Here is a 139,809-nt window from a genome sequence, read left to right on the forward strand (position 1 = left end):
CTACCTCCAGTGTTTGTGAGCAAATGGTCAATTCTCATTTGCTGCCACATATTAGCATAATTTTGTTTCAACTAGAAAAAAAAAATTGGACAGATAATCTAAGTGTGGATCCAGTTTAAAGGTCCGTATTCACGGCCCGATTTTGGGGAGAGATGTGTGCTGAGCGAACTGCTCAGCACACATCTCTGCCCCCGCTCAGCACAGCGTGATGTGTGCTGAGCGTACGGGGGGTGGGGGGGGGGGGCGCTCATTTCACCCCCTGTGTAGGGCATTCTGTGTGTACCCAGTTTAACAGGTGTGAGCATCATACTACTGCCATAAAATAAACCTTTTTTGTTTTTTTTAAACTACATGTAATACACCTTAGATCTCAGTTCCTAAAAGGTTTTAAACCTTTGCATACAGTAAACTACACATATTTAAAAATCCTACACCGGGCACAAGTGCTCACGGGCCAATTTCATGGCAGTCTCGGATAGGAGGGCATTGTGGATTCACCAAGGGAATGCTGATGCTGACTCCAAGAAGAAAGGGAGTCTCTTCCCTATGAAGGTGAAGCCTTGTTTGGCGACGGCCTAGTTAATTTGATCTCGGCAGCTCCCGCAGGTAAGTCATCCTTCTTGCCCTATGTTCCCTCTCAACGGATGAAGACGCATCATTATCTGACACAGTCATTTCGGCCCAATAGATATGCAAGAAGTTAAGATTCCCCTTTCTTTGCAGGTAGAGGAAGGAAAAGAGGGAAGAGGTCTGTAGCCTCTTCAAGATCGCAGGAGCAGAGATCGTCCTCTGCTTTTGCCAAATCCACTGCATGACGCTGGGGCTCTCTTGCAGGAGCCCGCACCAGTGGGGGGCTAGTCTAAAACTCTTCAGTCAGTTCTGGATTCATTGGGACCTGGACTCGTGGGCTTTACAAATAGTGTCCCAAGGGTACAAACGGGGGTTTCAAGACGTTCCCCCTCACCGATTGTTCAAATCAGCCTTAGTCAGCAGGGAGAAGGTTTTTATTCAAGCCTCTTCGTGGTCCCGAAGCCGGACGGCTCAGTCAGACCAATCTTAAATCTGAAATCCCTTAATTTCTACCTAAAGAAATTCAATTTCAAGATGGAATCTCTCAGGGTAGTGATCTCCAGTCCGGGGGATAAAGGAGATTTCATGGTTTTGGTAGACATAAAGGATGCCTACTTATATGTTCCCATTTAGCCACTGCATCAAGCTACCTGAGGTTTGCAATTCAGGATTGTCATTACCAATTTCAGACGTTGCCGTTTGGTCTGTCCACGGCTCCGAGGATTTTCACCAGGGTGATGGCGGAAATGATGGTTCTCCTTCGCAAGCAAGGAGTCACAATTATCCCGTACTTGGATGATCTCCTGATAAAGGCGAGATCCAGGGACCAGTTGGTGCAAAACATCTACTCTCCCTGACAGTTCTTCAACAACATGGTTGGCTCCTAAACTTGCCAAAATCGCAGTTGGTCCCAATGACGCGGTTGTTGTTTTTGGGAGTGATACTGGACACAGAAGAGGTTTTCTTCTAGTGGAAAGGCTCTGGAGATCCAGAGTCTGGTCAAACAAATTCTGAAACCAGCAAGAGTGTTAATCCATCAATGCATTCAGTTGCTGGGGAAGATGGTTGCGGCCTACGAGGCCATTCAGTTTGGCAGGTTCCATGCCAGAGTGTTCCAGTGGGACCTGTTGGACAAGTGGTCCGGATCCCACCTACACATGCACCGGAGGATAATCCTGTCTTCCAAGACCAGAATCTCACTCCATTGGTGGCTGCACAGTTCTCACCACCTAGAGGGGCGATGGTTCGGGATCCAGGACGGGATCCTAGGGACCACGGATGCAACCCTCTGAGGCTGGAGAGCAGTCACACAGGGGGAAAACATCCAAGGAAGATGGTCAAGTCTTCCTTGGATGTTTTCATCTCCACATAAATGTTCTGGAGTTAAGGGCCATTTAATAACTGCAGACACAGTACGCACTGGGACGGGTGCCCAGCATCCTCTACGGACTAAGAGAAAAGGATTTACCGGTAGGTATTAAAATCCTATTTTCTCTAACGTCCTAGAGGATGCTGGGGACTCCGTAAGGACCATGGGGATAGACGGGCTCCGCAGGAGACATGGGCACTTTAAGAAAGACTTTAGTTCTGGGTGTGCACTGGCTCCTCCCTCTATGCCCCTCCTCCAGACCTCAGTTTGATACTGTACCCAGTGGAGACTGGGTGCTTTTCAGGAGCTCTCCTGAGCTTTCTGACAGAAAGTATTTTGTTAGGTTTTTAATTTTCAGGGAGCACTGCTGGCAACAGACTCCCTCATCGAGGGACTGAGGGGAGAGAAGCAGCCCTACTCTCTGAGTTGCAAGGTCCTGCTTCTTAGGCTACTGGACACCATTAGCTCCAGTGGGATTGGTACGCAGGATCTCACCCTCGCCGTCCGTCCCAGAGCCGCGCCGCCGTCCCCCTCGCAGAGCCGGAAGATAGAAGCCGGGTGAGTATGAGAAGAAAAGAAGACTTCAGAGGCGGCAGAAGACTTCATGATCTTCACTGAGGTAACGCACAGCACTGCAGCTGTGCGCCTTTGCTCCCATACACCTCACATACTCCGGTCACTGTAAGGGTGCAGGGCGCAGGGGGGGCGCCCTGGGCAGCAATATAAACCTCTTTCGCAAAAATATAACATATATACAGCTGGGCACTTTATATATGTATAAGCCCCCACCAATTTTACAGTTTAAGCAGGACAGAAGCCCGCCTCCGAGGGGGCGGGGCTTCTCCCTCAGCACTCACCAGCGCCATTTTTTCTCCACAGCACCGCTGAGAGGAAGCTCCCCGGACTCTACCCTGCTTATACCACGTTAGACAAGAGGGTTGAAAAGAGGGGGGGGGGGGGGGCACATAATTCGCAAATTACATACAGCAGCACTACTGGGCAAACATTAAGTTACTGTTTTATTCCTGGGTTATATAGCGCTGGGGGGTGTGCTGGCATACTCTCTCTCTGTCTCTCCAAAGGGCCTTGTGGGGAAACTGTCTTCAGAAAAAGCATTCCCTGTGTGTGAAGTGTGTCGGTACACGTGTGTCGACATGTCTGAGGAAGAAGGCTATATTAGAGAGGAGCGGGAGCAAATGAATGTGGTGTCTCCGCCGACAGCTGATTGGATGGATATGTGGAATGTTTTAAATGCTAGTGTAAACTCATTGCACAAAAGATTAGACAAGGCAGAAGCTTTGGGACAGTCAGGGTTTCAACCCATGCCTGATCCTATGTTGCAGGGACTGTCAGGGTCTCATAAGCGCCCACTATCCCAGATTGTTGACACAGATACCGACACGGATTCTGACTCCAGTGTCGATTACGATGATGCAAAGTTACAGCCAAAATTGGCAAAATCCATTCGATTTATGATTATGGCAATAAAAGATGTTTTGCACATCACAGAGGAACCCCCTGTCGCTGACAAGAGGGTACATATGTACAAGGGAAAGAAGCCTGAGGTAACCTTTCCCCCCCTCACACGAGCTGAACGAGTTATGTGAAAAAGCTTGGGAATCTCCAGATAAAAGACTGCAGATTTCCAAAAGGATTCTTATGGCGTATCCTTTCCCATCAACGGATAGGTTACGATGGGAATCCTCCCCTAGGGTGGACAAAGCATTAACACGCTTATCCAAGAAGGTAGCCCTCCCGTCCCAGGATACGGCTACCCTCAAAGAGTGTGCTGACCGCAAACAGGAGATTACCCTGAAGTCCATTTATACACATTCAGGTACCTTACTCAGACCGGCAATTGCGTCGGCCTGGGTGTGTAGTGCTGTAGCGGCATGGACAAATACCTTATCTGAGGGGATGGATAGCCTAGACAAGGATACTATTTTATTGACCCTGGGGCATATAAGAGATGCTGTCCTATATATGTGTGTATGCAAACTACAGGTGGTGCTGCAGGGCCCACACCCTCAGATAAATCTCCTGTTTGCGGTCAGCACACTCTTTGAGGGTAGCCGTATCCTGGGACGGGAGGGCTACCTCCAGTGTTTGTGAGCAAATGGTCAATTGTCATTTGCTGCCACATATTAGCATAATTTTGTTTCAACTAGAAAAAAAAAATTGGACAGATAATCTAAGTGTGGATCCAGTTTAAAGGTCCGTATTCACGGCCCGATTTTGGGGAGAGATGTGTGCTGAGCGAACTGCTCAGCACACATCTCTGCCCCCGCTCAGCACAGCGTGATGTGTGCTGAGCGTACGGGGGGGGGGGGGGGGCGCTCATTTCACCCCCTGTGTAGGGCATTCTGTGTGTACCCAGTTTAACAGGTGTGAGCATCATACTACTGCCATAAAATAAACCTTTTTTGGTTTTTTTAAACTACATGTAATACACCTTAGATCTCAGTTCCTAAAAGGTTTTAAACCTTTGCATACAGTAAACTACACATATTTAAAAATCCTACACCGGGCACAAGTGCTCACGGGCCAATTTCATGGCAGTCTCGGATAGGAGGGCATTGTGGATTCACCAAGGGAATGCTGATGCTGACTCCAAGAAGAAAGGGAGTCTCTTCCCTATGAAGGTGAAGCCTTGTTTGGCGACGGCCTAGTTAATTTGATCTCGGCAGCTCCCGCAGGTAAGTCATCCTTCTTGCCCTATGTTCCCTCTCAACGGATGAAGACGCATCATTATCTGACACAGTCATTTCGGCCCAATAGATATGCAAGAAGTTAAGATTCCCCTTTCTTTGCAGGTAGAGGAAGGAAAAGAGGGAAGAGGTCTGTAGCCTCTTCAAGATCGCAGGAGCAGAGATCGTCCTCTGCTTTTGCCAAATCCACTGCATGACGCTGGGGCTCTCTTGCAGGAGCCCGCACCAGTGGGGGGCACGTCTAAAACTCTTCAGTCAGTTCTGGATTCATTGGGACCTGGACTCGTGGGCTTTACAAATAGTGTCCCAAGGGTACAAACGGGGGTTTCAAGACGTTCCCCCTCACCGATTGTTCAAATCAGCCTTAGTCAGCAGGGAGAAGGTTTTTATTCAAGCCTCTTCGTGGTCCCGAAGCCGGACGGCTCAGTCAGACCAATCTTAAATCTGAAATCCCTTAATTTCTACCTAAAGAAATTCAATTTCAAGATGGAATCTCTCAGGGTAGTGATCTCCAGTCCGGGGGATAAAGGAGATTTCATGGTTTTGGTAGACATAAAGGATGCCTACTTATATGTTCCCATTTAGCCACTGCATCAAGCTACCTGAGGTTTGCAATTCAGGATTGTCATTACCAATTTCAGACGTTGCCGTTTGGTCTGTCCACGGCTCCGAGGATTTTCACCAGGGTGATGGCGGAAATGATGGTTCTCCTTCGCAAGCAAGGAGTCACAATTATCCCGTACTTGGATGATCTCCTGATAAAGGCGAGATCCAGGGACCAGTTGGTGCAAAACATCTACTCTCCCTGACAGTTCTTCAACAACATGGTTGGCTCCTAAACTTGCCAAAATCGCAGTTGGTCCCAATGACGCGGTTGTTGTTTTTGGGAGTGATACTGGACACAGAAGAGGTTTTCTTCTAGTGGAAAGGCTCTGGAGATCCAGAGTCTGGTCAAACAAATTCTGAAACCAGCAAGAGTGTTAATCCATCAATGCATTCAGTTGCTGGGGAAGATGGTTGCGGCCTACGAGGCCATTCAGTTTGGCAGGTTCCATGCCAGAGTGTTCCAGTGGGACCTGTTGGACAAGTGGTCCGGATCCCACCTACACATGCACCGGAGGATAATCCTGTCTTCCAAGACCAGAATCTCACTCCATTGGTGGCTGCACAGTTCTCACCACCTAGAGGGGCGATGGTTCGGGATCCAGGACGGGATCCTAGGGACCACGGATGCAACCCTCTGAGGCTGGAGAGCAGTCACACAGGGGGAAAACATCCAAGGAAGATGGTCAAGTCTTCCTTGGATGTTTTCATCTCCACATAAATGTTCTGGAGTTAAGGGCCATTTAATAACTGCAGACACAGTACGCACTGGGACGGGTGCCCAGCATCCTCTACGGACTAAGAGAAAAGGATTTACCGGTAGGTATTAAAATCCTATTTTCTCTAACGTCCTAGAGGATGCTGGGGACTCCGTAAGGACCATGGGGATAGACGGGCTCCGCAGGAGACATGGGCACTTTAAGAAAGACTTTAGTTCTGGGTGTGCACTGGCTCCTCCCTCTATGCCCCTCCTCCAGACCTCAGTTTGATACTGTACCCAGTGGAGACTGGGTGCTTTTCAGGAGCTCTCCTGAGCTTTCTGACAGAAAGTATTTTGTTAGGTTTTTAATTTTCAGGGAGCACTGCTGGCAACAGACTCCCTCATCGAGGGACTGAGGGGAGAGAAGCAGCCCTACTCTCTGAGTTGCAAGGTCCTGCTTCTTAGGCTACTGGACACCATTAGCTCCAGTGGGATTGGTACGCAGGATCTCACCCTCGCCGTCCGTCCCAGAGCCGCGCCGCCGTCCCCCTCGCAGAGCCGGAAGATAGAAGCCGGGTGAGTATGAGAAGAAAAGAAGACTTCAGAGGCGGCAGAAGACTTCATGATCTTCACTGAGGTAACGCACAGCACTGCAGCTGTGCGCCTTTGCTCCCATACACCTCACATACTCCGGTCACTGTAAGGGTGCAGGGCGCAGGGGGGGCGCCCTGGGCAGCAATATAAACCTCTTTCGCAAAAATATAACATATATACAGCTGGGCACTTTATATATGTATAAGCCCCCACCAATTTTACAGTTTAAGCGGGACAGAAGCCCGCCTCCGAGGGGGCGGGGCTTCTCCCTCAGCACTCACCAGCGCCATTTTTTCTCCACAGCACCGCTGAGAGGAAGCTCCCCGGACTCTACCCTGCTTATACCACGTTAGACAAGAGGGTTGAAAAGAGGGGGGGGGGGGGGGCACATAATTCGCAAATTACATACAGCAGCACTACTGGGCAAACATTAAGTTACTGTTTTATTCCTGGGTTATATAGCGCTGGGGGGTGTGCTGGCATACTCTCTCTCTGTCTCTCCAAAGGGCCTTGTGGGGAAACTGTCTTCAGAAAAAGCATTCCCTGTGTGTGAAGTGTGTCGGTACACGTGTGTCGACATGTCTGAGGAAGAAGGCTATATTAGAGAGGAGCGGGAGCAAATGAATGTGGTGTCTCCGCCGACAGCTGATTGGATGGATATGTGGAATGTTTTAAATGCTAGTGTAAACTCATTGCACAAAAGATTAGACAAGGCAGAAGCTTTGGGACAGTCAGGGTTTCAACCCATGCCTGATCCTATGTTGCAGGGACTGTCAGGGTCTCATAAGCGCCCACTATCCCAGATTGTTGACACAGATACCGACACGGATTCTGACTCCAGTGTCGATTACGATGATGCAAAGTTACAGCCAAAATTGGCAAAATCCATTCGATTTATGATTATGGCAATAAAAGATGTTTTGCACATCACAGAGGAACCCCCTGTCGCTGACAAGAGGGTACATATGTACAAGGGAAAGAAGCCTGAGGTAACCTTTCCCCCCTCACACGAGCTGAACGAGTTATGTGAAAAAGCTTGGGAATCTCCAGATAAAAGACTGCAGATTTCCAAAAGGATTCTTATGGCGTATCCTTTCCCATCAACGGATAGGTTACGATGGGAATCCTCCCCTAGGGTGGACAAAGCATTAACACGCTTATCCAAGAAGGTAGCCCTCCCGTCCCAGGATACGGCTACCCTCAAAGAGTGTGCTGACCGCAAACAGGAGATTACCCTGAAGTCCATTTATACACATTCAGGTACCTTACTCAGACCGGCAATTGCGTCGGCCTGGGTGTGTAGTGCTGTAGCGGCATGGACAAATACCTTATCTGAGGGGATGGATAGCCTAGACAAGGATACTATTTTATTGACCCTGGGGCATATAAGAGATGCTGTCCTATATATGTGTGTATGCAAACTACAGGTGGTGCTGCAGGGCCCACACCCTCAGATAAATCTCCTGTTTGCGGTCAGCACACTCTTTGAGGGTAGCCGTATCCTGGGACGGGAGGGCTACCTCCAGTGTTTGTGAGCAAATGGTCAATTCTCATTTGCTGCCACATATTAGCATAATTTTGTTTCAACCAGAAAAAAAAAATTGGACAGATAATCTAAGTGTGGATCCAGTTTAAAGGTCCGTATTCACGGCCCGATTTTGGGGAGAGATGTGTGCTGAGCGAACTGCTCAGCACACATCTCTGCCCCCGCTCAGCACAGCGTGATGTGTGCTGAGCGTACGGGGGGGGGGGGGGGGGGGGGGGCGCTCATTTCACCCCCTGTGTAGGGCATTCTGTGTGTACCCAGTTTAACAGGTGTGAGCATCATACTACTGCCATAAAATAAACCTTTTTTGTTTTTTTTAAACTACATGTAATACACCTTAGATCTCAGTTCCTAAAAGGTTTTAAACCTTTGCATACAGTAAACTACACATATTTAAAAATCCTACACCGGGCACAAGTGCTCACGGGCCAATTTCATGGCAGTCTCGGATAGGAGGGCATTGTGGATTCACCAAGGGAATGCTGATGCTGACTCCAAGAAGAAAGGGAGTCTCTTCCCTATGAAGGTGAAGCCTTGTTTGGCGACGGCCTAGTTAATTTGATCTCGGCAGCTCCCGCAGGTAAGTCATCCTTCTTGCCCTATGTTCCCTCTCAACGGATGAAGACGCATCATTATCTGACACAGTCATTTCGGCCCAATAGATATGCAAGAAGTTAAGATTCCCCTTTCTTTGCAGGTAGAGGAAGGAAAAGAGGGAAGAGGTCTGTAGCCTCTTCAAGATCGCAGGAGCAGAGATCGTCCTCTGCTTTTGCCAAATCCACTGCATGACGCTGGGGCTCTCTTGCAGGAGCCCGCACCAGTGGGGGGCACGTCTAAAACTCTTCAGTCAGTTCTGGATTCATTGGGACCTGGACTCGTGGGCTTTACAAATAGTGTCCCAAGGGTACAAACGGGGGTTTCAAGACGTTCCCCCTCACCGATTGTTCAAATCAGCCTTAGTCAGCAGGGAGAAGGTTTTTATTCAAGCCTCTTCGTGGTCCCGAAGCCGGACGGCTCAGTCAGACCAATCTTAAATCTGAAATCCCTTAATTTCTACCTAAAGAAATTCAATTTCAAGATGGAATCTCTCAGGGTAGTGATCTCCAGTCCGGGGGATAAAGGAGATTTCATGGTTTTGGTAGACATAAAGGATGCCTACTTATATGTTCCCATTTAGCCACTGCATCAAGCTACCTGAGGTTTGCAATTCAGGATTGTCATTACCAATTTCAGACGTTGCCGTTTGGTCTGTCCACGGCTCCGAGGATTTTCACCAGGGTGATGGCGGAAATGATGGTTCTCCTTCGCAAGCAAGGAGTCACAATTATCCCGTACTTGGATGATCTCCTGATAAAGGCGAGATCCAGGGACCAGTTGGTGCAAAACATCTACTCTCCCTGACAGTTCTTCAACAACATGGTTGGCTCCTAAACTTGCCAAAATCGCAGTTGGTCCCAATGACGCGGTTGTTGTTTTTGGGAGTGATACTGGACACAGAAGAGGTTTTCTTCTAGTGGAAAGGCTCTGGAGATCCAGAGTCTGGTCAAACAAATTCTGAAACCAGCAAGAGTGTTAATCCATCAATGCATTCAGTTGCTGGGGAAGATGGTTGCGGCCTACGAGGCCATTCAGTTTGGCAGGTTCCATGCCAGAGTGTTCCAGTGGGACCTGTTGGACAAGTGGTCCGGATCCCACCTACACATGCACCGGAGGATAATCCTGTCTTCCAAGACCAGAATCTCACTCCATTGGTGGCTGCACAGTTCTCACCACCTAGAGGGGCGATGGTTCGGGATCCAGGACGGGATCCTAGGGACCACGGATGCAACCCTCTGAGGCTGGAGAGCAGTCACACAGGGGGAAAACATCCAAGGAAGATGGTCAAGTCTTCCTTGGATGTTTTCATCTCCACATAAATGTTCTGGAGTTAAGGGCCATTTAATAACTGCAGACACAGTACGCACTGGGACGGGTGCCCAGCATCCTCTACGGACTAAGAGAAAAGGATTTACCGGTAGGTATTAAAATCCTATTTTCTCTAACGTCCTAGAGGATGCTGGGGACTCCGTAAGGACCATGGGGATAGACGGGCTCCGCAGGAGACATGGGCACTTTAAGAAAGACTTTAGTTCTGGGTGTGCACTGGCTCCTCCCTCTATGCCCCTCCTCCAGACCTCAGTTTGATACTGTACCCAGTGGAGACTGGGTGCTTTTCAGGAGCTCTCCTGAGCTTTCTGACAGAAAGTATTTTGTTAGGTTTTTAATTTTCAGGGAGCACTGCTGGCAACAGACTCCCTCATCGAGGGACTGAGGGGAGAGAAGCAGCCCTACTCTCTGAGTTGCAAGGTCCTGCTTCTTAGGCTACTGGACACCATTAGCTCCAGTGGGATTGGTAAGCAGGATCTCGCCCTCGCCGTCCGTCCCAGAGCCGCGCCGCCGTCCCCCTCGCAGAGCCGGAAGATAGAAGCCGGGTGAGTATGAGAAGAAAAGAAGACTTCAGAGGCGGCAGAAGACTTCATGATCTTCACTGAGGTAACGCACAGCACTGCAGCTGTGCGCCTTTGCTCCCATACACCTCACATACTCCGGTCACTGTAAGGGTGCAGGGCGCAGGGGGGGCGCCCTGGGCAGCAATATAAACCTCTTTCGCAAAAATATAACATATATACAGCTGGGCACTTTATATATGTATAAGCCCCCACCAATTTTACAGTTTAAGCGGGACAGAAGCCCGCCTCCGAGGGGGCGGGGCTTCTCCCTCAGCACTCACCAGCGCCATTTTTTCTCCACAGCACCGCTGAGAGGAAGCTCCCTGGACTCTACCCTGCTTATACCACGTTAGACAAGAGGGTTGAAAAGAGGGGGGGGGGGGGGGGGCACATAATTCGCAAATTACATACAGCAGCACTACTGGGCAAACATTAAGTTACTGTTTTATTCCTGGGTTATATAGCGCTGGGGGGTGTGCTGGCATACTCTCTCTCTGTCTCTCCAAAGGGCCTTGTGGGGAAACTGTCTTCAGAAAAAGCATTCCCTGTGTGTGAAGTGTGTCGGTACACGTGTGTCGACATGTCTGAGGAAGAAGGCTATATTAGAGAGGAGCGGGAGCAAATGAATGTGGTGTCTCCGCCGACAGCTGATTGGATGGATATGTGGAATGTTTTAAATGCTAGTGTAAACTCATTGCACAAAAGATTAGACAAGGCAGAAGCTTTGGGACAGTCAGGGTTTCAACCCATGCCTGATCCTATGTTGCAGGGACTGTCAGGGTCTCATAAGCGCCCACTATCCCAGATTGTTGACACAGATACCGACACGGATTCTGACTCCAGTGTCGATTACGATGATGCAAAGTTACAGCCAAAATTGGCAAAATCCATTCGATTTATGATTATGGCAATAAAAGATGTTTTGCACATCACAGAGGAACCCCCTGTCGCTGACAAGAGGGTACATATGTACAAGGGAAAGAAGCCTGAGGTAACCTTTCCCCCCTCACACGAGCTGAACGAGTTATGTGAAAAAGCTTGGGAATCTCCAGATAAAAGACTGCAGATTTCCAAAAGGATTCTTATGGCGTATCCTTTCCCATCAACGGATAGGTTACGATGGGAATCCTCCCCTAGGGTGGACAAAGCATTAACACGCTTATCCAAGAAGGTAGCCCTCCCGTCCCAGGATACGGCTACCCTCAAAGAGTGTGCTGACCGCAAACAGGAGATTTATCTGAGGGTGTGGGCCCTGCAGCACCACCTGTAGTTTGCATACACACATATATAGGACAGCATCTCTTATATGCCCCAGGGTCAATAAAATAGTATCCTTGTCTAGGCTATCCATCCCCTCAGATAAGGTATTTGTCCATGCCGCTACAGCACTACACACCCAGGCCGACGCAATTGCCGGTCTGAGTAAGGTACCTGAATGTGTATAAATGGACTTCAGGGTAATCTCCTGTTTGCGGTCAGCACACTCTTTGAGGGTAGCCGTATCCTGGGACGGGAGGGCTACCTTCTTGGATAAGCGTGTTAATGCTTTGTCCACCCTAGGGGAGGATTCCCATCGTAACCTATCCGTTGATGGGAAAGGATACGCCATAAGAATCCTTTTGGAAATCTGCAGTCTTTTATCTGGAGATTCCCAAGCTTTTTCACATAACTCGTTCAGCTCGTGTGAGGGGGGAAAGGTTACCTCAGGCTTCTTTCCCTTGTACATATGTACCCTCTTGTCAGCGACAGGGGGTTCCTCTGTGATGTGCAAAACATCTTTTATTGCCATAATCATAAATCGAATGGATTTTGCCAATTTTGGCTGTAACTTTGCATCATCGTAATCGACACTGGAGTCAGAATCCGTGTCGGTATCTGTGTCAACAATCTGGGATAGTGGGCGCTTATGAGACCCTGACAGTCCCTGCAACATAGGATCAGGCATGGGTTGAAACCCTGACTGTCCCAAAGCTTCTGCCTTGTCTAATCTTTTGTGCAATGAGTTTACACTAGCATTTAAAACATTCCACATATCCATCCAATCAGCTGTCGGCGGAGACACCACATTCATTTGCTCCCGCTCCTCTCTAATATAGCCTTCTTCCTCAGACATGTCGACACACGTGTACCGACACACTTCACACACAGGGAATGCTTTTTTCTGAAGACAGTTTCCCCACAAGGCCCTTTGGAGAGACAGAGAGAGAGTATGCCAGCACACCCCCCAGCGCTATATAACCCAGGAATAAAACAGTAACTTAATGTTTGCCCAGTAGTGCTGCTGTATGTAATTTGCGAATTATGTGCCCCCCCCCCCCCCTCTTTTCAACCCTCTTGTCTAACGTGGTATAAGCAGGGTAGAGTCCGGGGAGCTTCCTCTCAGCGGTGCTGTGGAGAAAAAATGGCGCTGGTGAGTGCTGAGGGAGAAGCCCCGCCCCCTCGGAGGCGGGCTTCTGTCCCGCTTAAACTGTAAAATTGGTGGGGGCTTATACATATATAAAGTGCCCAGCTGTATATATGTTATATTTTTGTGAAAGAGGTTTATATTGCTGCCCAGGGCGCCCCCCCTGCGCCCTGCACCCTTACAGTGACCGGAGTATGTGAGGTGTATGGGAGCAAAGGCGCACAGCTGCAGTGCTGTGCGTTACCTCAGTGAAGATCATGAAGTCTTCTGCCGCCTCTGAAGTCTTCTTTTCTTCTCATACTCACCCGGCTTCTATCTTCCGGCTCTGCGAGGGGGACGGCGGCGCGGCTCTGGGACGGACGGCGAGGGTGAGATCCTGCGTACCAATCCCACTGGAGCTAATGGTGTCCAGTAGCCTAAGAAGCAGGACCTTGCAACTCAGAGAGTAGGGCTGCTTCTCTCCCCTCAGTCCCTCGATGAGGGAGTCTGTTGCCAGCAGTGCTCCCTGAAAATTAAAAACCTAACAAAATACTTTCTGTCAGAAAGCTCAGGAGAGCTCCTGAAAAGCACCCAGTCTCCACTGGGTACAGTATCAAACTGAGGTCTGGAGGAGGGGCATAGAGGGAGGAGCCAGTGCACACCCAGAACTAAAGTCTTTCTTAAAGTGCCCATGTCTCCTGCGGAGCCCGTCTATCCCCATGGTCCTTACGGAGTCCCCAGCATCCTCTAGGACGTTAGAGAAAATAGGATTTTAATACCTACCGGTAAATCCTTTTCTCTTAGTCCGTAGAGGATGCTGGGCACCCGTCCCAGTGCGTACTGTGTCTGCAGTTATTAAATGGCCCTTAACTCCAGAACATTTATGTGGAGATGAAAACATCCAAGGAAGACTTGACCATCTTCCTTGGATGTTTTCCCCCTGTGTGACTGCTCTCCAGCCTCAGAGGGTTGCATCCGTGGTCCCTAGGATCCCGTCCTGGATCCCGAACCATCGCCCCTCTAGGTGGTGAGAACTGTGCAGCCACCAATGGAGTGAGATTCTGGTCTTGGAAGACAGGATTATCCTCCGGTGCATGTGTAGGTGGGATCCGGACCACTTGTCCAACAGGTCCCACTGGAACACTCTGGCATGGAACCTGCCAAACTGAATGGCCTCGTAGGCCGCAACCATCTTCCCCAGCAACTGAATGCATTGATGGATTAACACTCTTGCTGGTTTCAGAATTTGTTTGACCAGACTCTGGATCTCCAGAGCCTTTCCACTAGAAGAAAACCTCTTCTGTGTCCAGTATCACTCCCAAAAACAACAACCGCGTCATTGGGACCAACTGCGATTTTGGCAAGTTTAGGAGCCAACCATGTTGTTGAAGAACTGTCAGGGAGAGTAGATGTTTTGCACCAACTGGTCCCTGGATCTCGCCTTTATCAGGAGATCATCCAAGTACGGGATAATTGTGACTCCTTGCTTGCGAAGGAGAACCATCATTTCCGCCATCACCCTGGTGAAAATCCTCGGAGCCGTGGACAGACCAAACGGCAACGTCTGAAATTGGTAATGACAATCCTGAATTGCAAACCTCAGGTAGCTTGATGCAGTGGCTAAATGGGAACATATAAGTAGGCATCCTTTATGTCTACCAAAACCATGAAATCTCCTTTATCCCCCGGACTGGAGATCACTACCCTGAGAGATTCCATCTTGAAATTGAATTTCTTTAGGTAGAAATTAAGGGATTTCAGATTTAAGATTGGTCTGACTGAGCCGTCCGGCTTCGGGACCACGAAGAGGCTTGAATAAAAACCTTCTCCCTGCTGACTAAGGCTGATTTGAACAATCGGTGAGGGGGAACGTCTTGAAACCCCAGTTTGTACCCTTGGGACACTATTTGTAAAGCCCACGAGTCCAGGTCCCAATGAATCCAGAACTGACTGAAGAGTTTTAGACGTGCCCCCCACTGGTGCGGGCTCCTGCAAGAGAGCCCCAGCGTCATGCAGTGGATTTGGCAAAAGCAGAGGACGATCTCTGCTCCTGCGATCTTGAAGAGGCTACAGACCTCTTCCCTCTTTTCCTTCCTCTACCTGCAAAGAAAGGGGAATCTTAACTTCTTGCATATCTATTGGGCCGAAATGACTGTGTCAGATAATGATGCGTCTTCATCCGTTGAGAGGGAACATAGGGCAAGAAGGATGACTTACCTGCGGGAGCTGCCGAGATCAAATTAACTAGGCCGTCGCCAAACAAGGCTTCACCTTCATAGGGAAGAGACTCCCTTTCTTCTTGGAGTCAGCATCAGCATTCCCTTGGTGAATCCACAATGCCCTCCTATCCGAGACTGCCATGAAATTGGCCCGTGAGCACTTGTGCCCGGTGTAGGATTTTTAAATATGTGTAGTTTACTGTATGCAAAGGTTTAAAACCTTTTAGGAACTGAGATCTAAGGTGTATTACATGTAGTTTAAAAAAAACAAAAAAGGTTTATTTTATGGCAGTAGTATGATGCTCACACCTGTTAAACTGGGTACACACAGAATGCCCTACACAGGGGGTGAAATGAGCGCCCCCCCCCCCACCCCCCGTACGCTCAGCACACATCACGCTGTGCTGAGCGGGGGCAGAGATGTGTGCTGAGCAGTTCGCTCAGCACACATCTCTCCCCAAAATCGGGCCGTGAATACGGACCTTTAAACTGGATCCACAGTCCTGAATTTTCCAATGCGCAGCTCTTTGCAAAAGAGAGATATTGGCAAGGAAAAGCTGTCTTGTACCTTTGCATTTTTCTCCCAAACGAAGGACACTAGAATTAAAATTTTAAAGCCTCCTGTTAGGCCATCATCTACACGACATAGCCCTGAATTTTCCAATGCGCAGCTCTTTGCAAAAGAGAGATATTGGCAAGGAAAAGCTGTCTTGTACCTTTGCATTTTTCTCCCAAACGAAGGACACTAGAAAGATAATTTTAAAGCCTCCTGTTAGGCCATCATCTACACGACATGGCCCTGAATTTTCCAATGCGCAGCTCTTTGCAAAAGAGAGATATTGGCAAGGAAAAGCTGTCTTGTACCTTTGCATTTTTCTCCCAAACGAAGGACACTAGAATTAAAATTTTAAAGCCTCCTGTTAGTGCTTCATCTAAACGGCATAGCCCTGAATTTTCCAATGCGTAGCTCTTTGCAATAGAGAGATATTGGCAAGGAAAAGCTGTCTTGTACCTTTGCATTTTTCTCCCAAACGAAGGACACTAGAATTAAAATTTTAAAGCCTCCTGTTAGGCCATCATCTACACGACATAGCCCTGAATTTTCCAATGCGCAGCTCTTTGCAAAAGAGAGATATTGGCAAGGAAAAGCTGTCTTGTACCTTTGCATTTTTCTCCCAAACGAAGGACACTAGAAAGAAAATTTTAAAGCCTCCTGTTAGGCCATCATCTACACGACATAGCCCTGAATTTTCCAATGCGCAGCTCTTTGCAAAAGAGAGATATTGGCAAGGAAAAGCTGTCTTGAACCATTGCATTTTTCTCCCAAACGAAGGACACTAGAAAGAAAATTTTAAAGCCTCCTGTTAGGCCATCATCTACACGACATAGCCCTGAATTTTCCAATGCGCAGCTCTTTGCAAAAGAGAGATATTGGCAAGGAAAAGCTGTCTTGTGCCTTTGCATTTTTCTCCCAAACGAAGGTCACTAGAAAGAAAATTTTAAAGCCTCCTGTTAGGCCATCATCTACACGACATAGCCCTGAATTTTCCAATGCGTAGCTCTTTGCAAAAGAGAGATATTGGCAAGGAAAAGCTGTCTTGTACCTTTGCATTTTTCTCCCAAACGAAGGACACTAGAAAGAAAATTTTAAAGCCTCCTGTTAGGCCATCATCTACACGACATAGCCCTGAATTTTCCAATGCGCAGCTCTTTGCAAAAGAGAGATATTGGCAAGGAAAAGCTGTCTTGTACCATTACATTTTTCTCCCAAACGAAGGACACTAGAAAGAAAATTGTAAAGCCTCCTGTTAGACCATCATCTACACGGCATAGCCATGAATTTTCCAATGCGCAGCTCTTTGCAAAAGAGAGATATTGGCAAGGAAAAGCTGTCTTGTACCTTTGCATTTTTCTCCCAAACGAAGGACACTAGAAAGAAAATTTTAAAGCCTCCTGTTAGGCCATCATCTACACGACATAGCCCTGAATTTTCCAATGCGCAGCTCTTTGCAAAAGAGAGATATTGGCAAGGAAAAGCTGTCTTGTACCTTTGCATTTTTCTCCCAAACGAAGGTCACTAGAAAGAAAATTTTAAAGCCTCCTGTTAGGCCATCATCTACACGACATAGCCCTGAATTTTCCAATGCGCAGCTCTTTGCAAAAGAGAGATATTGGCAAGGAAAAGCTGTCTTGTACCTTTGCATTTTTCTCCCAAACGAAGGTCACTAGAAAGAAAATTTTAAAGCCTCCTGTTAGGCCATCATCTACACGACATAGCCCTGAATTTTCCAATGCGTAGCTCTTTGCAAAAGAGAGATATTGGCAAGGAAAAGCTGTCTTGTACCTTTGCATTTTTCTCCCTAACGAAGGACACTAGAAAGAAAATTTTAAAGCCTCCTGTTAGGCCATCATCTACACGACATAGCCCTGAATTTTCCAATGCGCAGCTCTTTGCAAAAGAGAGATATTGGCAAGGAAATGCTGTCTTGTACCATTGCATTTTTCTCCCAAACGAAGGACACTAGAAAGAAAATTTTAAAGCCTCCTGTTAGACCATCATCTACACGGCATAGCCATGAATTTTCCAATGCGCAGCTCTTTGCAAAAGAGAGATATTGGCAAGGAAAAGCTGTCTTGTACCTTTGCATTTTTCTCCCAAACGAAGGACACTAGAATTAAAATTTTAAAGCCTCCTGTTAGGCCATCAACTACACGACATAGCCCTGAATTTTCCAATGCGCAGCTCTTTGCAAAAGAGAGATATTGGCAAGGAAAAGCTGTCTTGTACCTTTGCATTTTTCTCCCAAACGAAGGACACTAGAATTAAAATTTTAAAGCCTCCTGTTAGGCCATCATCTACACGACATAGCCCTGAATTTTCCAATGCGCAGCTCTTTGCAAAAGAGAGATATTGGCAAGGAAAAGCTGTCTTGTACCTTTGCATTTTTCTCCCAAACGAAGGACACTAGAAAGATAATTTTAAAGCCTCCTGTTAGGCCATCATCTACACGACATAGCCCTGAATTTTCCAATGCGCAGCTCTTTGCAAAAGAGAGATATTGGCAAGGAAAAGCTGTCTTGTACCTTTGCATTTTTCTCCCAAACGAAGGACACTAGAAAGAAAATTTTAAAGCCTCCTGTTAGGCCATCATCTACACGACATAGCCCTGAATTTTCCAATGCGCAGCTCTTTGCAAAAGAGAGATATTGGCAAGGAAAAGCTGTCTTGTACCTTTGCATTTTTCTCCCAAACGAAGGTCACTAGAAAGAAAATTTTAAAGCCTCCTGTTAGGCCATCATCTACACGACATAGCCCTGAATTTTCCAATGCGCAGCTCTTTGCAAAAGAGAGATATTGGCAAGGAAAAGCTGTCTTGTACCTTTGCATTTTTCTCCCAAACGAAGGTCACTAGAAAGAAAATTTTAAAGCCTCCTGTTAGATGTGCCTGAGCAGCGGCCCTCCCCAGCCCTATCCCAAATCATACTTATTTTGCATAGGAGATACCATGGTCATGAAGATTGTTCTCCCAGGGTGAGGTTCATTCATTGCATTCTGGGTGTGCTGCTCCTGCGATTTCCCCAAATGTGGGAAACTTAACTGCATAATTTGTGTTTCCCCAGGTCAGCTCTCGTATAATTCAGATCTCTTTGTCTCAGGTCTCTCTCCAGCCTAGTTTGCTGTCTGTTTCCACTTCTTTTTTTTTTAGCCCCTCCCTTCTATACCCTTGTGCACTATCCTGACTTCTCCTCCTGTCTGCTTACTTTGTGCCTTCCAATGCACAATGCAAACTACAGGTAGTGCTGCAGGGCCCACAACCTTTTACTTGCCTTACAGAGCAGCTCTGGAGCTGTTACAGTGCCAAGCTGCTGCAAGAAATCAGCTTGAATGCTTAAGGGGCTGGGGCATTGCCAACATGAGCCCCACACCGAAGGAAGGTGGGGGTGTTTAATGCGAACTAGGGGTCATCCAAGCGCCGCAAAAGGCTGCCATGCCCTGCACGCCCCTTTTCTCTTTTCATATGCAGACGAGGGTTGAAGCCAACTTTGACCCACTGCTTGGATTACATCACCATATGCAAATCCATCTGCTGCAGGCCTTCCCCCAGGAATGCTTGCACTAGTTGTTGCATTTGGTTTGTTGTTTGGGGGTGCTTCAGTATTAGGCAGCCTTCTGCCCTCCCATGTTCATCTGAAAATATGTGTTCTCCCTGCAGTTGTTGTCCCCAGATGAGAGTTCCGTTGTGCTGCCTCAGTTGAATCTCCTTTACTTGACAGAGATGTGCCTGAGCAGCGGCCCTCCCCAGTCCTATCCCAAATCATATTTATTTTGCATAGGAGATACTATGGTCATGAAGATTGTTCTCCCAGGGTGAGGTTCATTCATTGCATTCTGGGTATGCTGACCCCTATGATTTCCCCAAATGTGGGAAACTCGACTGCATTATTTGTGGTAGTGGGGGACTGTGTTTGTGCTTTCCTCTGGTCAGCTCTGGTAAAAGTCAGATTTCTTTGTCTCAGATCTTCCTCTAGCCTTGTTCTTCTTTCGAGAGTTCCCTTGTGCTGCCTCAGTTGGATCTCCTTCACTTGACAGGGGGGTGCCCGAGCAGCGACCCACCCCAGCTCTAGCCCAACTCCTACTTACCTGCCAGGTGAGATACTATAATCATGAAGGTGCTTCTCCCAGGGCAAGACTCACCCATTGCACTCTGGGTGTGCTGCCCCTGTGATTTCCCCAAATGTGGGAAACTTGACTGCATAATTTGTGTTTCCACTGGTCGGCTTTCATATAATTCAGATTTCTTTGTCTTAGGTCTCTCTCCAGCCTAGTTTGCTGTCTGTTTCCACTTCTTTTTTTTGAGCCCCTCCCTTCTATACCCTTGTGCACTATCCCGACTTCTCCTCCTGTCTGCTTACTTTGTGCCTTCCAATGCACAATGCAAACTACAGGTAGTGCTACAGGGCCCACAACATTTTACTTGCCTTACAGAGCAGCTCTGGAGCTGTTACAGTGCCAAGCTGCTGCAAGAATTCAGCTTGAATGCTTCAGGGGCTGGGGCATTGCCAACATGAGCCCCACACCGAAGGAGGGTGGGGGTGTTTAATGCAAACTAAGGGTCAGCCAAGCGCCGCAAAAGGCCGCCATGCCCTGCATACCCCTTTTCTCTTTTCATATGCAGATGAGGGTTCCAGCCAACTTTGGCCCACTGCTTGGATGACATCACTGTATGCAAATCCGTCTTCTGCAGACCTTCCCCCAGGAATGCTTGTACTAGTTGTTGCATTTGGTTTGTTGTTTGGGGGTGCTTCAGTATTAGGCAGCCTTCTGCCCTCCCATGTTCATTTGAAAATATGTGTTCTCCCTGCAGTTGTTGTCCCCAGATGAGAGTTCCCTTGTGCTGCCTCAGTTGAATCTCCTTTACATGACAGAGATATGCCTGAGCAGCGGCCCTCTCCAGCCCTATCCCAAATCCTACTTATTTTGCATAGGAGATACCATGGTCATGAAGATTGTTCTCCCAGGGTGAGGTTCATTCATTGCATTCTGGGTATGCTGACCCCTGTGATTTCCCCAAATGTGGGAAACTCGACTGCATTATTTGTGGTAGTGGGGGACTGTGTTTGTGCTTTCCTCTGGTCAGCTCTGGTAAAAGTCAGATTTCTTTGTCTCAGATCTTCCTCTAGCCTTGTTCTTCTTTCGAGAGTTCCCTTGTGCTGCCTCAGTTGGATCTCCTTCACTTGACAGGGGGGTGCCCGAGCAGCGACCCTCCCCAGCTCTAGCCCAACTCCTACTTACCTGCCAGGTGAGATACTATGATCAGGAAGGTGCTTCTCCCAGGGCAAGGCTCACCCATTGCACTCTGGGTATGCTGCTCCTGCGATTTCCCCAAATGTGGGACACTTGACTGCATAATTTGTGTTTCCTCTGGTCGGCTCTCGTATAATTCAGATCTCTTTGTCTCAGGTCTCTCTCCAGCCTAGTTTGCTGTCTGTTTCCACTTCTCTTTTCTTGAGCTGCTCCCTTCTATGCCCTTGCGCACTATCCTGACTTCTCCCGTCTGCTTACTTTGTGCCTTCCAACGCACAATGCGAACTTCAGGTAGTGCTGCAGGGCCCACACTCTTTTAGTTGCCTTACAGAGCAGCTCTGGAGCTGTTACAGTGCTCAGCTGCTGGAAGAAATCAGCTTGAATGCTTCAGTTGCTGGGGCATAGCCAACATGAGCCCCACACCGAAGGAGGATGGAGGTGTTTAATGCGAATTAGGGGTCATCCAAGCGCCGCAAAAGGCCGCCATGCCCTGCACATCCCTTTTTTCTTTTCATATGCAGACGAGGGTTGAAGCCAACTTTGACCCACTGCTTGGATGACATCACCATATGCAAATCCATCTGCTGCAGGCCTTCCCCCAGGAATGCTTGCACTAGTTGTTGCATTTGGTTTGTTGTTTGGGGGTGCTTCAGTATTAGGCAGCCTTCTGCCCTCCCATGTTCATCTAAAAATATGTGTTCTCCCTGTAGTTGTTGTCCCCAGATGAGAGTTCCCTTGTGCTGCCTCAGTTGAATCTCCTTTACTTGACAGAGATGTGCCTGAGCAGCGGCCCTCCCCAGCCCTATCCCAAATCATACTTATTTTGCATAGGAGATACCATGGTCATGAAGATTGTTCTCCCAGGGTGAGGTTCATTCATTGCATTCTGGGTATGCTGACCCCTGTGATTTCCCCAAATGTGGAAAACTCGACTGCATTATTTGTGGTAGTGGGGGACTGTGTTTGTGCTTTCCTCTGGTCAGCTCTGGTAAAAGTCAGATTTCTTTGTCTCAGATCTTCCTCTAGCCTTGTTCTTCTTTCGAGAGTTCCCTTGTGCTGCCTCAGTTGGATCTCCTTCACTTGACAGGGGGGTGCCCGAGCAGCGACCCTCCCTAGCTCTAGCCCAAATCCTTCTTACCTGCCAGGTGAGATACTATGATCATGAAGGTGCTTCTCCCAGGGCAAGGCTCACCCATTGCACTCTGGGTGTGCTGCCCCTGCGATTTCCCCAATTGTGGGAAACTTGACTGCATAATTTGTGTTTCCACTGGCCGGCTTTCATATAATTCAGATCTCTTTGTCTAAGGTCTATCTCCAGCCTAGTTTGCTGTCTGTTTCCACTTCTTTTTTTTTTGAGCCCCTCCCTTCTATACCCTTGTGCACTATCCTGACTTCTCCTCCTGTCTGCTTACTTTGTGCCTTCCAATGCACAATGCAAACTACAGGTAGTGCTGCAGGGCCCACAACCTTTTACTTGCCTTACAGAGCAGCTCTGGAGCTGTTACAGTGCCAAGCTGCTGCAAGAAATCAGCTTGAATGCTTCAGGGGCTGGGGCATTGCCAACATGAGCCCCACACCGAAGGAGGGTTGGGGTGTTTAATGTGAACTAAGGGTCATCCAAGCGCCGCAAAAGGCCGCCATGCCCTGCATACCCCTTTTCTCTTTTCATATGCAGATGAGGGTTCCAGCCAACTTTGGCCCACTGCTTGGATGACATCACTGTATGCAAATCCGTCTTCTGCAGACCTTCCCCCAGGAATGCTTGTACTAGTTGTTGCATTTGGTTTGTTGTTTGGGGGTGCTTCAGTATTAGGCAGCCTTCTGCCCTCCCATGTTCATTTGAAAATATGTGTTCTCCCTGCAGTTGTTGTCCCCAGATGAGAGTTCCCTTGTGCTGCCTCAGTTGAATCTCCTTTACTTGACAGAGATATGCCTGAGCAGCGGCCCTCCCCAGCCCTATCCCAAATCATACTTATTTTGCATAGGAGATACCATGGTCATGAAGATTGTTCTCCCAGGGTGAGGTTCATTCATTGCATTCTGGGTATGCTGACCCCTGTGATTTCCCCAAATGTGGGAAACTCGACTGCATTATTTGTGGTAGTTGGGGACTGTGTTTGTGCTTTCCTCTGGTCAGCTCTGGTAAAAGTCAGATTTCTTTGTCTCAGATCTTCCTCTAGCCTTGTTCTTCTTTCGAGAGTTCCCTTGTGCTGCCTCAGTTGGATCTCCTTCACTTGACAGGGGGGTGCCCGAGCAGCGACCCTCCCCAGCTCTAGCCCAACTCCTACTTACCTGCCAGGTGAGATACTATGATCAGGAAGGTGCTTCTCCCAGGGCAAAGCTCACCCATTGCACTCTGGGTGTGCTGCTCCTGCGATTTCCCCAAATGTGGGACACTTGACTGCATAATTTGTGTTTCCTCTGGTCGGCTCTCGTATAATTCAGATCTCTTTTTCTCAGGTCTCTCTCCAGCCTAGTTTGCTGTCTGTTTCCACTTCTTCTTTTTTTTGAGCCCCTCCCTTCTATACCCTTGTGCACTATCCTGACTTCTCCTCCTGTCTGCTTACTTTGTGCCTTCCAATGCACAATGCAAACTACAGGTAGTGCTGCAGGGCCCACAACCTTTTACTTGCCTTACAGAGCAGCTCTGGAGCTGTTACAGTGCCAAGCTGCTGCAAGAAATCAGCTTGAATGCTTCAGGGGCTGGGGCATTGCCAACATGAGCCCCACACCGAAGGAGGGTGGGGGTGTTTAATGCGAACTAAGGGTCATCCAAGCGCCGCAAAAGGCCGCCATGCCCTGCATACCCCTTTTCTCTTTTCATATGCAGATGAGGGTTCCAGCCAACTTTGGCCCACTGCTTGGATGACATCACTGTATGCAAATCCGTCTTCTGCAGACCTTCCCCCAGGAATGCTTGTACTAGTTGTTGCATTTGGTTTGTTGTTTGGGGGTGCTTCAGTATTAGGCAGCCTTCTGCCCTCCCATGTTCATTTGAAAATATGTGTTCTCCCTGCAGTTGTTGTCCCCAGATGAGAGTTCCCTTGTGCTGCCTCAGTTGAATCTCCTTTACTTGACAGAGATATGCCTGAGCAGCGGCCCTCCCCAGCCCTATCCCAAATCATACTTATTTTGCATAGGAGATACCATGGTCATGAAGATTGTTCTCCCAGGGTGAGGTTCATTCATTGCATTCTGGGTATGCTGACCCCTGTGATTTCCCCAAATGTGGGAAACTCGACTGCATTATTTGTGGTAGTTGGGGACTGTGTTTGTGCTTTCCTCTGGTCAGCTCTGGTAAAAGTCAGATTTCTTTGTCTCAGATCTTCCTCTAGCCTTGTTCTTCTTTCGAGAGTTCCCTTGTGCTGCCTCAGTTGGATCTCCTTCACTTGACAGGGGGGTGCCCGAGCAGCGACCCTCCCCAGCTCTAGCCCAACTCCTACTTACCTGCCAGGTGAGATACTATGATCAGGAAGGTGCTTCTCCCAGGGCAAAGCTCACCCATTGCACTCTGGGTGTGCTGCTCCTGCGATTTCCCCAAATGTGGGACACTTGACTGCATAATTTGTGTTTCCTCTGGTCGGCTCTCGTATAATTCAGATCTCTTTTTCTCAGGTCTCTCTCCAGCCTAGTTTGCTGTCTGTTTCCACTTCTTTTTTTTTGAGCCCCTCCCTTCTATACCCTTGTGCACTATCCTGACTTCTCCTCCTGTCTGCTTACTTTGTGCCTTCCAATGCACAATGCAAACTACAGGTAGTGCTGCAGGGCCCACAACCTTTTACTTGCCTTACAGAGCAGCTCTGGAGCTGTTACAGTGCCCAGCTGCTGCAAGAAATCAGCTTGAATGCTTCAGGGGCTGGGGCATAGCCAACATGAGCCCCACACCGAAGGAGGGTGGAGGTGTTTAATGCGAACTAGGGGTCATCCAAGCGCCGCAAAAGGCCGCCATGCCCTGCACGCCCCTTTTCTCTTTTCATATGCAGATGAGGGTTGAAGCCAACTTTGACCCACTGCTTGGATGCCATCACCGTATGCAAATCCATCTGCTGCAGGCCTTCCCCCAGGAATGCTTGTACTAGTTGTTGCATTTGGTTTGTTGTTTGGGGGTGCTTCAGTATTAGGCAGCCTTCTGCCCTCCCATGTTCATCTGAAAATATGTGTTCTCCCTGCAGTTGTTGTCCCCAGATGAGAGTTCCCTTGTGCTGCCTCAGTTGAATCTCCTTTACTTGACAGAGATGTGCCTGAGCAGCGGCACTCCCCAGCTCTATCCCAAATCATACTTATTTTGCATAGGAGATACCATGGTCATGAAGATTGTTCTCCCAGGGCGAGGTTCATTCATTGCATTCTGGGTATGCTGACCCCTGTGATTTCCCCAAATGTGGGAAACTCGACTGAATTATTTGTGGTTGTGGGGGACTGTGTTTGTGCTTTCCTCTGGTCAGCTCTGGTAAAAGTCAGATTTCTTTGTCTCAGATCTTCCTCTAGCCTTGTTCTTCTTTCGAGAGTTCCCTTGTGCTGCCTCAGTTGGATCTCCTTCATTTGACAGGGGGGTGCCCGAGCAGCGACCCTCCCCAGCTCTAGCCCAACTCCTACTTACCTGCCAGGTGAGATACTATGATCATGAAGGTGCACACCCAGCACACCCAGAGTGCAATGGGTGAGCTTGCCCTGGGAGAACCAGGGCAAGCTCACCCATTGCACTCTGGGTGTGCTGCTCCTGCGATTTCCCCAAATGTGGGAAACTTAACTGCATAATTTGTGTTTCCCCAGGTCAGCTCTCGTATAATTCAGATCTCTTTGTCTCAGGTCTCTCTCCAGCCTAGTTTGCTGTCTGTTTCCACTTCTTTTTTTTTTTTGAGCCCCTCCCTTCTATACCCTTGTGCACTATCCTGACTTCTCCTCCTGTTTGCTTACTTTGTGCCTTCCAATGCACAATGCAAACTACAGGTAGTGCTGCAGGGCCCACAACCCTTTACTTGCCTTACAGAGCAGCTCTGGAGCTGTTACAGTGCCCAGCTGCTGCAAGAAATCAGCTTGAATGCTTCAGGGGCTGGGGCATTGCCAACATGAGCCCCACACCGAAGGAGGGTGGGGGTGTTTAATGCGAACTAGGGGTCATCCAAGCGCCGCAAAAGGCTGCCATGCCCTGCACGCCCCTTTTCTCTTTTCATATGCAGACGAGGGTTGAAGCCAACTTTGACCCACTGCTTGGATTACATCACCATATGCAAATCCATCTGCTGCAGGCCTTCCCCCAGGAATGCTTGCACTAGTTGTTGCATTTGGTTTGTTGTTTGGGGTGCTTCAGTATTAGGCAGCCTTCTGCCCTCCCATGTTCATCTGAAAATATGTGTTCTCCCTGCAGTTGTTGTCCCCAGATGAGAGTTCCGTTGTGCTGCCTCAGTTGAATCTCCTTTACTTGACAGAGATGTGCCTGAGCAGCGGCCCTCCCCAGTCCTATCCCAAATCATATTTATTTTGCATAGGAGATACCATGGTCATGAAGATTGTTCTCCCAGGGTGAGGTTCATTCATTGCATTCTGGGTATGCTGACCCCTATGATTTCCCCAAATGTGGGAAACTCGACTGCATTATTTGTGGTAGTGGGGGACTGTGTTTGTGCTTTCCTCTGGTCAGCTCTGGTAAAAGTCAGATTTCTTTGTCTCAGATCTTCCTCTAGCCTTGTTCTTCTTTCGAGAGTTCCCTTGTGCTGCCTCAGTTGGATCTCCTTCATTTGACAGGGGGGTGCCCGAGCAGCGACCCTCCCCAGCTCTAGCCCAACTCCTACTTACCTGCCAGGTGAGATACTATGATCATGAAGGTGCTTCTCCCAGGGCAAGACTCACCCATTGCACTCTGGGTGTACTGCCCCTGTGATTTCCCCAAATGTGGGAAACTTGACTGCATAATTTGTGTTTCCACTGGTCGGCTTTCATATAATTCAGATTTCTTTGTCTTAGGTCTCTCTCCAGCCTAGTTTGCTGTCTGTTTCCACTTCTTTTTTTTTGAGCCCCTCCCTTCTATACCCTTGTGCACTATCCCGACTTCACCTCCTGTCTGCTTACTTTGTGCCTTCCAATGCACAATGCAAACTACAGGTAGTGCTACAGGGCCCACAACATTTTACTTGCCTTACAGAGCAGCTCTGGAGCTGTTACAGTGCCAAGCTGCTGCAAGAATTCAGCTTGAATGCTTCAGGGGCTGGGGCATTGCCAACATGAGCCCCACACCGAAGGAGGGTGGGGGTGTTTAATGCAAACTAAGGGTCAGCCAAGCGCCGCAAAAGGCCGCCATGCCCTGCATACCCCTTTTCTCTTTTCATATGCAGATGAGGGTTCCAGCCAACTTTGGCCCACTGCTTGGATGACATCACTGTATGCAAATCCGTCTTCTGCAGACCTTCCCCCAGGAATGCTTGTACTAGTTGTTGCATTTGGTTTGTTGTTTGGGGGTGCTTCAGTATTAGGCAGCCTTCTGCCCTCCCATGTTCATTTGAAAATATGTGTTCTCCCTGCAGTTGTTGTCCCCAGATGAGAGTTCCCTTGTGCTGCCTCAGTTGAATCTCCTTTACATGACAGAGATATGCCTGAGCAGCGGCCCTCTCCAGCCCTATCCCAAATCCTACTTATTTTGCATAGGAGATACCATGGTCATGAAGATTGTTCTCCCAGGGTGAGGTTCATTCATTGCATTCTGGGTATGCTGACCCCTGTGATTTCCCCAAATGTGGGAAACTCGACTGCATTATTTGTGGTAGTGGGGGACTGTGTTTGTGCTTTCCTCTGGTCAGCTCTGGTAAAAGTCAGATTTCTTTGTCTCAGATCTTCCTCTAGCCTTGTTCTTCTTTCGAGAGTTCCCTTGTGCTGCCTCAGTTGGATCTCCTTCACTTGACAGGGGGGTGCCCGAGCAGCGACCCTCCCCAGCTCTAGCCCAACTCCTACTTACCTGCCAGGTGAGATACTATGATCAGGAAGGTGCTTCTCCCAGGGCAAGGCTCACCCATTGCACTCTGGGTGTGCTGCTCCTGCGATTTCCCCAAATGTGGGACACTTGACTGCATAATTTGTGTTTCCTCTGGTCGGCTCTCGTATAATTCAGATCTCTTTGTCTCAGGTCTCTCTCCAGCCTAGTTTGCTGTCTGTTTCCACTTCTCTTTTCTTGAGCCGCTCCCTTCTATGCCCTTGCGCACTATCCTGACTTCTCCCGTCTGCTTACTTTGTGCCTTCCAACGCACAATGCGAACTACAGGTAGTGCTGCAGGGCCCACACCCTTTTAGTTGCCTTACAGAGCAGCTCTGGAGCTGTTACAGTGCCCAGCTGCTGCAAGAAATCAGCTTGAATGCTTCAGGGGCTGGGGCATAGCCAACATGAGCCCCACACCGAAGGAGGGTGGAGGTGTTTAATGTGAATTAGGGGTCATCCAAGCGCCGCAAAAGGCCGCCATGCCCTGCACATCCCTTTTTTCTTTTCATATGCAGACGAGGGTTGAAGCCAACTTTGACCCACTGCTTGGATGACATCACCATATGCAAATCCATCTGCTGCAGGCCTTCCCCCAGGAATGCTTGCACTAGTTGTTGCATTTGGTTTGTTGTTTGGGGGTGCTTCAGTATTAGGCAGCCTTCTGCCCTCCCATGTTCATCTGAAAATATGTGTTCTCCCTGCAGTTGTTGTCCCCAGATGAGAGTTCCCTTGTGCTGCCTCAGTTGAATCGCCTTTACTTGACAGAGAGGTGCCTGAGCAGCGGCCCTCCCCAGCCCTATCCCAAATCATACTTATTTTGCATAGGAGATACCATGGTCATGAAGATTGTTCTCCCAGGGTGAGGTTCATTCATTGCATTCTGGGTATGATGACCCCTGTGATTTCCCCAAATGTGGGAAACTCGACTGCATTATTTGTGGTAGTGGGGGACTGTGTTGTGCTTTCCTCTGGTCAGCTCTGGTAAAAGTCAGATTTCTTTGTCTCAGATCTTCCTCTAGCCTTGTTCTTCTTTCGAGAGTTCCCTTGTGACTACTGGGCAAACATTAAGTTACTGTGTATTCCTGGGTTATATAGCGCTGGGGTGTGTGCTGGCATACTCTCTCTCTGTCTCTCCAAAGGGCCTTGTGGGGAAACTGTCTTCAGAAAAAGCATTCCCTGTGTGTGTGGTGTGTCGGTACACGTGTGTCGACATGTCTGAGGAAGAAGGCTATATTAGAGAGGAGCAGGAGCAAATGAATGTGGTGTCTCCGCCGACAGCTGATTGGATGGATATGTGGAATGTTTTAAATGCTAGTGTAAACTCATTGCACAAAAGATTAGACAAGGCTGAAGCTTTGGGACAGTCAGGGTCTCAACCCATGCCTGATCCTATGTTGCAGGGACTGTCAGGGTCTCATAAGCGCCCACTATCCCAGATTGTTGACACAGATACAGACACGGATTCTGACTCCAGTGTCGATTACGATGATGCAAAGTTACAGCCAAAATTGGCAAAATCCATTCGATATATGATTATGGCAATAAAAGATGTTTTGCACATCAGAAAGGAACCCCCTGTCCCTGACAAGAGGGTACATATGTACAAGGTGAAAAAGCCTGAGGTAACCTTTGAGGGGGTCACACGAGCTGAACGAGTTATGTGAAAAAGCTTGGGAATCTCCAGATAAAAGACTGCAGATTTCCAAAAGGATTCTTATGGCGTATCCTTTCCCATCAATGGATTGGTTACGATGGGAATCCTCCCCTAGGGTGGACAAAGCATTAACACGCTTATCCAAGAAGGTAGCCCTCCCGTCCCAGTATACGGCTACCCTCAAAGAGTCTGCTGACCGCAAACAGGAGATTACCCTGAAGTCCATTTATACACATTCAGGTACCTTACTCAGACCGGCAATTGCGTCGGCCTGGGTGTGTAGTGCTGTAGCGGCATGGACGGATACCTTATCTGAGGGGATGGATACCCTAGATAAGGATACTATTTTATTGACCCTGGGGCATATAAGAGATGCTGTCCTATATATGTGTGTATGCAAACTACAGGTGGTGCTGCAGGGCTCACACACTTTTACTTGTCTTGTAGAGCAACTCTGGAGCTGTTTCTGGGTCCAGCTGCTGCAAGAAATCAGCTTGAATGCTTCAGGGGCTGGGGCATGGCCAACATGAGCCCACACTGATGGGGGGTGGGGGTGTATAAAGCAATTTAGGGGTCATCCAAGCGCAACCACACAAAGGCCGCCATGCCCTGCGTGACCCTTTTCTCTTTTCATATGCAGACGAGGGTTGACGCCAACTATGCCCACTGCTTGGATGACATCACTATATGCAAATCCATCTGCTGCAGGCCTTCCCCCAGGAATGCTTGCAGTAGTTGTTGCATTTGGTTTGTTGTTTGGGGGTGCTTCAGTATTAGGCAGCCTTCTGCCCTCCCACATTCGTCTGAAAATGTGTTCTCCCTGCAGTTGTTGTTCCCAGATGAGAGTTCCCTTGTGCTTCCTCAGTTGAATCTCCTTAACTTGACAGGGGTGTGCCCGAGCAGCCGCCCTCCACAGCCCTATCCCAACACATACTTATCTTGCATATGAGATCTCTTGATCATGAAGATAGCTCTCACAGGGTGAGGTTCATCCATTACATTTTAAAGTAGGAAGGTACAAATTACATATTCAAGTTACATATATGTGCTGGATTCAAATGTTTTCCCCCCTTCCTTTCTCAATTGTGCCCATCAGCAGCTATTCTAATGTTGCTGCCAATGGGTGTGACGCATTCATTTCTTCTGTGGGGTACACTGGATTCCACAAGGATTCACATTGTATATGTACACCAGAGTAGGATCTTGATCTGAGGCACCAACAGGCTCAAAGCTTTTGACTGTTCCCAAGATGCTCAGCGCCCCCTCCTCTATAACCTCGCTTCCATGAACAGGGAGCTCAGTTTGTAGTTGGTGCCTTCAGTAGCAGGCCACTTAACAGGGGGCTGCCTCAGGCAGCCTATTCTTAGCTATTAATTTTGGCAAGAAAAGAAGAACTTTTTTTATAAGAATCTACAAGGGCTGCAGCAGGCTAGGTCTAATAGACCTCTTTACTGCAGCTCCATCACTCCCAGTGGCGCAGTATACTCCCGTGCCCCGGTTGCTGGGTCACTGCAGCGGAGGCTCCGGTTTCTTCCTAAGGTCAGTCACACACACACCGCCCTCCGGGATCACGAGGCCGCTGATGGGGGCGGGCCGTGTGCGCACTGGCGTGGACACTGATTACTGGGCAGCCGCTCCACTAGCCACCAGGGACAGTTAAGGAACACAGCTCTGGGGTTTTTTTCTCCTATATTAACCCCATTTTGTACTACCCGCAGTGCATTGTGATAGGTAATGGGGCCTGATTCAGGTTGGATCGCAATCCAACTGCAAAAACTGCTAAGAGCATACGCATCCGCCTGCATTTTCTGCGGCACCCCGCAGATAATGCGATCACCTCTGCCTGTGAATCGGTGAAGGGGGGGGGGGGGGAGGGGGGTCAACAACACTCCATTTCCAAGTCGGAGATGGAGCGGTGCGGGGGCACGGTTTCAAAATGGGGTCGGCAACGGAGAAACAGGAGGCGTGGTCAGAGCAGCTGCATGACATCACATGGGCCGGACTCTGCCAGTGGAGCCCCAGCGTCATGAGGTAGATTTTGTAGAGGCCGGGGAGGACTTCTGTTCCTGGGAACTAGCTGTGTTGTGCAGCTTTATTCCTCTGCCCCTACCTCTGGCAAGAAAGGACGCACCTCGCACTTTCTTGTTTCTTTGTGACCGAAAGGACTGCATTTGATAATGCGGAGCTTTCTTATGCTGTGAGGGAACATAAGGTAAAAAATTTGATTTTCCAACTGTAGCTGTGCGTGTTAATGCTTTGTCCATCCTACGGGAGGATTTCCATCGTAACCTATCCGTTGATGGAAAAGGATACGCCATAAGAATCCTTTTGGAAATCTGCAGTCTTTTATCTGGAGATTCCCAAGCTTTTTCACATAACTCGTTTAGCTCGTGTGACCCCCTCAAAGGTTACCTCAGGCTTCTTTCCCTTGTACATATGTACCCTCTTGTCAGGGACAGGGGGTTCCTCTGTGATGTGCAAAACATCTTTTATTGCCATAATCATATATCAAATGGATTTTGCCAATTTTGGCTGTAACTTTGCATCATCGTAATCGACACTGGAGTCAGAATCCGTGTCGGTATGTGTTTCAACAATCTGGGATAGTGGGCGCTTATGAGACCCTGACAGTCCCTGCAACATAGGATCAGGCATTGGTTGAGTCCCTGACTGTCCCAAAGCTTCAGCCTTGTCTAATCTTTTGTACAATGAGTTTACACTAGCATTTAAAACATTCCACATATCCATCCAATCAGGTGTCAGCGGAGACACCACATTAATTTGCTCCCGCTCCTCTCTAATATAGCCTTCTTCCTCAGACATGTCGACACACGTGTACCGACACACCACACACACAGGGAATACTTTTTCTGAAGACAGTTTCCCCACAAGGCCCTTTGGAGAGACAGAGAGAGAGTATGCCAGCACACTCCCCAGCGCTATATAACCCAGGAATAACACAGTAACTTAATGTTTGTCCAGTAGCACTGCTGTATGTAATTTGCGCCGAATTATGTGCCCCCCCTCTCTTTTCAACCCTCTTCTCTACCGTGGTATAAGCAGGGGAGAGTCCGGGGAGCTTCCTCTCAGCGGTGCTGTTGAGAAAAAATGGCGCTGGTGAGTGCTGAGGGAGAAGCCCCGCCCCCTCGGCGGCGGGCTTCTGTCCCGCTTAAACTGTAAAATTGGTGGGGGCTCATACATATATACAGTGCCCAGCTGTATATATGTTATATTTTTGCCAAAAAGAGGTTTATATTGCTGCCCAGGGCGCCCCCCCTGCGCCCTGCACCCTTACAGTGACCGGAGTATGTGAGGTGTATGGGAGCAATGGCGCACAGCTGCAGTGCTGTGCGCTACCTCAGTGAAGATCATGAACTCTGTGGAGCCCGTCTATCCCCATGGTCCTTACGGAGTCCCCAGCATCCTCTAGGACGTTAGAGAAACTAGGATTTTAATACCTACCGGTAAATCCTTTTCTCTTAGTCTGTTGAGGATGCTGGGCACCCGTCCCAGTGTGTACTGTGTCTGCAGTTATTAAATGGCCCTTAACTCCAGAACATTTATGTGGAGACAACTTTCCTGACTTGACCATCTTCCTTGGACGTTTTCCCCCTGTGTGACTGCTCCCCAGCCTCGGAGGGTTGCATCTGTGGTCCCTAGGATCCAGTCCTGGATCCCGAACCATCGCCCCTCTAGGAGGTGAGAACTGTGCAGCCACCAATGGAGTGAGATTCTGGTCTTGGAAGACAGGATTATCCTCCGGTGCATGTGTAGGTGGGATCCGGACCACTTGTCCAACAGGTCCCACTGGAACACTCTGGCATGGAACCTGCCAAACTGAATGGCCTCGTAGGCCACAACCATCTTCCCCAGCAACTGAATGCATTGATGGATTAACACTCTTGCTGGTTTCAGAATTTGTTTGACCAGACTCTGGATCTCCATAGCCTTTCCACTGGAAGAAAACCTCTTCTGTGTCCAGTATGTGTTATGATTCCAGCACTCTGGTCAGAGAAGATCTTATGGCAAGGACCGGAGCACTGGAACGGAATGCTGGGGAAGGGAGCAGGACAGGAAAATAGCCCCTGGCGCCCTAACTCTGTTGTCTCACCCGTGTTGTCAGAAATCCCCTGCGAGACTATGGTTTCTTGAGCCCTTGGCAGCCGCGTTTGAAGGGCGGATTATGTCTGCCCAACTTCGATGCCCCCCGGTCTTAATGAGAGACAAAGGGAAACCCGAGACAGGGTGATAACAAGAGGCCCTCTAACTAAACAACAAGGCCAGGGGCTAAGCAAACTCAAAACTATAATATGTGCGGAGAAACCGCCAGGAAAAAGGACAACCAAAATATCCACTTGTCCAATTCTCCTACCCGGCACCGCCGAGTACCAGAGAGGACTTGTGGAAGCGGAACCCTCCGCAAATGCTCCAAACACAAAATAAATATAAAAGGTAAAGCGGCTGAGCCGCAACACACGGCAGAGCCGCAACTCACGAACACCACTGGATATAAAACGGTGATCAGTCAGGACTCCAGGGAACCAAACGACCTCTTGGGATGAGATGACAACTCCCGAATACCGGACTTCTGCGGACTGGAATGACCGGATACAGCAGGACTGGAAACAGACTCTCAGCAAACAAAGGCAGCATGCAGGAAGCTATTACCGGCATCTGTGAGAAGCCCTGGGAGTGTATTTAACAAGGAGTCCTCCAATCAGCTGCTAATGGCTGATTAGAATAAATGCTGTGCAGCTGCCTTGCTGCACGGCCAGAGAGCAGGTGAATATCTTAATTTCCTAAAGCCTAGCAACGGGGAACGCGGTCCGCCAGTGGCGTCCCCGTTGCTAGGGTCCGTGCGGCTCAGCGCGCCCGGCGTCTAGCATTGCTAGGGAGCCGGCGGCTGTACGTGCACGGCATCTCTAGTTGCTAGGGGCCGGGCCGCGCAGACCATCAAGCGGACCCCGGCGCCTAACAGTACCCCTCCCTTGAGGAGGGGTCAAGGAACCCCTAAAGCCAGGTTTCTGAGGAAATTCCCGAAAAAATGCCCTCTTGAGCCTCGGGGCATGAAGATCCTTATCCAGGACCCAAGACCTTTCCTCCGGACCATAGCCTTTCCAGTGAACCAGAAAATACAGCCGATCCCGGGACAATTTGGATTCGAGAACCTTCTCTACCAAGAACTCCTGTTGTCCCTGTACATCCACTGGAGATCTACCCTGAGAGATCTTCCGAGGAAATCTACTGGAAGAAACATATTGTTTCAACAGGGAACAATGAAACGTATTTCCAATCCTGAGAGATCTTGGTAAACGTAACCGAAAGGCAACTGGGTTGACTCTTTTAATAATAAGAAATGGCCCAATAAATTTGGGTCCCAGTCTAGCCGAGGATTGTCGAAGCCTGATGTTGCGAGTCGACAACCACACCCTATCTCCCACCTTAAAAGTGCAAGGACGTCGGAGCCTGTCAGAAAATTTCTTCTCTGGAAAGGCCGCTTTTCTGAGAGCAAGGTGCACCTTTTTCCAAATGGCTCTGAGATGGGAGGTTAAGGTAAGCGAGGAGACTGAGGAATGATGAAAAAAAGAATTAGCTCTGGGGTGAAAACCAAAAACTGAAAAGAATGGAGACTCTTTAGTGGAGGAATGACAAGAATTATTGTAAGCAAATTCAGCCAACGGAAGAAACTCGGACCAATCATTCTGGAGTTTGGCTGAATACAAGCGCAAATATTGTTTCAATGATTGGTTAACTCGTTCGGTTTGCCCGTTGGATTGTGGGTGGTAACCGGATGTTAACGACAATTTCATCTTCAATGAGGCACAAAAACATTTCCAGAATTGTGCGATGAATTGTGGACCCCGATCAGAAACAATATCAGTAGGCAACCCATGAAGCCTGAATACATGGCGGAGAAACAAAACTGCCAACCCTTGGGCAGAAGGCAATCAGGGAAGAGCAATAAAATGAGCCATTTTACTAAAACGGTCCACTACCACCCATATGACTCAGAATCCGGCTGAAAGGGGAAGGTCAACCACAAAATCCATGGAAATATGAGACCACGGCCTGAGAGGAACATTTAAGGGCATAAGTTGCCCGATGGGCAAGGAACGGGGAACCTTATGCTGTGCACAAACCTGACATGAATAAACAAATTCCTTGACGTCTTTAGAAAGACCAGGCCACCATACTGAGCGAGAGACTAACTCCAATGTCTTAGAGACTCCTGGATGCCCTGAAACTTTGTTATCATGGAATTCCGTTAAAACAGTAACTCTCAAAAACTCAGGGACGTAAAGACGACCAGCAGGAGTAATTCTAGGAGCTTGGTGTTGAAGCTGTTTTAACTGGGTAAATAAATCTTGTGTGAGGCCCGCCCAGATGACCGAAGATGGAAGTATGGGGGTAACAGGATTGTTATTGTGAACCGGAAGAAAGCTATGTGACAGGGCATCAGCCTTAGTATTCTTGGAACCAGGCCTGAAAGTGATTATAAATTTGAAACGCGTAAAAAATAATGCCCAACGTGCCTGCCGGGCATTAAGCCGCTTAGCCGATTCAATCTATTGCAGGTTCTTATGGTCAGTCAATACCGAAATAGTATGTTTTGCTCCCTCCAGCCAATGCCTCCACTCCTCGAAAGCCCATTTTACCGCCAGTAACTCCCGATTACCAACGTCATAGTTGGATTCAGCGGAGGAGAATTTCCTTGACATAAAGGCACAAGGATGTAACTCCAGAGACTCCGGATCCTTTTGAGAAAGGATAGCCCCCACTCCAACCTCCGAGGCATCAACCTCCACCACAAAGGGCAATTCCGGATTAGGATGTCTGAGGACTGGAGCCGAGACAAAGGCTTGTTTCAAGGCCCGGAAGGACAACTCAGCTTCACGCGACCAGTTTGTAGGATTCGCTCCTTTCTTTGTCAGAGCTACAATGGGAGCAACCAGGTCAGAAAAAGAATGAATGAACCTCCTATAATAATTCGCAAACCCTAAAAAACGCTTAATTGCTTTTAAATTGGTGGGTTGCGCCCAACTAAGGATGGCCTGGAGTTTCTTTGGTTCCATGGAAAATCCCTGAGGGGAAATTATGTACCCTAAAAAAGATACTTCCGTGACATGAAACTCACACTTCTCCAGCTTGGCATATAAATGATTCTCACATAACTTTTGAAGAACCAGACGCACCTGGGTAACATGTTGTTCCATTGATTTAGAAAAAATCAGGATGTCGTCTAAGTAAACGACCACGAATTTCCCTAGGAAGTCACGGAGCACATCGTTAATGAGGTCTTGAAAAACTGCCGGAGCATTGGACAGGCCGAACGGCATCACCAGGTATTCGTAGTGACCCGACTGAGTACTGAAGGCCGTTTTCCACTCATCTCCAGATTTAATTCAGATGAGGTTGTACGCTCCTCTAAGGTCAATTTTAGAAAAAATCACAGCAGAACGTAACTGATCAAAGAGTACAGAAATCAACGGCAAAGGATAGGTGTTTTTAACTGAGATCTTATTCAGGGCTCTAAAATCAATGCAAGGTCTAAGCGAGCCATCCTTTTTCTCCACAAAGAAGAAGCCTGCACTTAAAGGAGATTTTGATGGTCTAATAAATCCTTTCTCAAGGCTCTCCTTTACATAATCATTCATAGCCGCAGTTTCTGGCCCGGATAATGCATATAATCTTCCCTTTGGCAATGCGGCACCAGGAATTAACTCAATAGCACAATCATAAGGCCGATGGGGAGGCAGAATGTCCGCATTGCCTTTGGAGAAAACATCAGCAAACTCCTGGTATTCCACCGGAATGAGTTCTGGAATGATAGCTGCTACTCTGACTGGAAACGTGATACATTCCTTATCACAAAAAGTACCCCAATGTGAAATCTCCCCCGACCGCCAATCAATGGTGGGATTATGAAAGGCCAGCCAAGGGTGACCCAGAACAACTGGAACTGCTGGGCAATGTGTAAGAAAGAACTCGATTTTCTCGGAATGTAGAGCTCCTACTGTAAGTAGTACAGGGGGTGTACGGAGAGAAATAATCCCATTAGACAGCGGACTCCCATCTAAGCCATGCATGGTGACACACCTACCCAAAGGTAACTGAGGAATGCCTAAGGCCTTAGCCCAAGTTAAATCCATAAAGTTTCCTGCAGCTCCACTGTCAACAAAAGCCGACACCGAAGAACTGAGGCTGCCAAAGGAAACTTTAACTGGGACTAAAAGGGAGTTATTCGAGGAGATAAGCTGCAGACCTAGGTGAACCCCCTCACAATTCACCTGGTCAAAGCGTTTCCCGACTTGTTCGGACAATTACGAGCAAAATGTCCCTTACCCCCACAGTACAGACAAAGACCAGAATTTTGCCTTCTGGCTCTTTCTTCAGGAGACAGCCGGGAGAGACCCATCTGCATGGTCTCCTCTACGTCTTCAGGAATGGAATATACACACGGACTTGACCTTACAGGTGCTCCTTTTTCAGCCCTCCGCTCTCTGAGACGACGATCAATCTTAATAGAAAGCTCCATGAGTTTATCGAGAGTCTCAGGAGCGGGGTACTGAAGGAGACTGTCTTTTATAGACTCTGATAAGCCGAGGCGAAACTGACTGCGCAGGGCTGGGTCATTCCAGCCACAGTCGTTCGACCAACGGCGAAACTCCGTACAATAAACCTCTGCAGGATTTCTACCCTGTCTGAGAGCGCGCAACTGACTTTCAGCGGACGCCTCTCTATCAGGGTCATCATACAAGAGCCCTAAAGACTCAAAAAAAGCGTCAACTGACAACAATGCCGGATCCTCTGCTCTTAAACCAAATGCCCAGGTCTGAGGATCCCCCTGGAGCAAAGAAATAATAAACCCGACCCGCTGAGATTCAGTACCCGAGGAAGTCGGTCTTAAACGAAAATAAAGTTTACAGGATTCTTTAAAATTAAAAAACTCTTTTCTATCACCAGAAAAACGGTCAGGCAAATGCATCTTTGGTTCAGGGACTACCCTTGGGGAAGCTCGCAAAAGATCTTCCTGCGACTTCACCCGAAGAGAAAGATCCTGAACCATCTGAGTAAGTTCTTGAATCTGGCTGACTAAGAGCTGACCAGGATTTGGCCCTAAACCTGTTGGATTCATGAGGCCGATAAACTCTCACAAAACTGAATGAGAAAAAATTAAACCCCGTTTAATTTTAAGTTTTGGTATGGCCGGTAATAATGTTATGATTCCAGCACTCTGGTCAGAGAAGATCTTATGGCAAGGACTGGAGCACTGGAACGGAATGCTGGGGAAGGGAGCAGGACAGGAAAATAGCCCCTGGCGCCCTAACTCTGTTGTCTCACCCGTGTTGTCAGAAATCCCCTGCGAGACTATGGTTTCTTGAGCCCTTGGCAGCCGCGTTTGAAGGGCGGATTATGTCTGCCCAACTTCGATGCCCCCCGGTCTTAATGAGAGACAAAGGGAAACCCGAGACAGGGTGATAACAAGAGGCCCTCTAACTAAACAACCAGGCCAGGGGCTAAGCAAACTCAAAACTATAATATGTGCGGAGAAACCGCCAGGAAAAAGGACAACCAAAATATCCACTTGTCCAATTCTCCTACCCGGCACCGCCGAGTACCAGAGAGGACTTGTGGAAGCGGAACCCTCCGCAAATGCTCCAAACACAAAATATAAAAGGTAAAGCGGCTGAGCCGCAACACACGGCAGAGCCGCAACTCACGAACACCACTGGATATAAAACGGTGATCAGTCAGGACTCCAGGGAACCAAACGACCTCTTGGGATGAGATGACAACTCCCGAATACCGGACTTCTGCGGACTGGAATGACCGGATACAGCAGGACTGGAAACAGACTCTCAGCAAACAAAGGCAGCATGCAGGAAGCTATTACCGGCGTCTGTGAGAAGCCCTGGGAGTGTATTTAACAAGGAGTCCTCCAATCAGCTGCTAAAGGCTGATTAGAATAAATGCCGTGCAGCTGCCTTGCTGCACGGCCAGAGAGCAGGTGAATATCTTAATTTCCTAAAGCCTAGCAACGGGGAACGCGGTCCGCCAGTGGCGTCCCCGTTGCTAGGGTCCGTGCGGCTCAGCGCGCCCGGCGTCTAGCGTTGCTAGGGAGCCGGCGGCTGTACGTGCACGGCGTCTCTAGTTGCTAGGCGCCGGGCCGCGCAGACCATCAAGCGGACCCCGGCGCCTAACAGTATGACTCCCAAAAACAACAACCGCGTCATTGGGACCAACTGCGATTTTGGCAAGTTTAGGAGCCAACCATGTTGTTGAAGAACTGTCAGGGAGAGTGCAATGTTTTGCACCAACTGGTCCCTGGATCTCGCCTTTATCAGGAGATCATCCAAGTACGGGATAATTGTGACTCCTTGCTTGCGAAGGAGAACCATAATTTCCGCCATCACCCTGGTGAAAATCCTCGGAGCCGTGGACAGACCAAACGGCAATGTCTGAAATTGGTAATGACAATCCTGAATTGCAAACCTTAGGTAGCTTGATGCAGTGGCTAAATGGGAACATGTAAGTAGGCATCCTTTATGTCTACCAAAACCATGAAATCTCCGTCCTCCGGACTGGAGATCACTGCCCTGAGAGATTCCATCAACTCCTACTTACCTGCCAGGTGAGATACTATGATCATGTAGGTGCTTCTCCCAGGGCAAGGCTCACCCATTGCACTCTGGGTGTGCTGCCCCTTTGATTTCCCCAAATGTGGGAAACTTGACTGCATAATTTGTGTTTCCCCTGGTCGGCTCTCATATAATTCAGATCTCTTTGTCTCAGGTCTCTCTCCAGCCTAGTTTGCTGTCTGTTTCCACTTCTCTTTTCTTGAGCCGCTCCCTTCTATGCCCTTGCGCACTATCCTGACTTCTCCCGTCTGCTTACTTTGTGCCTTCCAACGCACAATGCGAACTACAGGTAGTGCTGCAGGGCCCACACCCTTTTAGTTGCCTTACAGAGCAGCTCTGGAGCTGTTACAGTGCCCAGCTGCTGCAAGAAATCATCTTGAATGCTTCAGGGGCTGGGGCATAGCCAACATGAGCCCCACACCGAATGAGAGTGGAGGTGTTTAATGCGAACTAGGGGTCATCCAAGCGCCGCAAAAGGCCGCCATGCCCTGCACGCCCCTTTTCTCTTTTCATATGCAGATGAGGGTTGAAGCCAACTTTGACCCACTGCTTGGATGACATCACCATATGCAAATCCATCTGCTGCAGGCCTTCCCCCAGGAATGCTTGTACTAGTTGTTGCATTTGGTTTGTTGTTTGGGGGTGCTTCAGTATTAGGCAGCCTTCTGCCCTCCCATGTTCATCTGAAAATATGTGTTCTCCCAGCAGTTGTTGTCCCCAGATGAGAGTTCCCTTGTGCTGCCTCAGTTGAATCTCCTTTACTTGACAGAGATGTGCCTGAGCAGCGGCCCTCCCCAGCCCTATCCCAAATCATACTTATTTTGCATAGGAGATACCATGGTCATGAAGATTGTTCTCCCAGGGTGAGGTTCATTCATTGCATTCTGGGTATGCTGACCCCTGTGATTTCCCCAAATGTGGGAAACTCGACTGCATTATTTGTGGTAGAGGGGGACTGTGTTTGTGCTTTCCTCTGGTCAGCTCTGGTAAAAGTCAGATTTCTTTGTCTCAGATCTTCCTCTAGCCTTGTTCCTCTTTCAAGAGTTCCCTTGTGCTGCCTCAGTTGGATCTCCTTCACTTGACATGGGGGTGCCCGAGCAGCGACCCTCCCCAGCTCTAGCCCAACTCCTACTTACCTGCCAGGTGAGATACTATGATCATGAAGGTGCTTCTCCCAGGGCAAGGCTCACCCATTGCACTCTGGGTGTGCTGCTCCTGCAATTTCCCCAAATGTGGGACACTTGACTGCATAATTTGTGTTTCCCCTGGTCGGCTCTCGTATAATTCAGATCTCTTTGTCTCAGGTCTCTCTCCAGCCTAGTTTGCTGTCTGTTTCCACTTCTCTTTTCTTGAGCCGCTCCCTTCTATGCCCTTGCGCACTATCCTGACTTCTCCCGTCTGCTTACTTTGTGCCTTCCAATGCACAATGCAAACTACAGGTAGTGCTGCAGGACCCACACCCTTTTACTTGCCTTACAGAGCAGCTCTGGAGCTGTTACAGTGCCCAGCTGCTGTAAGAAATCAGCTTGAATGCTTCAGGGGCTGGGGCATAGCCAACATGAGCCCCACACCGAAGGAGGGTGGAGGTGTTTAATGCGAACTAGGGGTCATCCAAGCGCCGCAAAAGGCCGCCATGCCCTGCACGCCCCTTTTCTCTTTTTTGATATGCAGACGAGGGTTGAAGCCAACTTTGACCCACTGCTTGGATGGCATTACCATATGCAAATCAATCTGCTGCAGGCCTTCCCCCAGGAATGCTTGCACTAGTTGTTGCATTTGGTTTGTTGTTTGGGGGTGCTTCAGTATTAGGCAGCCTTCTGCCCTCCCATGTTCATCTGAAAATATGTGTTCTCCCAGCAGTTGTTGTCCCCAGATGAGAGTTCCCTTGTGCTGCCTCAGTTGAATCTCCTTTACTTGACAGAGATGTGCCTGAGCAGCGGCCCTCCCCAGCCCTATCCCAAATCATACTTATTTTGCATAGGAGATACCATGGTCATGAAGATTGTTCTCCCAGGGTGAGGTTCATTCATTGCATTCTGGGTATGCTGACCCCTGTGATTTCCCCAAATGTGGGAAACTCAACTGCATTATTTGTGGTAGTGGGGGACTGTGTTTGTGCTTTCTTCTGGTCAACTCTGGTAAATATCAGATTTCTTTGTCTCAGATCTTCCTCTAGCCTTGTTCCTCTTTCGAGAGTTCCCTTGTGCTGCCTCAGTTGGATCTCCTTCACTTGACAGGGGGGTACCCGAGCAGCGACCCTTCGCAGCTCTAGCCCAACTCCTACTTACCTGCCAGGTGAGATACTATGATCATGTAGGTGCTTCTCCCAGGGCAAGGCTCACCCATTGCACTCTGGGTGTGCTGCCCCTGTGATTTCCCCAAATGTGGGAAACTTGACTGCATAATTTGTGTTTCCCCTGGTCGGCTCTCGTATAATTCAGATCTCTTTGTCTCAGGTCTCTCTCCAGCCTAGTTTGCTGTCTGTTTCCACTTCTCTTTTCTTGAGCCGCTCCCTTCTATGCCCTTGCGCACTATACTGACTTCTCCCGTCTGCTTACTTTGTGCCTTCCAACACACAATGCAAACTACAGGTAGTGCTGCAGGGCCCACACCCTTTTACTTGCCTCACAGAGCAGCTCTGGAGCTGTTACAGTGCCCAGCTGCTGCAAGAAATCAGCTTGAATGCTTCAGGGGCTGGGGCATTGCCAACATGAGCCCCACACCGAAGGAGGGTGGGGGTGTTTAATGCGAACTAAGGGTCACCCAAGCGCCGCAAAAGGCCGCCATGCCCTGCATACCCCTTTTCTCTTTTCATATGCAGATGAGGGTTGAAGCCAACTTTGACCCACTGCTTGGATGGCATTACCATATGCAAATCAATCTGCTGCAGTCCTTCCCCCAGGAATGCTTGCACTAGTTGTTGCATTTGGTTTGTTGTTTGGGGGTGCTTCAGTATTAGGCAGCCTTCTGCCCTCCCATGTTCATCTGAAAATATGTGTTCTCCCTGCAGTTGTTGTCCCCAGATGAGAGTTCCCTTGTGCTGCCTCAGTTGAATCTCCTTTACTTGACAGAGATGTGCCTGAGCAGCGGCCCTCCCCAGCCCTATCCCAAATCATACTTATTTTGCATAGGAGATACCATGGTCATGAAGATTGTTCTCCCAGGTTGAGGTTCATTCATTGCATTCTGGGTATGCTGACCCCTGTGATTTCCCCAAATGTGGGAAACTCGACTGCATTATTTGTGGTAGTGGGGGACTGTGTTTGTGCTTTCCTCTGCTCAGCTCTGGTAAAAGTCAGATTTCTTTGTCTCAGATCTTCCTCTAGCCTTGTTCTTCTTTCGAGAGTTCCCTTGTGCTGCCTCAGTTGGATCTCCTTCACTTGACAGGGGGGTGCCCGAGCAGCGACCCTCCCCAGCTCTAGCCCAACTCCTACTTACCTGCCAGGTGAGATACTATGATCAGGAAGGTGCTTCTCCCAGGGCAAGGCTCACCCATTGCACTCTGGGTGTGCTGCTCCTGCGATTTCCCCAAATGTGGGAAACTTGACTGCATAATTTGTGTTTCCTCTGGTCGGCTCTCGTATAATTCAGATCTCTTTGTCTCAGGTCTTTCTCCAGCCTAGTTTGCTGTCTGTTTCCACTTCTCTTTTCTTGAGCCGCTCCCTTCTATGCCCTTGCGCACTATCCTGACCTCTCCCGTCTGCTTACTTGTGCCTTCCAACGCACAATGCATACTACAGGTAGTGCTGCAGGGCCCACACCCTTTTACATGCTTTACAGAACAGCTCTGGAGCTGTTACAGTGCCCAGCTGCTGCAAGAAATCATCTTGAATGCTTCAGGGGCTGGGGCATAGCCAACATGAGACCCACACCGAAGGAGGGTGGAGATGTTTAATGTGAATTAGGGGTCATCCAAGCGCCACAAAAGGACGCCATGCCCTGCACATCCCTTTTTTCTTTTCATATGCAGACGAGGGTTGAAGCCAACTTTGACCCACTGCTTGGATGACATCACCATATGCAAATCCATCTGCTGTAGGCCTTCCCCCAGGAATGCTTGTACTAGTTGTTGCATTTGGTTTGTTGTTTGGGGGTGCTTCAGTATTAGGCAGCCTTCTGCCCTCCCATGTTCATCTGAAAATATGTGTTCTCCCAGCAGTTGTTGTCCCCAGATGAGAGTTCCCTTGTGCTGCCTCAGTTGAATCTCCTTTACTTGACAGAGATGTGCCTGAGCAGCGGCCCTCCCCAGCTCTATCCCAAATCATACTTATTTTGCATAGGAGATACCATGGTCATGAAGATTGTTCTCCCAGGGTGAGGTTCATTCATTGCATTCTGGGTATGCTGACTCCTATGATTTCCCCAAATGTGGGAAACTCGACTGCATTATTTGTGGTAGTGGGGGACTGTGTTTGTGCTTTCCTCTGGTCAGCTCTGGTAAAAGTCAGATTTATTTGTCTCAGATCTTCCTCTAGCCTTGTTCTTCTTTCGAGAGTTCCCTTGTGCTGCCTCAGTTGGATCTCCTTCACTTGACAGGGGGGTGCCCGAGCATCGACCCTCCCCAGCTCAAGCCCAACTCCTACTTACCTGCCAGGTGAGATACTATAATCATGAAGGTGCTTCTCCCAGGGCAAGGCTCACCCATTGCACTCTGGGTGTGCTGCTCCTGCGATTTCCCCAAATGTGGGAAACTTGACTGCATAATTTGTGTTTCCTCTGGTCAGCTCTCGTATAATTCAGATCTCTTTGTCTCAGGTCTCTCTCCAGCCTAGTTTGCTGTCTGTTTCAACTTCTCTTTTCTTGAGCCGCTCCCTTCTATGCCCTTGCGCACTATCTTGACTTCTCCCATCTGCTTACTTTGTGCCTTCCAACGCACAATGCGAACTACAGGTAGTGCTGCAGGGCCCACACCCTTTTACTTGCCTTACAGAGCAGCTCTGGAGCTATTACAGTGCCCAGCTGCTGCAAGTAATCAGCTTGAATGCTTCAGGGGCTGGGGCATAGCCAACATGAGCCCCACACCGAAGTAGGGTGGAGGTGTTTAATGCGAACTAGGGGTCATCCAAGCGCCGCAAAAGGCCGCCATGCCCTGCACGCCCCTTTTCTCTTTTCATATGCAGACGAGGGTTGAAGCCAACTTTGACCCACTGCTTGGATGACATCACCATATGCAAATCCATCTGCTGCAGGCCTTCCCCCAGGAATGCTTGTACTAGTTGTTGCATTTGGTTTGTTGTTTGGGGGTGCTTCAGTATTAGGCATCCTTCTGCCCTCCCATGTTCATCTGAAAATATGTGTTCTCCCAGCAGTTGTTGTCCCCAGATGAGAGTTCCCTTGTGCTGCCTCAGTTGAATCTCCTTTACTTGACAGAGATGTGCCTGAGCAGCGGCCCTCCCCAGCCCTATCCCAAATCTTACTTATTTTGCATAGGAGATACCATGGTCATGAAGATTGTTCTCCCAGGGTGAGGTTCATTCATTGCATTCTGGGTATGCTGACCCCTGTGATTTCCCCAAATGTGGGAAACTCGACTGCATTATTTGTGGTAGTGGGGGACTGTGTTTGTGCTTTCCTCTGGTCAGCTCTGGTAAAAGCCAGATTTCTGTGTCTCAGATCTTCCTCTAGCCTTGTTCTTCTTTCGAGAGTTCTCTTGTGCTGCCTCAGTTGGATCTCCTTCACTTGACAGGGGGGTGCCCGAGCAGCGACCCTCCTCAGCTCTTGCCCAACTCCTACTAACCTGCCAGGTGAGATACTATGATCATGAAGGTGCTTCTCCCAGGGCAAGGCTCACCCATTGCACTCTGTGTGTGCTGCTCCAGCTATTTCCCCAAATGTGGGAAACTCGACTGCATAATTTGTGTTTCCCCTGGTCGGCTCTCGTATAATTCAGATCTCTTTGTCTCAGGTCTCTCTCCAGCCTAGTTTGCTGTCTGTTTCCACTTCTCTTTTCTTGAGCCGCTCCCTTCTATGCCCATGCGCACTATCCTGACTTCTCCCGTCTGCTTACTTTGTGCCTTCCAACGCACAATGCGAACTACAGGTAGTGCTGCAGGGCCCACACCCTTTTAGTTGCCTTACAGAGCAGCTCTGGAGCTGTTACAGTGCCCAGCTGCTGCAAGAAATCAGCTTGAATGTTCTTCGTTGATTGATGGAAGAAACATCTTACAAAAACTCTCCAGATTATTGACTTTTTAAAGTTTTTCTAGGAAACGTTCTAGATGAATGCTTATTAGCGTTTGTCAGAATGTACGTTTGCAAAGTGTCTCTGTGGCGCAATCAGTTAGCGTGTTCGGTTATTATCCAAAAGGTTGGTGGTTCAATCCCACCCAGGGACATAATTTACCTTGTTATCAGATTTTGGTGATCTTTAAGTAGACAAGTCAAAATTTCAAACCCCCTCTTGTGGTGTAGGGTACCTTGCCTTCTCTGATGTAATCAGAGTTAGATTTGATTAAGTGATTTTAGAAAAAAAAACAGCTAGGAAGCACAATTTAGCAGTGGGTTGCAGAGAAAAAGAAATATGCTGGCAAAAAAATCCAATTGAGTGATTAAACAGCTCTTCATTTTCTGGCTTTATTTTTATGCTAACAAATTTGTTCTCTGAAAAGTGTCCACAAAGCCAAGTATCTGATTAACACCTTTGTAGGGATGGTTTTTCACCTATTACTAAATTAAACTTGCTTCATTGGAAAGGCAGCAAGATGCATCGTCATTTCAATATCTACTGAAATAATACAGGTTGACACCAGGAAACATTAACGCCACTGCATCCTTGCTGCTTTCTCATGTGGAAGTCTGTTTAATGTGAAAACAAGGTGATATCTAATTAGCACACAGGTAAGGAATTAAGAAAATCTTTATTTAAGGGTGAAGATGTTTCTCACAAAATCGTTGCCCCAATGCATCATTGAAATTCAAGCTGGAAAGATGATTTTAATATATCACTTGTACATTTTGTATTGCTCTTCTGGTGACAATGTAGTTTGTTTTTGTCAATTACCATTTTAATAATAGGGTAAAGAAAATGAAGTGGATTTTTGAAAGAAAACAATACTGTCAATATACTATTAAACAAATTAAAATGGTAAAAGTTATTGTACTTTAAGTAAAAATAAAAGAGCCAAAATATCAATCCCAATTTTGGATTACTTTAATTAAAAAAAAATGCATATAGCAGAGGATAGTTTCAATCTGCCTACCTCTGGGTTATCGGCCCAGCATGCTTCCATTGCAGTACTCTGCTGCACATGTAAGTGCAAGAGATCCTGAAGCACTCACTCATCGTGGGAAAGTACCAATGTGTTTCTTCGTTGGTTGATGGAAGAAACATCTTACAAAAACTCTCCAGATTATTGACTTTTTAAAGTTTTTCTAGGAAACGTTCTAGATGAATGCTTATTAGCCTTTGTCAGTATGTACTTTTTGCAAAGTGTCTCTGTGGCGCAATCAGTTAGTGTGTTCGGCTATTAACCAAAAGGTTGGTGGTTCAATCCCACCCAGGGACGTAATTGACCTTGTGATCAGATTTTGGTGATATTTAAGTAGACAAGTCAAAATTTCAAACCCCCTGTTATGGTGTGGGTACCTGGCCTTCCCTGATGTAATCAGAGTTAGATTTGATTCAGTGATTTTATAAAAACAGCTAGGAAGCACAATTTAGCAGTAGGTTGCAGAGAAAAAAAATATGCTGGCAGAAAAATCCAATTGAGTGAATAAACAGCTCTTCATTTTCTGGCTTTATTTTTATGCTAACAAATTTGTTCTCTGAAAAGTGTCCACAAAGCCAAGTCTCTGATTAACACCTTTGTAAGGATGGTTTTTCACCTATTACTAAATTAAACTTGCTTCATTGGAAAGGCAGCAAGATGCATCCTCATTTCAATGTCTACTGAAATAATACAGGTTGACACCAGGAAACATTAACGCCACTGCATCCTTGCTGCTTTCTCATGTGGAAGTCTGTTTAATGTGAAAACAAGGTGATATCTAATTAGCACACAGGTAAGGAATTAAGAAAATCTTTATTTAAGGGTGAAGATGTTTCTCACAAAATCGTTGCCCCAATGCATCATTGAAATTCAAGCTGGAAAGATGATTTTAATATATCACTTGTACATTTTGTATTGCTCTTCTGGTGACAATGTAGTTTGTTTTTGTCAATTACCATTTTAATAATAGGGTAAAGAAAATTAAGTGGTTTTTTGAAAGAAAACAATACTGTCAATATACTATCAAAACAAATTAAAATGGTAAAAGTTATTGTACTTTAAGTAAAAATAAAAGATCCAAAATATCAATCCCAGTTTTGGATTACTTTAATTAACAAAAAAAATGCATATAGCAAAGGATAGTTTCAATCTGCCTACCTCTGGGTTATGGGCCCAGCATGCTTCCATTGCAGTACTCTGCTGCACATGTAAGTGCAAGAGATCCTGAAGCACTCACTCATCATGGGAAAGTACCAATGTGTTTCTTCATTGGTTGATGGAAGAAACATCTTACAAAAACTCTCCAGATTATTGACTTTTTAAAGTTTTTCTAGGAAACGTTCTAGATGAATGCTTATTAGCCTTTGTCAGTATGTACTTTTGCAAAGTGTCTCTGTGGCGCAATTGGTTAGTGTGTAAGGCTATTAACCAAAAGGTTGGTGGTTCAATCCCACCCAGCGACGTAATTGACCTTGTGATCAGATTTTGGTGATATTTAAGTAGACAAGTCAAAATTTCAAACCCCATCTTATTGTGTAGGGTACCTGGCCTTCTCTGATGTTATCAGAGTTAGATTTGATTCAGTGGTTTTATAAAAAACAGCTAGGAAGCACAATTTAGCAGTGGGTTGCAGAGAAAAAAAATATGCTGGCAAAAAAATCCAATTGAGTGATTAAACAGCTCTTCATTTTCTGGTTTATTTTTATGCTAACAAATTTGTTCTCTGAAAAGTGTCCACAAAGCCAAGTCTCTGATTAACACCTTTGTAGGGATGGTTTTTCACCTATTACTAAATTAAACTTGCTTCATTGGAAAGGCAGCAAGATGCATCCTCATTTCAATGTCTACTGAAATAATACAGGTTGACACCAGGAAACATTAACGCCACTGCATCCTTGCTGCTTTCTCATGTGGAAGTCTGTTTAATGTGAAAACAAGGTGATATCTAATTAGCACACAGGTAAGGAATTAAGAAAATCTTTATTTAAGGGTGAAGATGTTTCTCACAAAATCGTTGCCCCAATGCATCATTGAAATTCAAGCTGGAAAGATGATTTTAATATATCACTTGTACATTTTGTATTGCTCTTCTGGTGACAATGTAGTTTGTTTTTGTCAATTACCATTTTAATAATAGGGTAAAGAAAATTAAGTGGATTTTTGAAAGAAAACAATACTGTCAATATACTATTAAAACAAATTAAAATGGTAAAAGTTATTGTACTTTAAGTAAAAATAAAAGAGCAAAAATATCAATCCCAGTTTTGGATTACTTTAATTAACAAAAAAAAATGCATATAGCAAAGGATAATTTCAATCTGCCTACCTCTGGGTTATGGGCCCAGCATGCTTCCATTGCAGTACTCTGCTGCACATGTAAGTGCAAGAGATCCTGAAGCACTCACTCATCATGGGAAAGTACCAATGTGTTTCTTTGTTGGTTGATGGAAGAAACATCTTACAAAAACTCTCCAGAATATTGACTTTTTAAAGTTTTTCTAGGAAACGTTCTAGATGAATGCTTATTAGCCTTTGTTAGTATGTACTTTTGCAAAGTGTCTCTGTGGCGCAATTGGTTAGTGTGTAAGGCTATTAACAAAAGGTTGGTGGTTCAATCCCACCCAGGAATGTAATTGACCTTGTGATCAGATTTTGGTGATATTTAAGTAGACAAGTCAAAATTTCAAACCCCCTCTTATTGTGTAGGGTACCTGGCCTTCTCTGATGTAATCAGAGTTAGATTTGATTCAGTGATTTTATAAAAAACAGCTAGGAAGCACAATTTAGCAGTGGGTTGCAGATAAAAAAAATATGCTGGCAAAAAAATACAATTGAGTGATTAAACAGCTCTTCATTTTCTGGCTTTATTTTTATGCTAACAAATTTGTTCTCTGAAAAGTGTCCACAAAGCCAAGTCTCTGATTAACACCTTTGTAGGGATGGTTTTTCACCTATTACTAAATTAAACTTGCTTCATTGGAAAGGCAGCAAGATGCATCCTCATTTCAATGTCTACTGAAATAATACAGGTTGACACCAGGAAACATTAACGCCACTGCATCCTTGCTGCTTTCTCATGTGGAAGTCTGTTTAATGTGAAAACAAGGTGATATCTAATTAGCACACAGGTAAGGAATTAAGAAAATCTTTATTTAAGGGTGAAGATGTTTCTCACAAAATCGTTGCCCCAATGCATCATTGAAATTCAAGCTGGAAAGATGATTTTAATATATCACTTGTACATTTTGTATTGCTCTTCTGGTGACAATGTAGTTTGTTTTTGTCAATTACCATTTTAATAATAGGGTAAAGAAAATTAAGTGGATTTTTGAAAGAAAACAATACTGTCAATATACTATCAAAACAAATTAAAATGGTAAAAGTTATTGTACTTTAAGTAAAAATAAAAGAGCCAAAATATCAATCCCAGTTTTGGATTACTTTAATTAACAAAAAAAATGCATATAGCAAAGGATAGTTTCAATCTGCCTACCTCTGGGTTATGGGCCCAGCATGCTTCCATTGCAGTACTCTGCTGCACATGTAAGTGCAAGAGATCCTGAAGCACTCACTCATCATGGGAAAGTACCAATGTGTTTCTTCATTGGTTGATGGAAGAAACATCTTACAAAAACTCTCCAGATTATTGACTTTTTAAAGTTTTTCTAGGAAACGTTCTAGATGAATGCTTATTAGCCTTTGTCAGTATGTACTTTTGCAAAGTGTCTCTGTGGCGCAATTGGTTAGTGTGTAAGGCTATTAACCAAAAGGTTGGTGGTTCAATCCCACCCAGCGACGTAATTGACCTTGTGATCAGATTTTGGTGATATTTAAGTAGACAAGTCAAAATTTCAAACCCCATCTTATTGTGTAGGGTACCTGGCCTTCTCTGATGTTATCAGAGTTAGATTTGATTCAGTGGTTTTATAAAAAACAGCTAGGAAGCACAATTTAGCAGTGGGTTGCAGAGAAAAAAAATATGCTGGCAAAAAAATCCAATTGAGTGATTAAACAGCTCTTCATTTTCTGGTTTATTTTTATGCTAACAAATTTGTTCTCTGAAAAGTGTCCACAAAGCCAAGTCTCTGATTAACACCTTTGTAGGGATGGTTTTTCACCTATTACTAAATTAAACTTGCTTCATTGGAAAGGCAGCAAGATGCATCCTCATTTCAATGTCTACTGAAATAATACAGGTTGACACCAGGAAACATTAACGCCACTGCATCCTTGCTGCTTTCTCATGTGGAAGTCTGTTTAATGTGAAAACAAGGTGATATCTAATTAGCACACAGGTAAGGAATTAAGAAAATCTTTATTTAAGGGTGAAGATGTTTCTCACAAAATCGTTGCCCCAATGCATCATTGAAATTCAAGCTGGAAAGATGATTTTAATATATCACTTGTACATTTTGTATTGCTCTTCTGGTGACAATGTAGTTTGTTTTTGTCAATTACCATTTTAATAATAGGGTAAAGAAAATTAAGTGGATTTTTGAAAGAAAACAATACTGTCAATATACTATTAAAACAAATTAAAATGGTAAAAGTTATTGTACTTTAAGTAAAAATAAAAGAGCCAAAATATCAATCCCAGTTTTGGATTACTTTAATTAACAAAAAAAAATGCATATAGCAAAGGATAATTTCAATCTGCCTACCTCTGGGTTATGGGCCCAGCATGCTTCCATTGCAGTACTCTGCTGCACATGTAAGTGCAAGAGATCCTGAAGCACTCACTCATCATGGGAAAGTACCAATGTGTTTCTTCGTTGGTTGATGGAAGAAACATCTTACAAAAACTCTCCAGAATATTGACTTTTTAAAGTTTTTCTAGGAAACGTTCTAGATGAATGCTTATTAGCCTTTGTTAGTATGTACTTTTGCAAAGTGTCTCTGTGGCGCAATTGGTTAGTGTGTAAGGCTATTAACAAAAGGTTGGTGGTTCAATCCCACCCAGGAATGTAATTGACCTTGTGATCAGATTTTGGTGATATTTAAGTAGACAAGTCAAAATTTCAAACCCCCTCTTATTGTGTAGGGTACCTGGCCTTCTCTGATGTAATCAGAGTTAGATTTGATTCAGTGATTTTATAAAAAACAGCTAGGAAGCACAATTTAGCAGTGGGTTGCAGAGAAAAAAAATATGCTGGCAGAAAAATCCAATTGAGTGATTAAACAGGTCTTCATTTTCTGGCTTTATTTTTATGCTAACAAATTTGTTCTCTGAAAAGTGTTCACAAAGCCAAGTCTCTGATTAACACCTTTGTAAGGATGGTTTTTCACCTATTACTAAATTAAACTTGCTTCATTGGAAAGGCAGCAAGATGCATCCTCATTTCAATGTCTACTGAAATAATACAAGTTGACACCAGGAAACATTAACGCCACTGCATCCTTGCTGCTTTCTCATGTGGAAGTCTGTTTAATGTGAAAACAAGGTGATATCTAATTATCACACAGGTAAGGAATTAAGAAAATCTTTATTTAAGGGTGAAGATGTTTCTCACAAAATCGTTGCCCTAATGCATCATTGAAATTCAAGCTGGAAAGATGATTTTAATATATCACTTGTACATTTTGTATTGCTCTTCTGGTGACAATGTAGTTTGTTTTTGTCAATTACCATTTTAATAATAGGGTAAAGAAAATTAAGTGGATTTTTGAAAGAAAACAATACTGTCAATATACTATCAAAACAAATTAAAATGGTAAAAGTTATTGTACTTTAAGTAAAAATAAAAGAGCCAAAATATCAATCCCAGTTTTGGATTACTTTAATTAACAAAAAAAATGCATATAGCAAAGGATAGTTTCAATCTGCCTACCTCTGGGTTATGGGCCCAGCATGCTTCCATTGCAGTACTCTGCTGCACATGTAAGTGCAAAAGATCCTGAAGCACTCACTCATCATGGGAAAGTACCAATGTGTTTCTTCATTGGTTGATGGAAGAAACATCTTACAAAAACTCTCCAGATTATTGACTTTTTAAAGTTTTTCTAGGAAACGTTCTAGATGAATGCTTATTAGATTTTGTCAGTATGTACTTTTGCAAAGTGTCTCTGTGGCGCAATTGGTTAGTGTGTAAGGCTATTAACCAAAAGGTTGGGGGTTCAATCCCACCCAGGGACGTAATTGACCTTGTGTTCAGATTTTGGTGATCTTTAAGTAGACAAGTCAAAATTTCAAACCCCCTCTTATTGTGTAGGGTACCTGGCCTTCTCTGATGTTATCAGAGTTAGATTTGATTCAGTGGTTTTATAAAAAAACAGCTAGGAAGCACAATTTAGCAGTGGGTTGCAGAGAAAAAAAAATATGCTGGCAAAAAAATCCAATTGAGTGATTAAACAGCTCTTCATTTTCTGGTTTATTTTTATGCTAACAAATTTGTTCTCTGAAAAGTGTCCACAAAGCCAAGTCTCTGATTAACACCTTTGTAGGGATGGTTTTTCACCTATTACTAAATTAAACTTGCTTCATTGGAAAGGCAGCAAGATGCATCCTCATTTCAATGTCTACTGAAATAATACAGGTTGACACCAGGAAACATTAACGCCACTGCATCCTTGCTGCTTTCTCATGTGGAAGTCTGTTTAATGTGAAAACAAGGTGATATCTAATTAGCACACAGGTAAGGAATTAAGAAAATCTTTATTTAAGGGTGAAGATGTTTCTCACAAAATCGTTGCCCCAATGCATCATTGAAATTCAAGCTGGAAAGATGATTTTAATATATCACTTGTACATTTTGTATTGCTCTTCTGGTGACAATGTAGTTTGTTTTTGTCAATTACCATTTTAATAATAGGGTAAAGAAAATTAAGTGGATTTTTGAAAGAAAACAATACTGTCAATATACTATCAAAACAAATTAAAATGGTAAAAGTTATTGTACTTTAAGTAAAAATAAAAGAGCCAAAATATCAATCCCAGTTTTGGATTACTTTAATTAACAAAAAAAAATGCATATAGCAAAGGATAGTTTCAATCTGCCTACCTCTGGGTTATGGGCCCAGCATGCTTCCATTGCAGTACTCTGCTGCACATGTAAGTGCAAAAGATCCTGAAGCACTCACTCATCATGGGAAAGTACCAATGTGTTTCTTCATTGGTTGATGGAAGAAACATCTTACAAAAACTCTCCAGATTATTGACTTTTTAAAGTTTTTCTAGGAAACGTTCTAGATGAATGCTTATTAGATTTTGTCAGTATGTACTTTTGCAAAGTGTCTCTGTGGCGCAATTGGTTAGTGTGTAAGGCTATTAACCAAAAGGTTGGTGGTTCAATCCCACCCAGGGACGTATTTGACCTTGTGTTCAGATTTTGGTAATCTTTAAGTAGACAAGTCAAAATTTCAAACCCCCTCTTATTGTGTAGGGTACCTGGCCTTCTCTGATGTAATCAGAGTTAGATTTGATTCAGTGATTTTATAAAAAACAGCTAGGAAGCACAATTTAGCAGTGGGTTGCAGATAAAAAAAATATGCTGGCAAAAAAATACAATTGAGTGATTAAACAGCTCTTCATTTTCTGGCTTTATTTTTATGCTAACAAATTTGTTCTCTGAAAAGTGTCCACAAAGCCAAGTCTCTGATTAACACCTTTGTAGGGATGGTTTTTCACCTATTACTAAATTAAACTTGCTTCATTGGAAAGGCAGCAAGATGCATCCTCATTTCAATGTCTACTGAAATAATACAGGTTGACACCAGGAAACATTAACGCCACTGCATCCTTGCTGCTTTCTCATGTGGAAGTCTGTTTAATGTGAAAACAAGGTGATATCTAATTAGCACACAGGTAAGGAATTAAGAAAATCTTTATTTAAGGGTGAAGATGTTTCTCACAAAATCGTTGCCCCAATGCATCATTGAAATTCAAGCTGGAAAGATGATTTTAATATATCACTTGTACATTTTGTATTGCTCTTCTGGTGACAATGTAGTTTGTTTTTGTCAATTACCATTTTAATAATAGGGTAAAGAAAATTAAGTGGATTTTTGAAAGAAAACAATACTGTCAATATACTATCAAAACAAATTAAAATGGTAAAAGTTATTGTACTTTAAGTAAAAATAAAAGAGCCAAAATATCAATCCCAGTTTTGGATTACTTAAATTAACAAAAAAAATGCATATAGCAAAGGATAGTTTCAATCTGCCTACCTCTGGGTTATGGGCCCAGCATGCTTCCATTGCAGTACTCTGCTGCACATGTAAGTGCAAGAGATCCTGAAGCACTCACTCATCATGGGAAAGTACCAATGTGTTTCTTTGTTGGTTGATGGAAGAAACATCTTACAAAAACTCTCCAGAATATTGACTTTTTAAAGTTTTTCTAGGAAACGTTCTAGATGAATGCTTATTAGCCTTTGTTAGTATGTACTTTTGCAAAGTGTCTCTGTGGCGCAATTGGTTAGTGTGTAAGGCTATTAACAAAAGGTTGGTGGTTCAATCCCACCCAGGAATGTAATTGACCTTGTGATCAGATTTTGGTGATATTTAAGTAGACAAGTCAAAATTTCAAACCCCCTCTTATTGTGTAGGGTACCTGGCCTTCTCTGATGTAATCAGAGTTAGATTTGATTCAGTGATTTTATAAAAAACAGCTAGGAAGCACAATTTAGCAGTGGGTTGCAGATAAAAAAAATATGCTGGCAAAAAAATACAATTGAGTGATTAAACAGCTCTTCATTTTCTGGCTTTATTTTTATGCTAACAAATTTGTTCTCTGAAAAGTGTCCACAAAGCCAAGTCTCTGATTAACACCTTTGTAGGGATGGTTTTTCACCTATTACTAAATTAAACTTGCTTCATTGGAAAGGCAGCAAGATGCATCCTCATTTCAATGTCTACTGAAATAATACAGGTTGACACCAGGAAACATTAACGCCACTGCATCCTTGCTGCTTTCTCATGTGGAAGTCTGTTTAATGTGAAAACAAGGTGATATCTAATTAGCACACAGGTAAGGAATTAAGAAAATCTTTATTTAAGGGTGAAGATGTTTCTCACAAAATCGTTGCCCCAATGCATCATTGAAATTCAAGCTGGAAAGATGATTTTAATATATCACTTGTACATTTTGTATTGCTCTTCTGGTGACAATGTAGTTTGTTTTTGTCAATTACCATTTTAATAATAGGGTAAAGAAAATTAAGTGGATTTTTGAAAGAAAACAATACTGTCAATATACTATCAAAACAAATTAAAATGGTAAAAGTTATTGTACTTTAAGTAAAAATAAAAGAGCCAAAATATCAATCCGTTTTGGATTACTTTAATTAACAAAAAAAATGCATATAGCAAAGGATAGTTTCAATCTGCCTACCTCTGGGTTATGGGCCCAGCATGCTTCCATTGCAGTACTCTGCTGCACATGTAAGTGCAAGAGATCCTGAAGCACTCACTCATCATGGGAAAGTACCAATGTGTTTCTTCGTTGGTTGATGGAAGAAACATCTTACAAAAACTCTCCAGATTATTGACTTTTTACAGTTTTTCTAGGAAACGTTCTAGATGAATGCTTATTAGCCTTTGTCAGTATGTACTTTTGCAAAGTGTCTCTGTGGCGCAATTGGTTAGTGTGTAAGGCTATTAACCAAAAGGTTGGTGGTTCAATCCCACCCAGCGACGTAATTGACCTTGTGATCAGATTTTGGTGATATTTAAGTAGACAAGTCAAAATTTCAAACCCCATCTTATTGTGTAGGGTACCTGGCCTTCTCTGATGTTATCAGAGTTAGATTTGATTCAGTGGTTTTATAAAAAACAGCTAGGAAGCACAATTTAGCAGTGGGTTGCAGAGAAAAAAAATATGCTGGCAAAAAAATCCAATTGAGTGATTAAACAGCTCTTCATTTTCTGGTTTATTTTTATGCTAACAAATTTGTTCTCTGAAAAGTGTCCACAAAGCCAAGTCTCTGATTAACACCTTTGTAGGGATGGTTTTTCACCTATTACTAAATTAAACTTGCTTCATTGGAAAGGCAGCAAGATGCATCCTCATTTCAATGTCTACTGAAATAATACAGGTTGACACCAGGAAACATTAACGCCACTGCATCCTTGCTGCTTTCTCATGTGGAAGTCTGTTTAATGTGAAAACAAGGTGATATCTAATTAGCACACAGGTAAGGAATTAAGAAAATCTTTATTTAAGGGTGAAGATGTTTCTCACAAAATCGTTGCCCCAATGCATCATTGAAATTCAAGCTGGAAAGATGATTTTAATATATCACTTGTACATTTTGTATTGCTCTTCTGGTGACAATGTAGTTTGTTTTTGTCAATTACCATTTTAATAATAGGGTAAAGAAAATTAAGTGGATTTTTGAAAGAAAACAATACTGTCAATATACTATTAAAACAAATTAAAATGGTAAAAGTTATTGTACTTTAAGTAAAAATAAAAGAGCCAAAATATCAATCCCAGTTTTGGATTACTTTAATTAACAAAAAAAAATGCATATAGCAAAGGATAATTTCAATCTGCCTACCTCTGGGTTATGGGCCCAGCATGCTTCCATTGCAGTACTCTGCTGCACATGTAAGTGCAAGAGATCCTGAAGCACTCACTCATCATGGGAAAGTACCAATGTGTTTCTTCGTTGGTTGATGGAAGAAACATCTTACAAAAACTCTCCAGAATATTGACTTTTTAAAGTTTTTCTAGGAAACGTTCTAGATGAATGCTTATTAGCCTTTGTTAGTATGTACTTTTGCAAAGTGTCTCTGTGGCGCAATTGGTTAGTGTGTAAGGCTATTAACAAAAGGTTGGTGGTTCAATCCCACCCAGGAATGTAATTGACCTTGTGATCAGATTTTGGTGATATTTAAGTAGACAAGTCAAAATTTCAAACCCCCTCTTATTGTGTAGGGTACCTGGCCTTCTCTGATGTAATCAGAGTTAGATTTGATTCAGTGATTTTATAAAAAACAGCTAGGAAGCACAATTTAGCAGTGGGTTGCAGAGAAAAAAAATATGCTGGCAGAAAAATCCAATTGAGTGATTAAACAGGTCTTCATTTTCTGGCTTTATTTTTATGCTAACAAATTTGTTCTCTGAAAAGTGTTCACAAAGCCAAGTCTCTGATTAACACCTTTGTAAGGATGGTTTTTCACCTATTACTAAATTAAACTTGCTTCATTGGAAAGGCAGCAAGATGCATCCTCATTTCAATGTCTACTGAAATAATACAAGTTGACACCAGGAAACATTAACGCCACTGCATCCTTGCTGCTTTCTCATGTGGAAGTCTGTTTAATGTGAAAACAAGGTGATATCTAATTATCACACAGGTAAGGAATTAAGAAAATCTTTATTTAAGGGTGAAGATGTTTCTCACAAAATCGTTGCCCTAATGCATCATTGAAATTCAAGCTGGAAAGATGATTTTAATATATCACTTGTACATTTTGTATTGCTCTTCTGGTGACAATGTAGTTTGTTTTTGTCAATTACCATTTTAATAATAGGGTAAAGAAAATTAAGTGGATTTTTGAAAGAAAACAATACTGTCAATATACTATCAAAACAAATTAAAATGGTAAAAGTTATTGTACTTTAAGTAAAAATAAAAGAGCCAAAATATCAATCCCAGTTTTGGATTACTTTAATTAACAAAAAAAATGCATATAGCAAAGGATAGTTTCAATCTGCCTACCTCTGGGTTATGGGCCCAGCATGCTTCCATTGCAGTACTCTGCTGCACATGTAAGTGCAAAAGATCCTGAAGCACTCACTCATCATGGGAAAGTACCAATGTGTTTCTTCATTGGTTGATGGAAGAAACATCTTACAAAAACTCTCCAGATTATTGACTTTTTAAAGTTTTTCTAGGAAACGTTCTAGATGAATGCTTATTAGATTTTGTCAGTATGTACTTTTGCAAAGTGTCTCTGTGGCGCAATTGGTTAGTGTGTAAGGCTATTAACCAAAAGGTTGGGGGTTCAATCCCACCCAGGGACGTAATTGACCTTGTGTTCAGATTTTGGTGATCTTTAAGTAGACAAGTCAAAATTTCAAACCCCCTCTTATTGTGTAGGGTACCTGGCCTTCTCTGATGTTATCAGAGTTAGATTTGATTCAGTGATTTTATAAAAAAACAGCTAGGAAGCACAATTTAGCAGTGGGTTGCAGAGAAAAAAAAATATGCTGGCAAAAAAATCCAATTGAGTGATTAAACAGCTCTTCATTTTCTGGTTTATTTTTATGCTAACAAATTTGTTCTCTGAAAAGTGTCCACAAAGCCAAGTCTCTGATTAACACCTTTGTAGGGATGGTTTTTCACCTATTACTAAATTAAACTTGCTTCATTGGAAAGGCAGCAAGATGCATCCTCATTTCAATGTCTACTGAAATAATACAGGTTGACACCAGGAAACATTAACGCCACTGCATCCTTGCTGCTTTCTCATGTGGAAGTCTGTTTAATGTGAAAACAAGGTGATATCTAATTAGCACACAGGTAAGGAATTAAGAAAATCTTTATTTAAGGGTGAAGATGTTTCTCACAAAATCGTTGCCCCAATGCATCATTGAAATTCAAGCTGGAAAGATGATTTTAATATATCACTTGTACATTTTGTATTGCTCTTCTGGTGACAATGTAGTTTGTTTTTGTCAATTACCATTTTAATAATAGGGTAAAGAAAATTAAGTGGATTTTTGAAAGAAAACAATACTGTCAATATACTATCAAAACAAATTAAAATGGTAAAAGTTATTGTACTTTAAGTAAAAATAAAAGAGCCAAAATATCAATCCCAGTTTTGGATTACTTTAATTAACAAAAAAAATGCATATAGCAAAGGATAGTTTCAATCTGCCTACCTCTGGGTTATGGGCCCAGCATGCTTCCATTGCAGTACTCTGCTGCACATGTAAGTGCAAAAGATCCTGAAGCACTCACTCATCATGGGAAAGTACCAATGTGTTTCTTCATTGGTTGATGGAAGAAACATCTTACAAAAACTCTCCAGATTATTGACTTTTTAAAGTTTTTCTAGGAAACGTTCTAGATGAATGCTTATTAGATTTTGTCAGTATGTACTTTTGCAAAGTGTCTCTGTGGCGCAATTGGTTAGTGTGTAAGGCTATTAACCAAAAGGTTGGTGGTTCAATCCCACCCAGGGACGTATTTGACCTTGTGTTCAGATTTTGGTAATCTTTAAGTAGACAAGTCAAAATTTCAAACCCCCTCTTATTGTGTAGGGTACCTGGCCTTCTCTGATGTAATCAGAGTTAGATTTGATTCAGTGATTTTATAAAAAACAGCTAGGAAGCACAATTTAGCAGTGGGTTGCAGATAAAAAAAATATGCTGGCAAAAAAATACAATTGAGTGATTAAACAGCTCTTCATTTTCTGGCTTTATTTTTATGCTAACAAATTTGTTCTCTGAAAAGTGTCCACAAAGCCAAGTCTCTGATTAACACCTTTGTAGGGATGGTTTTTCACCTATTACTAAATTAAACTTGCTTCATTGGAAAGGCAGCAAGATGCATCCTCATTTCAATGTCTACTGAAATAATACAGGTTGACACCAGGAAACATTAACGCCACTGCATCCTTGCTGCTTTCTCATGTGGAAGTCTGTTTAATGTGAAAACAAGGTGATATCTAATTAGCACACAGGTAAGGAATTAAGAAAATCTTTATTTAAGGGTGAAGATGTTTCTCACAAAATCGTTGCCCCAATGCATCATTGAAATTCAAGCTGGAAAGATGATTTTAATATATCACTTGTACATTTTGTATTGCTCTTCTGGTGACAATGTAGTTTGTTTTTGTCAATTACCATTTTAATAATAGGGTAAAGAAAATTAAGTGGATTTTTGAAAGAAAACAATACTGTCAATATACTATCAAAACAAATTAAAATGGTAAAAGTTATTGTACTTTAAGTAAAAATAAAAGAGCCAAAATATCAATCCCAGTTTTGGATTACTTAAATTAACAAAAAAAATGCATATAGCAAAGGATAGTTTCAATCTGCCTACCTCTGGGTTATGGGCCCAGCATGCTTCCATTGCAGTACTCTGCTGCACATGTAAGTGCAAGAGATCCTGAAGCACTCACTCATCATGGGAAAGTACCAATGTGTTTCTTCATTGGTTGATGGAAGAAACATCTTACAAAAACTCTCCAGATTATTGACTTTTTAAAGTTTTTCTAGGAAACGTTCTAGATGAATGCTTATTAGCCTTTGTCAGTATGTACTTTTGCAAAGTGTCTCTGTGGCGCAATTGGTTAGTGTGTAAGGCTATTAACCAAAAGGTTGGTGGTTCAATCCCACCCAGCGACGTAATTGACCTTGTGATCAGATTTTGGTGATATTTAAGTAGACAAGTCAAAATTTCAAACCCCATCTTATTGTGTAGGGTACCTGGCCTTCTCTGATGTTATCAGAGTTAGATTTGATTCAGTGGTTTTATAAAAAACAGCTAGGAAGCACAATTTAGCAGTGGGTTGCAGAGAAAAAAAATATGCTGGCAAAAAAATCCAATTGAGTGATTAAACAGCTCTTCATTTTCTGGTTTATTTTTATGCTAACAAATTTGTTCTCTGAAAAGTGTCCACAAAGCCAAGTCTCTGATTAACACCTTTGTAGGGATGGTTTTTCACCTATTACTAAATTAAACTTGCTTCATTGGAAAGGCAGCAAGATGCATCCTCATTTCAATGTCTACTGAAATAATACAGGTTGACACCAGGAAACATTAACGCCACTGCATCCTTGCTGCTTTCTCATGTGGAAGTCTGTTTAATGTGAAAACAAGGTGATATCTAATTAGCACACAGGTAAGGAATTAAGAAAATCTTTATTTAAGGGTGAAGATGTTTCTCACAAAATCGTTGCCCCAATGCATCATTGAAATTCAAGCTGGAAAGATGATTTTAATATATCACTTGTACATTTTGTATTGCTCTTCTGGTGACAATGTAGTTTGTTTTTGTCAATTACCATTTTAATAATAGGGTAAAGAAAATTAAGTGGATTTTTGAAAGAAAACAATACTGTCAATATACTATTAAAACAAATTAAAATGGTAAAAGTTATTGTACTTTAAGTAAAAATAAAAGAGCCAAAATATCAATCCCAGTTTTGGATTACTTTAATTAACAAAAAAAAATGCATATAGCAAAGGATAATTTCAATCTGCCTACCTCTGGGTTATGGGCCCAGCATGCTTCCATTGCAGTACTCTGCTGCACATGTAAGTGCAAGAGATCCTGAAGCACTCACTCATCATGGGAAAGTACCAATGTGTTTCTTCGTTGGTTGATGGAAGAAACATCTTACAAAAACTCTCCAGAATATTGACTTTTTAAAGTTTTTCTAGGAAACGTTCTAGATGAATGCTTATTAGCCTTTGTTAGTATGTACTTTTGCAAAGTGTCTCTGTGGCGCAATTGGTTAGTGTGTAAGGCTATTAACAAAAGGTTGGTGGTTCAATCCCACCCAGGAATGTAATTGACCTTGTGATCAGATTTTGGTGATATTTAAGTAGACAAGTCAAAATTTCAAACCCCCTCTTATTGTGTAGGGTACCTGGCCTTCTCTGATGTAATCAGAGTTAGATTTGATTCAGTGATTTTATAAAAAAACAGCTAGGAAGCACAATTTAGCAGTGGGTTGCAGAGAAAAAAAATATGCTGGCAGAAAAATCCAATTGAGTGATTAAACAGGTCTTCATTTTCTGGCTTTATTTTTATGCTAACAAATTTGTTCTCTGAAAAGTGTTCACAAAGCCAAGTCTCTGATTAACACCTTTGTAAGGATGGTTTTTCACCTATTACTAAATTAAACTTGCTTCATTGGAAAGGCAGCAAGATGCATCCTCATTTCAATGTCTACTGAAATAATACAAGTTGACACCAGGAAACATTAACGCCACTGCATCCTTGCTGCTTTCTCATGTGGAAGTCTGTTTAATGTGAAAACAAGGTGATATCTAATTATCACACAGGTAAGGAATTAAGAAAATCTTTATTTAAGGGTGAAGATGTTTCTCACAAAATCGTTGCCCTAATGCATCATTGAAATTCAAGCTGGAAAGATGATTTTAATATATCACTTGTACATTTTGTATTGCTCTTCTGGTGACAATGTAGTTTGTTTTTGTCAATTACCATTTTAATAATAGGGTAAAGAAAATTAAGTGGATTTTTGAAAGAAAACAATACTGTCAATATACTATCAAAACAAATTAAAATGGTAAAAGTTATTGTACTTTAAGTAAAAATAAAAGAGCCAAAATATCAATCCCAGTTTTGGATTACTTTAATTAACAAAAAAAATGCATATAGCAAAGGATAGTTTCAATCTGCCTACCTCTGGGTTATGGGCCCAGCATGCTTCCATTGCAGTACTCTGCTGCACATGTAAGTGCAAAAGATCCTGAAGCACTCACTCATCATGGGAAAGTACCAATGTGTTTCTTCATTGGTTGATGGAAGAAACATCTTACAAAAACTCTCCAGATTATTGACTTTTTAAAGTTTTTCTAGGAAACGTTCTAGATGAATGCTTATTAGATTTTGTCAGTATGTACTTTTGCAAAGTGTCTCTGTGGCGCAATTGGTTAGTGTGTAAGGCTATTAACCAAAAGGTTGGGGGTTCAATCCCACCCAGGGACGTAATTGACCTTGTGTTCAGATTTTGGTGATCTTTAAGTAGACAAGTCAAAATTTCAAACCCCCTCTTATTGTGTAGGGTACCTGGCCTTCTCTGATGTTATCAGAGTTAGATTTGATTCAGTGATTTTATAAAAAAACAGCTAGGAAGCACAATTTAGCAGTGGGTTGCAGAGAAAAAAAAATATGCTGGCAAAAAAATCCAATTGAGTGATTAAACAGCTCTTCATTTTCTGGTTTATTTTTATGCTAACAAATTTGTTCTCTGAAAAGTGTCCACAAAGCCAAGTCTCTGATTAACACCTTTGTAGGGATGGTTTTTCACCTATTACTAAATTAAACTTGCTTCATTGGAAAGGCAGCAAGATGCATCCTCATTTCAATGTCTACTGAAATAATACAGGTTGACACCAGGAAACATTAACGCCACTGCATCCTTGCTGCTTTCTCATGTGGAAGTCTGTTTAATGTGAAAACAAGGTGATATCTAATTAGCACACAGGTAAGGAATTAAGAAAATCTTTATTTAAGGGTGAAGATGTTTCTCACAAAATCGTTGCCCCAATGCATCATTGAAATTCAAGCTGGAAAGATGATTTTAATATATCACTTGTACATTTTGTATTGCTCTTCTGGTGACAATGTAGTTTGTTTTTGTCAATTACCATTTTAATAATAGGGTAAAGAAAATTAAGTGGATTTTTGAAAGAAAACAATACTGTCAATATACTATCAAAACAAATTAAAATGGTAAAAGTTATTGTACTTTAAGTAAAAATAAAAGAGCCAAAATATCAATCCCAGTTTTGGATTACTTTAATTAACAAAAAAAATGCATATAGCAAAGGATAGTTTCAATCTGCCTACCTCTGGGTTATGGGCCCAGCATGCTTCCATTGCAGTACTCTGCTGCACATGTAAGTGCAAAAGATCCTGAAGCACTCACTCATCATGGGAAAGTACCAATGTGTTTCTTCATTGGTTGATGGAAGAAACATCTTACAAAAACTCTCCAGATTATTGACTTTTTAAAGTTTTTCTAGGAAACGTTCTAGATGAATGCTTATTAGATTTTGTCAGTATGTACTTTTGCAAAGTGTCTCTGTGGCGCAATTGGTTAGTGTGTAAGGCTATTAACCAAAAGGTTGGTGGTTCAATCCCACCCAGGGACGTATTTGACCTTGTGTTCAGATTTTGGTAATCTTTAAGTAGACAAGTCAAAATTTCAAACCCCCTCTTATTGTGTAGGGTACCTGGCCTTCTCTGATGTTATCAGAGTTAGATTTGATTCAGTGATTTTATAAAAAACAGCTAGGAAGCACAATTTAGCAGTGGGTTGCAGAGAAAAAAAATATGCTGGCAAAAAAATCCAATTGAGTGATTAAACAGCTCTTCATTTTCTGGTTTATTTTTATGCTAACAAATTTGTTCTCTGAAAAGTGTCCACAAAGCCAAGTCTCTGATTAACACCTTTGTAGGGATGGTTTTTCACCTATTACTAAATTAAACTTGCTTCATTGGAAAGGCAGCAAGATGCATCCTCATTTCAATGTCTACTGAAATAATACAGGTTGACACCAGGAAACATTAACGCCACTGCATCCTTGCTGCTTTCTCATGTGGAAGTCTGTTTAATGTGAAAACAAGGTGATATCTAATTAGCACACAGGTAAGGAATTAAGAAAATCTTTATTTAAGGGTGAAGATGTTTCTCACAAAATCGTTGCCCCAATGCATCATTGAAATTCAAGCTGGAAAGATGATTTTAATATATCACTTGTACATTTTGTATTGCTCTTCTGGTGACAATGTAGTTTGTTTTTGTCAATTACCATTTTAATAATAGGGTAAAGAAAATTAAGTGGATTTTTGAAAGAAAACAATACTGTCAATATACTATTAAAACAAATTAAAATGGTAAAAGTTATTGTACTTTAAGTAAAAATAAAAGAGCAAAAATATCAATCCCAGTTTTGGATTACTTTAATTAACAAAAAAAATGCATATAGCAAAGGATAGTTTCAATCTGCCTATCTCTGGGTTATGGGCCCAGCATGCTTCCATTGCAGTACTCTGCTGCACATGTAAGTGCAAGAGATCCTGAAGCACTCACTCATCATGGGTAAGTACCAATGTGTTTCTTCATTGGTTGATGGAAGAAACATCTTACAAAAACTCTCCAGATTATTGACTTTTTAAAGTTTTTCTAGGAAACGTTCTTGATGAATGCTTATTAGCCTTTGTCAGTATGTACTTTTTGCAAAGTGTCTCTGTGGTGCAATTGGTTAGTGTGTAAGGCTATTAACCAAAAGGTTGGTGGTTCAATCCCACCCAGGAATGTAATTGACCTTGTGATCAGATTTTGGTGATATTTAAGTAGACAAGTCAAAATTTCAAACCCCCTCTTATTGTGTAGGGTACCTGGCCTTCTCTGATGTAATCAGAGTTAGATTTGATTCAGTGATTTTATAAAAAACAGCTAGGAAGCACAATTTAGCAGTGGGTTGCAGAGAAAAAAAATATGCTGGCAAAAAAAATCCAATTGAGTGATTAAACAGCTCTTCATTTTCTGGCTTTATTTTTATGCTAACAAATTTTTTCTCTGAAAAGTGTCCACAAAGCCAAGTCTCTGATTAACACCTTTGTAGGGATGGTTTTTCACCTAGGACTAAATTAAACTTGCTTCATTGGAAAGGCAGCAAGATGCATCCTCATTTCAATGTCTACTGAAATAATACAAGTTGACACCAGGAAACATTAACGCCACTGCATCCTTGCTGCTTTCTCATGTGGAAGTCTGTTTAATGCGAAAACAAGGTGATATCTAATTAGCAAACAGGTAAGGAATTAAGAAAATCTTTATTTAAGGGTGAAGATGTTTCTCACAAAATCGTTGCCCCAATGCATCATTGAAATTCAAGCTGGAAAGATGATTTTAATATATCACTTGTACATTTTGTATTGCTCTTCTGGTGACAATGTAGTTTGTTTTTGTCAATTACCATTTTAATAATAGGGTAAAGAAAATTAAGTGGATTTTTGAAAGAAAACAATACTGTCAATATACTATTAAAACAAATTAAAATGGTAAAAGTTATTGTACTTTAAGTAAAAATAAAAGAGCCAAAAAATCAATCCCAGTTTTGGATTACTTTAATTAAAAAAAAAAAAGCATACAGCAGAGGATAGTTTCAATCTGCCTACCTCTGGGTTATGAGCCCAGCATGCTTCCATTGCTGTACTCTGCTGCACATGTAAGTGCAAGAGATCCTGAAGCACTCACTCATCATGGGAAAGTACCAATGTGTTTCTTCGTTGGTTGATGGAAGAAACATCTTACAAAAACTCTCCAGATTATTGACTTTTTAAAGTTTTTCTAGGAAACGTTTTAGATGAATGCTTATTAGCCTTTTTCAGTATGCACTTTCGCAAAGTGTCTCTGTGGCGCAATCAGTTAGTGTGTACGGCTATTAACTAAAAGGTTGGTGGTTCAATCCCACCCAGGGATGTAATTGATCTTGTTATCAGATTTTGGTGATCTTTAAGTTGACAAGTCAAAATTTCAAACCCCCTCTTATGGTGTAGGGTACATGGCCTTCTCTGATGTAATCAGAGTTAGATTTGATTCAGTGATTTTATAAAAAAAACAGCTAGGAAGCACAATTTAGCAGTGGGTTGCAGAGAAAAAAAATATGCTGGCAGAAAAATCCAATCGAGTGATTAAACAGCTCTTCATTTTCTGGCTTTATTTTTATGCTAACAAATTTGTTCTCTGAAAAGTGTCCACAAAGCCAAGTCTCTGATTAACACCTTTGTAAGGATGGTTTTTCACCTATTACTAAATTAAACTTGCTTCATTGGAAAGGCAGCAAGATGCATCCTCATTTCAATGTCTACTGAAATAGAACAAGTTGACACCAGGAAACATTAACGCCACTGCTTCCTTGCTGCTTTCTCATGTGGAAGTCTGTTTAATGTGAAAACAAGGTGATATCTAATTAGCACACAGGTAAGGAATTAAGAAAATCTTTATTTAAGGGTGAAGATGTTTCTCACAAATTTGTTGACCCAATGCATCATTGAAATTCAAGCTGGAAAGATGATTTTAATATATCACTTGTACATTTTGTATTGCTCTTCTGGTGACAATGTAGTTTGTTTTTGTCAATTACCATTTTAATAATAGGGTAAAGAAAATGAAGTGGATTTTTGAAAGAAAACAATACTGTCAATATACTATTAAAACAAATTAAAATGGTAAAAGTTATTGTACTTTAAGTAAAAATAAAAGAGCCAAAATATCAATCCCAGTTTTGGATTACTTTAATTAACAAAAAAAAAATGCATATATCAGAGGATAGTTTCAATCTGCCTACCTCTGGGTTATGGGCCCAGCATGCTTCCATTGCTGTACTCTGCTGCACATGTAAGTGCAAGAGATCCTGAAGCACTCACTCATCATGGGAAAGTACCAATGTGTTTCTTCGTTGGTTGATAGAAGAAACATCTTACAAAAACGCTCCAGATTATTGACTTTTTTAAGTTTTTCTAGGAAACGTTTTAGATGAATGCTTATTAGCATTTGTCAGTAAGTACTTTCGCAAAGTGTCTCTGTGGCGCAATCAGTTAGTGTGTACGGCTATTAACCAGAAGGTTGGTGGTTCAATCCCACCCAGGGACCTAATTGACCTTGTTATCAGATTTTGGTGATCTTTAAGTAGACAAGTCAAAATTTCAAACCCCCTGTTATGGTGTAGGGTACCTGGCCTTCTCTGATGTAATCAGAGTTAGATTTGATTCAGTGATTTTATAAAAACAGCTAGGAAGCACAATTTAGCAGTGGTTTGCAGAGAAAAAAAATATGCTGGCAGAAAAATCCAATTGAGTGATTAAACAGCTCTTTATTTTCTGGCTTTATTTTTATGCTAACAAATTTGTTCTCTGAAAAGTGTCCACAAAGCCAAGTCTCTGATTAACACCTTTGTAAGGATGGTTTTTCACCTATTACTAAATTAAACTTGCTTCATTGGAAAGGCAGCAAGATGCATCCTCATTTCAATGTCTACTGAAATAATACAGGTTGACACCAGGAAACATTAACGCCACTGCATCCTTGCTGCTTTCTCATGTGGAAGTCTGTTTAATGTGAAAACAAGGTGATATCTAATTAGCACACAGGTAAGGAATTAAGAAAATCTTTATTTAAGGGTGAAGATGTTTCGTCACAAAATCGTTGCCCCAATGCATCATTGAAATTCAAGCTGGAAAGATGATTTTAATATATCACTTGTACATTTTGTATTGCTCTTCTGGTGACAATGTAGTTTGTTTTTGTCAATTACCATTTTAATAATAGGTTAAAGAAAATTAAGTGGATTTTTGAAAGAAAACAATACTGTCAATATACTATTAAAACAAATTAAAATGGTAAAAGTTATTGTACTTTAAGTAAAAATAAAAGAGCCAAAATATCAATCCCAGTTTTGGATTACTTTAATTAACAAACAAAAAAATGCATATAGCAGAGGATAGTTTCAATCTGCCTACCTCTGGGTTATGGGCCCAGCATGCTTCCATTGCTGTACTCTGCTGCACATGTAAGTGCAAGAGATCCTGAAGCACTCACTCATCATGGGAAAGTACCAATGTGTTTCTTCGTTGGTTGATAGAAGAAACATCTTACAAAAACTCTCCAGATTATTGACTTTTTTAAGTTTTTCTAGGAAACGTTTTAGATGAATGCTTATTAGCATTTGTCAGTATGGACTTTTGCAAAGTGTCTCTGTGGCGCAATCAGTTAGTGTGTACGGCTATTAACCAAAAGGTTGGTGGTTCAATCCCACCCAGGAACGTAATAGACCTTGTTATCAGATTTTGGTGATCTTTAAGTAGACAAGTCAAATTTCATACCCCCTGTTATGGTGTAGGGTACCTGGCCTTCTCTGATGTAATCAGAGTTAGATTTGATTCAGTGATTTTATAAAAACATCTAGGAAGCACAATTTACCAGTGGGTTGCAGAGAAAAAGAAATATGCTGGCAAAAAAAATCAAATTGCGTGATTAAACAGCTCTTCATTTTCTGGCTTTATTTTTATGCTAACAAATTTGTTCTCTGAAAAGTGTCCACAAAGCCAAGTCTCTGATTAACACCTTTGTAGGGATGGTTTTTCACCTATTACTAAATTAAACTTGCTTCATTGGAAAGGCAGCAAGATGTATCCTCATTTCAATGTCTACTGAAATAATACAGGTTGACACCAGGAAACATTAACGCCACTGCATCCTTGCTGCTTTCTCATGTGGAAGTCTGTTTAATGTGAAAACAAGGTGATATCTAATTAGCACACAGGTAAGGAATTAAGAAAATCTTTATTTAAGGGTGAAGATGTTTCTCACAAAATTGTTGACCCAATGCATCATTGAAATTCAAGCTGGAAAGATGATTTTAATATATCACTTGTACATTTTGTATTGCTCTTCTGGTGACAATGTAGTTTGTTTTTGTCAATTACCATTTTAATAATAGGGTAAAGAAAATGAAGTGGATTTTTGAAAGAAAACAATACTGTCAATATACTATTAAAACAAATTAAAATGGTAAAAGTTATTGTACTTTAAGTAAAAATAAAAGAGACAAAATATCAATCCCAGTTTTGGATTACTTTAATTAACAAAAAAAAATGCATATAGCAGAGGATAGTTTCAATCTGCCTACCTCTGGGTTATGGGCCCAGCATGCTTCCATTGCAGTACTCTGCTGCACATGTAAGTGCAAGAGATCCTGAAGCACTCACTCATCATGGGAAATACCAATGTGTTTCTTCGTTGGTTGATGGAAGAAACATCTTACAAAAACTCTCCAGATTATTGACTTTTTAAAGTTTTTCTAGGAAACGTTTTAGATGAATGCTTATTAGCCTTTGTCAGTATGAACTTTTGCAAAGTGTCTCTGTGGCGCAATCAGTTAGTATGTACGGCTATTAACCATAAGGTTGGTGGTTCAATCCCACCCAGGGACCTAATTGACCTTGTTATCAGATTTTGGTGATCTTTAAGTAGACAAGTCAAAATTTCAAACCCCCTGTTATGGTGTAGGGTACCTGGCCTTCTCTGATGTAATCAGAGTTAGATTTGATTCAGTGATTTTATAAAAACAGCTAGGAAGCACAATTTAGCAGTGGGTTGCAGAGAAAAAAAATATGCTGGCAGAAAAATCCAATTGAGTGATTAAACAGCTCTTCATTTTCTGGCTTTATTTTTATGCTAACAAATTTGTTCTCTGAAAAGTGTCCACAAAGCCAAGTCTCTGATTAACACCTTTGTAAGGATGGTTTTTCACCTATTACTAAATTAAACTTGCTTCATTGGAAAGGCAGCAAGATGCATCCTCATTTCAATGGTAAGTCAACCTTCTTGCCCTATGTTCCCTGTCAACGGATGAAGACGCATCATTATCTACCGCAGTCATTTTGGCCCAATAGATATGCAAGAAGTTTAGATTCCCCTTTCTTTGCAGGTAGAGGAAGGAAAAGGAAGAGGTCTGTAGCCTCTTCAAGATCGCAGGACCAGAGATTGTCCTCTGCTTCTGCCAAATCCACTGCATGACACTGGGGCTTTCTTGCAGGAGCCCACACCAGTGGGGGCACGTCTAAAACTCTTCAGTCAGTTCTGGATTCATTCGGACCTGGACTCGTGGGTTTTACAAATAGTGTCCCAAGGGTACAAACTGGGGTTTCAAGACGTTCCCCCTCACCGATTGTTCAAATTGGCCTTAGTCAGCAGGGAGAAGGTTTTTATTCAAGCCTCTTCGTGGTCCCGAAGCCGGACGGCTCAGTCAGACCAATCTTAAATCTGAAATCCCTCAATTTCTTCCTAAAGAAATTCAATTTCAAGATGGAATTTCTCAGGGCAATGATCTCCAGTCCGGAGGACGGAGATTTCATGGTTTTGGTAGACATAAAGGATGCCTACTTACATGTTCCCATTTAGCCACTGCCTCAAGCTACCTAAGGTTTGCAATTCAGGATTGTCATTACCAATTTCAGACATTGCCGTTTGGTCTGTCCACGGCTCCGAGGATTTTCACCAGGGTGATGGCGGAAATTATGGTTCTCCTTCGCAAGCAAGGAGTCACAATTATCCCGTACTTGGATGATCTCCTGATAAAGGCGAGATCCAGGGACCAGTTGGTGCAAAACATTGCACTCTCCCTGACAGTTCTTCAACAACATGGTTGGCTCCTAAACTTGCCAAAATCGCAGTTGGTCCCAATGACGCGGTTGTTGTTTTTGGGAGTCATACTGTTAGGCGCCGGGGTCCGCTTGATGGTCTGCGCGGCCCGGCGCCTAGCAACTAGAGACGCCGTGCACGTACAGCCGCCGGCTCCCTAGCAACGCTAGACGCCGGGCGCGCTGAGCCGCACGGACCCTAGCAACGGGGACGCCACTGGCGGACCGCGTTCCCCGTTGCTAGGCTTTAGGAAATTAAGATATTCACCTGCTCTCTGGCCGTGCAGCAAGGCAGCTGCACGGCATTTATTCTAATCAGCCTTTAGCAGCTGATTGGAGGACTCCTTGTTAAATACACTCCCAGGGCTTCTCACAGACGCCGGTAATAGCTTCCTGCATGCTGCCTTTGTTTGCTGAGAGTCTGTTTCCAGTCCTGCTGTATCCGGTCATTCCAGTCCGCAGAAGTCCGGTATTCGGGAGTTGTCATCTCATCCCAAGAGGTCGTTTGGTTCCCTGGAGTCCTGACTGATCACCGTTTTATATCCAGTGGTGTTCGTGAGTTGCGGCTCTGCCGTGTGTTGCGGCTCAGCCGCTTTACCTTTTATATTTTGTGTTTGGAGCATTTGCGGAGGGTTCCGCTTCCACAAGTCCTCTCTGGTACTTGGCGGTGCCGGGTAGGAGAATTGGACAAGTGGATATTTTGGTTGTCCTTTTTCCTGGCGGTTTCTCCGCACATATTATAGTTTTGAGTTTGCTTAGCCCCTGGCCTGGTTGTTTAGTTAGAGGGCCTCTTGTTATCACCCTGTCTCAGGTTTCCCTTTGTCTCTCATTAAGACCGGGGGGCATCGAAGTTGGGCAGACATAATCCGCCCTTCAAACGCGGCTGCCAAGGGCTCAAGAAACCATAGTCTCGCAGGGGATTTCTGACAACATGGGTGAGACAACAGAGTTAGGGCGCCAGGGGCTATTTTCCTGTCCTGCTCCCTTCCCCAGCATTCCGTTCCAGTGCTCCAGTCCTTGCCATAAGATCTTCTCTGACCAGAGTGCTGGAATCATAACATTATTACCGGCCATACCAAAACTTAAAATTAAACGGGGTTTAATTTTTTCTCATTCAGTTTTGTGAGAGTTTATCGGCCTCATGAATCCAACAGGTTTAGGGCCAAATCCTGGTCAGCTCTTAGTCAGCCAGATTCAAGAACTTACTCAGATGGTTCAGGATCTTTCTCTTCGGGTGAAGTCGCAGGAAGATCTTTTGCGAGCTTCCCCAAGGGTAGTCCCTGAACCAAAGATGCATTTGCCTGACCGTTTTTCTGGTGATAGAAAAGAGTTTTTTAATTTTAAAGAATCCTGTAAACTTTATTTTCGTTTAAGACCGACTTCCTCGGGTACTGAATCTCAGCGGGTCGGGTTTATTATTTCTTTGCTCCAGGGGGATCCTCAGACCTGGGCATTTGATTTAAGAGCAGAGGATCCGGCATTGTTGTCAATTGACGCTTTTTTTGAGTCTTTAGGACTCTTGTATGATGACCCTGATAGAGAGGCGTCCGCTGAAAGTCAGTTGCGCGCTCTCAGACAGGGTAGAAATCCTGCAGAGGTTTATTGTACGGAGTTTCGCCGTTGGTCGAACGACTGTGGCTGGAATGACCCAGCCCTGCGCAGTCAGTTTCGCCTCGGCTTATCAGAGTCTATAAAAGACAGTCTCCTTCAGTACCCCGCTCCTGAGACTCTCGATAAACTCATGGAGCTTTCTATTAAGATTGATCGTCGTCTCAGAGAGCGGAGGGCTGAAAAAGGAGCACCTGTAAGGTCAAGTCCGTGTGTATATTCCATTCCTGAAGACGTAGAGGAGACCATGCAGATGGGTCTCTCCGGGCTGTCTCCTGAAGAAAGAGCCAGAAGGCAAAATTCTGGTCTTTGTCTGTACTGTGGGGGTAAGGGACATTTTGCTCGTAATTGTCCAAACAAGTCGGGAAACGCTTTGACCAGGTGAATTGTGAGGGGGTTCACCTAGGTCTGCAGCTTATCTCCTCGAATAACTCCCTTTTAGTCCCAGTTAAAGTTTCCTTTGGCAGCCTCAGTTCTTTGGTGTCGGCTTTTGTTGACAGTGGAGCTGCAGGAAACTTTATGGATTTAACTTGGGCTAAGGCCTTAGGCATTCCTCATTTACCTTTGGGTAGGTGTGTCACCATGCATGGCTTAGATGGGAGTCCGCTGTCTAATGGGATTATTTCTCTCCGTACACCCCCTGTACTACTTACAGTAGGAGCTCTACATTCCGAGAAAATCGAGTTCTTTCTTACACATTGCCCAGCAGTTCCAGTTGTTCTGGTTCACCCTTGGCTGGCCTTTCATAATCCCACCATTGATTGGCGGTCGGGGGAGATTTCACATTGGGGTACTTTTTGTGATAAGGAATGTATCACGTTTCCAGTCAGAGTAGCAGCTATCATTCCAGAACTCATTCCGGTGGAATACCAGGAGTTTGCTGATGTTTTCTCCAAAGGCAATGCGGACATTCTGCCTCCCCATCGGCCTTATGATTGTGCTATTGAGTTAATTCCTGGTGCCGCATTGCCAAAGGGAAGATTATATGCATTATCCGGGCCAGAAACTGCAGCTATGAATGATTATGTAAAGGAGAGCCTTGAGAAAGGATTTATTAGACCATCAAAATCTCCTTTAAGTGCAGGCTTCTTCTTTGTGGAGAAAAAGGATGGCTCGCTTAGACCTTGCATTGATTTTAGAGCCCTGAATAAGATCTCAGTTAAAAACACCTATCCTTTGCCGTTGATTTCTGTACTCTTTGATCAGTTACGTTCTGCTGTGATTTTTTCTAAAATTGACCTTAGAGGAGCGTACAACCTCATCCGAATTAAATCTGGAGATGAGTGGAAAACGGCCTTCAGTACTCAGTCGGGTCACTACGAATACCTGGTGATGCCGTTCGGCCTGTCCAATGCTCCGGCAGTTTTTCAAGACCTCATTAACGATGTGCTCCGTGACTTCCTAGGGAAATTCGTGGTTGTTTACTTAGACGACATCCTGATTTTTTCTAAATCAATGGAACAACATGTTACCCAGGTGCGTCTGGTTCTTCAAAAGTTATGTGAGAATCATTTATATGCCAAGCTGGAGAAGTGTGAGTTTCATGTCACGGAAGTATCTTTTTTAGGGTACATAATTTTCCATGGAACCAAAGAAACTCCAGGCCATCCTTAGTTGGGCGCAACCCACCAATTTAAAAGCAATTAAGCGTTTTTTAGGGTTTGCGAATTATTATAGGAGGTTCATTCATTCTTTTTCTGACCTGGTTGCTCCCATTGTAGCTCTGACAAAGAAAGGAGCGGATCCTACTAACTGGTCGCGTGAAGCTGAGTTGTCCTTTCGGGCCTTGAAACAAGCCTTTGTCTCGGCTCCAGTCCTCAGACATCCTAATCCGGAATTGCCCTTTGTGGTGGAGGTTGATGCCTCGGAGGTTGGAGTGGGGGCTATCCTTTCTCAAAAGGATCCGGAGTCTCTGGAGTTACATCCTTGTGCCTTTATGTCCAGGAAATTCTCCTCCGCTGAATCCAACTATGACGTTGGTAATCGGGAGTTACTGGCGGTAAAATGGGCTTTCGAGGAGTGGAGGCATTGGCTGGAGGGAGCAAAACATACTATTTCGGTATTGACTGACCATAAGAACCTGCAATAGATTGAATCGGCTAAGCGGCTTAATGCCCGGCAGGCACGTTGGGCATTATTTTTTACGCGTTTCAAATTTATAATCACTTTCAGGCCTGGTTCCAAGAATACTAAGGCTGATGCCCTGTCACATAGCTTTCTTCCGGTTCACAATAACAATCCTGTTACCCCTATACTTCCATCTTCGGTCATCTGGGCGGGCCTCACACAAGATTTATTTACCCAGTTAAAACAGCTTCAACACCAAGCTCCTAGAATTACTCCTGCTGGTCGTCTTTACGTCCCTGAGTTTTTGAGAGTTACTGTTTTAACGGAATTCCATGATAACAAAGTTTCAGGGCATCCAGGAGTCTCTAAGACATTGGAGTTAGTCTCTCGCTCAGTATGGTGGCCTGGTCTTTCTAAGGACGTCAAGGAATTTGTTTATTCATGTCAGGTTTGTGCACAGCATAAGGTTCCCCGTTCCTTGCCCATCGGGCAACTTATGCCCTTAAATGTTCCTCTCAGGCCGTGGTCTCATATTTCCATGGATTTTGTGGTTGACCTTCCCCTTTCAGCCGGATTCCGAGTCATATGGGTGGTAGTGGACCGTTTTAGTAAAATGGCTCATTTTATTGCTCTTCCCCGATTGCCTTCTGCCCAAGGGTTGGCAGTTTTGTTTCTCCGCCATGTATTCAGGCTTCATGGGTTGCCTACTGATATTGTTTCTGATCGGGGTCCACAATTCATCGCACAATTCTGGAAATGTTTTTGTGCCTCATTGAAGATGAAATTGTCGTTAACATCCGGTTACCACCCACAATCCAACGGGCAAACCGAACGAGTTAACCAATCATTGAAACAATATTTGCGCTTGTATTCAGCCAAACTCCAGAATGATTGGTCCGAGTTTCTTCCGTTGGCTGAATTTGCTTACAATAATTCTTGTCATTCCTCCACTAAAGAGTCTCCATTCTTTTCAGTTTTTGGTTTTCACCCCAGAGCTAATTCTTTTTTTCATCATTCCTCAGTCTCCTCGCTTACCTTAACCTCCCATCTCAGAGCCATTTGGAAAAAGGTGCACCTTGCTCTCAGAAAAGCGGCCTTTCGAGAGAAGAAATTTTCTGACAGGCTCCGACGTCCTTGCACTTTTAAGGTGGGAGATAGGGTGTGGTTGTCGACTCGCAACATCAGGCTTCGACAATCCTCAGCTAGACTGGGACCCAAATTTATTGGGCCATTTCTTATTATTAAAAGAGTCAACCCAGTTGCCTTTCGGTTACGTTTACCAAGATCTCTCAGGATTGGAAATACGTTTCATTGTTCCCTGTTGAAACAATACGTTTCTTCCAGTAGATTTCCTCGGAAGATCTCTCAGGGTAGATCTCCAGTGGATGTACAGGGACAACAGGAGTTCTTGGTAGAGAAGGTTCTCGATTCCAAATTGTCCCGGGATCGGCTGTATTTTCTGGTTCACTGGAAAGGCTATGGTCCGGAGGAAAGGTCTTGGGTCCTGGATAAGGATCTTCATGCCCCGAGGCTCAAGAGGGCATTTTTTCGGGAATTTCCTCAGAAACCTGGCTTTAGGGGTTCCTTGACCCCTCCTCAAGGGGGGGGGGGGTACTGTTAGGCGCCGGGGTCCGCTTGATGGTCTGCGCGGCCCGGCGCCTAGCAACTAGAGATGCCGTGCACGTACAGCCGCCGGCTCCCTAGCAACGCTAGACGCCGGGCGCGCTGAGCCGCACGGACCCTAGCAACGGGGACGCCACTGGTGGACCGCGTTCCCCGTTGCTAGGCTTTAGGAAATTAAGATATTCACCTGCTCTCTGGCCGTGCAGCAAGGCAGCTGCACGGCATTTATTCTAATCAGCCTTTAGCAGCTGATTGGAGGACTCCTTGTTAAATACACTCCCAGGGCTTCTCACAGATGCCGGTAATAGCTTCCTGCATGCTGCCTTTGTTTGCTGAGAGTCTTTTTCCAGTCCTGCTGTATCCGGTCATTCCAGTCCGCAGAAGTCCGGTATTCGGGAGTTGTCATCTCATCCCAAGAGGTCGTTTGGTTCCCTGGAGTCCTGACTGATCACCGTTTTATATCCAGTGGTGTTCGTGAGTTGCGGCTCTGCCGTGTGTTGCGGCTCAGCCGCTTTACCTTTTATATTTTGTGTGTGGAGCATTTGCGGAGGGTTCCGCTTCCACAAGTCCTCTCTGGTACTCGGCGGTGCCGGGTAGGAGAATTGGACAAGTGGATATTTTGGTTGTCCTTTTTCCTGGCGGTTTCTCCGCACATATTATAGTTTTGAGTTTGCTTAGCACCTGGCCTGGTTGTTTAGTTACAGGGCCTCTTGTTATCACCCTGTCTCGGGTTTCCCTTTGTCTCTCATTAAGACCGGGGGGCATCGAAGTTGGGCAGACATAATCCGCCCTTCAAACGCGGCTGCCAAGGGCTCAAGAAACCATAGTCTCGCAGGAGATTTCTGACAACACGGGTGAGACAACAGAGTTAGGGCGCCAGGGGCTATTTTCCTGTCCTGCTCCCTTCCCCAGCATTCCGTTCCAGTGCTCCGGTCCTTGCCATAAGATCTTCTCTGACCAGAGTGCTGGAATCATAACACATACTGGACACAGAAGAGGTTTTCTTCCAGTGGAAAGGCTATGGAGATCCAGAGTCTGGTCAAACAAATTCTGAAACCAGCAAGAGTGTTAATCCATCAATGCATTCAGTTGCTGGGGAAGTTGGTTGTGGCCTACGAGACCATTCAGTTTGGCAGGTTCCATGCCAGAGTGTTCCAGTGGGACCTGTTGGACAAGTGGTCCGGATCCCACCTACACATGCACCGGAGGATAATCCTGTCTTCCAAGACCAGAATCTCACTCCATTGGTGGCTGCACAGTTCTCACCTCCTAGAGGGGCGATGGTTCGGGATCCAGGACTGGATCCTAGGGACCACAGATGCAACCCTCCGAGGCTGGGGAGCAGTCACACAGGGGGAAAACGTCCAAGGAAGATGGTCAAGTCAGGAAAGTTGTCTCCACATAAATGTTCTGGAGTTAAGGGCCATTTAATAACTACAGACACAGTACACACTGGGACGGGTGCCCAGCATCCTCAACAGACTAAGAGAAAAGGATTTACCGGTAGGTATTAAAATCCTAGTTTCTCTAACGTCCTAGAGGATGCTGGGGACTCCGTAAGGACCATGGGGATAGACGGGCTCCACAGAGTTCATGATCTTCACTGAGGTAGCGCACAGCACTGCAGCTGTGCGCCATTGCTCCCATACACCTCACATACTCCGGTCACTGTAAGGGTGCAGGGCGCAGGGGGGGCGCCCTGGGCAGCAATATAAACCTCTTTTTGGCAAAAATATAACATATATACAGCTGGGCACTGTATATATGTATGAGCCCCCACCAATTTTACAGTTTAAGCGGGACAGAAGCCCGCCGCCGAGGGGGCGGGGCTTCTCCCTCAGCACTCACCAGCGCCATTTTTTCTCCACAGCACCGCTGAGAGGAAGCTCCCCGGACTCTCCCCTGCTTATACCACGGTAGAGAAGAGGGTTGAAAAGAGAGGGGGGGCACATAATTTGGCGCAAATTACATACAGCAGCGCTACTGGACAAACATTAAGTTACTGTGTTATTCCTGGGTTATATAGCGCTGGGGAGTGTGCTGGCATACTCTCTCTCTGTCTCTCCAAAGGGCCTTGTGGGGAAACTGTCTTCAGAAAAAGTATTCCCTGTGTGTGTGGTGTGTCGGTACACGTGTGTCGACATGTCTGAGGAAGAAGGCTATATTAGAGAGGAGCGGGAGCAAATGAATGTGGTGTCTCCGCTGACACCTGATTGGATGGATATGTGGAATGTTTTAAATGCTAGTGTAAACTCATTGTACAAAAGATTAGACAAGGCTGAAGCTTTGGGACAGTCAGGGACTCAACCCATGCCTGATCCTATGTTGCAGGGACTGTCAGGGTCTCATAAGCGCCCACTATCCCAGATTGTTGACACAGATACCGACACGGATTCTGACTCCAGTGTCGATTACGATGATGCAAAGTTACAGCCAAAATTGGCAAAATCCATTCGATATATGATTATGGCAATAAAAGATGTTTTGCACATCACAGAGGAACCCCCTGTCCCTGACAAGAGGGTACATATGTACAAGGGAAAGAAGCCTGAGGTAACCTTTGAGGGGGTCACACGAGCTGAACGAGTTATGTGAAAAAGCTTGGGAATCTCCAGATAAAAGACTGCAGATTTCCAAAAGGATTCTTATGGCGTATCCTTTTCCATCAATGGATAGGTTACGATGGAAATCCTCCCGTAGGATGGACAAAGCATTAACACGCACAGCTACAGTTGGAAAATCAAATTTTTTACCTTATGTTCCCTCACAGCATAAGAAAGCTCCGCATTATCAAATGCAGTCCTTTCGGTCACAAAGAAACAAGAAAGTGCGAGGTGCGTCCTTTCTTGCCAGAGGTAGGGGCAGAGGAATAAAGCTGCACAACACAGCTAGTTCCCAGGAACAGAAGTCCTCCCCGGCCTCTACAAAATCTACCTCATGACGCTGGGGCTCCACTGGCAGAGTCCGGCCCATGTGATGTCATGCAGCTGCTCTGACCACGCCTCCTGTTTCTCCGTTGCCGACCCCATTTTGAAACCGTGCCCCCGCACCGCTCCATCTCCGACTTGGAAATGGAGTGTTGTTGACCCCCCTCCCCCCCCCCCTTCACCGATTCACTGGCAGAGGTGATCGCATTATCTGCGGGGTGCCGCAGAAAATGCAGGCGGATGCGTATGCTCTTAGCAGTTTTTGCAGTTGGATTGCGATCCAACCTGAATCAGGCCCCATTACCTATCACAATGCACTGCGGGTAGTACAAAATGGGGTTAATATAGGAGAAAAAACCCCAGAGCTGAGCTCCTTAACTGTCCCTGGTGGCTAGTGGAGCGGCTGCCCAGTAATCAGTGTCCACGCCAGTGCGCACACGGCCCGCCCCCATCAGCGGCCTCGTGATCCCGGAGGGCGGTGTGTGTGTGACTGACCTTAGGAAGAAACCGGAGCCTCCGCTGCAGTGACCCAGCAACCGGGGCACGGGAGTATACTGCGCCACTGGGAGTGATGGAGCTGCAGTAAAGAGGTCTATTAGACCTAGCCTGCTGCAGCCCTTGTAGATTCTTATAAAAAAAGTTCTTCTTTTCTTGCCAAAATTAATAGCTAAGAATAGGCTGCCTGAGGCAGCCCCCTGTTAAGTGGCCTGCTACTGAAGGCACCAACTACAAACTGAGCTCCCTGTTCATGGAAGCGAGGTTATAGAGGAGGGGGCGCTGAGCATCTTGGGAACAGTCAAAAGCTTTGAGCCTGTTGGTGCCTCAGATCAAGATCCTACTCTGGTGTACATATACAATGTGAATCCTTGTGGATTCCAGTGTACCCCACAGAAGAAATGAATGCGTCACACCCATTGGCAGCAACATTAGAATAGCTGCTGATGGGCACAATTGAGAAAGGAAGGGGGGAAAACATTTGAATCCAGCACATATATGTAATTTGAATATGTAATTTGTACCTTCCTACTTTAAAATGTAATGGATGAACCTCACCCTGTGAGAACTATCTTCATGATCAAGAGATCTCATATGCAAGATAAGTATGTGTTGGGATAGGGCTGTGGAGGGCGGCTGCTCGGGCACACCCCTGTCAAGTTAAGGAGATTCAACTGAGGAAGCACAAGGGAACTCTCATCTGGGAACAACAACTGCAGGGAGAACACATTTTCAGACGAATGTGGGAGGGCAGAAGGCTGCCTAATACTGAAGCACCCCCAAACAACAAACCAAATGCAACAACTACTGCAAGCATTCCTGGGGGAAGGCCTGCAGCAGATGGATTTGCATATAGTGATGTCATCCAAGCAGTGGGCATAGTTGGCTGCAACCCTCGTCTGCATATGAAAAGAGAAAAGGGTCACGCAGGGCATGGCGGCCTTTGTGGGGTTGCGCTTGGATGACCCCTAAATCGCTTTATACACCCCCACCCCCCATCAGTGTGGGCTCATGTTGGCCATGCCCCAGCCCCTGAAGCATTCAAGCTGATTTCTTGCAGCAGCTGGACCCAGAAACAGCTCCAGAGTTGCTCTACAAGACAAGTAAAAGGGTGTGAGCCCTGCAGCACCACCTGTAGTTTGCATACACACATATATAGGACAGCATCTCTTATATGCCCCAGGGTCAATAAAATAGTATCCTTATCTAGGGTATCCATCCCCTCAGATAAGGTATCCGTCCATGCCGCTACAGCACTACACACCCAGGCCGACGCAATTGCCGGTCTGAGTAAGGTACCTGAATGTGTATAAATGGACTTCAGGGTAATCTCCTGTTTGCGGTCAGCAGACTCTTTGAGGGTAGCCGTATACTGGGACGGGAGGGCTACCTTCTTGGATAAGCGTGTTAATGCTTTGTCCACCCTAGGGGAGGATTCCCATCGTAACCTATCCATTGATGGGAAAGGATACGCCATAAGAATCCTTTTGGAAATCTGCAGTCTTTTATCTGGAGATTCCCAAGCTTTTTCACATAACTCGTTCAGCTCGTGTGACCCCCTCAAAGGTTACCTCAGGCTTTTTCACCTTGTCAGGGACAGGGGGTTCCTCTCTGATGTGCAAAACATCTTTTATTGCCATAATCATATATCGAATGGATTTTGCCAATTTTGGCTGTAACTTTGCATCATCGTAATCGACACTGGAGTCAGAATCCGTGTCTGTATCTGTGTCAACAATCTGGGATAGTGGGCGCTTATGAGACCCTGACAGTCCCTGCAACATAGGATCAGGCATGGGTTGAGACCCTGACTGTCCCAAAGCTTCAGCCTTGTCTAATCTTTTGTGCAATGAGTTTACACTAGCATTTAAAACATTCCACATATCCATCCAATCAGCTGTCGGCGGAGACACCACATTCATTTGCTCCTGCTCCTCTCTAATATAGCCTTCTTCCTCAGACATGTCGACACATGTGTACCGACACACCACACACACAGGGAATGCTTTTTCTGAAGACAGTTTCCCCACAAGGCCCTTTGGAGAGACAGAGAGAGAGTATGCCAGCACACACCCCAGCGCTATATAACCCAGGAATACACAGTAACTTAATGTTTGCCCAGTAGTACTGCAGCATGTAATTTGCGCCAAATTATGTGCCCCCCCCCCTCTTTTCAACCCTCTTGTCTACCGTGGTATAAGCAGGGGAGAGTCCGGGGAGCTTCCTCTCAGCAGTGCTGTGAAGAAAAAATGGCGCTGGTGAGTGCTGAGGGAGAAGCCCCGCACCCTCGGCGGCAGGCTTCTGTCCCGCTTAAACTGTAAAATTGGCGGGGGCTCATACATATATACAGTGCCCCGCTGTATATGTGTTATATTTTTGCCAAAAAGAGGTTTATATTGCTGCCCAGGGTGCCCCCCCCCCCTGCGCCCTGCACCCTTACAGTGACCGGAGTGTGTGAGGTGTATGGGAGCAATGGCGCACAGCTGCAGTGCTGTGCGTTACTTCAGTGAAGATCATGAAGTCTTCTGCCGCCTCTGAAGTCTTCTTTTCTTCTCATACTCACCCGGCTTCTATCTTCCGGCTCTGCAAGGGGGACGGAGGCGCGGCTCTGGGACGGACGGCGAGGGTGAGATCCTGCGTACCAATCCCTCTGGAGCTAATGGTGTCCAGTAGCCTAAGAAGCAGGACCTTGCAACTCAGAGAGTAGGGCTGCTTCTCTCCCCTCAGTCCCTCGATGAGGGAGTCTGTTGCCAGCAGTGCTCCCTGAAAATTAAAAACCTAACAAAATACTTTCTGTCAGAAAGCTCAGGAGAGCTCCTGAAAAGCACCCAGTCTCCACTGGGCACAGTATCAAACTGAGGTCTGGAGGAGGGGCATAGAGGGAGGAGCCAGTGCACACCCAGAACTAAAGTCTTTCTTAAAGTACCCATGTCTCCTGCGGAGCCTATCTATCCCCATGGTCCTTACGGAGTCCCCAGCATCCTCTAGGACGTTAGAGAAAATAGGATTTTAATACCTACCGGTAAATCCTTTTCTCTTAGTCCGTAGAGGATGCTGGGCACCCGTCCCAGTGCGTACTGTGTCTGCAGTTATTAAATGGCCCTTAACTCCAGAACATTTATGTGGAGAAAACTTTCCTGACTTGACCATCTTCCTTGGATGTTTTCCCCCTGTGTGACTGCTCCCCAGCCTCGGAGGGTTGCATCCTTGGTCCCTAGGATCCAGTCCTGGATCCCGAACCATCGCCCCTCTAGGAGGTGAGAACTGTGCAGCCACCAATGGAGTAAGATTCTGGTCTTGGAAGACTGGATTATCCTCCGGTGCATGTGTAGGTGGGATCCGGACCACTTGTCCAACAGGTCCCACTGGAACACTCTGGCATGGAACCTGCCAAACTGAATGGCCTCGTAGGCCGCAACCATCTTCCCCAGCAACAGAATGCATTGATGGATTAACACTCTTGCTGGTTTCAGAATTTGTTTGACCAGACTCTGGAACTCCATAGCCTTTCCACTGGAAGAAAGCCTCTTCTGTGTCCAGTATGACTCCCAGAAACAACAACCGCGTCATTGGGACCAACTGCGATTTTGGCAAGTTTAGGAGCCAACCATGTTGTTGAAGAACTGTCAGGGAGAGTAGATGTTTTGCACCAACTGGTCCCTGGATCTCGCCTTTATCAGGAGATCATCCAAGTACGGCATAATTGTGACTCCTTGCTTGCGAAGGAGAACCATCATTTCCACCATCACCCTGGTGAAAATCCTCGGAGCCGTGGACAGACCAAACGGCAACGTCTGAAATTGGTAATGACAATCCTGAATTGCAAACCTCAGGTAGCTTGATGCAGTGGCTAAACAGGAACATGTAATTAGGCATCCTTATGTCTACCAAAACCATGAAATCTCCTTCCTCCGGACTGGAGATCCCTACCCTGAGAGATTCCATCTTGAAATTGAATTTCTTCAGGTAGAAATTGAGGGATTTCAGATTTAAGATTGGTCTGACTGAGCCGTCCGGCTTCGGGAGCACGAAGAGGCTTGAATAAAAACCTTCTCCCTGCTGACTAAGGCCGATTTGAACAATCGGTGAGGGGGAACGTCTTGAAACCCCAGTTTGTACCCTTGTGACACTATTTGTAAAACCCACGAGTCCAGGTCCAAATTAATCCAGAACTGACTGAAGTGTTTTAGACGTGCCCCCACTGGTGTGGGCTCCTGCAAGAGAGCCCCAGCGTCATGCAGTGGATTTGGCAGAAGCAGAGGACGATCTCTGCTCCTGCGATCTTGAAGAGGCTACAGACCTCTTCCCTCTTCTCCTTCCTCTACCTGCAAAGAAAGGGGAATCTTAACTTCTTGCATATCTATTGGGACAAAATGACTGCGTTAGACAATGATGCGTCTTCATCCGTTGAGAGGGAACATAGGGCAAGAAGGTTGACTTACCTGCGGGAGCTGCCGAGATCAAATTAACTAGGCCGTTGCCAAACAAGGCTTCACCTTCATAGGGAAGAGACTCCCTTTCTTCTTGGAGTCAGCATCAGCATTCCCTTGGTGAATCCACAATGCCCTCCTATCCGAGACTGCCATGAAATTGGCCCGTGAACTCAAGAGTCCTATATCCCTTGCAGTCGTAAGTATGCTGCAGTGTCCTTGATATGATCCAACGTAAGGAGTATCCCATCTCTCCAAGATATCTATATCGGAAGACAAGGTATTCGACCAATTCTTGAATACTACTACTCACCCATGCGCATGTAATGGCAGGTCTAAGTAATGTACCCGTGGTTACATAACTAGAAATAATGTAGCTTCCTGCATATGATCCGCTGGATTTGTGACAGGGCCCCGTGCAGAACAGGGGGTGACTCCCACTTTATTCTGTCCGCAGCAGGAAATGAATAAACAATCGGAAACCTTTTGGGGATTTGAAACCATCTTGTCGAGCTGGCCCAGACTTTCTCAAACAGAGATGGAGGAACGTTACATCAGCTTTCATTATATATCTATATATACATACATATAGACCCCTTTGTCAGGAACAGCAGGGTCCTCAGTGATGTTAATATGTCCTTAATATCCACAATCATGTACTGAATGCTCCTTGCCAATATTGGATCTAATCAGGAAATATTATGGTCGACATAGGAATCAGTATCCGAGTCAGTATCAGTGTGTAGTAACATTTTTGCGGGCCTGAGGGAAAAGAAGCATAGCCATGAACATCACATCTATTCTCTACGTCTGTGTCTGGGACACAGATTTATCCAACCTCACTCTGATATTATTGAAACTTTCACCCAGTCAGTTATTGGTGGTGCCAACAGGGCCACCATCATATGTCTGCATTCCTAATATAGTTTCCTCTTGGGAAAAACATTCAGCCACCGACATGTTGACACATATGTACCAAGTACCCACAGACACATCGGCTTATCGGGGATAGACCTACAGTAAATCTGTCAGAGGGACAGAGAGGATTTTTCAGCTCACAACCCAGCGCCAAAAGTACACAGTCTGGGAAATAATAAACTCTATAGTGATAGACTTGTAACGCTCTATAGATGTGCTGGTGAGGTGAGGAAGAAGCCCCGCCGCTGTAATGGCACGCTTCTGTCCCGCTCAGAAACAAATAATTAATTACGCTGGCGGGGTAAGGACAGTGCCCAGGCACTAATGTCCACTTTTGCCAGCCTTTTGTGAGGAATTTATGCTGCCCAGGGTGCCCCCCCCCACCCACCCACATGCCCTGCACCCTGCAGTGCCTGTGTTTGTGTGGAAGCATGGCGCACAGCATTCCGCTCGCTGCGTGGTACCTCAGAATGCCGTCACTGGAGAAGAAGTCTTCTGTTCTTCTGCTACTCGCCTGTCTTCTGACTTCTGGCTCTGTAAGGGGGTGATGGCAGGCTACGGGAGTGGGCATCTAGGCGTACCCAGCGATCAGCACCCTCAGGAGCTAATGGTGTCCTGTCAGCCAGAAGCAGAGCCATTGAACTCACTAGAAGTTGGTCATACTTCTCTCCCCTAAGTTCCACGAAGCAGGGAGACTGTTGCCAGCAGCCTCCCTGAAAATAAGAAAAACTAACATAAGTCTTTTCAGAGAAACTCAGTAGAGCTCCCCTGTAGTGCATCCAGTCTCACTGGGCACAATTCTAAAACTGGAGTCTGGAGGAGGGGCATAGAGGGAGGAGACAGTTCACACCCTTTGAAAGTCTTAAAGTGCCCATGTCTCCTGCGGATCCCGTCTATACCCCATGGTTCTTAATGTGATCCCAGCATCCTCTAGGACGTATGAGAAAACAAATAACGCACACACGAGGAGGAGAGAACAAAGGAAGCTATAAGGAGGGGAGGGGAGGGGAGGGGGGGGGGAGGTAATGTAGTAAAGGGATATTGGATAAACTACAACCTTATACATATTCATTAATGTACCAGTAGTTAGAAGTAGAAGAGCTCTAACAGAAACCACAAAGCTTATCTAAAGCCACACCACACTGGATATGCCCAATCTCATTTGATCTTTGAAGCAAAGCAGTATTGGACTTTGTTACTACCAAGCAGTCTCCCATCCATGTATTATCAGATTCTTTAGGTGTTTTTAAACTACCAACACCCTTTTCTTGGTACTGTACATTTAATTTTTACACATATTCTTTTATGTACCAGAAGTTAGAAGTAGAAGAGCTCTAACAGAAACCACGAGCTCATCTACAGCTACAGCACACTGGATTTGCCCAATCTCTCCTGATCATGGAAGCTGAGCAGTGTTGGTCCTGGTTTTAGTACTTGGATGGGAGACCACCAGGAAATACCAGGAGCTGTGTGTATTTTTACAATACCAACACCGTTCTCTTGATGCATTCCATTTTGAAACATTGGGGCAGATCTATTAAGCCTGGTGAACTGATAAAGTGCAAGGTGATAAAGTACCAGCCAGTCAGCTCCTAACTGTCATTTTTCAAACCCAGCCTGTGACATGGCAATTAGGAGCTGATTGGCTGGTACTTTATCACCATGCAAATTATCATTTCACCAGGTTTAATAAATCGTCCGCTTATTCATTTATGTACGAGTAGTTAGAAGTAGAAGAACTCTAACAGAAACCACTAAGCTCATCTACAGCCACACCACACTGTATATGCCCAATATCACCTGATCTTAGGCCTGGTTTGTTCTTGGATGTGAGACCACCTGGGAATACCAGGTGCTGTAGGTAGTTTTATACTACCAACACCGTACTCTTGATGCATTCTATTTTGAAACTTATTCATTGATGTAGAAGTTAGAAACAGCAAAAATCATCTACAGCCGCATCACACTGGATATGTCCAATCCAGTGGCGTAACTAGAAATTTTTCTCCCCCAAGCCAAAAAATTCTTCGGCGCCCCCCCCCCCCCCCTTCATGCTCCATAATTGGGAGCAAGAAAGGGATAAATATGCGCGCGCCTAAGGTGCGCGCGTCAAAAAAGGGGCGTGGTTTTGTTGGAGTGGGCGTGGTTTCGCATAAAGGGGCGTGGCATTGCAGGAAAAGACTACCTTATACCCCAGTTTTGCAACCTGCACGCCCATACGTTGGCCACCACAGGAAAGAAAAATAATCCTGATTCATGCCCCTTACATTATTTGTCATTTTTCCTCCTTATAGTAATGCCCAGTATACATTATGCCACATACTGCAATGGCCCTTAGACATTATGCCGCACACAATAATGCACGACACAATATGCACACACTGTAATGCCCCCGACACATTATGCCACACACCGTAATGTCTGTGACACATTATGCCACACACCGTAATGCCTGTGACACATTATGACAGGAATCGCAATGCCCGTTATACATTATGCTACACACTGCAATGCCCCTGATACATTATAGCACATACAATGTCTGTGACACATTATGACACACACCGCAATGTCCGTGATACATTATGCCACACACTGCAATGCCCGATACATTATAGCACATACAATGCCTGTGACACATTATGCCACACACTGCAATGACCTTGAGACATTATACCACAATGCCCGTGATATAGTATACCATACACCGTAATGCCTGTGACACATACCGCAATGCCCTGCCCGTTATACCCTATGCCACACATCGCAATGCCCGTTATGTATTATGCCACACTGCAATGACCCTGATACATTATACCACATACCACAATGCCCGTGATATAGTATACCACACACCGTAATGCCTGACACATTATGACACACACCGCAATGTCCGTGATACATTATGCCACACACTGCAATGACCCTGAGACATTATACCACATATCACAATGCCTGCGATATAGTATACCATACACCGTAATGCCTGCGACACATTATGACACACACCGCAATGTCCGTGATACATTATGCCACACACCGTAATGCCCATTACACATTAAGTCCTACAGTAAGGCTTCTAATTACTTTTCAATTACCTGCTCGTTGTCAGGGGTTTCATGCACTGGGTGTCATGCTCGTTGCCAGGGGTTTCATGCTCTTGGTTCCATGCACGGTGCCAGCGGTTTTCATGCTCAGGGTGTCATGCTCGTTGCCAGGGGTTTCATGCACTGGGTGTCATGCTCGTTGCCAGGTGTTTCATGCACTGGGTGTCATGCTCGTTGCCAGATGTTTCATGCACTGGGTGTCATGCTCGTTGCTAGGAGGTAGTCCTTGTTGCTAGGGCTGTGCTCCCAGTGCCACATATGTCCCCAGTGCCAGATATTCCCCCACGGTGCCAGGTACTTACATGCCCCAGTGCCAAATATAGTCGTCCCCCCCATGTGCCAGGTACACATATGCCCCCAGTGCCAGATATTCCCCCCCAGTGCCATATATGCCCCCAGTGCCAGATATTCCCCCCAGTGCCATATATGCCCCCCGTGCCATATATGCCCCCAGTGCCAGATACCCCCCCCCCAGTGCCATATATGCCCCCAGTGCCAGATATTCCCCCCCAGTGCCATATATGCCCCAGTGCCAGATATCTCCCCCAGTGGCCAGATATTCCTTCCCCCCCCCCCCGTGCCATATATGCCCCCAGTGCCAGATATTTACACACACCCCCCGCCGTCGCTTTTTGGAGGGACACGGAGGGCACAGCTCGTCTCTCCTGTGTCCCTCCTGCTGCATCATCTCCGGCGGCCGCGGGTCTAATAGGGGGAAGTGCCGGTTCGTGAGCCAATTAGAGCTCACGGACGGCACTTCCCCCTATTAGACCCGCGGCCGCCGGAGATGATGCAACAGGAGGGACACAGGGAGGCGCGCTGTGTGCCCTCCGTGTCCCTCCAAAAAGCGGCGGAGGGAAGGAGACTGCAGACTGACATGCGGACGCTCGTCCGCATGTCAGTCTGCTGTAAATCAGTGGCGCCCCCGCAGCCCCTCGCCCCCAAGCCACCGCGAGGACTGCGGGGGCAGTAGTTACGCCACTGGTCCAATCTCATCTGATGATGGAAGCTAAGCAGTGTTGTGCCTGGTTTGTTTTTGGATTTCAAGTCCTGCCTTCTGGTTTGGCCACGGCACCTCGGATATTCACCAAGGTCATGGCCGTGATGACGACCCTTCACCATCAGAGAATCAGGATCCTGCCAAATCTGGACGACTTGCTGATCCTGGTGAACTCCCAAGAGGTTCTCCACAGTTATCTGGAACTGGCGGTCCAATTCCTAAAAGTCCACGGGTGGCTCATCAACTGAAAAAAGTCCTCGCTGGTCCCTGCTCGGAACATTGTGCACCTAGGGGCACTGCTGGACACACACAGCCAACAATTGTTTCTGTCTCCAGAGAAAGTCCTGAAAATTCAGGACAGTATCGTCCTCTCTCGCCCAAGAGTGTTGATACACACAGCGATGCAAGTACTAGACCTCATGGTGTCAGCTTTCGATATGGTAGAGTACGCTCAATTTCATTACCGCCCTCTGCAGAGGTTAATCCTCTCCAAGTGGGACGGCCTGCCTCATCGGATGATGTCTCAAATGATCTCCTTGACTCCGGAGGTTCGTCTGACACTGAGCTGGTGGCTACAGGACCAACAGTTGAGCAGGGGCCATCCCTTCTGGATCTCCAACTGTGTCCTCCTGACAATGGATGCCAGTCTTTTGGGCTGGGCCATGGTGTTGGAGCAACACTTTCTCCAGGGTCGGTGGACCAGGGAGGAATCTCTCCTCCTGATATACATTCTGGAATTGCAGGCAGTGTTCAATTAATTGACACTGGCCCTGCCTCTAGTACAAAACAGGCCTGTTCAAGTACAATCTGACAACGCCACCACGGTAGTGTACACAAATCATCAAGGCGGCACTCGAAACTGCATGGCAAAGCTGGAAGTATCAAAAATCCTCCGTTGGGTAGAAAGTCATCTGACAGCAATATCGGCAGTGTTCATTCCCGGAGTCCTCAACTAGGAAGCGGATTTCCTCAGTCGTCAGGACGTTCACGCTGGAGAGTGGAGAGGCTGCAGCAGAAATGTCTACACTGGTGTCAGTAGGTGACTGAGGCAGGGATGACTGGGAGATAGTGGGTGACTGAAGCATGTATGAGTGGGAGATAGTGGGTGACTGAGGCCGGGGTGACTGGGAGATAGTGGGTGACAGTGAGATAGTGGGTTACTGAGGGAGGGGTGATAGGAAGGGGTTGGGTAAGTATGGGAAGAAAGTGGGTGACAGGTATAATAAATGACTAAGGCAGGGGTGATAGGGAGATAGTGGATGACTGTGGCAGGGGTGACAGGGACAGTAAGAGACTGAGGCAGGGGTGACAGGGATAGTGGCTGACTGAGGCAGGGGTGACTGGGAGATAGTGGGTGACTGAGGCAGGGTTGACAGGGATAGTGGGTGACTGAAGCAGGGGTGATAGGGTGACAGTGGGTGACTAAAGCAGGGGTGACTGGTATAGTGGGTTACTGAGGCAGGGATCGCAGATATAGTGGTTGACTGAGGCAGCGGTGACTGGGAGATAGTGGGTAACTGAGGCAGGGGTGACAGGGAAAGTGTGTGACTCAGGCAGGGGTGATAGGGAGATAGTGGGCTGCATATCTCTGCCTCACTGCAGCAGCACATACCTGCTTCAATGACAGCAGCACATCCCTACCTCACTTATAGCAGCACATCCCTGCCTCGCTGACAGCAGCACATCCCTGCCTCGCTGACAGCAGCACATCCCTGCCTCGCTGACAGCAGCACATCCCTGCTTCACTGACAGCAGCACATCCCTGCTTCGCTGACAGCAGCACATCCCTGCTTCGCTGACAGCAGCACATCCCTGCCTCGCTGACAGCAGCACATCCCTGTCTCGCTGACAGCAGCACAGCACTGCTTCGCTGACAGCAGCACATCACTGCTTCACTACCAGCAGCACATCCCTGCCTCACTGGCAGCAGCACATCCTTGCCTTACTGACAGCTGTATATAGGGCCTAATTCAGACCTGATCCCTGCTGTGCATATTCACACAACAGGAGATCAGGTCTGAAGTGCGTGTGTGCTGGTGCCGCAGTGCACCGGCACATGCCAGAGATGCGATCAGCATCTCTGCCCAGTGAGCGCCTCTGCCTGATTGACAGGCAGAGGCGGTCACTGGGCAGGAGGAGTCGGGCCAGCGGCGTTGTGCCGCCATTTTGGGGGCACAGTCAGGACAACGCAGACATGACCGGACCGTATGGGGGCGGGCCGTGACGGCTGCGTGACCCGGACAGCAACGGGCCTTATTTACTAAAATCTCAGATAAATTTTATGGCATTTATGTGCAGTCTAGTTTGCACAGTTGATAGAGTGTTGATCTTGCACTATCAATGTAAGCCTCACATAGGTTTGATACACATGTAAGTTTGTTTTTATTTTACTACATTGTGGTTTGTGGCTCTATACCATGTAATGCATGTCTTTTAACAGTAGTCAAGTCTTCCAATGTGCTTGTTAGTGAAACCCAATAGATAGCTTTATTTTATTTTGTTTCTTCAAATATTGAATGCATATGTCTTATAACTTTTTTTTTTTTCAATATACAGGTTGAGTATCTGTATATACATTTTTATTATAAGATTTTCAATGACACAAGTACATCCAAGTTGCAGATTATGGATTGTGAAGGACAAATCAACCATATAAACAATTTAAGCAATTTAAATTGCATGCAGGTAGTAGAATATCAAACTCCTTGGATGAGAGTTGGTCGTAATAAACTAGGATAGAAAAGAATAAAGTAGAAAATAAGATTTTAAACCTACCGGTAAATCTTTTTCTCGTAGTCCGTAGAGGATGCTGGGGACTCCGTAAGGACCATGGGGATAGACGGGCTCCACAGGAGACATGGGCACTTTAAGAAAGACTTTAGTTCTGGGTGTGCACTGGCTCCTCCCTCTATGCCACAGTTAGAGAAACTGTGCCCAGAGGAGACGGACAGTATGAGGAAAGGATTTTGTTAATCCAGGGCAAGATTCATACCAGCCACACCAATCACACCGTATAACTTGTGATAAACTACCCAGTTATCAGTATGAAAAAACAACATAGCATCAGTGCAGGACCGATGCAACTATAACATAACCCTTATTGAAGCAATAACTATATACAAGTATTGCAGAAGTAGTCCGCACTTGGGACGGGCGCCCAGCATCCTCTACGGACTACGAGAAAAATATTTACCAGTAGGTTTAAAATCTTATTTTCTCTAACGTCCTAGAGGATGCTGGGGACTCCGTAAGGACCATGGGGATTATACCAATGCTCCAAAACGGGCGGGAGAGTGCGGATGACTCTGCAGCACCGATTGAGCAAACATGAGTTCCTCCTCAGCCAGGGTATCAAACTTATAGTATTTTGCAAAGGTGTGTGAACCCGACCAAGTAGCAGCTTGACACAGCTGTAGCGCCGAAACCCCTCGGGCAGCCGCCCAAGAAGAGCCCACTTTCCTCGTGGAATGGGCCTTGACCGATTTCAGTAACTGCAATCCAGCCATAGAATGCGCTTGCTAAATCGTGTTACAAATCCGGCGAGCAATAGCCTGCTTTGAAGCAGGGGCACCAATCTTGTTGGTTGCATACAGGACAAACAGCGCTTCAGTTTTCCTGACTCTAGCCGTCCTGGCCACGTAAATTTTCAAAGCCCTAACCACATCAAGTAACTCGGAATCCTCCAAGTCACGCGTAGCCACAGGCACCACAATAGGTTGGTTCATATGAAAAGATGAGACCACTTTTGGTAGGAATTGAGGACGGGTCTGCAATTCCGCTCTATCCACATGGAATACCAAATATGGGCTTTTATGTGACAAAGCCGCTAATTCCGACACTCGCCTAGCCGAAGCCAAGGCTAATAACATGACCACCTTCCATGTGAGATATTTTAACTCCACTGTTTTAAGTGGTTCAAACCAGTGTAATTTTAGAAAACTTAACACCACGTTAAGGTCCCAAGGTGCCACCGGAGGCACAAAAGGAGGCTGAATATGCAGCACTCCTTTTACAAAAGTCTGAACTTCTGGAAGAGAAGCCAATTCTTTTTGAAAGAAAATGGATAAGGCCGAAATCTGGACCTTAATAGAGCCTAATTTTAGGCCCAAATTCACTCCAGTTTGTAGGAAGTGAAGGAAACGGCCCAGATGGAATTCTTCCGTAGGAGCATTCCTGGCCTCACACCAAGAAACATAATTTCGCCATATACGGTGTAATGTTTTAACGTTACATCCTTCCTAGCCTTTATCAGCGTAGGGATGACCTCAACCGGAATGCTAGGATCCGGCATTCAACCGCCATGCCGTCAAACGCAGCCGCGGTAAGTCTTGGAACAGACAGGGCCCCTGATGCAACAGGTCCTGTCTTAGAGGGAGAGGCCACAGATCTTCTGTGAGCATTTCCTGCAGATCCGGATACCAGGTCCTCCGTGGCCAATCTGGAACAATGAGGATTGTTCTCACTCCTCTTTGTCTTATTATCCTCAACACCTTGGGTATGAGAGGAAGAGGAGGAAATGCCGACCGGAACACCCACGGTGTCACTAGGGCGTCTACAGCTACTGCCTGAGGGTCTCTTGACCTTGCGCAATACCTCTGTAGCTTTTTGTTGAGCCGGGACGGCATCATGTCTATCTGTGGCAGTTCCCACCGACTTGTAATCTGTGCAAAGACTTCCTGATGAAGTCCCCACTCTCCCGGATGTAGGTCGTGTCTGCTGAGGATGTCTGCTTCCCAGTTGTCCACTCCCGGAATGAACACTGCTGACAGTGCGCTTGCGTGATTCTCCACCCAGCGAAGAATTCTGGTGGCTTGTGCCATCGCCACTCTGCTTCTTGTGCCGCCTTGGCGGTTTACATGAGCCACTGCGGTGACGTTGTCTGACTGGATCAGAACCGGTTGGTCGCAAAGTAAGGTCTCCGCTTGACGTAGGGCATTGTATATGGCCCTTAGTTCCAGGATGTTGATGTGAAGACAAGTCTCTTGACTTGACCAAAGACCTTGGAAATTTCTTCCCTGTGTGACTGCTCCCCAACCTTGGAGGCTTGCGTCTGTGGTCACCAGGATCCAGCCCTGAATGCTGAATCTGCATCCCTCGAGAAGGTGAGCACTCTGCAGCCACCACAAGAGTGATACCCTGACCCTGGGGGACAGGGTGATCAACCAATGCATCTGTAAATGTGACCCGGACCACTTGTCCAGTAGGTCCCATTGGAAAGTCCTCGCATGGAACCTGCCGAATGGAATGGCCTCGTATGATGCCACCATCTTTCCCAGGACTCGAGTGCAGTGATGCACTGACACCTGTTTTGGTTTCAATAGGTTCCTGACAAGAGTCATGAGTTCCTGGGCCTTTTCTATCAGGAGATAAACCTTCTTCTGGTCTGTGTCCAGAATCATGCCCAAGAAAGACAGACGAGTAGTAGGAATCAACTGCGACTTCGGGATATTGAGAATCCAGCCGTGTTGCTGTAACACTTTCAGTGAAAGTGATACGCTGTTCAGCAACTGCTCTCTTGATCTCGCTTTTATGAGATCGCCCAAGTACGGGATAATTGTGACACCTTGCTTGCACAGGAGCACCATCATTTCCGCCATTACCTTGGTGAAAATTCTCAGGGCCATGGAGAGACCAAACAGCAACGTCTGAAATTGGCAATGACAGTCCTGTACCGCAAATCTGAGTTACGCCTGATGAGGTGGATAAATGGGGACATGAAGGTATGCATCCTGTACACAAATGCGGACAACAGGTGTCAAGCCGTGTGTTGCCTTTGTCAAGCTGTAATAAGTAGGGATAAGGACGTTAACCACCTCGGAACATCCTCCCTTATACGTCACCTGCAGCGCATTCATCATAAGTCAGTGACAAGTTCAAAAACTTTGGATGACAGCGGAAGCAGTCCACTAACCACTAAATCCCTTCCTCTTGTAACCAAGCTCCTGCAAACCACACCACCAACTCCCTCAGTGTCAATTTCCTCCTTAGACAGGAGAGCCAATAGTCCTGCAGGCCATGTCACTGGCAAGTCTGACGAGTCCTCTCCTGCCTGGGATTCCTCCGATGCATCCTTGAGTGTAACGCCTACTGCTGCTGGCGCTGCTGTTGTTGCTGCTGGGAGTCGATCGTCATCCCAGAGGGGAAGTCGGAAGACCACTTGTACTTCTTCCAGTAAGCAATTGACTGTCCAACAGTCCTTTGCGAGGAAGATGAAATATCACAGCAGTCATCCTGCTGCAAAGCGGATAACTCAGGTCTGGGTGGTGAAAAACGTGGTTCCGGTATCCATCGTTAATTTAGAGGCAACTAGAGACTTGATTGAGGTACTGTGTCCACGGTACCAAATACCCTCTAGGTTCCATTTCTCTAGGCAGGCGATACCGAAAATGTACACAGACCTCAGAAAAAGAGTCACCAGTGTCCTAAAAAATGCAGTTGTACCCAATGTCCACTTGTCTGTGGTTAAGTGGAGCAGGGCAGACTCAGGACTATATGACTGTGACAGCCCACTGGGTAGATGTATTGCCTCCCGCAGCAAGAACAGCAGCGGCGGCACCAGTAGCAGCATCTCGCAATTGCCAACTCGTTCCTGGGCAGGCTACGCTTTGTATCACCGCTTTCCATAAGAGGCACACAGCTGACAACCTCTTACGGAAACTGAGGAACATCATCGCAGAATGGCTTACCCCAATTGAACTCTCCTGGGGATTTGTGACATCGGACAACGCCACCAATATTGTGCGTGCATTACATCTGGGCAAATTCCAGCACGTCCCATGTTTTGCACATACATTGAACTTGGTGGTGCAGAATTATTTAAAAAACGACAGGGGCGTGCAAGAGATGCTGTCGGTGGCCCGAAGAATTGCGGGCCACTTTCTGCCTTCAGCCACCGCATGCCGAAGACTGGAGCACCACCAAACATTCCTGAACCTGCCCTGCCATCATCTGAAGCAAGAGGTGGTAACGAGGTGGAATTCAACCCTCTATATGCTTCAGAGGATGGAGGAGCAGCAAAAGGCCATTCAAGCCTATACATCTGCCCACGATATAGGCAAAGGAGGGGGAATGCACCTGACTCAAGCGCAGTGGAGAATGATTTCAACGTTGTGCAAGGTTCTGCAACCCTTTGAACTTTCCACACGTGAAGTCAGTTCAGACACTGCCAGCCTGAGTCAGGTCATTCCCCTCATCAGGCTTTTGCAGAAGAAGCTGGAGACATTGAAGGAGGAGCTAAAACAGAGCGATTCAACTAGGCATGTGGGACTTGTGGATGGAGCCCTTAATTTGCTTGACCAGGATTCAATCTGTTGAAATCAGAGCACTACATTTTGGCCGCCGTGCTCGATCCTAGATTTAAAACCTACATTGTATCTCTCTTTCCGGCAGACACAAGTCTGCAGAGGTTCAAAGACCTGCTGGTGAGAAAATTGTCAAGTCAAGCGGAACGTGACCCGTCAACAGCTCCTCCTTCACATTCTCCCGCAACTGGGGGTGCGAGGAAAAGGCTAAGAATTCCGAGCCCACCCACTGGCGGTGATGCAGGGCAGTCTGGAGTGAGTGCTGACATCTGGTCCAGACTGAAGGACCTGGCAACGATTACTGACATGTCGTCTACTGTCACTGCATATGATTCTGTCACCTTTGAAAGAATGGTGGAGAAAAAGAGGCAATTTGGAGGCCCTTGCACAAACTGGCTTTATTCTACCTAAGTTGCCCTCCCTCCAGTGTGTACTCCGAAAGAGTGTTTAGTGCGGCCGCTCACCTTGTCAGCAATCGGCGTACAAGGTTACTTCCAGAAAATGTGGAGAAGATGATGATCATCAAAATTAATTATAATCAATTCCTCCGTGGAGACATTCACCAGCAATTGCCTCCAGAAAGTACACAGGGATCTGAGATGGTGGATTCCAGTGGGGACGAATTAATAATCTGTGAGGAGGGGGATGTACACAGTGAAAGGGGTGAGGAATCGGAGGATGATGAGGTGGACATCTTGCCTCTGTAGAGCCAGTTTGTGCAAGGAGAGATTGATTGATTCTTTTTTGGTGGGGGCCCAAACCAACCAGTCATTTCAGTCAGTCGTGTGGCAGACCCTGTCGCTGAAATGATGGGTTCGTCAATGTTTTTCTTTTCAATCTAAACCCCTGCAGTTTTCTGTAAGCATCTGCTTCGCTATGATGATCAACAAGTCACAAGGGAAAACACTCAGGGCTGGAGGCGTAGATCTTAGGACCAGCTGCTACAAGCATGGCAGAGGTGTCACTATCACTGGTGACACCCAGAGAGGCGGCGAGGGAGATTGTAATGCAGTGCGCGCAGATAAGCAGCGCAATGGTAAAAAGGAGGCATGGTCTCATAGGTAGGGGCGTGGCCTGAATCACCATTTTGTTGCTGCAGGTATCCCGGGGGTTGGGGGCTGTACCCGGGGACTAGTGTGTGAGTGGTGCTGGCTCCTGCACAGTGACAGAAACTGGGTATTGCACGTAATGTCACAGTGAAACACCCATATTCTGTCACTGAAGAAGAGCCGGCACTTTTGTGTCACCCCACTTGGCGGGTGACACTCGGGTGTGTGCCGCAACCCCGTTGTGATGCCACTGACCCATGGGAAGCTTTACGTGGCTTACCCATGTGTTAGTAGCCCCAAGCATCTTTTGTGTTAGTCCCTGAAGAAAAACTTCAAATATTGTTTACAATTTTGTAATCAATGGCCTAATTCAGTAAGGATTGCAAATTCTGCTAAGTAACAGAATTTGCAATCCTTTGGTTCGCATGCTGGGGCCACCCATCACAGGGCATGGCCACCCAGCATGCCGCCTCCCTTCTTGACCACGCTGAAATTGCAGTCTCAGTGCAGTTCAGCGTGATCATAAAAAATGGGTTAGCCTCCTGTTGGTGCAGACTGTACGTGTGCGCAGGAAGCCGCCACCATTTTTGTGATCGCAACGGCTGCATGTGATGTCATGCAGCCGCTCTGACCACGCCTCCTGTTTCTCCGTTGAAGCCCTGCCCCCGCACCGCTCCATCTCCGACTTTGAAATGGAGTGTTGCTGACCCCCCCCCCCCCGCACCGATTGACAGTAACAGAAAATGCAGGCGCATGCGTATGCTCTTAGCAATTTTTGCAGTTGGATTGCTTATTGTGATTGCAATCCAACCTGAATCAGGCTCTATTACCTATCACAATGCACTGCAGGTAGTATAAAATGGGGTTAATATAGGAGAAAACCCCCCAGAGCTGTGCTCCTTAACTGTCCCTGGTGGCTAGTGGAGCGGCTGCCCAGTAATCAGTGTCCACGCCAGTGCGCACACGGCCCGCCCCCTACAGCCATGCTGGATCACGGTATAGTGTGGGCACAGAAGCCCCTTACCTCCCTTTCATCAGCGGCCTCGTGATCCCGGAGGGCGGTGTGTGTGTGACTGACCTTAGGAAGAAACCGGAGCCTCCGCTGCAGTGACCCAGCAACCAGGGCACGGGAGAATACTGCGCCGCTGGGAGTGATGGAGCTGCAGTAAAGATGTCTATTAGACCTAGCCTGCTGCAGCCCTTGTACATTCTTATAAAAAAAGTTCTTCTTTTCTTGTCAAAATTAATAGCTAAGTATAGGCTGCCTGAGGCAGCCCCCTGTTAAGTGTCCTGCTACTGAAGGCACCAACTACAAACTTAGCTCCCTGTTCATGGAAGCGAGGTTATAGAGCAGGGGGCGCTGAGCATCTTGGGAACAGTCAAAAGCTTTGAGCCTGTTGGTGCCTCAGATCAAGATCCTACTCTACACCACAATGTGAATCCTTGTGGAGTCCAGTGTACCCCACAGAAGAAATGAATGTGTCACACCCATTGGCAGCAACATTAGAATAGCTGCTGATGGGCACAATTGAGAAAGGAAGGGGGGAAAACATTTGAATCCAGCACATATATGTAATTTGAATATGTAATTTGTACCTTCCTACTTTAAAATGTAATGGATGAACCTCACCCTGTGAGAACTATCTTCATGATCAAGAGATCTCATATGCAAGATAAGTATGTGTTGGCAGAGGCGCTCACTGGGCAGAGATGCTGATCGCATCTCTGGCATGTGCCGGTGCACTGCGGCACCAGCACACACACACACACACACACACACACACACACACACACTTCAGACCTGATCTCCTGTTGTGTGAATATGCACAGCAGAGATCAGGTCTGAATACAGCTGTCAGTAAGGCAGGGATCTGCTGCTGCCAGTGAGGCAGGGATGTGCTGCTGTCAGTGAAGCAGTGATCTGCTGCTGCCAGTGAGGCAGGGATCTGCTGCTGCCAGTGAGGCAGGGATGTGCTGCTATAAGTGAGGCAGGTATGTGCTGCTGTCAATGAGGCAGGGATGTGCTGCTGTCAGTGAAGCAGGGATGTGCTGCTGTCAGCAAGGCAGTGATCTGCTGCCGACTATCTCCCTATCACCCCTGCCTGAGTCACACACTTTCCCTGTCACCCCTGCCCCAGTTACCCACTATCTCCCAGTCACCGCTGCCTCAGTTAACCACTATACCTGCGACCCCTGCCTCAGTCACCCACTATACCAGTCACCCCTGCTTTAGTCACCCACTATCTCTGTCACCCCTGCCTCAGTCAACCACTATCTCCATATCTCCCCTACCTCAGTCACCCGCTATCCCTGTCACCTCTGCCTCAGTCACCCACTGTCACCCTATCACCCCTGCCTCAGTCACCCACTATCCCTGTCACCCCTGCCTCAGTCTCCTACTGTCCCTGTCACCCCTGCCACAGTCATCCACTATATCCCTATCACCCCTGCCTTAGTCACTGACTATCTCCCAGTCACCCCGGCCTCAGTCACCCACTATCTCCCAGTCATACATGCTTCAGTCACCCACTATCTCCCAGTCATCCCTGCCTCAGTCACCTACTGACACCAGTGCAGACATTTCTGCTGCGGCCTCTCCACTCTCCAGCGTGAACGTACTGACGACTGAGGAAATCCGCTTCCCAGTTGAGGACTCCGGGAATGAACACTGCCGATATTGCTGGCAGATGACGTTCTACCCAACTGAGGATTTTTGATACTTCCAGCTTTGCCATGCAATTTCGAGTGCCGCCTTGATGATTTGTGTACACTACAGTGCAGTGGTGGGATTCAAATAAATTAACAACCGGTTCTATGTCCTAATGACCATTTTAAGTATACCAAAAGACATACCTAAAGGTAGTTTAATAATTCACGTATTTAATACTCCAATAAGAACAATAAAAGAGGTACACAAAAGTAGATGAAAAGAGGGACTACATACATACCCCCCCAGCCAGTCGCCCTTACCACAGGACAGGTCCTGCACTTGATTCCTCGATGCAGCTGCACGCTGGTGGTAGGTGGTGATAGGTGAGTGACCGCTCCGCTCCTGAAAATGGTGCCTCATAGGAACGGGCATTCCGGAACCAGTGGTGGAGCCCTCTGTCACCCCTGCTTAACCTGAGCTGCCGTCCGCACACCCGCCCCCCCGCACAGACCGCAACAGGGCCTTGTGTCTGTGTAGCACTGCAGAGTTCCTCCGCGCCCGGTCCACCCTCTCTCAGCGTCTGGACATGCTTACTGCGCATGTCAGGACTCCAGGGAGAGGAGGAGTCAGCAGGACAGGGCCGGGCGCAGAGGAACTCTGCAGTGGTACACAAACAATGACGCTCGGCCCTGTTGCGGTCACCGGTCTGTGCTGGCGGGCTGGTGTGCGGGCGGCAGCTCAGGCTAGGATAGAGGGCTTCCGGTGCAAATATATCCCTGGCAGTGCTCATTAGCAAACGGTTCTCAGAACTGTACCTAATATTAGGTATCGGTTCTATGGAACCGGTGCGAACCGGCTGAATCCCACCACTGCTACCGTGGTGTCGTTGTCCGATTGTACTTGAACAGGCCTGTTCTGTACTAGAGGCAGGGCCAGTGTCAATGAATTGAACACTGCCCGCAATTCCAGAATGTTTATCGGGAGGAGAGATTCCTCCCAGGTCCACCGATGGTGAAGGGTCGTTATCACGGCCATGACCTTGGTGAATTTCCGAGGTGCCGTGGCCAAACCAGAAGGCAGGACCTGAAATCCAAAAACTAACCAGGCACAACACTGCTTAGCTTCCAACATCAGATGAGATTGGACATATCCAGTGTGATGCGGCTGTAGATGATGTTTGCTGTTTCTAACTTCTACTTCTAACTACTGGTACATCAATGAATAAGTTTCAAAATATAATGCATCAAGAGAACGGTGTTGGTAGTATAAAACTACCTACAGCACCTGGTATTCCCAGGTGGTCTCACATCCAAGAACAAACCAGGCCTAAAATCAGGTGATATTGGGCATATACAGTGTGGTGTGGCTGTAGATGAGCTTAGTGGTTTCTGTTAGAGTTCTTCTACTTCTAACTACTCGTACATAAATGAGTAAGCAGCCGATTTATTAAACCTGGTGAAATGATAATTTGCATGGTGATAAAGTACCAGCCAATCAGCTCCTAATTGCCATGTCACAGGCTGGGTTTGAAAAATGACAGTTAGGAGCTGACTGGCTGGTACTTTATCACCTTGCACTTTATCAGTTCACCAGGCTTAATAGATCTGCCCCAATGTTTCAAAATGGAATGTATCAAGAGAACGGTGTTAGTATTGTAAAAATACACACAGCTCCTGGTATTTCCTTGTGGTCTCCCATCCAAGTACTAAAACCAGGACCAACACTGCTCAGCTTCCATGATCAGGAGAGATTGGGCAAATCCAGTGTGCTGTGGCTGTAGATGAGCTGGTGGTTTCTGTTACAGCTCTTCTACTTCTAACTTCTGGTACATAAAAGAATACATGTAAAAATTAAATGTACCAAGAAAATGGTGTTGGTAGTTTAAAAACACCTAAAGAATCTGATACTACCAAGCAGTCTCCCATCCATGTATTAACAAAGTCCAATACTGCTTTGCTTCAAAAATCAAATGAGATTGGGCATATCCAGTGTGGTGTGGCTTTAGATAAGCTTTGTGGTTTCTGTTAGAGCTCTTCTACTTCTAACTACTGGTACATTAACGAATATGTATAACAGGCATGTCCAAACTGCGGCCCTCCAGCTGTTGAGAAACTACTCATCCCAGCATGCCCTGACGCAGCTTTAGCATTCCCTGACAGCAAAACTGTGTCTGGGCATGCTGGGATATGTAGTTTCACAACAGCTGGAGGGCCGCAGTTTGGACATGCCTGATGTATAAGGTTGTAGTTTATCCAATATGCCTTTACTACCTTACCTTTCAACCCCCCCTCCCTCCCCTCTTCTCCTTATAACTTCCTTAGTTCTCTCCTCCTCGTGTGTGCGTTATTTGTTTTCTCATACGTCCTAGAGGATGCTGGGGTCACATTAAGAACCATGGGGTATAGACGGGATCCGCAGGAGACATGGGCACTTTAAGACTTTCAAAGGGTGTGAACTGTCTCCTCCCTCTATGCCCCTCCTCCAGACTCCAGTTTTAGTATTGTGCGCAGTGATACTGGATGCACTACAGAGGAGCTCTACTGAGTTTCTCTGAAAAGACTAGTTCGTTTTTTTTATTTTCAGGGAGGCTGCTGGCAACAGTCTCCCTGCTTCGTTGGACTTAGGGGAGAGAAGTATGACCAACTTCTAGTGAGTTCAATGGCTCTGCTTCAGGCTGACAGGACACCATTAGCTCCTGAGGGTGCTGATCGCTGGGTACGCCTAGATGCACACTCCCGCAGCCTGCCGTCACCCCCTTACAGAGCCAGAAGACAGGTGAGTAGCAGAAGAACAGAAGACTTCTTCTTCAGTGACGGCATTCTGAGGTACCGAGCAGCGAGCGGAACGCTGCGCGCCATGCTCACACACAAACACAGGCACTGCAGGGTGCAGGGCACGGGGGGGGGGGGCACCCTGGGCAGCATAAATTCCTCACAAAAGGCTGGAAAAAGTGGACATTAGTGCCTGGGCACTGTCCTTACCCCAATAGCGTAATTAATTATTTCTGAGCGGGACAGATACGCGCCATTACAGCGGCGGGGCTTCTTCCTCACCTCACCAGAACATCTTTAGAGCATTACAAGTCTATCACTATAGAGTTTATTATTTCCCAGACTGTGTACTTTTGGCGCTGGATTGTGAGCTGAAAAATCCTCTGTGTCCCTCTGACAGATTTACTGACGGTCTGTCCCCCATAAGCCGGTGTGTCTGTGGGTACTTGGTATATGTGTGTCAACATGTCGGTGGCTGAATGTTTTTCCCAAGAGGAAACTATATTAGGAATGCAGACATATGATGGTGGCCCTGTTGGCACCACCAATAACTGACTGGGTAAATGTTTCAGTAATATCAGAGTAAGGTTGGATAAATCTGTGTCCCAGACACAGACGTAGAGAATAGATGTGATATTCATGGCTATGTTTCTTTTCCCTCAGGCCCCGCTGGGTCGCAAAAATGTTATTTTGCCCAGTTACTACACACTGATACTGACACGGATACTGATACTTATGTCGACCATAATGTTTCCTGATTAGATCCAATATTGGCAAGGAGCATTCAGTACATGATTGTGGATATTAAGGACATATTAAAATCACTGAAGACCCTGCTGTTCCTGACAAAGGGGTCTATATGTATGTATATATAGATATATAATGAAAGCTGATGTAACGTTCCTCCATCTCTGTTTGAGAAAGTCTGGGCCAGCTCGACAAGATGGTTTCAAATCCCCAAAAGGATTCTGGTTGTTTATTCATTTCCCGCCGCGGACAGAATAAAGTGGGAGTCACCCCCTGTTCTGCACGGGGCCCTGTCACAAATCCAGCGGATCGTATGCAGGAAGCTACATTATTTCTAGTTATGTAACCACGGGTACATTACTTAGACCTGCCATTACATGTGCATGGGTGAGTAGTAGTATTCAAGAATTGGTCGAATACCTTGTCATCCGATATAGATACCCTGGAGAGATGGGATACTCCTTACGTTGTATCATATCAAGGACACTGCAGCATACTTACGTGAGACTGCAAGGGATATAGGACTCTTGAGTTCACGGGCCAATTTCATGGCAGTGTCGAATAGGAGGGCATTGTGGATTCACCAAGAGAATGCTGATGCTGACTCCAAGAAGAAAGGGAGTCTCTTCCCTATGAAGGTGAAGCCTTGTTTGGTGACTGCCTAGTTAATTTGATCTCGGCAGCTCCCGCAGGTAAGTCAACCTTCTTGCCCTATGTTCCCTCCCAACGGATGAAGACGCATCATTCTCTGATGCAGTCATTTCGGCCCAATAGATATGCAAGAAGTTAAGATTCCCCTTTCTTTGCAGGTAGAGGAAGGAGAAGAGAGAAGAGGTCTGCATCCTCTTCAAGATCGCAGGAGCAGAGATCATCCTCTGCTTCTGCCAAATCCACTGCATGACGCTGGGGCTCTCTTGCAGGAGCCCGCACCAGTGGGGGCACGTCTAAAACTCTTCAGTCAGTTCTGGATTCATTCGGACATGGACTCGTGTGTTTTACAAATAGTGTCCCAAGGGTACAAACTGGGGTTTCAAGATGTTCCCCCTCACCGATTGTTCAAACATTAAGTTACTGTGCTATTCCTGGGTTATATAGCGCTGGGGTATGTGCTGGCATACTCTCTCTCTGTCTCTCCAAAGGGCCTTGTGGGGAAAATGTCTTCAGTATTGGCAAGGAAAAGCTGTCTTGTACCTTTGCATTTTTCTCCCAAACGAAGGACACTAGAAAGAAAATTTTAAAGCCTCCTGTTAGGCCATCATCTACACGACATAGCCCTGAATTTTCCAATGCGTAGCTCTTTGCAAAAGAGAGATATTGGCAAGGAAAAGCTGTCTTGTACCTTTGCATTTTTCTCCCAAACGAAGGACACTAGAAAGAAAATTTTAAAGCCTCCTGTTAGGCCATCATCTACACGACATAGCCCTGAATTTTCCAATGCGCAGCTCTTTGCAAAAGAGAGATATTGGCAAGGAAAAGCTGTCTTGTACCATTGCATTTTTCTCCCAAACGAAGGACACTAGAAAGAACATTTTAAAGCCTCCTGTTAGGCCATCATCTACACGACATAGCCCTGAATTTTCCAATGCGCAGCTCTTTGCAAAAGAGAGATATTGGCAAGGAAAAGCTGTCTTGTACCTTTGCATTTTTCTCCCAAACGAAGGTCACTAGAAAGAAAATTTTAAAGCCTCCTGTTAGGCCATCATCTACACGACATAGCCCTGAATTTTCCAATGCGTAGCTCTTTGCAAAAGAGAGATATTGGCAAGGAAAAGCTGTCTTGTACCTTTGCATTTTTCTCCCAAACGAAGGACACTAGAAAGAAAATTTTAAAGCCTCCTGTTAGGCCATCATCTACACGACATAGCCCTGAATTTTCCAATGCGCAGCTCTTTGCAAAAGAGAGATATTGGCAAGGAAAAGCTGTCTTGTACCTTTGCATTTTTCTCCCAAACGAAGGACACTAGAAAGAAAATTTTAAAGCCTCCTGTTAGGCCATCATCTACACGACATAGCCCTGAATTTTCCAATACTTGACTGCATAATTTGTGTTTCCCCTGGTCGGCTCTCATATAATTCAGATCTCTTTGTCTCAGGTCTCTCTCCAGCCTAGTTTGCTGTCTGTTTCCACTTCTCTTTTCTTGAGCCGCTCCCTTCTATGCCCTTGCGCACTATCCTGACTTCTCCCGTCTGCTTACTTTGTGCCTTCCAACGCACAATGCGAACTACAGGTAGTGCTGCAGGGCCCACACCCTTTTATTTGCCTTACAGAGCAGCTCTGGAGCTGTTACAGTGCCCAGCTGCTGCAAGAAATCAGCTTGAATGCTTCAGGGGCTGGGGCATAGCCAACATGAGCCCCACACCGAATGAGGGTGCAGGTGTTTAATGCGAACTAGGGGTCATCCAAGCGCCGCAAAAGGCCGCCATGCCCTGCACGCCCCTTTTCTCTTTTCATATGCAGATGAGGGTTGAAGCCAACTTTGACCCACTGCTTGGATGACATCACCATATGCAAATCCATCTGCTGCAGGCCTTCCCCCAGGAATGCTTGTACTAGTTGTTGCATTTGGTTTGTTGTTTGGGGGTGCTTCAGTATTAGGCAGCCTTCTGCCCTCCCATGTTCATCTGAAAATATGTGTTCTCCCTGCAGTTGTTGTCCCCAGATGAGAGTTCCCTTGTGCTGCCTCAGTTGAATCTCCTTTACTTGACAGAGATGTGCCTGAGCAGCGGCCCTCCCCAGCCCTATCCCAAATCATACTTATTTTGCATAGGAGATACCATGGTCATGAAGATTGTTCTCCCAGGGTGAGGTTCATTCATTGCATTCTGGGTATGCTGACCCCTGTGATTTCCCCAAATGTGGGAAACTCGACTGCATTATTTGTGGTAGAGGGGGACTATGTTTGTGCTTTCCTCTGGTCAGCTCTGGTAAAAGTCAGATTTATTTGTCTCAGATCTTCCTCTAGCCTTGTTCCTCTTTCAAGAGTTCCCTTGTGCTGCCTCAGTTGGATCTCCTTCACTTGACAGGGGGGTGCCCGAGCAGCGACCCTCCCCAGCTCTAGCCCAACTCCTACTTACCTGCCAGGTGAGATACTATGATCATGAAGGTGCTTCTCCCAGGGCAAGGCTCACCCATTGCACTCTGGGTGTGCTGCTCCTGCAATTTCCCCAAATGTGGGACACTTGACTGCATAATTTGTGTTTCCCCTGGTCGGCTCTCGTATAATTCAGATCTCTTTGTCTCAGGTCTCTCTCCAGCCTAGTTTGCTGTCTGTTTCCACTTCTCTTTTCTTGAGCCGCTCCCTTCTATGCCCTTGCGCACTATCCTGACTTCTCCCGTCTGCTTACTTTGTGCCTTCCAATGCACAATGCAAACTACAGGTAGTGCTGCAGGGCCCACACCCTTTTACTTGCCTTACAGAGCAGCTCTGGAGCTGTTACAGTGCCCAGCTGCTGTAAGAAATCAGCTTGAATGCTTCAGGGGCTGGGGCATAGCCAACATGAGCCCCACACCGAAGGAGGGTGGAGGTGTTTAATGCGAACTAGGGGTCATCCAAGCGCCGCAAAAGGCCGCCATGCCCTGCACGCCCCTTTTCTCTTTTTTGATATGCAGACGAGGGTTGAAGCCAACTTTGACCCACTGCTTGGATGGCATTACCATATGCAAATCAATCTGCTGCAGGCCTTCCCCCAGGAATGCTTGCACTAGTTGTTGCATTTGGTTTGTTGTTTGGGGGTGCTTCAGTATTAGGCAGCCTTCTGCCCTCCCATGTTCATCTGAAAATATGTGTTCTCCCTGCAGTTGTTGTCCCCAGATGAGAGTTCCCTTGTGCTGCCTCAGTTGAATCTCCTTTACTTGACAGAGATGTGCCTGAGCAGCGGCCCTCCCCAGCCCTATCCCAAATCATACTTATTTTGCATAGGAGATACCATGGTCATGAAGATTGTTCTCCCAGGGTGAGGTTCATTCATTGCATTCTGGGTATGCTGACCCCTGTGATTTCCCCAAATGTGGGAAACTCGACTGCATTATTTGTGGTAGTGGGGGACTGTGTTTGTGCTTTCTTCTGGTCAACTCTGGTAAAAGTCAGATTTCTTTGTCTCAGATCTTCCTCTAGCCTTGTTCTTCTTTCGAGAGTTCCCTTGTGCTGCCTCAGTTGGATCTCCTTCACTTGACAGGGGGGTGCACGAGCAGCGACCCTCCCCAGCTCTAGCCCAACTCCTATTTACCTGCCAGGTGAGATACTATGATCAGGAAGGTGCTTCTCCCAGGGCAAGGCTCACCCATTGCACTTTGGGTGTGCTGCTCCTGCGATTTCCCCAAATGTGGGACACTTGACTGCATAATTTGTGTTTCCTCTGGTCGGCTCTCATATAATTCAGATCTCTTTGTCTCAGGTCTTTCTCCAGCCTAGTTTGCTGTCTGTTTCCACTTCTCTTTTCTTGAGCCGCTCCCTTCTATGCCCTTGCGCACTATCCTGACCTCTCCCGTCTGCTTACTTTGTGCCTTCCAACGCACAATGCATACTACAGGTAGTGCTGCAGGGCCCACACCCTTTTACATGCTTTACAGAGCAGCTCTGGAGCTGTTACAGTGCCCAGCTGCTGCAAGAAATCATCTTGAATGCTTCAGGGGCTGGGGCATAGCCAACATGAGCCCCACACCGAAGGATGGTGGAGATGTTTAATGCGAATTAGGGGTCATCCAAGCGCCACAAAAGGACGCCATGCCCTGCACATCCCTTTTTTCTTTTCATATGCAGACGAGGGTTGAAGCCAACTTTGACCCACTGCTTGGATGACATCACCATATGCAAATCCATCTGCTGCAGGCCTTCCCCCAGGAATGCTTGCACTAGTTGTTGCATTTGGTTTGTTGTTTGGGGGTGCTTCAGTATTAGGCAGCCTTCTGCCCTCCCATGTTCATCTGAAAATATGTGTTCTCCCTGCAGTTGTTGTCCCCAGATGAGAGTTCCCTTGTGCTGCCTCAGTTGAATCTCCTTTACTTGACAGAGATGTGCCTGAGCAGCGGCCCTCCCCAGCCCTATCCCAAATCATACTTATTTTGCATAGGAGATACCATGGTCATGAAGATTGTTCTCCCAGGGTGAGGTTCATTCATTGCATTCTGGGTATGCTGACCCCTGTGATTTCACCAAATGTGGGAAACTCAACTGCATTATTTGTGGTAGTGGGGGACTGTGTTTGTGCTTTCTTCTGGTCAACTCTGGTAAAAATCAGATTTCTTTGTCTCAGATCTTCCTCTAGCCTTGTTCCTCTTTCGAGAGTTCCCTTGTGCTGCCTCAGTTGGATCTCCTTCACTTGACAGGGGGGTACCCGAGCAGCGACCCTTCGCAGCTCTAGCCCAACTCCTACTTACCTGCCAGGTGAGATACTATGATCATGTAGGTGCTTCTCCCAGGGCAAGGCTCACCCATTGCACTCTGGGTGTGCTGCCCCTGTGATTTCCCCAAATGTGGGAAACTTGACTGCATAATTTGTGTTTCCCCTGGTCGGCTCTCGTATAATTCAGATCTCTTTGTCTCAGGTCTCTCTCCAGCCTAGTTTGCTGTCTGTTTCCACTTCTCTTTTCTTGAGCCGCTCCCTTCTATGCCCTTGCGCACTATCCTGACATCTCCCGTCTGCTTACTTGTGCCTTCCAACGCACAATGCATACTACAGGTAGTGCTGCAGGGCCCACACCCTTTTACATGCCTTACAGAACAGCTCTGGAGCTGTTACAGTGCCCAGCTGCTGCAAGAAATCATCTTGAATGCTTCAGGGGCTGGGGCATAGCCAACATGAGACCCACACCGAAGGAGGGTGGAGATGTTTAATGTGAATTAGGGGTCATCCAAGCGCCACAAAAGGACGCCATGCCCTGCACATCCCTTTTTTCTTTTCATATGCAGACGAGGGTTGAAGCCAACTTTGACCCACTGCTTGGATGACATCACCATATGCAAATCCATCTGCTGTAGGCCTTCCCCCAGGAATGCTTGTACTAGTTGTTGCATTTGGTTTGTTGTTTGGGGGTGCTTCAGTATTAGGCAGCCTTCTGCCCTCCCATGTTCATCTGAAAATATGTGTTCTCCCAGCAGTTGTTGTCCCCAGATGAGAGTTCCCTTGTGCTGCCTCAGTTGAATCTCCTTTACTTGACAGAGATGTGCCTGAGCAGCGGCCCTCCCCAGCTCTATCCCAAATCATACTTATTTTGCATAGGAGATACCATGGTCATGAAGATTGTTCTCCCAGGGTGAGGTTCATTCATTGCATTCTGGGTATGCTGACTCCTATGATTTCCCCAAATGTGGGAAACTCGACTGCATTATTTGTGGTAGTGGGGGACTGTGTTTGTGCTTTCCTCTGGTCAGCTCTGGTAAAAGTCAGATTTATTTGTCTCAGATCTTCCTCTAGCCTTGTTCTTCTTTCGAGAGTTCCCTTGTGCTGCCTCAGTTGGATCTCCTTCACTTGACAGGGGGGTGCCCGAGCATCGACCCTCCCCAGCTCAAGCCCAACTCCTACTTACCTGCCAGGTGAGATACTATGATCATGAAGGTGCTTCTCCCAGGGCAAGGCTCACCCATTGCACTCTGGGTGTGCTGCTCCTGCGATTTCCCCAAATGTGGGAAACTTGACTGCATAATTTGTTTTCTTTCAAAAATCCACTTAATTTTCTTTACCCTATTATTAAAATGGTAATTGACAAAAACAAACTACATTGTCACCAGAAGAGCAATACAAAATGTACAAGTGATATATTAAAATCATCTTTCCAGCTTGAATTTCAATGATGCATTAGGGCAACGATTTTGTGAGAAACATCTTCACCCTTAAATAAAGATTTTCTTAATTCCTTACCTGTGTGATAATTAGATATCACCTTGTTTTCGCATTAAACAGACTTCCACATGAGAAAACAGCAAGGATGCAGTGGCGTTAATGTTTCCTGGTGTCAACTTGTATTATTTCAGTAGACATTGAAATGAGGATGCATCTTGCTGCCTTTCCAATGAAGCAAGTTTAATTTAGTAATAGGTGAAAAACCATCCTTACAAAGGTGTTAATCAGAGACTTGGCTTTGTGGACACTTTTCAGAGAACAAATTTGTTAGCATAAAAATAAAGCCAGAAAATGAAGAGCTGTTTAATCACTCAATTGGATTTTTCTGCCAGCATATTTTTTTTCTCTGCAAACCACTGCTAAATTGTGCTTCCTAGCTGTTTTTATAAAATCAATGAATCAAATCTAACTCTGATTACATCAGAGAAGGCCAGGTACCCTACACAATAAGATGGGGTTTGAAATTTTGACTTGTCTACTTAAATATCACCAAAATCTGATCACAAGGTCAATTACGTCCCTGGGTGGGATTGAACCACCAACCTTTTGGTTAACAGCCGTACACACTAACTGATTGCGCCACAGAGACACTTTGCAAAAGTACTAACTGACAAATGCTAATAAGCATTCATCTAAAACGTTTCCTAGAAAAACTTAAAAAAGTCAATAATCTGGAGAGTTTTTGTAAGATGTTTCTTCTATCAACGAACGAAGAAACACATTGGTACTTTCCCATGATGAGTGAGTGCTTCAGGATCTCTTGCACTTACATGTGCAGCAGAGTACAGCAATGGAAGCATGCTGGGCCCATAACCCAGAGGTAGGCAGATTGAAACTATCCTCTGCTATATGCATTTTTTTTTGTTAATTAAAGTAATCCAAAACTGGGATTGATATTTTGGCTCTTTTATTTTTACTTAAAGTACAATAACTTTTACCATTTTAATTTGTTTTAATAGTATATTGACAGTATTGTTTTCTTTCAAAAATCCACTTAATTTTCTTTACCCTATTATTAAAATGGTAATTGACAAAAACAAACTACATTGTCACCAGAAGAGCAATACAAAATGTACAAGTGATATATTAAAATCATCTTTCCAGCTTGAATTTCAATGATGCATTGGGGCAACGATTTTGTGAGAAACATCTTCACCCTTAAATAAAGATTTTCTTAATTCCTTACCTGTGTGCTAATTAGATATCACCTTGTTTTCACATTAAACAGACTTCCACATGAGAAAGCAGCAAGGATGCAGTGGCGTTAATGTTTCCTGGTGTCAACCTGTATTATTTCAGTAGACATTGAAATGAGGATGCATCTTGCTGCCTTTCCAATGAAGCAAGTTTAATTTAGTAATAGGTGAAAAACCATCCCTACAAAGGTGTTAATCAGAGACTTTGCTTTGTGGACACTTTTCAGAGAACAAATTTGTTAGCATAAAAATAAAGCCAGAAAATGAAGAGCTGTTTAATCACTCAATTGGATTTTTCTGCCAGCATATTTCTTTTTCTCTGCAACCCACTGCTAAATTGTGCTTCCTAGCTGTTTTTATAAAATCACTGAATCAAATCTAACTCTGATTACATCAGAGAAGGCCAGGTACCCTACACCATAACAGGGGGTTTGAAATTTTGACTTGTCTACTTAAAGATCACCAAAATCTGATAACAAGGTCAATTACGTACCTGGGTGGGATTGAACCACCAACCTTTTGGTTAATAGCCGTACACACTAACTGATTGCGCCACAGAGACACATTGCAAAAGTATATACTGACAAGGGCTAATAAGCATTCATCTAAAACGTTTCCTAGAAAAACTTTAAAAAGTCAATAATCTGGAGAGTTTTTGTAAGATGTTTCTTCCATCAACCAACGAAGGAACACATTGGTACTTTCCCATGATGAGTGAGTGCTTCAGGATCTCTTGCACTTACATGTGCAGCAGAGTACAGCAATGGAAGCATGCTGGGCCCATAACCCAGAGGTAGGCAGATTGAAAATATCCTCTGCTATATGCTTTTTTTTTGTTAATTAAAGTAATCCAAAACTGGGATTGATATTTTGGCTCTTTTATTTTTACTTAAAGTACAATAACTTTTACCATTTTAATTTGTTTTAATAGTATATTGACAGTATTGTTTTCTTTCAAAAATCCACTTAATTTTCTTTACCCTATTATTAAAATGGTAATTGACAAAAACAAACTACATTGTCACCAGAAGAGCAATACAAAATGTACAAGTGATATATTAAAATCATCTTTCCAGCTTGAATTTCAATGATGCATTGGGGCAACGATTGTGTGAGAAACATCTTCACCCTTAAATAAAGATTTACTTAATTCCTTACCTGTGTGCTAATTAGATATCACCTTGTTTTCACATTAAACAGACTTCCACATGAGAAAGCAGCAAGGATGCAGTGGCGTTAATGTTTCCTGGTGTCAACCTGTATTATTTCAGTAGACATTGAAATGAGGATGCATCTTGCTGCCTTTCCAATGAAGCAAGTTTAATTTAGTAATAGGTGAAAAACCATCCCTACAAAGGTGTTAATCAGAGACTTGGCTTTGTGGACACTTTTCAGAGAACAAATTTGTTAGCATAAAAATAAACCAGAAAATGAAGAGCTGTTTAATCACTCAATTGGATTTTTTTGCCAGCATATTTTTTTTCTCTGCAACCCACTGCTAAATTGTGCTTCCTAGCTGTTTTTTATAAAATCACTGAATCAAATCTAACTCTGATAACATCAGAGAAGGCCAGGTACCCTACACAATAAGAGGGGGTTTGAAATTTTGACTTGTCTACTTAAAGATTACCAAAATCTGAACACAAGGTCAATTACGTCCCTGGGTGGGATTGAACCACCAACCTTTTGGTTAATAGCCTTACACACTAACCAATTGCACCACAGAGACACTTTGCAAAAGTACATACTGACAAAATCTAATAAGCATTCATCTAGAACGTTTCCTAGAAAAACTTTAAAAAGTCAATAATCTGGAGAGTTTTTGTAAGATGTTTCTTCCATCAACCAATGAAGAAACACATTGGTACTTTCCCATGATGAGTGAGTGCTTCAGGATCTTTTGCACTTACATGTGCAGCAGAGTACTGCAATGGAAGCATGCTGGGCCCATAACCCAGAGGTAGGCAGATTGAAACTATCCTTTGCTATATGCATTTTTTTTGTTAATTAAAGTAATCCAAAACTGGGATTGATATTTTGGCTCTTTTATTTTTACTTAAAGTACAATAACTTTTACCATTTTAATTTGTTTTGATAGTATATTGACAGTATTGTTTTCTTTCAAAAATCCACTTAATTTTCTTTACCCTATTATTAAAATGGTAATTGACAAAAACAAACTACATTGTCACCAGAAGAGCAATACAAAATGTACAAGTGATATATTAAAATCATCTTTCCAGCTTGAATTTCAATGATGCATTGGGGCAACGATTTTGTGAGAAACATCTTCACCCTTAAATAAAGATTTTCTTAATTCCTTACCTGTGTGCTAATTAGATATCACCTTGTTTTCACATTAAACAGACTTCCACATGAGAAAGCAGCAAGGATGCAGTGGCGTTAATGTTTCCTGGTGTCAACCTGTATTATTTCAGTAGACATTGAAATGAGGATGCCTCTTGCTGCCTTTCCAATGAAGCAAGTTTAATTTAGTAATAGGTGAAAAACCATCCCTACAAAGGTGTTAATCAGAGACTTGGCTTTGTGGACACTTTTCAGAGAACAAATTTGTTAGCATAAAAATAAACCAGAAAATGAAGAGCTGTTTAATCACTCAATTGGATTTTTTTGCCAGCATATTTTTTTTTCTCTGCAACCCACTGCTAAATTGTGCTTCCTAGCTGTTTTTTTTATAAAATCACTGAATCAAATCTAACTCTGATAACATCAGAGAAGGCTAGGTACCCTACACAATAAGAGGGGGTTTGAAATTTTGACTTGTCTACTTAAAGATCACCAAAATCTGAACACAAGGTCAATTACGTCCCTGGGTGGGATTGAACCACCAACCTTTTGGTTAATAGCCTTACACACTAACCAATTGCGCCACAGAGACACTTTGCCAAAGTACATACTGACAAAATCTAATAAGCATTCATCTAGAACGTTTCCTAGAAAAACTTTAAAAAGTCAATAATCTGGAGAGTTTTTGTAAGATGTTTCTTCCATCAACCAATGAAGAAACACATTGGTACTTTCCCATGATGAGTGAGTGCTTCAGGATCTTTTGCACTTACATGTGCAGCAGAGTACTGCAATGGAAGCATGCTGGGCCCATAACCCAGAGGTAGGCAGATTGAAACTATCCTTTGCTATATGCATTTTTTTTGTTAATTAAAGTAATCCAAAACTGGGATTGATATTTTGGCTCTTTTATTTTTACTTAAAGTACAATAACTTTTACCATTTTAATTTGTTTTGACAGTATATTGACAGTATTGTTTTCTTTCAAAAATCCACTTAATTTTCTTTACCCTATTATTAAAAAAAATGGTAATTGACAAAAACAAACTACATTGTCACCAGAAGAGCAATACAAAATGTACAAGTGATATATTAAAATCATCTTTCCAGCTTGAATTTCAATGATGCATTGGGGCAACGATTTTGTGAGAAACATCTTCACCCTTAAATAAAGATTTTCTTAATTCCTTACCTGTGTGCTAATTAGATATCACCTTGTTTTCACATTAAACAGACTTCCACATGAGAAAGCAGCAAGGATGCAGTGGCGTTAATGTTTCCTGGTGTCAACCTGTATTATTTCAGTAGACATTGAAATGAGGATGCATCTTGCTGCCTTTCCAATGAAGCAAGTTTAATTTAGTAATAGGTGAAAAACCATCCCTACAAAGGTGTTAATCAGAGACTTGGCTTTGTGGACACTTTTCAGAGAACAAATTTGTTAGCATAAAAATAAAGCCAGAAAATGAAGAGCTGTTTAATCACTCAATTGTATTTTTTTGCCAGCATATTTTTTTTATCTGCAACCCACTGCTAAATTGTGCTTCCTAGCTGTTTTTTATAAAATCACTGAATCAAATCTAACTCTGATTACATCAGAGAAGGCCAGGTACCCTACACAATAAGAGGGGGTTTGAAATTTTGACTTGTCTACTTAAATATCACCAAAATCTGATCACAAGGTCAATTACATTCCTGGGTGGGATTGAACCACCAACCTTTTGTTAATAGCCTTACACACTAACCAATTGCGCCACAGAGACACTTTGCAAAAGTACATACTGACAAAGGCTAATAAGCATTCATCTAGAACGTTTCCTAGAAAAACTTTAAAAAGTCAATAATCTGGAGAGTTTTTGTAAGATGTTTCTTCCATCAACCAACGAAGAAACACATTGGTACTTTCCCATGATGAGTGAGTGCTTCAGGATCTCTTGCACTTACATGTGCAGCAGAGTACTGCAATGGAAGCATGCTGGGCCCATAACCCAGAGGTAGGCAGATTGAAATTATCCTTTGCTATATGCATTTTTTTTTGTTAATTAAAGTAATCCAAAACTGGGATTGATATTTTTGCTCTTTTATTTTTACTTAAAGTACAATAACTTTTACCATTTTAATTTGTTTTAATAGTATATTGACAGTATTGTTTTCTTTCAAAAATCCACTTAATTTTCTTTACCCTATTATTAAAATGGTAATTGACAAAAACAAACTACATTGTCACCAGAAGAGCAATACAAAATGTACAAGTGATATATTAAAATCATCTTTCCAGCTTGAATTTCAATGATGCATTGGGGCAACGATTTTGTGAGAAACATCTTCACCCTTAAATAAAGATTTTCTTAATTCCTTACCTGTGTGCTAATTAGATATCACCTTGTTTTCACATTAAACAGACTTCCACATGAGAAAGCAGCAAGGATGCAGTGGCGTTAATGTTTCCTGGTGTCAACCTGTATTATTTCAGTAGACATTGAAATGAGGATGCATCTTGCTGCCTTTCCAATGAAGCAAGTTTAATTTAGTAATAGGTGAAAAACCATCCCTACAAAGGTGTTAATCAGAGACTTGGCTTTGTGGACACTTTTCAGAGAACAAATTTGTTAGCATAAAAATAAACCAGAAAATGAAGAGCTGTTTAATCACTCAATTGGATTTTTTTGCCAGCATATTTTTTTTCTCTGCAACCCACTGCTAAATTGTGCTTCCTAGCTGTTTTTTATAAAACCACTGAATCAAATCTAACTCTGATAACATCAGAGAAGGCCAGGTACCCTACACAATAGATGGGGTTTGAAATTTTGACTTGTCTACTTAAATATCACCAAAATCTGATCACAAGGTCAATTACGTCGCTGGGTGGGATTGAACCACCAACCTTTTGGTTAATAGCCTTACACACTAACCAATTGCGCCACAGAGACACTTTGCAAAAGTACATACTGACAAAGGCTAATAAGCATTCATCTAGAACGTTTCCTAGAAAAACTTTAAAAAGTCAATAATCTGGAGAGTTTTTGTAAGATGTTTCTTCCATCAACCAATGAAGAAACACATTGGTACTTTCCCATGATGAGTGAGTGCTTCAGGATCTCTTGCACTTACATGTGCAGCAGAGTACTGCAATGGAAGCATGCTGGGCCCATAACCCAGAGGTAGGCAGATTGAAACTATCCTTTGCTATATGCATTTTTTTTGTTAATTAAAGTAATCCAAAACTGGGATTGATATTTTGGATCTTTTATTTTTACTTAAAGTACAATAACTTTTACCATTTTAATTTGTTTTGATAGTATATTGACAGTATTGTTTTCTTTCAAAAATCCACTTAATTTTCTTTACCCTATTATTAAAATGGTAATTGACAAAAACAAACTACATTGTCACCAGAAGAGCAATACAAAATGTACAAGTGATATATTAAAATCATCTTTCCAGCTTGAATTTCAATGATGCATTGGGGCAACGATTTTGTGAGAAACATCTTCACCCTTAAATAAAGATTTTCTTAATTCCTTACCTGTGTGCTAATTAGATATCACCTTGTTTTCACATTAAACAGACTTCCACATGAGAAAGCAGCAAGGATGCAGTGGCGTTAATGTTTCCTGGTGTCAACCTGTATTATTTCAGTAGACATTGAAATGAGGATGCATCTTGCTGCCTTTCCAATGAAGCAAGTTTAATTTAGTAATAGGTGAAAAACCATCCCTACAAAGGTGTTAATCAGAGACTTGGCTTTGTGGACACTTTTCAGAGAACAAATTTGTTAGCATAAAAATAAAGCCAGAAATGAAGAGCTGTTTAATCACTCAATTGGATTTTTTTGCCAGCATATTTCTTTTTCTCTGCAACCCACTGCTAAATTGTGCTTCCTAGCTGTTTTTATAAAATCACTGAATCAAATCTAACTCTGATTACATCAGAGAAGGCCAGGTACCCTACACAATAGATGGGGTTTGAAATTTTGACTTGTCTACTTAAATATCACCAAAATCTGATCACAAGGTCAATTACGTCCCTGGGTAGAATTTAACCACCAACCTTTTGGTTAATAGCCGTACACACTAACCAATTGCGCCACAGAGACACTTTGCAAAAAGTACATACTGACAAAGGCTAATAAGCATTCATCTAGAACGTTTCCTAGAAAAACTTTAAAACGTCAATAATCTGGAGAGTTTTTGTAAGATGTTTCTTCCATCAACCAACAAAGAAACACATTGGTACTTTCCCATGATGAGTGAGTGCTTCAGGATCTCTTGCACTTACATGTGCAGCAGAGTACTCCAATGGAAGCATGCTGGGCCCATAACCCAGAGGTAGGCAGATTGAAACTATCCTTTGTTATATGCATTTTTTTTGTTAATTAAAGTAATCCAAAACTGGGATGGATATTTTTGCTCTTTTATTTTTACTTAAAGTACAATAACTTTTACCATTTTAATTTGTTTAATAGTATATTGACAGTATTGTTTTCTTTCAAAAATCCACTTAATTTTCTTTACCCTATTATTAAAATGGTAATTGACAAAAACAAACTACATTGTCACCAGAAGAGCAATACAAAATGTACAAGTGATATATTAAAATCATCTTTCCAGCTTGAATTTCAATGATGCATTGGGGCAACGATTTTGTGAGAAACATCTTCACCCTTAAATAAAGATTTTCTTAATTCCTTACCTGTGTGCTAATTAGATATCACCTTGTTTTCACATTAAACAGACTTCCACATGAGAAAGCAGCAAGGATGCAGTGGCGTTAATGTTTCCTGGTGTCAACCTGTATTATTTCAGTAGATATTGAAATGACGATGCATCTTGCTGCCTTTCCAATGAAGCAAGTTTAATTTAGTAATAGGTGAAAAACCATCCCTACAAAGGTGTTAATCAGATACTTGGCTTTGTGGACACTTTTCAGAGAAAAAATTTGTTAGCACAAAAATAAAGCAAGAAAATGAAGAGCTGTTTAATCACTCAATTGGATTTTTTTGCCAGCATATTTCTTTTTCTCTGCAACCCACTGCTAAATTGTGCTTCCTAGCTGTTTTTTTTATAAAATCACTTAATCAAATCTAACTCTGATTACATCAGAGAAGGCCAGGTACCCTACACCACAAGAGGGGGTTTGAAATTTTGACTTGTCTACTTAAAGATCACCAAAATCTGATAACAAGGTAAATTACGTCCCTGGGTGGGATTGAACCACCAACCTTTTGGATAATAACCGAACACGCTAACTGATTGCGCCACAGAGACACTTTGCAAACGTACATTCTGACAAACGCTAATAAGCATTCATCTAGAACGTTTCCTAGAAAAACTTTAAAAAGTCAATAATCTGGAGAGTTTTTGTAAGATGTTTCTTCCATCAATCAACGAAGAACATTCAAGCTGATTTCTTGCAGCAGCTGGGCACTGTAACAGCTCCAGAGCTGCTCTGTAAGGGAACTAAAAGGGTGTGGGCCCTGCAGCACTACCTGTAGTTCGCATTGTGCGTTGGAAGGCACAAAGTAAGCAGACGGGAGAAGTCAGGATAGTGCGCAAGGGCATAGAAGGGAGCGGCTCAAGAAAAGAGAAGTGGAAACAGACAGCAAACTAGGCTGGAGAGAGACCTGAGACAAAGAGATCTGAATTATACGAGAGCCGACCAGGGGAAACACAAATTATGCAGTCGAGTTTCCCACATTTGGGGAAATAGCTGGAGCAGCACACACAGAGTGCAATGGGTGAGCCTTGCCCTGGGAGAAGCACCTTCATGATCATAGTATCTCACCTGGCAGGTAAGTAGGAGTTGGGCAAGAGCTGAGGAGGGTCGCTGCTCGGGCACCCCCCTGTCAAGTGAAGGAGATCCAACTGAGGCAGCACAAGAGAACTCTCGAAAGAAGAACAAGGCTAGAGGAAGATCTGAGACACAGAAATCTGGCTTTTACCAGAGCTGACCAGAGGAAAGCACAAACACAGTCCCCCACTACCACAAATTATGCAGTCGAGTTTCCCACATTTGGGGAAATCACAGGGGTCAGCATACCCAGAATGCAATGAATGAACCTCACCCTGGGAGAACAATCTTCATGACCATGGTATCTCCTATGCAAAATAAGTATGATTTGGGATAGGGCTGGGGAGGGCCGCTGCTCAGGCACATCTCTGTCAAGTAAAGGAGATTCAACTGAGGCAGCACAAGGGAACTCTCATCTGGGGACAACAACTGCAGGGAGAACACATATTTTCAGATGAACATGGGAGGGCAGAAGGCTGCCTAATACTGAAGCACCCCCAAACAACAAACCAAATGCAACAACTAGTACAAGCATTCCTGGGGGAAGGCCTGCAGCAGATGGATTTGCATATGGTGATGTCATCCAAGCAGTGGGTCAAAGTTGGCTTCAACCCTCGTCTGCATATGAAAAGAGAAAAGGGGCGTGCAGGGCATGGCGGCCTTTTGCGGCGCTTGGATGACCCCTAGTTCGCATTAAACACCTCCACCCTACTTCGGTGTGGGGCTCATGTTGGCTATGCCCCAGCCCCTGAAGCATTCAAGCTGATTACTTGCAGCAGCTGGGCACTGTAATAGCTCCAGAGCTGCTCTGTAAGGCAAGTAAAAGGGTGTGGGCCCTGCAGCACTACCTGTAGTTCGCATTGTGCGTTGGAAGGCACAAAGTAAGCAGATGGGAGAAGTCAAGATAGTGCGCAAGGGCATAGAAGGGAGCGGCTCAAGAAAAGAGAAGTTGAAACAGACAGCAAACTAGGCTGGAGAGAGACCTGAGACAAAGAGATCTGAATTATACGAGAGCTGACCAGGGGAAACACAAATTATGCAGTCAAGTTTCCCACATTTGGGGAAATCGCAGGAGCAGCACACCCAGAGTGCAATGGGTGAGCCTTGCCCTGGGAGAAGCACCTTCATGATCATAATATCTCACCTGGCAGGTAAGTAGGAGTTGGGCTTGAGCTGGGGAGGGTCGATGCTCGGGCACCCCCCTGTCAATTGAAGGAGATCCAACTGAGGCAGCACAAGGGAACTCTCGAAAGAAGAACAAGGCTAGAGGAAGATCTGAGACAAATAAATCTGACTTTTACCAGAGCTGACCAGAGGAAAGCACAAACACAGTCCCCCACTACCACAAATAATGCAGTCAAGTTTCCCACATTTGGGGAAATCATAGGAGTCAGCATACCCAGAATGCAATGAATGAACCTCACCCTGGGAGAACAATCTTCATGACCATGGTATCTCCTATGCAAAATAAGTATGATTTGGGATAGAGCTGGGGAGGGCCGCTGCTCAGGCACATCTCTGTCAAGTAAAGGAGATTCAACTGAGGCAGCACAAGGGAACTCTCATCTGGGGACAACAACTGCTGGGAGAACACATATTTTCAGATGAACATGGGAGGGCAGAAGGCTGCCTAATACTGAAGCACCCCCAAACAACAAACCAAATGCAACAACTAGTACAAGCATTCCTGGGGGAAGGCCTACAGCAGATGGATTTGCATATGGTGATGTCATCCAAGCAGTGGGTCAAAGTTGGCTTCAACCCTCGTCTGCATATGAAAAGAAAAAAGGGATGTGCAGGGCATGGCGTCCTTTTGTGGCACTTGGATGACCCCTAATTCACATTAAACATCTCCACCCTCCTTCGGTGTGGGTCTCATGTTGGCTATGCCCCAGCCCCTGAAGCATTCAAGATGATTTCTTGCAGCAGCTGGGCACTGTAACAGCTCCAGAGCTGTTCTGAAAAGCATGTAAAAGGGTGTGGGCCCTGCAGCACTACCTGTAGTATGCATTGTGCGTTGGAAGGCACAAGTAAGCAGACGGGAGAGGTCAGTATAGTGTGCAAGGGCATAGAAGGGAGCGGCTCAAGAAAAGAGAAGTGGAAACAGACAGCAAACTAGGCTGGAGAAAGACCTGAGACAAAGAGATCTGAATTATACGAGAGCCGACCAGAGGAAACACAAATTATGCAGTCAAGTTTCCCACATTTGGGGAAATCGCAGGAGCAGCACACCCAGAGTGCAATGGGTGAGCCTTGCCCTGGGAGAAGCACCTTCCTGATCATAGTATCTCACCTGGCAGGTAAGTAGGAGTTGGGCTAGAGCTGGGGAGGGTCGCTGCTCGGGCACCCCCCTGTCAAGTGAAGGAGATCCAACTGAGGCAGCACAAGGGAACTCTCGAAAGAAGAACAAGGCTAGAGGAAGATCTGAGACATAGAAATCTGATTTTTACCAGAGCTGAGCAGAGGAAAGCACAAACACAGTCCCCCACTACCACAAATAATGCAGTCGAGTTTCCCACATTTGGGGAAATCACAGGGGTCAGCATACCCAGAATGCAATGAATGAACCTCAACCTGGGAGAACAATCTTCATGACCATGGTATCTCCTATGCAAAATAAGTATGATTTGGGATAGGGCTGGGGAGGGCCGCTGCTCAGGCACATCTCTGTCAAGTAAAGGAGATTCAACTGAGGCAGCACAAGGGAACTCTCATCTGGGGACAACAACTGCAGGGAGAACACATATTTTCAGATGAACATGGGAGGGCAGAAGGCTGCCTAATACTGAAGCACCCCCAAACAACAAACCAAATGCAACAACTAGTGCAAGCATTCCTGGGGGAAGGCCTGCAGCAGATTGATTTGCATATGGTAATGCCATCCAAGCAGTGGGTCAAAGTTGGCTTCAACCCTCGTCTGCATATGAAAAGAGAAAAGGGGCATGCAGGGCATGGCGGCCTTTTGCGGCGCTTGGGTGACCCTTAGTTCGCATTAAACACCCCCACCCTCCTTCGGTGTGGGGCTCATGTTGGCAATGCCCCAGCCCCTGAAGCATTCAAGCTGATTTCTTGCAGCAGCTGGGCACTGTAACAGCTCCAGAGCTGCTCTGTGAGGCAAGTAAAAGGGTGTGGGCCCTGCAGCACTACCTGTAGTTTGCATTGTGTGTTGGAAGGCACAAAGTAAGCAGACGGGAGAAGTCAGGATAGTGCGCAAGGGCATAGAAGGGAGCGGCTCAAGAAAAGAGAAGTGGAAACAGACAGCAAACTAGGCTGGAGAGAGACCTGAGACAAAGAGATCTGAATTATACGAGAGCCGACCAGGGGAAACACAAATTATGCAGTCAAGTTTCCCACATTTGGGGAAATCACAGGGGCAGCACACCCAGAGTGCAATGGGTGAGCCTTGCCCTGGGAGAAGCACCAACATGATCATAGTATCTCACCTGGCAGGTACCAACGGCGAAACTCCGTACAACAAACCTCTGCAGGATTTCTACCCTGTCTGAGAGCGCGCAACTGACTTTCAGCGGACGCCTCTCTATCAGGGTCATCATACAAGAGCCCTAAAGACTCAAAAAAAGCGTCAATTGACAACAATGCCGGATCCTCTGCTCTTAAACCAAATGCCCAGGTCTGAGGATCCCCCTGGAGCAAAGAAATAATAAACCCGACCCGCTGAGATTCAGTACCCGAGGAAGTCGGTCTTAAACGAAAATAAAGTTTACAGGATTCTTTAAAATTAAAAAACTCTTTTCTATCACCAGAAAAACGGTCAGGCAAATGCATTTTTGGTTCAGGGACTACCCTTGGGGAAGCTCGCAAAAGATCTTCCTGCGACTTCACCCGAAGAGAAAGATCCTGAACCAACTGAGTAAGTTCTTGAATCTGGCTGACTAAGAGCTGACCAGGATTTGGCCCTAAACCTGTTGGATTCATGAGGCCGATAAACTCTCACAAAACTGAATGAGAAAAAATTAAACCCCGTTTAATTTTAAGTTTTGGTATGGCCGGTAATAATGTTATGATTCCAGCACTCTGGTCAGAGAAGATCTTATGGCAAGGACTGGAGCACTGGAACGGAATGCTGGGGAAGGGAGCAGGACAGGAAAATAGCCCCTGGCGCCCTAACTCTGTTGTCTCACCCATGTTGTCAGAAATCCCCTGCGAGACTATGGTTTCTTGAGCCCTTGGCAGCCGCGTTTGAAGGGCGGATTATGTCTGCCCAACTTCGATGCCCCCCGGTCTTAATGAGAGACAAAGGGAAACCTGAGACAGGGTGATAACAAGAGGCCCTCTAACTAAACAACCAGGCCAGGGGCTAAGCAAACTCAAAACTATAATATGTGCGGAGAAACCGCCAGGAAAAAGGACAACCAAAATATCCACTTGTCCAATTCTCCTACCCGGCACCGCCAAGTACCAGAGAGGACTTGTGGAAGCGGAACCCTCCGCAAATGCTCCAAACACAAAATATAAAAGGTAAAGCGGCTGAGCCGCAACACACGGCAGAGCCGCAACTCACGAACACCACTGGATATAAAACGGTGATCAGTCAGGACTCCAGGGAACCAAACGAACTCTTGGGATGAGATGACAACTCCCGAATACCGGACTTCTGCGGACTGGAATGACCGGATACAGCAGGACTGGAAACAGACTCTCAGCAAACAAAGGCAGCATGCAGGAAGCTATTACCGGCGTCTGTGAGAAGCCCTGGGAGTGTATTTAACAAGGAGTCCTCCAATCAGCTGCTAAAGGCTGATTAGAATAAATGCCGTGCAGCTGCCTTGCTGCACGGCCAGAGAGCAGGTGAATATCTTAATTTCCTAAAGCCTAGCAACGGGGAACGCGGTCCGCCAGTGGCGTCCCCGTTGCTAGGGTCCGTGCGGCTCAGCGCGCCCGGCGTCTAGCGTTGCTAGGGAGCCGGCGGCTGTACGTGCACGGCGTCTCTAGTTGCTAGGCGCCGGGCCGCGCAGACCATCAAGCGGACCCCGGCGCCTAACAGTATGACTCCCAAAAACAACAACCGCGTCATTGGGACCAACTGCGATTTTGGCAAGTTTAGGAGCCAACCATGTTGTTGAAGAACTGTCAGGGAGAGTGCAATGTTTTGCACCAACTGGTCCCTGGATCTCGCCTTTATCAGGAGATCATCCAAGTACGGGATAATTGTGACTCCTTGCTTGCGAAGGAGAACCATAATTTCCGCCATCACCCTGGTGAAAATCCTCGGAGCCGTGGACAGACCAAACGGCAATGTCTGAAATTGGTAATGACAATCCTGAATTGCAAACCTTAGGTAGCTTGAGGCAGTGGCTAAATGGGAACATGTAAGTAGGCATCCTTTATGTCTACCAAAACCATGAAATCTCCGTCCTCCGGACTGGAGATCACTGCCCTGAGAAATTCCATCTTGAAATTGAATTTCTTTAGGAAGAAATTGAGGGATTTCAGATTTAAGATTGGTCTGACTGAGCCGTCCGGCTTCGGGACCACGAAGAGGCTTGAATAAAAACCTTCTCCCTGCTGACTAAGGCCAATTTGAACAATCGGTGAGGGGGAACGTCTTGAAACCCCCGTTTGTACCCTTGGGACACTATTTGTAAAACCCACGAGTCCAGGTCCGAATGAATCCAGAACTGACTGAAGAGTTTTAGACGTGCCCCCACTGGTGTGGGCTCCTGCAAGAAAGCCCCAGTGTCATGCAGTGGATTTGGCAGAAGCAGAGGACAATCTCTGGTCCTGCGATCTTGAAGAGGCTACAGACCTCTTCCTTTTCCTTCCTCTACCTGCAAAGAAAGGGGAATCTAAACTTCTTGCATATCTATTGGGCCAAAATGACTGCGGTAGATAATGATGCGTCTTCATCCGTTGACAGGGAACATAGGGCAAGAAGGTTGACTTACCATTGAAATGAGGATGCATCTTGCTGCCTTTCCAATGAAGCAAGTTTAATTTAGTAATAGGTGAAAAACCATCCTTACAAAGGTGTTAATCAGAGACTTGGCTTTGTGGACACTTTTCAGAGAACAAATTTGTTAGCATAAAAATAAAGCCAGAAAATGAAGAGCTGTTTAATCACTCAATTGGATTTTTCTGCCAGCATATTTTTTTTCTCTGCAACCCACTGCTAAATTGTGCTTCCTAGCTGTTTTTATAAAATCACTGAATCAAATCTAACTCTGATTACATCAGAGAAGGCCAGGTACCCTACACCATAACAGGGGGTTTGAAATTTTGACTTGTCTACTTATTATAGTTTTGAGTTTGCTTAGCCCCTGGCCTGGTTGTTTAGTTAGAGGGCCTCTTGTTATCACCCTGTCTCAGGTTTCCCTTTGTCTCTCATTAAGACCGGGGGGGCATCGAAGTTGGGCAGACATAATCCGCCCTTCAAACGCGGCTGCCAAGGGCTCAAGAAACCATAGTCTTGCAGGGGATTTCTGACAACACGGGTGAGACAACAGAGTTAGGGCGCCAGGGGCTATTTTCCAGTCCTGCTCCCTTCCCCAGCATTCCGTTCCAGTGCTCCAGTCCTTGCCATAAGATCTTCTCTGACCAGAGTGCTGGAATCATAACATTATTACCGGCCATACCAAAACTTAAAATTAAACGGGGTTTAATTTTTTCTCATTCAGTTTTGTGAGAGTTTATCGGCCTCATGAATCCAACAGGTTTAGGGCCAAATCCTGGTCAGCTCTTAGTCAGCCAGATTCAAGAACTTACTCAGATGGTTCAGGATCTTTCTCTTCGGGTGAAGTCGCAGGAAGATCTTTTGCGAGCTTCCCCAAGGGTAGTCCCTGAACCAAAGATGCATTTGCCTGACCGTTTTTCTGGTGATAGAAAAGAGTTTTTTAATTTTAAAGAATCCTGTAAACTTTATTTTCGTTTAAGACCGACTTCCTCGGGTACTGAATCTCAGCGGGTCGGGTTTATTATTTCTTTGCTCCAGGGGGATCCTCAGACCTGGGCATTTGGTTTAAGAGCAGAGGATCCGGCATTGTTGTCAATTGACGCTTTTTTTGAGTCTTTAGGGCTCTTGTATGATGACCCTGATAGAGAGGCGTCCGCTGAAAGTCAGTTGCGCCCTCTCAGACAGGGTAGAAATCCTGCAGAGGTTTATTGTACGGAGTTTCGCCGTTGGTCGAACGACTGTGGCTGGAATGACCCAGCCCTGCGCAGTCAGTTTCGCCTCGGCTTATCAGAGTCTATAAAAGACAGTCTCCTTCAGTACCCTGCTCCTGAGACTCTCGATAAACTCATGGAGCTTTCTATTAAGATTGATCGTCGTCTCAGAGAGCGGAGGGCTGAAAAAGGAGCACCTGTAAGGACAAGTCCGTGTGTATATTCCATTCCTGAAGACGTAGAGGAGACCATGCAGATGGGTCTCTCCCGGCTGTCTCCTGAAGAAAGAGCCAGAAGGCAAAATTCTGGTCTTTGTCTGTACTGTGGGGGTAAGGGACATTTTGCTCGTAATTGTCCGAACAAGTCGGGAAACGCTTTGACCAGGTGAATTGTGAGGGGGTTCACCTAGGTCTGCAGCTTATCTCCTCGAATAACTCCCTTTTAGTCCCAGTTAAAGTTTCCTTTGGCAGCCTCAGTTCTTTGGTGTCGGCTTTTGTTGACAGTGGAGCTGCAGGAAACTTTATGGATTTAACTTGGGCTAAGGCCTTAGGCATTCCTCAGTTACCTTTGGGTAGGTGTGTCACCATGCATGGCTTAGATGGGAGTCCGCTGTCTAATGGGATTATTTCTCTCCGTACACCCCCTGTACTACTTACAGTAGGAGCTCTACATTCCGAGAAAATCGAGTTCTTTCTTACACATTGCCCAGCAGTTCCAGTTGTTCTGGGTTACCCTTGGCTGGCCTTTCATAATCCCACCATTGATTGGCGGTCGGGGAAGATTTCACATTGGGGTACTTTTTGTGATAAGGAATGTATCACGTTTCCAGTCAGAGTAGCAGCTATCATTCCAGAACTCATTCCGGTGGAATACCAGGAGTTTGCTGATGTTTTCTCCAAAGGCAATGCGGACATTCTGCCTCCCCATCGGCCTTATGATTGTGCTATTGAGTTAATTCCTGGTGCCGCATTGCCAAAGGGAAGATTATATGCATTATCCGGGCCAGAAACTGCGGCTATGAATGATTATGTAAAGGAGAGCCTTGAGAAAGGATTTATTAGACCATCAAAATCTCCTTTAAGTGCAGGCTTCTTCTTTGTGGAGAAAAAGGATGGCTCGCTTAGACCTTGCATTGATTTTAGAGCCCTGAATAAGATCTCAGTTAAAAACACCTATCCTTTGCCGTTGATTTCTGTACTCTTTGATCAGTTACGTTCTGCTGTGATTTTTTCTAAAATTGACCTTAGAGGAGCGTACAACCTCATCCGAATTAAATCTGGAGATGAGTGGAAAACGGCCTTCAGTTCTCAGTCGGGTCACTACGAATACCTGGTGATGCCGTTCGGCCTGTCCAATGCTCCGGCAGTTTTTCAAGACCTCATTAACGATGTGCTCCGTGACTTCCTAGGGAAATTCGTGGTCGTTTACTTAGACGACATCCTGATTTTTTCTAAATCAATGGAACAACATGTTACCCAGGTGCGTCTGGTTCTTCAAAAGTTATGTGAGAATCATTTATATGCCAAGCTGGAGAAGTGTGAGTTTCATGTCACGGAAGTATCTTTTTTAGGGTACATAATTTTCCATGGAACCAAAGAAACTCCAGGCCATCCTTAGTTGGGCGCAACCCACCAATTTAAAAGCAATTAAGCGTTTTTTAGGGTTTGCGAATTATTATAGGAGGTTCATTCATTCTTTTTCTGACCTGGTTGCTCCCATTGTAGCTCTGACAAAGAAAGGAGCGGATCCTACCAACTGGTCGCGTGAAGCTGAGTTGTCCTTCCGGGCCTTGAAACAAGCCTTTGTCTCGGCTCCAGTCCTCTGACATCCTAATCCGGAATTGCCCTTTGTGGTGGAGGTTGATGCCTCGGAGGTTGGAGTGGGGGCTATCCTTTCTCAAAAGGATCCGGAGTCTCTGGAGTTACATCCTTGTGCCTTTATGTCCAGGAAATTCTCCTCCGCTGAATCCAACTATGACGTTGGTAATCGGGAGTTACTGGCGGTAAAATGGGCTTTCGAGGAGTGGAGGCATTGGCTGGAGGGAGCAAAACATACTATTTCGGTATTGACTGACCATAAGAACCTGCAATAGATTGAATCGGCTAAGCGGCTTAATGCCCGGCAGGCACGTTGGGCATTATTTTTTACGCGTTTCAAATTTATAATCACTTTCAGGCCTGGTTCCAAGAATACTAAGGCTGATGCCCTGTCACATAGCTTTCTTCCGGTTCACAATAACAATCCTGTTACCCCCATACTTCCATCTTCGGTCATCTGGGCGGGCCTCACACAAGATTTATTTACCCAGTTAAAACAGCTTCAACACCAAGCTCCTAGAATTACTCCTGCTGGTCGTCTTTACGTCCCTGAGTTTTTGAGAGTTACTGTTTTAACGGAATTCCATGATAACAAAGTTTCAGGGCATCCAGGAGTCTCTAAGACATTGGAGTTAGTCTCTCGCTCAGTATGGTGGCCTGGTCTTTCTAAAGACGTCAAGGAATTTGTTTATTCAAGTCAGGTTTGTGCACAGCATAAGGTTCCCCGTTCCTTGCCCATCGGGCAACTTATGCCCGTAAATGTTCCTCTCCGGCCGTGGTCTCATATTTCCATGGATTTTGTGGTTGACCTTCCCCTTTCAGCCGGATTCCGAGTCATATGGGTGGTAGTGGACCGTTTTAGTAAAATGGCTCATTTTATTGCTCTTCCCCGATTGCCTTCTGCCCAAGGGTTGGCAGTTTTGTTTCTCCGCCATGTATTCAGGCTTCATGGGTTGCCTACTGATATTGTTTCTGATCGGGGTCCACAATTCATCGCACAATTCTGGAAATGTTTTTGTGCCTCATTGAAGATGAAATTGTCGTTAACATCCGGTTACCACCCACAATCCAACGGGCAAACCGAACGAGTTAACCAATCATTGAAACAATATTTGCGCTTGTATTCAGCCAAACTCCAGAATGATTGGTCCGAGTTTCTTCCGTTGGCTGAATTTGCTTACAATAATTCTTGTCATTCCTCCACTAAAGAGTCTCCATTCTTTTCAGTTTTTGGTTTTCACCCCAGAGCTAATTCTTTTTTTCATCATTCCTCAGTCTCCTCGCTTACCTTAACCTCCCATCTCAGAGCCATTTGGAAAAAGGTGCACCTTGCTCTCAGAAAAGCGGCCTTTCGAGAGAAGAAATTTTCTGACAGGCTCCGACGTCCTTGCACTTTTAAGGTGGGAGATAGGGTGTGGTTGTCGACTCGCAACATCAGGCTTCGACAATCCTCAGCTAGACTGGGACCCAAATTTATTGGGCCATTTCTTATTATTAAAAGAGTCAACCCAGTTGCCTTTCGGTTACGTTTACCAAGATCTCTCAGGATTGGAAATACGTTTCATTGTTCCCTGTTGAAACAATACGTTTCTTCCAGTAGATTTCCTCGGAAGATCTCTCAGGGTAGATCTCCAGTGGATGTACAGGGACAACAGGAGTTCTTGGTAGAGAAGGTTCTCGATTCCAAATTGTCCCGGGATCGGCTGTATTTTCTGGTTCACTGGAAAGGCTATGGTCCGGAGGAAAGGTCTTGGGTCCTGGATAAGGATCTTCATGCCCCGAGGCTCAAGAGGGCATTTTTCCGGGAATTTCCTCAGAAACCTGGCTTTAGGGGTTCCTTGACCCCTCCTCAAGGGGGGGTACTGTTAGGCGCCGGGGTCCGCTTGATGGTCTGCGCGGCCCGGCGCCTAGCAACTAGAGATGCCATGCACGTACAGCCGCCGGCTCCCTAGCAATGCTAGACGCCGGGCGCGCTGAGCCGCACGGACCCTAGCAACGGGGACGCCACTGGTGGACCGCGTTCCCCGTTGCTAGGCTTTAGGAAATTAAGATATTCACCTGCTCTCTGGCCGTGCAGCAAGGCAGCTGCACGGCATTTATTCTAATCAGCCTTTAGCAGCTGATTGGAGGACTCCTTGTTAAATACACTCCCAGGGCTTCTCACAGATGCCGGTAATAGCTTCCTGCATGCTGCCTTTGTTTGCTGAGAGTCTGTTTCCAGTCCTGCTGTATCCGGTCATTCCAGTCCGCAGAAGTCCGGTATTCGGGAGTTGTCATCTCATCCCAAGAGGTCGTTTGGTTCCCTGGAGTCCTGACTGATCACCGTTTTATATCCAGTGGTGTTCGTGAGTTGCGGCTCTGCCGTGTGTTGCGGCTCAGCCGCTTTACCTTTTATATTTTGTGTTTGGAGCATTTGCGGAGGGTTCCGCTTCCACAAGTCCTCTCTGGTACTCGGCGGTGCCGGGTAGGAGAATTGGACAAGTGGATATTTTGGTTGTCCTTTTTCCTGGCGGTTTCTCAGCACATATTATAGTTTTGAGTTTGCTTAGCCCCTGGCCTGGTTGTTTAGTTAGAGGGCCTCTTGTTATCACCCTGTCTCGGGTTTCCCTTTGTCTCTCATTAAGACCGGGGGGCATCGAAGTTGGGCAGACATAATCCGCCCTTCAAACGCGGTTGCCAAGGGCTCAAGAAACCATAGTCTCGCAGGGGATTTCTGACAACACGGGTGAGACAACAGAGTTAGGGCGCCAAGGGCTATTTTCCTGTCCTGCTCCCTTCCCCAGCATTCCGTTCCAGTGCTCCGGTCCTTGCCATAAGATCTTCTCTGACCAGAGTGCTGGAATCATAACACATACTGGACACAGAAGAGGTTTTCTTCCACTGGAAAGGCTATGGAGATCCAGAGTCTGGTCAAACAAATTCTGAAACCAGCAAGAGTGTTAATCCATCAATGCATTCAGTTGCTGGGGAAGATGGTTGTGGCCTACGAGACCATTCAGTTTGGCAGGTTCCATGCCAGAGTGTTCCAGTGGGACCTGTTGGACAATTGGTCCGGATCCCACCTACACATGCACCGGAGGATAATCCTGTCTTCCAAGACCAGAATCTCACTCCATTGGTGGCTGCACAGTTCTCACCTCCTAGAGGGGCGATGGTTCGGGATCCAGGACTGGATCCTAGGGACCACAGATGCAACCCTCCGAGGCTGGGGAGCAGTCACACAGGGGGAAAACGTCCAAGGAAGATGGTCAAGTCAGGAAAGTTGTCTCCACATAAATGTTCTGGAGTTAAGGGCCATTTAATAACTGCAGACACAGTACACACTGGGACGGGTGCCCAGCATCCTCAACAGACTAAGAGAAAAGGATTTACCGGTAGGTATTAAAATCCTAGTTTCTCTAACGTCCTAGAGGATGCTGGGGACTCCGTAAGGACCATGGGGATAGACGGGCTCCACAGAGTTCATGATCTTCACTGAGGTAGCGCACAGCACTGCAGCTGTGCGCCATTGCTCCCATACACCTCACATACTCCGGTCACTGTAAGGGTGCAGGGCGCAGGGGGGGGGCCCTGGGCAGCAATATAAACCTCTTTTTGGCAAAAATATAACATATATACAGCTGGGCACTGTATATATGTATGAGCCCCCACCAATTTTACAGTTTAAGCGGGACAGAAGCCCGCCGCCGAGGGGGCGGGGCTTCTCCCTCAGCACTCACCAGCGCCATTTTTTCTCCACAGCACCGCTGAGAGGAAGCTCCCCGGACTCTCCCCTGCTTATACCACGGTAGAGAAGAGGGTTGAAAAGAGAGGGGGGGCACATAATTCGGCGCAAATTACATACAGCAGCGCTACTGGACAAACATTAAGTTACTGTGTTATTCCTGGGTTATATAGCGCTGGGGAGTGTGCTGGCATACTCTCTCTCTGTCTCTCCAAAGGGCCTTGTGGGGAAAATGTCTTCAGAAAAAGTATTCCCTGTGTGTGTGGTGTGTCGGTACTCGTGTGTCGACATGTCTGAGGAAGAAGGCTATATTAGAGAGGAGCGGGAGCAAATGAATGTGGTGTCTCCGCTGACACCTGATTGGATGGATATGTGGAATGTTTTAAATGCTAGTGTAAACTCATTGTACAAAAGATTAGACAAGGCTGAAGCTTTGGGACAGTCAGGGACTCAACCCATGCCTGATCCTATGTTGCAGGGACTGTCAGGGTCTCATAAGCGCCCACTATCCCAGATTGTTGACACAGATACCGACACGGATTCTGACTCCAGTGTCGATTACGATGATGCAAAGTTACAGCCAAAATTGGCAAAATCCATTCGATATATGATTATGGCAATAAAAGATGTTTTGCACATCACAGAGGAACCCCCTGTCCCTGACAAGAGGGTACATATGTACAAGGGAAAGAAGCCTGAGGTAACCTTTGAGGGGGTCACACGAGCTGAACGAGTTATGTGAAAAAGCTTGGGAATCTCCAGATAAAAGACTGCAGATTTCCAAAAGGATTCTTATGGCGTATCCTTTTCCATCAACGGATAGGTTACGATGGAAATCCTCCCGTAGGATGGACAAAGCATTAACACGCACAGCTACAGTTGGAAAATCAAATTTTTTACCTTATGTTCCCTCACAGCATAAGAAAGCTCCGCATTATCAAATGCAGTCCTTTCGGTCACAAAGAAACAAGAAAGTGCGAGGTGCGTCCTTTCTTGCCAGAGGTAGGGGCAGAGGAATAAAGCTGCACAACACAGCTAGTTCCCAGGAACAGAAGTCCTCCCCGGCCTCTACAAAATCTACCTCATGACGCTGGGGCTCCACTGGCAGAGTCCGGCCCATGTGATGTCATGCAGCTGCTCTGGCCACGCCTCCTGTTTCTCCGTTGCCGACCCCATTTTGAAACCGTGCCCCCGCACCGCTCCATCTCCGACTTGGAAATGGAGTGTTGTTGACCCCCCTCCCCCCCCCCTTCACCGATTCACAGGCAGAGGTGATCGCATTATCTGCGGGGTGCCGCAGAAAATGCAGGCGGATGCGTATGCTCTTAGCAGTTTTTGCAGTTGGATTGCGATCCAACCTGAATTAGGCCCCATTACCTATCACAATGCACTGCGGGTAGTACAAAATGGGGTTAATATAGGAGAAAAACCCCCAGAGCTGTGCTCCTTAACTGTCCCTGGTGGCTAGTGGAGCGGCTGCCCAGTAATCAGTGTCCACGCCAGTGCGCACACGGCCCGCCCCCATCAGCGGCCTCGTGATCCCGGAGGGCGTTGTGTGTGTGACTGACCTTAGGAAGAAACCGGAGCCTCCGCTGCAGTGACCCAGCAACCGGGGCACGGGAGTATACTGCGCCACTGGGAGTGATGGAGCTGCAGTAAAGAGGTCTATTAGACCTAGCCTGCTGCAGCCCTTGTAGATTCTTATAAAAAAAGTTCTTCTTTTCTTGCCAAAATTAATAGCTAAGAATAGGCTGGCTGAGGCAGCCCCCTGTTAAGTGGCCTGCTACTGAAGGCACCAACTACAAACTGAGCTCCCTGTTCATGGAAGCGAGGTTATAGAGGAGGGGGCGCTGAGCATCTTGGGAACAGTCAAAAGCTTTGAGCCTGTTGGTGCCTCAGATCAAGATCCTACTCTGGTGTACATATACAATGTGAATCCTTGTGGAGTCCAGTGTACCCCACAGAAGAAATGAATGCGTCACACCCATTGGCAGCAACATTAGAATAGCTGCTGATGGGCACAATTGAGAAAGGAAGGGGGGAAAACATTTGAATCCAGCACATATATGTAATTTGAATATGTAATTTGTACCTTCCTACTTTAAAATGTAATGGATGAACCTCACCCTGTGAGAACTATCTTCATGATCAAGAGATCTCATATGCAAGATAAGTATGTGTTGGGATAGGGCTGTGGAGGGCGGCTGCTCGGGCACACCCCTGTCAAGTTAAGGAGATTCAACTGAGGAAGCACAAGGGAACTCTCATCTGGGAACAACAACTGCAGGGAGAACACATTTTCAGACGAATGTGGGAGGGCAGAAGGCTGCCTAATACTGAAGCACCCCCAAACAACAAACCAAATGCAACAACTACTGCAAGCATTCCTGGGGGAAGGCCTGCAGCAGATGGATTTGCATATAGTGATGTCATCCAAGCAGTGGGCATAGTTGGCTGCAACCCTCGTCTGCATATGAAAAGAGAAAAGGGTCACGCAGGGCATGGCGGCCTTTGTGGGGTTGCGCTTGGATGACCCCTAAATCGCTTTATACACCCCCACCCCCCATCAGTGTGGGCTCATGTTGGCCATGCCCCAGCCCCTGAAGCATTCAAGCTGATTTCTTGCAGCAGCTGGACCCAGAAACAGCTCCAGAGTTGCTCTACAAGACAAGTAAAAGGGTGTGAGCCCTGCAGCACCACCTGTAGTTTGCATACACACATATATAGGACAGCATCTCTTATATGCCCCAGGGTCAATAAAATAGTATCCTTATCTAGGGTATCCATCCCCTCAGATAAGGTATCCGTCCATGCCGCTACAGCACTACACACCCAGGCCGACGCAATTGCCGGTCTGAGTAAGGTACCTGAATGTGTATAAATGGACTTCAGGGTAATCTCCTGTTTGCGGTCAGCAGACTCTTTGAGGGTAGCCGTATACTGGGACGGGAGGGCTACCTTCTTGGATAAGCGTGTTAATGCTTTGTCCACCCTAGGGTAGGATTCCCATCGTAACCTATCCATTGATGGGAAAGGATACGCCATAAGAATCCTTTTGGAAATCTGCAGTCTTTTATCTGGAGATTCCCAAGCTTTTTCACATAACTCGTTCAGCTCATGTGACCCCCTCAAAGGTTACCTCAGGCTTTTTCACCTTGTAGGGTAGGTGTGTCACCATGCATGGCTTAGATGGGAGTCCGCTGTCTAATGGGATTATTTCTCTCCGTACACCCCCTGTACTACTTACAGTAGGAGCTCTACATTCCGAGAAAATCGAGTTCTTTCTTACACATTGCCCAGCAGTTCCAGTTGTTCTGGGTCACCCTTGGCTGGCCTTTCATAATCCCACCATTGATTGGCGGTCGGGGAAGATTTCACATTGGGGTACTTTTTGTGATAAGGAATGTATCACGTTTCCAGTCAGAGTAGCAGCTATCATTCCAGAACTCATTCCGGTGGAATACCAGGAGTTTGCTGATGTTTTCTCCAAAGGCAATGCGGACATTCTGCCTCCCCATCGGCCTTATGATTGTGCTATTGAGTTAATTCCTGGTGCCGCATTGCCAAAGGGAAGATTATATGCATTATCCGGGCCAGAAACTGCGGCTATGAATGATTATGTAAAGGAGAGCCTTGAGAAAGGATTTATTAGACCATCAAAATCTCCTTTAAGTGCAGGCTTCTTCTTTGTGGAGAAAAAGGATGGCTCGCTTAGACCTTGCATTGATTTTAGAACCCTGAATAAGATCTCAGTTAAAAACACCTATCCTTTGCCGTTGATTTCTGTACTCTTTGATCAGTTACGTTCTGCTGTGATTTTTTCTAAAATTGACCTTAGAGGAGCGTACAACCTCATCCGAATTAAATCTGGAGATGAGTGGAAAACGGCCTTCAGTACTCAGTCGGGTCACTACGAATACCTGGTGATGCCGTTCGGCCTGTCCAATGCTCCGGCAGTTTTTCAAGACCTCATTAACGATGTGCTCCGTGACTTCCTAGGGAAATTCGTGGTCGTTTACTTAGACGACATCCTGATTTTTTCTAAATCAATGGAACAACATGTTACCCAGGTGCGTCTGGTTCTTCAAAAGTTATGTGAGAATCATTTATATGCCAAGCTGGAGAAGTGTGAGTTTCATGTCACGGAAGTATCTTTTTTAGGGTACATAATTTTCCATGGAACCAAAGAAACTCCAGGCCATCCTTAGTTGGGCGCAACCCACCAATTTAAAAGCAATTAAGCGTTTTTTAGGGTTTGCGAATTATTATAGGAGGTTCATTCATTCTTTTTCTGACCTGGTTGCTCCCATTGTAGCTCTGACAAAGAAAGGAGCGGATCCTACCAACTGGTCGCGTGAAGCTGAGTTGTCCTTCCGGGCCTTGAAACAAGCCTTTGTCTCGGCTCCAGTCCTCTGACATCCTAATCCGGAATTGCCCTTTGTGGTGGAGGTTGATGCCTCGGAGGTTGGAGTGGGGGCTATCCTTTCTCAAAAGGATCCGGAGTCTCTGGAGTTACATCCTTGTGCCTTTATGTCCAGGAAATTCTCCTCCGCTGAATCCAACTATGACGTTGGTAATCGGGAGTTACTGGCGGTAAAATGGGCTTTCGAGGAGTGGAGGCATTGGCTGGAGGGAGCAAAACATACTATTTCGGTATTGACTGACCATAAGAACCTGCAATAGATTGAATCGGCTAAGCGGCTTAATGCCCGGCAGGCACGTTGGGCATTATTTTTTACGCGTTTCAAATTTATAATCACTTTCAGGCCTGGTTCCAAGAATACTAAGGCTGATGCCCTGTCACATAGCTTTCTTCCGGTTCACAATAACAATCCTGTTACCCCCATACTTCCATCTTCGGTCATCTGGGCGGGCCTCACACAAGATTTATTTACCCAGTTAAAACAGCTTCAACACCAAGCTCCTAGAATTACTCCTGCTGGTCGTCTTTACGTCCCTGAGTTTTTGAGAGTTACTGTTTTAACGGAATTCCATGATAACAAAGTTTCAGGGCATCCAGGAGTCTCTAAGACATTGGAGTTAGTCTCTCGCTCAGTATGGTGGCCTGGTCTTTCTAAAGACGTCAAGGAATTTGTTTATTCAAGTCAGGTTTGTGCACAGCATAAGGTTCCCCGTTCCTTGCCCATCGGGCAACTTATGCCCGTAAATGTTCCTCTCCGGCCGTGGTCTCATATTTCCATGGATTTTGTGGTTGACCTTCCCCTTTCAGCCGGATTCCGAGTCATATGGGTGGTAGTGGACCGTTTTAGTAAAATGGCTCATTTTATTGCTCTTCCCCGATTGCCTTCTGCCCAAGGGTTGGCAGTTTTGTTTCTCCGCCATGTATTCAGGCTTCATGGGTTGCCTACTGATATTGTTTCTGATCGGGGTCCACAATTCATCGCACAATTCTGGAAATGTTTTTGTGCCTCATTGAAGATGAAATTGTCGTTAACATCCGGTTACCACCCACAATCCAACGGGCAAACCGAACGAGTTAACCAATCATTGAAACAATATTTGCGCTTGTATTCAGCCAAACTCCAGAATGATTGGTCCGAGTTTCTTCCGTTGGCTGAATTTGCTTACAATAATTCTTGTCATTCCTCCACTAAAGAGTCTCCATTCTTTTCAGTTTTTGGTTTTCACCCCAGATCTAATTCTTTTTTTCATCATTCCTCAGTCTCCTCGCTTACCTTAACCTCCCATCTCAGAGCCATTTGGAAAAAGGTGCACCTTGCTCTCAGAAAAGCGGCCTTTCGAGAGAAGAAATTTTCTGACAGGCTCCGACGTCCTTGCACTTTTAAGGTGGGAGATAGGGTGTGGTTGTCGACTCGCAACATCAGGCTTCGACAATCCTCAGCTAGACTGGGACCCAAATTTATTGGGCCATTTCTTATTATTAAAAGAGTCAACCCAGTTGCCTTTCGGTTACGTTTACCAAGATCTCTCAGGATTGGAAATACGTTTCATTGTTCCCTGTTGAAACAATAC

The 139,809-nt window shown here is 45.3% G+C and overlaps 41 non-coding genes and 2 pseudogenes across 41 annotated transcripts; 36 read left to right on the forward strand and 7 right to left on the reverse strand.

The window, feature by feature from the left end:
- Window positions 1–18,662: 18,662 nt before the first annotated feature.
- On the forward strand, window positions 18,663–18,814 carry LOC135037076 (U1 spliceosomal RNA; annotated as a pseudogene).
- Window positions 18,815–19,499: 685 nt separating this feature from the next.
- On the forward strand, window positions 19,500–19,663 carry LOC135037092 (U1 spliceosomal RNA). Its single transcript, XR_010231694.1, has one exon. It is a non-coding gene; the product is annotated as a U1 spliceosomal RNA (small nuclear RNA).
- Window positions 19,664–19,815: 152 nt separating this feature from the next.
- On the forward strand, window positions 19,816–19,978 carry LOC135037072 (U1 spliceosomal RNA). The gene has a single exon (XR_010231675.1). It is a non-coding gene; the product is annotated as a U1 spliceosomal RNA (small nuclear RNA).
- A 673-nt stretch (window positions 19,979–20,651) lies between these two features.
- Window positions 20,652–20,815, forward strand: LOC135037090 (U1 spliceosomal RNA). Its single transcript, XR_010231692.1, has one exon. It is a non-coding gene; the product is annotated as a U1 spliceosomal RNA (small nuclear RNA).
- Window positions 20,816–20,967: 152 nt separating this feature from the next.
- On the forward strand, window positions 20,968–21,130 carry LOC135037066 (U1 spliceosomal RNA). The gene has a single exon (XR_010231670.1). It is a non-coding gene; the product is annotated as a U1 spliceosomal RNA (small nuclear RNA).
- Window positions 21,131–21,801: 671 nt separating this feature from the next.
- On the forward strand, window positions 21,802–21,965 carry LOC135037082 (U1 spliceosomal RNA). Its single transcript, XR_010231684.1, has one exon. It is a non-coding gene; the product is annotated as a U1 spliceosomal RNA (small nuclear RNA).
- A 152-nt stretch (window positions 21,966–22,117) lies between these two features.
- On the forward strand, window positions 22,118–22,280 carry LOC135037070 (U1 spliceosomal RNA). Its single transcript, XR_010231674.1, has one exon. It is a non-coding gene; the product is annotated as a U1 spliceosomal RNA (small nuclear RNA).
- Window positions 22,281–22,955: 675 nt separating this feature from the next.
- LOC135037085 (U1 spliceosomal RNA) lies at window positions 22,956–23,119 on the forward strand. Its single transcript, XR_010231687.1, has one exon. It is a non-coding gene; the product is annotated as a U1 spliceosomal RNA (small nuclear RNA).
- Window positions 23,120–23,271: 152 nt separating this feature from the next.
- Window positions 23,272–23,434, forward strand: LOC135037116 (U1 spliceosomal RNA). Its single transcript, XR_010231717.1, has one exon. It is a non-coding gene; the product is annotated as a U1 spliceosomal RNA (small nuclear RNA).
- Window positions 23,435–24,110: 676 nt separating this feature from the next.
- Window positions 24,111–24,274, forward strand: LOC135037086 (U1 spliceosomal RNA). The gene has a single exon (XR_010231688.1). It is a non-coding gene; the product is annotated as a U1 spliceosomal RNA (small nuclear RNA).
- Window positions 24,275–24,426: 152 nt separating this feature from the next.
- Window positions 24,427–24,589, forward strand: LOC135037058 (U1 spliceosomal RNA). Its single transcript, XR_010231662.1, has one exon. It is a non-coding gene; the product is annotated as a U1 spliceosomal RNA (small nuclear RNA).
- Window positions 24,590–25,263: 674 nt separating this feature from the next.
- On the forward strand, window positions 25,264–25,427 carry LOC135037106 (U1 spliceosomal RNA). The gene has a single exon (XR_010231708.1). It is a non-coding gene; the product is annotated as a U1 spliceosomal RNA (small nuclear RNA).
- Window positions 25,428–26,459: 1,032 nt separating this feature from the next.
- On the forward strand, window positions 26,460–26,623 carry LOC135037093 (U1 spliceosomal RNA). Its single transcript, XR_010231695.1, has one exon. It is a non-coding gene; the product is annotated as a U1 spliceosomal RNA (small nuclear RNA).
- A 152-nt stretch (window positions 26,624–26,775) lies between these two features.
- On the forward strand, window positions 26,776–26,938 carry LOC135037073 (U1 spliceosomal RNA). Its single transcript, XR_010231676.1, has one exon. It is a non-coding gene; the product is annotated as a U1 spliceosomal RNA (small nuclear RNA).
- A 674-nt stretch (window positions 26,939–27,612) lies between these two features.
- Window positions 27,613–27,776, forward strand: LOC135037091 (U1 spliceosomal RNA). Its single transcript, XR_010231693.1, has one exon. It is a non-coding gene; the product is annotated as a U1 spliceosomal RNA (small nuclear RNA).
- Window positions 27,777–27,928: 152 nt separating this feature from the next.
- On the forward strand, window positions 27,929–28,091 carry LOC135037115 (U1 spliceosomal RNA). The gene has a single exon (XR_010231716.1). It is a non-coding gene; the product is annotated as a U1 spliceosomal RNA (small nuclear RNA).
- A 671-nt stretch (window positions 28,092–28,762) lies between these two features.
- On the forward strand, window positions 28,763–28,925 carry LOC135037107 (U1 spliceosomal RNA). The gene has a single exon (XR_010231709.1). It is a non-coding gene; the product is annotated as a U1 spliceosomal RNA (small nuclear RNA).
- Window positions 28,926–40,226: 11,301 nt separating this feature from the next.
- LOC135037071 (U1 spliceosomal RNA) lies at window positions 40,227–40,368 on the forward strand (annotated as a pseudogene).
- A 692-nt stretch (window positions 40,369–41,060) lies between these two features.
- On the forward strand, window positions 41,061–41,224 carry LOC135037083 (U1 spliceosomal RNA). The gene has a single exon (XR_010231685.1). It is a non-coding gene; the product is annotated as a U1 spliceosomal RNA (small nuclear RNA).
- Window positions 41,225–41,376: 152 nt separating this feature from the next.
- Window positions 41,377–41,539, forward strand: LOC135037059 (U1 spliceosomal RNA). The gene has a single exon (XR_010231663.1). It is a non-coding gene; the product is annotated as a U1 spliceosomal RNA (small nuclear RNA).
- Window positions 41,540–42,212: 673 nt separating this feature from the next.
- On the forward strand, window positions 42,213–42,376 carry LOC135037084 (U1 spliceosomal RNA). Its single transcript, XR_010231686.1, has one exon. It is a non-coding gene; the product is annotated as a U1 spliceosomal RNA (small nuclear RNA).
- A 152-nt stretch (window positions 42,377–42,528) lies between these two features.
- On the forward strand, window positions 42,529–42,691 carry LOC135037067 (U1 spliceosomal RNA). Its single transcript, XR_010231671.1, has one exon. It is a non-coding gene; the product is annotated as a U1 spliceosomal RNA (small nuclear RNA).
- Window positions 42,692–43,362: 671 nt separating this feature from the next.
- On the forward strand, window positions 43,363–43,526 carry LOC135037097 (U1 spliceosomal RNA). The gene has a single exon (XR_010231699.1). It is a non-coding gene; the product is annotated as a U1 spliceosomal RNA (small nuclear RNA).
- Window positions 43,527–43,678: 152 nt separating this feature from the next.
- Window positions 43,679–43,841, forward strand: LOC135037108 (U1 spliceosomal RNA). Its single transcript, XR_010231710.1, has one exon. It is a non-coding gene; the product is annotated as a U1 spliceosomal RNA (small nuclear RNA).
- Window positions 43,842–44,511: 670 nt separating this feature from the next.
- LOC135037094 (U1 spliceosomal RNA) lies at window positions 44,512–44,675 on the forward strand. Its single transcript, XR_010231696.1, has one exon. It is a non-coding gene; the product is annotated as a U1 spliceosomal RNA (small nuclear RNA).
- Window positions 44,676–44,827: 152 nt separating this feature from the next.
- LOC135037114 (U1 spliceosomal RNA) lies at window positions 44,828–44,990 on the forward strand. Its single transcript, XR_010231715.1, has one exon. It is a non-coding gene; the product is annotated as a U1 spliceosomal RNA (small nuclear RNA).
- Window positions 44,991–45,661: 671 nt separating this feature from the next.
- Window positions 45,662–45,825, forward strand: LOC135037087 (U1 spliceosomal RNA). Its single transcript, XR_010231689.1, has one exon. It is a non-coding gene; the product is annotated as a U1 spliceosomal RNA (small nuclear RNA).
- Window positions 45,826–45,977: 152 nt separating this feature from the next.
- On the forward strand, window positions 45,978–46,140 carry LOC135037077 (U1 spliceosomal RNA). Its single transcript, XR_010231679.1, has one exon. It is a non-coding gene; the product is annotated as a U1 spliceosomal RNA (small nuclear RNA).
- Window positions 46,141–107,770: 61,630 nt separating this feature from the next.
- Window positions 107,771–107,934, forward strand: LOC135037100 (U1 spliceosomal RNA). Its single transcript, XR_010231702.1, has one exon. It is a non-coding gene; the product is annotated as a U1 spliceosomal RNA (small nuclear RNA).
- A 152-nt stretch (window positions 107,935–108,086) lies between these two features.
- Window positions 108,087–108,249, forward strand: LOC135037060 (U1 spliceosomal RNA). Its single transcript, XR_010231664.1, has one exon. It is a non-coding gene; the product is annotated as a U1 spliceosomal RNA (small nuclear RNA).
- A 673-nt stretch (window positions 108,250–108,922) lies between these two features.
- LOC135037088 (U1 spliceosomal RNA) lies at window positions 108,923–109,086 on the forward strand. Its single transcript, XR_010231690.1, has one exon. It is a non-coding gene; the product is annotated as a U1 spliceosomal RNA (small nuclear RNA).
- A 152-nt stretch (window positions 109,087–109,238) lies between these two features.
- Window positions 109,239–109,401, forward strand: LOC135037064 (U1 spliceosomal RNA). Its single transcript, XR_010231668.1, has one exon. It is a non-coding gene; the product is annotated as a U1 spliceosomal RNA (small nuclear RNA).
- A 671-nt stretch (window positions 109,402–110,072) lies between these two features.
- On the forward strand, window positions 110,073–110,236 carry LOC135037102 (U1 spliceosomal RNA). Its single transcript, XR_010231704.1, has one exon. It is a non-coding gene; the product is annotated as a U1 spliceosomal RNA (small nuclear RNA).
- Window positions 110,237–110,388: 152 nt separating this feature from the next.
- Window positions 110,389–110,551, forward strand: LOC135037068 (U1 spliceosomal RNA). Its single transcript, XR_010231672.1, has one exon. It is a non-coding gene; the product is annotated as a U1 spliceosomal RNA (small nuclear RNA).
- Window positions 110,552–111,221: 670 nt separating this feature from the next.
- Window positions 111,222–111,385, forward strand: LOC135037095 (U1 spliceosomal RNA). Its single transcript, XR_010231697.1, has one exon. It is a non-coding gene; the product is annotated as a U1 spliceosomal RNA (small nuclear RNA).
- Window positions 111,386–111,537: 152 nt separating this feature from the next.
- On the forward strand, window positions 111,538–111,696 carry LOC135037062 (U1 spliceosomal RNA). The gene has a single exon (XR_010231666.1). It is a non-coding gene; the product is annotated as a U1 spliceosomal RNA (small nuclear RNA).
- Window positions 111,697–120,998: 9,302 nt separating this feature from the next.
- On the reverse strand, window positions 120,999–121,161 carry LOC135037074 (U1 spliceosomal RNA). Its single transcript, XR_010231677.1, has one exon. It is a non-coding gene; the product is annotated as a U1 spliceosomal RNA (small nuclear RNA).
- A 152-nt stretch (window positions 121,162–121,313) lies between these two features.
- On the reverse strand, window positions 121,314–121,477 carry LOC135037080 (U1 spliceosomal RNA). The gene has a single exon (XR_010231682.1). It is a non-coding gene; the product is annotated as a U1 spliceosomal RNA (small nuclear RNA).
- A 671-nt stretch (window positions 121,478–122,148) lies between these two features.
- Window positions 122,149–122,311, reverse strand: LOC135037111 (U1 spliceosomal RNA). The gene has a single exon (XR_010231713.1). It is a non-coding gene; the product is annotated as a U1 spliceosomal RNA (small nuclear RNA).
- Window positions 122,312–122,463: 152 nt separating this feature from the next.
- LOC135037104 (U1 spliceosomal RNA) lies at window positions 122,464–122,627 on the reverse strand. Its single transcript, XR_010231706.1, has one exon. It is a non-coding gene; the product is annotated as a U1 spliceosomal RNA (small nuclear RNA).
- Window positions 122,628–123,297: 670 nt separating this feature from the next.
- On the reverse strand, window positions 123,298–123,460 carry LOC135037109 (U1 spliceosomal RNA). The gene has a single exon (XR_010231711.1). It is a non-coding gene; the product is annotated as a U1 spliceosomal RNA (small nuclear RNA).
- A 152-nt stretch (window positions 123,461–123,612) lies between these two features.
- On the reverse strand, window positions 123,613–123,776 carry LOC135037098 (U1 spliceosomal RNA). Its single transcript, XR_010231700.1, has one exon. It is a non-coding gene; the product is annotated as a U1 spliceosomal RNA (small nuclear RNA).
- Window positions 123,777–124,447: 671 nt separating this feature from the next.
- On the reverse strand, window positions 124,448–124,610 carry LOC135037078 (U1 spliceosomal RNA). The gene has a single exon (XR_010231680.1). It is a non-coding gene; the product is annotated as a U1 spliceosomal RNA (small nuclear RNA).
- Between the last annotated feature and the right edge of the window lie 15,199 nt (window positions 124,611–139,809).

This window comes from Pseudophryne corroboree, unplaced genomic scaffold (genome assembly GCF_028390025.1).
Source record: "Pseudophryne corroboree isolate aPseCor3 unplaced genomic scaffold, aPseCor3.hap2 scaffold_666, whole genome shotgun sequence".
Lineage (NCBI taxonomy): Eukaryota > Metazoa > Chordata > Amphibia > Anura > Myobatrachidae > Pseudophryne > Pseudophryne corroboree.